Raw genomic sequence first — 144,179 nt, forward strand, 5'->3', positions numbered from 1 at the left:
AATAATACAAAGGGAAATAAAGTGTCTCCATAAGATTGAGACTGCAGGCAAGTCTATAGAGTTTTCTTAATTAGTGATTGATGGGGGAGGCTCTGCCCACTATGGATGGTGCCATCCCAGGTCTGGTGGTCCTGGCTTCTATATGAAAGAAGACTGAGCAAGCCATAATAAGCAAGTCAGTAAGCAGCACTCATCCGTGGCCTCCATGGTGATGAACAGTGAAGCTATCTGGAAGCGTAAGCCAAATAAATCCTTTCCTCCCCAGCATGCTGTTTGGTCATGGTGTTTCACCGTAGCCATGGAAAGCCTAACTAAGATGATAGCACTCTCTAAAAGCAATTTTAGGATTACTGAGTGAAGCTACCTTAGGCAAAGCTGGCCACAGTGTTTGACCCACCTAGCTGCTCTGACTCCGAGGAATGAAGCAGACACACAGACAGATAAATGGACTACCGTAGATAACGGGCCTGGTAAGTCTAAGAGAGAAAAAGATTTGCAAATTGTATTTTGGGTATTCTAAGTTTCTGGGCTAATATCCACTTATCAGTGAGTGCATATCAAGTGACTTCTTTTAGAAAATCAAGAAGAAGGAAGATCAACGTGTGGATACTTCATTTCTCTTTAGAATAGGGAACAAATACCCATGGAAGGAGTTACAGAGACAAAGTTTGGAGCTAAGACGAAAGGATGGACTATCCAGAGGCTGCCCAACCTGGGGATCCATCCCATAATCAGCCTCCAAATGTAGACACTATTGTACATGCCAGCAAGATTTTGCTTAAAGGATTCTGATATAGCTGTCTCGTGTGAGGCTATGCCAGTGCCTGGCAAACACAGAAGTGGATGCTCATGGTCATCTATTGGATGGAACACAGGGCCCCCAATGGAGGAGCTACAGAAAGTACCCAAGGAGCTGAAGGGGTCTACAACCCTATAGGTGGAACAATATGAACTCACCAGTACCCCCAGAGCTCATGTCTCTAGCTGCATATGTAGCAGAAGATGGCCTAGTCAGCCATCATTGGGAAAAGAGGCCCCTTGATCTTGCAAACTTTATATGCCCCAGTACAGGGGAATGCCAGAGCCAAGAAGTGGGAGTGGGTGGGTAAGGGAGCAGGGCGGGGGGGGGGGGGCGTATAGGGAACTTTGGGGATAGCATTTGAAATGTAAATGAAGAAAATATCTAATAAAAAATCGAAAAGCAAACAAACAAACAAAAATGAAACCAAAACCAAAATCAACATAAACAACGTAAGACAAAAAAGAAAGAGAGAGACAGAGAGAGACAGAGACAGAAACAGAGATTCCAGTCAAATGATAAGCTCAAAAGTCAGGACAAAATTTACCACAGTTGAACTTCCCTCTTGCTCAGGCTGAAGTTTTGCCTGAAATCCCAATTCCCATGAGTACTCACTTCTGACTCATTCGGATATTGGAGGGAAACATTAAAGGATGAGAAGCAAATGTGTGAAAATCCTAATGGAACGTTTTTCCTGTAAGTGAAAACACTGGGTGGGGGCTGGGATTAGATGACACTGGATGTGAAACCTCCAACTGTGGGTGAAATTTGGAAGTGTGACGTGGTGGGGAAGGGGTGCATTCAAGAAAGCAGAACCGTATAAACAGAGACTTGAAGCAGTGTACTCCAGTAAGGAACTTGATGTGTGGCTCTGCAATTCACCTGGCATATACTCCGCCCCTTGCTCTGCCCTCACATAGAGCCCCTCACTCGTGATAGAGACTTGCCGGACAACCAGAGCATGCCAGGATGCCAGAGCACCCCCTGTGTTTTGCTTTTTTTTTTTTTTTTACTTCTGAACATGGCATTGTTTTTTCCCACTATTCCTACAGTCAGATGCTAACTGATTTTGGACAATACCCTATGCATGACTTAGCATAATTGCTAGTTCATTGTTGGCAGCACATCTTTCTCTCCTGTGTCACCTGAAGGGGTATGTGCTCCAAACAGTTGCTGATCTGACTGGGAACTGCTTCCTTGTGGTCACTCAATCATCATACTCGGTGGCTTTGAAGATCTGATTTCTCTCTTTCTTTTACCATTTATAAGGTTTTTTTTTTTTTTAACAATAATACTCTGATATGAAACCATTATGGGAATGTGTGTTGAGGAAGCATGCCTACCTTATTGTGACTGATATAAAGAGCTTCCTTACAGCAATCATCAATGTTAGGAAGACCACCTTGGATCCAGTGACTTAGTTGCATATCTAAGGAGAGCAGTCTTAAGTGCATTTATGAGCCAAGAAAGAGAGAGCAAGTCCATTGGTTGAATGCCTCAGACATTCACAAACACTTCTACTCTTAGGCAGGAGCTGCTCACGACAGTAACACTGCTAAGATCTTTGTGGCTTAATTGTAAAGCAATGATGATATGAGGCACTGTTGATCATCCTTAAAACTACACTGAGATTCAGATAACACGAGCAATGACCTCATAGCAACTTTGCCTAGCAATAATTGCTACCAATTAGCAAATTACTGAGAGTTCAACATATTAGTGGACAGCATACAGCCATGGCTAGTTTCGCTCTTACCTTCATCCTGAAACATTTGAATTATTATGTACAATTTGCTCATAAGGAACAGGTTCACAGATTGAAGAGGACTTTCTTAAGGTCATTGAAGTCAGCAAAGGAAAAATTAAAGCACAAATCTATTTATGTTCCAAGCCAAGCCAAGTTCCCTTTTCATGAAGACATATTCTTTTTTCTGAAAGCTCACAGGTAGGGTGGGCTAAAAATAGAATCTTACCTAGGATTTTTCTTTTTAAAGGTGTATTATCATTTTTAAGTATGATATGTATGTGTGTGTGTGTGGTTCTATGTACATGCAGGTGCCCACAGAGGCCAGAGTTGGTATGATAAGCAGTTGTAAGCTGCCCAATATGAATATTAGGAACCCAGCTCGAGTCTTCTGCAAGATTACTAAATGCTCTAACCATTGAATCATCTTCCCAGCTCCAAATAGTTTTCATTTTTAACAGAGGAGAAAAGCTGGAATGTGGTAGAGACAAAGAGTGTAGTATTAAAGTAATTAAATAACAAGTTGGTGTTTTCTATTGCCTCTACTTACCTAGGAAGATGTGTAATCCAGTTGATGTGGCCACACAATGGAAAAGAACCTTCAGGATTAAAAGGAAGTAGCTCTATCATGCTAAGCTAAAGACAAACGTAGAGATGTGTGAGTGAGTGAATGTGTGTGTGTGCGTGTGTGTGTGTGTGTGTGTGTGTGTGTGTGTGTGTGTGTGTTTCTATCACAACCAAATTAATAAAATAAAATGAATCCTGGTGGTACAAGATACACTTTGAATATATCCCATTTATTTATCTTATTAGCTATTTAACTATTTATTCTTTTTTAAATGTATGTATTCATAAAAACATTCCTGCAAACCAAAACTCAGACCTTGGTAATCACCTCATCTGCCTACACTGGTTGGTCCTTCCAGCAGCTCCCTTCCCCTGCCTTCAGGCATGGAAGGCAACCGTCACCCTGAATACTAAGGTCTTCCTTCCCTTTCTTTTACTGAGATAAAAAGTATGTCTTAGGGTGTTTCCTGTTCGATAGAATTGATCCGCCGGAGCTCCTGGGAACTGGACCACCAACCAAAGAATACACATGAAGGGACCCATGTTTCTGGCTGCATATGTGATGCCTTGTTGGACATCAGTGGGAGAAGAGGCCCCTGGGCCTGGGAAGATGGGAGTGGGTGGGTGGGGGAGCACCGTCATAGAGTTGGGCAGATGGGATAGGGAGTTTGCAAAGGGGAGATCTGGAAAGGAGAAAACATAAAAAAATTGTCCCCTCTATTCTCTTCCTACTGTTGTGTGGCAAGGATTCAGTGAGATAAAAAGACAAAACACTGTGATTTCTGCCACACTGTACAAATATTATCACATGTGAGGGGAAATTCCTCCAATCTGCTTTCTAAAATATACAAACGCACAGACACACACACACACACACACACACAGAACACAGATAGACAGACAGACACACACAGAAAACAGACAGACAGACAGACACACACAGAAAACAGACAGACAGACACACACACACACACACACACCCCTCTAGCTGATGTTCCTAAAGTGATAAATTCATCCATGTAGACACACTTCTACCCTGACTGCCCCCTCAAGAAGCATGGATAAAATGCCTGGTAAACTTGAATCATCCCTCAACTCTGCCAGCTGACGCCACCCTCTCTCCAACAGTTAGATGATGCTCATTATCCATCTTCTAGACAATTGCGGGTGATGTAGCTTCTGATTTGAGCAGATCTACTCAGTGTGTGCTGCTTCCCTCAGTCTGCATGTGTAGAAGTGGGACACAGTTTGACTGAGCTGTAGTTTACTCTATGCAGTGTTTAAAATAGTTTACAGACAGTGGATTCTGTTCATATTTTTATCACTTATTTTGATTATTTCATATATGAGTATTGTCTCCATATTCCTTTTCTCTCCTCCCTCTAACTCCTTCAGAGCACCCACTCCTCAAATTCATAGCTCCTTATTTTTTAAATAGTATTGATATATATATATATATATATATGTGTGTGTGTGTGTGTGTGTGTGTGTGTGTGTGTGTGTGTGTCTGTGTGTCTGTGTGTGTGTGTGTGTGTCTGTGTGTGTCTGTGTCTGTGTGTCTGTGAGAGAGAGAGAGAGAGAATTTATAACAATCATCTGAGTTCATTTAGTGTTGTTCAGTGCAAAGTTACAAAAACTGAATCAGCTAATTAGTCCAACACTCAGAACAGACCCTGAAGTCAACTCAAGTATTTAAATGCTGCTCCTGTTTCTTTCTCTTCCTTTCCTTGGAAGTTTTTATTGAGATGTTCTAGTAAAGGGAGTAGTAGAAATCCAAACACCTAGAATGAAGAAACTTACTAATGCCAAATTGCTAACCAGATGGCAAGATGCACACAACGCGGTGAGAATATTTGCACTCAGCTTCCTTTGTCTACCAAGTGCACATTCCATCTCCAGAGCCATCTCTAATCACCACAGTCTAGAGTGGCAAGACTTCAAGAGGTTTTCACGACTGTAATGCCAAAACCCTTCATTTCTCAGAGGTTAAGACCAAGTGCTGACTTGACCAGCCAGCAGATAAACTAAGATCAGAGATGCAGTATTGAAGGATTTTTTTTTTTAGCTTTCATCTCTGATGTTAGAAGAAAGCATTACTGAAGAGATGATCAGTCATCAAAATGCTTTCTGCATGAGTGTGACTTCCATTCCCAGAACCCATGGGAAAGGTCAAGTGCAATGTGTATGTATACCCCCAGCTCTGAAGAGACAGAGACCAGAGGATCATTAGGACTTGTTACTGTTTTTTTGAGGTCCAGGTTCAATGAGAGATCCTATCTCAAAAATTAAGGTGAACAGTGATGGAGGACAACCCTTGAAGATGACATTTGACCTTCATATTCTTGTACATATACAGGAATACACACACACAATTAAATTTAACAATAGTCCAGTATCTGCACAGAGACACCTCCTTCACATCCTCAAAACTGGGTTAGAATACAGGCCCAAAATAGCAGAGGTCAGAAGAGCTGGAGCCTCCTTTAGGTCACCTATAGTAAGCTCCTTCTTTGGGATCTCTACTTCTTCAGTCCAATAGAAAGTGTATCTGTCCAGAGCCTCCTGCATTCAAAAGCCTGTGCTGAGGACATCCTTCTCTAATCCTTATTAAACCTGGGAAAGCTAGACGTGTACAAAGGCTAAAAAGAAGTTATCATCTCCCGTGTGGAATTCCTTTGGGATTCTGTTTTGATCATGAGTTGTACGGAGCCAGCGAGGACGTCAGATGATACACTTAGATCCTGTGTTTGACTTCAGAGTACAGGATTAGGGTGGGGAGCCTCCAGACAGCAGAGAGGGCTTCTGTGTAATCCCTGACTCAATTACTTCACTCTTAGGATTGTCAGACTGAATACCTGAAAACACTGGAATTTGAACCTCGGTGTCTTAGTTAGGGTTTTACTGCTGTGAACAGATGCCGTAACCAAGACAACTCTCATAAAGACAACATTTAATTGTTGCTGGCTTACAGGTTCAGCGGTTCAGTTCATTATCATCAAGGTAGGAGCATGGCAGTGTCCAGGCAGGCACGTTACAGGAGGTGATGAGAGTTCGATATCTTCATCTGCAGGTTGCTAGGAGAAGACTGGCTTTCAGGAAGCTAGTATGAGCATCTTAAAGTTCTTGCCCACAGTGACACACCTCTTCTACAAGGCTACACTGCCTAATGGTGTCACACCATCACACTCAGTTTAAAGGGAAATGCTTTTTCAGGGTAGCACATGGACTCAATCTTTGTTTCTCTAATTTTGAATTTTTCTTTCTGGCTTGTGTTTTGTCTGACAGCATCATTTACTCTTCTCGCTACATTTATTCACTTATAAAATTAGAGTTAAAAAGCCCACCTTGCCTGTGTAATTATAATCGAAGCCAATAGGATGTGGAAAGGGGTCTCAGTGTATAGCTTTCCTTCCTCCCTGCTTTGTGATTGTCATGCATGCCTACCAAATAGCAAAACAGATCTGGAGAACAGACCCTCTTCAGTAGATGGCTTCCTGGAAACTTGGCTCCTCCACCCGTGTGGGACTTGGAGTAGACACTGAGGTGAGACCTGAAAACTGAAAAGCAGATCAATACTCACTGTGTACCTGGCCTGATAGTTTCTTTTCTGCCCTCCTGCTTTGAGAACTGGACAGTGATGATGGGGGTAAGACATCTTTTTTTTTTTTTTTCATTTTTTTTTTACTTAGGTATTTTCTTCACTGACGAGAGAACAGAGTAAATGACATGAGGGCAATTCACTTTAACCCTTTGATCTCTGTAGCAAAAAATCAACTCTGGAGACTAAATGAACACCCAAAAGTGAGGATGGAAGTGGACATGCGATGGAGATCAAGACAAGAAACAAACACCATCAAGTCCCGTTCCTGAAGAGCTAGCTGATGTGTCTAGGGAGGGAGATATGGCCCTAGGGAAGGGTATCTGACATGCCAGGCTCAGACCGTGTCATCTCCACTCTGCTCAGCAACCTCATGACACAGTTGTAGCTCATGCATATCTTAGGGGTAGAGGTGATGCTCCAGGAGATGCAGAGACCCTGAGCATGCACAGCTTCTGACTGGTTCTGTGCACAGTTCATGCCATCAGTGAGTATTCAAGCTCAAGCAAGCACTTACTTTTGATATATTTTTAAAGAATGAGTTTACAATTTAAAAAATGAGTTGCTGAGCAAAACGAAGCCACACCCCCTTGTTCCATTTGCCATGTGACACTGCAGAGAAAGGTGTGGATGTCACCAGAAGGTCTACCTTGTTTGCACAGAAGTCATACTCTTACTTGCCGTATGCATTATCTCATGCTTCTTAGATGTTCAAGTTTACATGCTACAGGAAGACAAGAGCCTACGGTAAGAAAATCATGAGTCAAAATTTTAAAGACATTTTCTTTTATTTATATATGCATTTTGTGCATGCACAGACCTATACATGCAATGATATATGTGTGCGTATGTATGCACATGTGCATGCACGGAGCCAGAATAAGCACAATAGCATATTTCCTGAAACTCGGGAGCTCACGATCTGTCAGGACTTCTAAGAGGAAAAAAAAAGTAAAGAATTACAGGAAGTCCATGAAATTCATAGAGAATTGAACTGATTCTTACAGCTTAAGGACTACATTTGTTCAGTGTTGGGGGGTGGGGCAGTACTGGAAGTGAGCCTCAGTTTATATCTTTTGGGCCCTTAGGAACTTCCCAATGGCCTGATCAAGACAGAAGGGATTCCCTCATCAGGGAATGAGTTTCTCATCACCAGAAATATGTAAGGTAAGGCTGGGAAACCACACAACAGGGATGCTGCAAAGAGAAAGCCAAATACCAAGAGGAAGCTGGGGGTCAGGAAAGACTGGGATGGCTAGAGGCTTTCAACATCCTCAACAGCTTAGCCATGGAACTGGAGGAAGACCCAACTGGTTTTAAAAAGATCTCATGAGCAGCACTTTATTGGCCGTATCTCTAACTATCCCTTGTCAGTATGGGGCACCAAAGGACCTACTTACACTTTGCTTTGGAATACCCCCTCAGTCTTCGCAGCTGACAAAACTCCACTTACGCTGATTAATGTTGTGATCCTTCCAACTGCCCCACCAGTCAGCTTCCCAGAGGAGGCTCCAAGAGGTGATGAGCACTGCCCAAAATGACGCAGCTGGTAAATGACATATCCTCCTGGCACCATGCACTGGTATTCTTGCCAGTGTAGTTCGACTGCCTCTACTCTGGGCCAAGGACTGGGCGAGCACCCAGGATCCCAAGCCGGCTTCTGACATCTGTGTTGTCCTCCTCTCGTGGCTCATGCGTAAAGGGAATGTTTGCCCGGCTTGCTCCTGCCAGGTACCAGCTCACTACTCACGTAGAGGACTCTTTTACGTCCCCAGAGTCCTTCCTAGGGAAATAACACTGGACTCCTGAGAAGCCCAGATTATTTGACTCTCCAGGCAAGCTAATGAGCTGTTTGAGACTTAAGATTCAGGAAGCCCTGCAGCAGGGGGAGAAGACAGAGCAGGCCAGAAGAAGAGAGGTGCGGCCCCTCCTCCTGCCTTCTGCTCACCGGTTACCACCTCTCTAGAGTGGCACTTCCACCTGCCCTAGGCCATCCCTCCTTGGGCAGGGAGCCCATCAGATTTTACAAGCCAGGCAGGGTCAGGCCTAGTGAAAACGTGAATGGGAATGCCCAGAACAACAATGGCAGCAGGCGTTTTCCCTCAGAAGATGGGGTGAGCCAAGCCACAGACTGCCAGTTATGGGGCATCCAGAGCGTGACCTCTGCAAAACCCCCAAATGAGCACCAACTGAGGAAATACCTGCTGGGATTAGCCAAGTTTTATCAAAACTCCCCTAACTCCGCAGAAGTGGTATAATTCCGACAATTTTGATGAAGTAAAATCACTTTGAATTACTAGAAAACAAGTAAGCTAGCAAATCAGAACTATATATAAAGCAGGGTGGGGAAAACGATTTCAGGATGCCACAGAGTAACTGTTTTAGGCTTCGTGGACATAATAGTTTTATAGTGTGAAAACTCCATAGGAGATATGGAAATGGATGAGTATGCCTGGTTTAAAAAAAAACAACCTTGCATTAATACACACAAACTGGAATTTTGTGTAATTTCCGTACATCATAAAATGTGTTCTTCTTTGATTCTTTTGACAGACATTCAAAGTTGTAAAAACGACACTTTTAGCTCAAAGCTGTAAGAGAACAGATGGGCTGAGTTCATCTTGGAGGCTTTGGTTTTCCTGTTTCTCTTCTGAGGCAACACTTCTCAACTGTATATGGCAAGCAGGCCATTTTTAAAGATTTTCAAGCTTTCTTGGTCATACATTTGTAAGTGTATATAAAAATGGGCTGCAAAAAAACAAAAACAAAAACAAACAAACAAACAAACAAACAGGCCAAGAGGAAAGAGAAGGATCAGGAGTGATAGCACCAGCCTATGGTCCCAGCACTGTGCAGGGGGTTGGGGAAGGTCCTGGCCAGCCTGGGCTACATGGTGAAGACCCGTTTCAAACAAATAAACAGTCTTGGTCTTATTGATGAGTTCCGGTGTAAACAAATAGGAAGGAGATAAAGAAAAGGAGGGAGAGAGGGAAGAACAGAAAGGCAGAAGGGAAGGAAAGAGAAGGAGGCAGAGAGAAAGGAAAAGGAAAGAGGAAAGAGAATGAGAAAAAAGAAAAGAGTTGAGAGAGAGAGAGAGCTTATGAATTGTGGTTAATTATATCTGTGGACTTGACTCGATAGTACCTGAACATGAGCTAATCTCTCTTTCTGGGTGTGTATGTGAGGGCATACAGGAGAGATGGTTGCGTTTGATTTTTCAGACTCCTCCTTAAAATGGTTTGCACTTCTGGGTGGGGGTGGGGGTGGGGGTGGGGGGAGGAATCTGATCCACAGAGCACCTGAATGGAAACCAAAGAAGAAGGAAGGGAGAAGCTGTTCCTTCTGAGAGCTGAATATGCTTCGCCTTCTTCCCTTGAACCAAAACTCGCACCGCTGGCCTCTCGGGGTCTCAGGCATTTGCAGATAAGCAGAGACCCGAGTTTTCCTGGGTCTACAGTTGGCACTCAGCAGAGCAGACGGTTCAGCCTTTGTAACCATAAAAACGATTTCTCATAATTAAACTCACAATGATGCAAAAATCATCTATCCTGTTCTTAGGTAGTTCATATATACATACCTGTATGTATATATGGCTTTGTTTCTCTGGAGCGCTCTAATGCTTTGGACACAGACACTTGGTCAGCTATGTGCTGTATAATTTTTTTCCTAATGTGCCATTTGCCTTTCCATTTCTTTTTAAACAGAAGCTTGAAAAGATGAAAAGGTCTTGATTTTGATGGAGTAAAGATTTCCAGTTTTTATTTGCCAGTTAATATTGTCTCTGCTCTAAAAGTTCAACCTCATATTTAGATCTATGACTCAAGTTAAATTCTGCTCCTTCTGTGAAGTAAAAGTCGCAACCCTTATTATATATTCATTTATCACGTGATCTTCCAATGATGCTCATGTTAATGTGGAATGGATCAGCCCTACTTTGCCGAACAATATAGATCACTGTGTTCAGCGTGATCAGGTGTGTATGCTGGAATGTCAGATCTCTCAACTCACCTGGATGTCTACTCTTACGTTACTACTCCTGTGGTTTAATGGTTATAGCTATTCATTAATTCCTAAACCTGGATACTTGTCTTTCTCAAAACTTTTGGTTTTTCATGTTTCAGTAAGTCTTGAAGTTAAATAAAAACAGACCCTGACATTTTGACTGCAGCCACACTGGGCAGTGGATCAGTAGGTCTGATACGAATTCTTCTGGTGACCATGGTATAACATTTAACTTGTTAAAAATTCTCTTAAATTTATCTCCATGACATAAAGAAAGAAAGAAGTGATGATATTAATTGTCTCAGTTCAATTAGCACATATTGTACCCTTTTGTTGAATACCACTGCTGTCTGCCTGCTATATGACAAGTTTGTGGCCATCCTGGTCTACATTATACCTTGTATGAGAAAGAAAAGGGCAAGAAAGGAAGGAAAGAAGGAAGAAAGGAAAGAAAAAAGAAAGAGAGAGGAAGGAAGGAAGGAAGGAAGGAAGGAAGAGAGAGAGAGAGAGAGAGAGAGAGAGAGAGAGAGGCAAGCAGGCAGGAAGGCTTACCCCTCTGAAAAGAAAATCAGAAAGAAACACCACATAGCACTCAAGAAATAAGTTCAATTATTCTGTCAGTCCTCGTCTTAATGTTGTCTTCACCCGCAGCTGCATTCCTTCTGGATTCTCTGGAGGCTGATCTAGCTCTTCCCTTTACAGCTTGTAGGGACCACCTACAGTCTCTGGCTGGTGGTCTTGGCCATCCATCTTCAGAGCCAGCAACCCCAGTCTGGGTTTCTTCTGAGCTGCCATCTCTCTTGTACTCTGTCTTTGCCCTCTTTCTTCTGTTGTAATGGTATTGGGCCCGTCTAGATGCGGGAGAGTCATCTTTCCTTTTCAATGCCAGCTTATTAGTACCCTTAATTTCATGGGAAACTCCACCCTGTTGTAACAACCTATGTTCAAGGGTGCTAAGACTTAGGAGGCTGTAAGTCAGCCTGTCATTCATGGTCTCTGACATTGAGATTTTAATCTGATAAGACATATTTCCAACTTCTAATACATCCAGTACATATCTGTGTTGTTCTAAATCATTACATCATTGGTGATAATGTGCGTGCAGACATGCATGTGTATGTGTGTGTGGAGTGTGTGTGTGCGCGCGTGTGTGGGGACATGTGAAAGCCAGAAGTTAATGTCATTTTCTACTTGACTTTTCAGTCAAGGTCTCTCAAGGAATCTTAGTGAGCGCCCCAATTTTGCTATAATTGAGTTTGTATATCCTACCAACTGATTAGAAAGATTTAATGCCATAATAAATAAGAATTGTACTGTAGATTTTTGTTCCTTTTTCAGTTCTTTAATGTTTTTCTCATAAATTTCAGTAATTAGAAGGTACTTGCAGCAGCGAAGGCTACCTGGTAAACATACCCATTCATCAGTCTGAAGCCTTCTAAATGGCCAACAGTATCTTTTGAGTTTCACACTTAACCTGGCTTTTCACCCGCACAGTTTGAGCAGTTTGTCATTCCCCCGCAATCTTGCTCTATAACTTTATGTGTGCTATTTTCAAAGTATGTTTTTTCATCATTTCCTTTTAACCTTTGTTGTGTGTTGTATCTGTATTTACCCATGTATATAGGTGTTGCCACCCATGTGTGAACATGTAAAAGCCAGAAGTCCACACATCAGGGTAACTTCCTCTATCTCTCTCCACTTTAATTTTTAAGACAGGTCTGTCACTGAACCTAGAGCTCACTGATTGGCTAGGCTGCCCATCCAGTAAGCCACCAGGACCCACTCATCCCTGTTTCTCCCAACACCCAGAGCTGGGATTAGAGGCAGATAAGATATTATAACGCAGAGCTATTACATGAATGCTAGAGTTCTGAACTCAGGTCCTCATGCTTGCACAGGAAGCACTTTACCCACTAGCCACCTCCCCAGCCCCCTTTCTTGAAGAGAGAATATTACTGGATCAAGACTCTTTATACCACATTACCATCTCTTCTTTTTAGGGAAAGTATCAAACCATTCATATCTAAAGCAATTATTGGTAAACTGAGTGTAATTCTACCATCTTGGTATTTATTTTTAAGGGTCCTATAGAATTCATGTCCCTTTCTTTCTCATTTCTTTTGTTTAGTATTACATTTCACTTCCCCTGTTTGCGTATGTTTTTAATAATAGGTGTAGTATTTAGAATATAGATCTTTCTCATGATCTACAATAGTTTACAACTGTAAAATGCTACAATATTTCATGTAAAATGTTATATTGTTTCCTGTTTAATGTAATAGCATTCCCATGGTGTATTTGTGTTTCATCATCTTGTGTGTTGCCCCTACCCCTAAGGAGTGATGCATCTTGGATCCTTATTGACTCCCCAGCATGTTGAACAAGCTCTCTCCACTGTGACGGGCTGGAACCGGACTGTCTCCCAGTTCGGTTTGAGCGCTGGGCTTATTCAGTTCATGCTCCCAAGTAGGTTGTATTTGCCTGAGATTGTGAAATTTTAGCCTTTGTAAAAGAAGATTTGCATTCAGCCAAATATTTGAGAAAATTTTTATGTGGTCTGGGAGTTGAAAGGCAATCACTTGATAAAACTACACCTGCAGTGGATTTGAGGATCTTTGGGGATTAAAAACATATCAAATAATAGGCTGTTAGTTTGGTTACCATTGGTGAGACTTCTTTGGGGATGGGGGTGATTTGTACTGAGCCCAGAACCCGAGATACTATGACAGTTTGTAGGCATATGCTTCTAATTTGGAAGTTGAGTCTTGGCCACTGAGAAGGATGAGTCTAGAGACTCAAATTGCAACACCCATAAGTGAATTCCAGTAAGAACTAGTGTGTGTGTTCAGAACCATAGGATTGAGTGGAATGAACAAGTAGAGGAAGAAAAGTTGACCTGAAATGAGTGCCCAGCCAAGCAAAATGCTCTGATCATAGTCCATGCAGGGGGAATTCATGAATCCTCATGAAACCAAAATGCCTGGACATTTCACCTTGATTGAGAGGGAAGCCAGAGACAGCTTCACAGAACAGGAAGCTTAAAGAAGGATTTAATGAACAAACAGGCACCTCCAAAGACAAAAGCAAAACCGGAGATATGTCCCAGTAAAGTACATGAGTGCAAGCATAAAGTCGTGAATTCAGATTTGCAACATTTTTAAAAAGAATTGGTGGATGTTGGGGGGTGGAGGTTCTGGTGTTCACTGCCAATCCCTGGGGCTTGCTGGCCAGTTGGGCTAGTCATGTGAGAACATTGCAGGCCTGTGAGGGTGCCCAGGTGAGAGCGCAGTGTGCACAGTTCCTGAAGAATAACACCTGAGGTTGTCCTCTGACCATCACACACATGTGGCACATGCACGCAAGTGCACAGGCTCTCACACACGTGTGTACCTACCATGTGCACTAATATGCAGGCTAATGCCCAAATATGCACAGAGACAAAGGCAAATGCTCCTTCAAAGTTAAGAAGCAAGACGAAAAGATGCACGGAGGCACGAACATATCTGAGCTAATTTGCCACATATGTGATCTATCCTGTCTCTGCACGTGGGCGTAAGTATGGACAGGAAAGAATCTTAGATGAGTGGGTAGGAGATGCCACCATGAAATGCCTTGCATTCTAAGATACATGGCTTAAATGTCACCTTTAAGTGGGAAGATTTTATAGCAAAAGCATAATTTAACCTCGTGGCTTTTTTTTTTTTTGGTGCTTCTGGCCCCCTGTGGGGTGTGTAGCAAGAGGAATGCAAGTCATTGGTACTCCTTGAGTTTGAGAACACAGAGCACAGGCAAACAGCTTAGGGCAGGAGAGGAACCAAAATCAGGAAAAGCCAGTGCTTTGGGTCCTTAATACAAAATTACATGCCACCCTTTAATGTGTGTGTGTGTGTGTGTGCATTCCTGAATACCACATGTGTCCATATGTGTGTAGGATCCTACAGAAGTCAGAAGAGTGTGGGTCACCATTAACTGTGAGTTTTCAATCATTCTAAGCTGATGTGTAAGATCTAGGAACTGAACCGTGAGTCCTCTGTAAAAGCAGTATGTGTGCGTGCTTAACCACTGGCCCATCTCTCCTTTTAGCAAGGGCTGATGCCCTCTGAGTAGCTGGAATCTTAGAGGTCCTTTATTTCGACATGCTGATGCTATTAACCTTTGTATATGCATGGATGTAGTATATACACACTAGCCTCTGTACTTTCTTTAAAAAAAAAAAAACTGTGATCAATTAACCTGGAAAGAACATTAATTGTACCTGCATGTAAAGTAGACCTTCATCGTCTTCTTATAGGTCACTTCTCCATGAATCCCAAATGGAAAGTTGGGATAAGCAATGTTTCTCTCTAGAAGGAAGTGCAGATAGAATCAGACTGCTTACAGTGTTTCAGAACCACTCTTTAATCCAGTCTAAATGTACTCAGCCCCACCTCTCTCTGTTCAAGGGCCACATCACTCTCATGGTCATACAAGCACTGCCCATTGCTTCAGTGTAACTCTACATCAAGAGCTGGGTCTCAGCATGGTATATACTGTAAGTGCTCAGCTGTGGGCATGCAGGTCAGACCTGACCTGACCTGGCCCACGGAGCCTCTGGCCTTCCTGGTGACTGCCTAGAAAGGTGGCCTAACACAATGCAAAGTGTGAAGAAGTCCATGCTCTGCCCTCCTTAGAACCAGGAAGGAAACAATGGAAAATGGGTTGAACCTCAAGAGTGTACAGGTCAATCTAACACACCCAAGCCCCATGACCAGACGGCTTATTAGGAGGTTTTTGTACTTGTTGTTGTTTGTTTGTTTGTCTTTTGAGGCTCTGGGCAGCTCATTCTCAGTTCTCCATCTTTTCTTATTTTGTTTCCACAGGGCTCACACATCCCAATGTAACATCACCATATGAACTTTGCCTCAGACTCAACATTGCCTTTGAAGTTCTTAGATGGTAAAATACCTGTTCGGTATATACTAGATGTTCAGCTCATGTTGTATTCTTTCTTCATTATTAACCATCTTCTTTATTATAACTCATAGGTTTCTGTGAGGCTCAGTGAAGATAAGATATGAAGCTGGGAGGCGGCTTAGTAATAGATCATTTGCCTAGAGTGCCTAAGTTTATGGATGCCATTCCCAAAACCAAAATACTAACAACCATCTCTAAAGTAACACATGGAGAGCCATTATGTGGCATTCTTATAAACAGCAACTGTCTAAGGTAAGATCCTTATTGCAGTGAATTGATGCAGTTGGGCTAAAAACACTTGTCTTTGCTTTTATAGGGCAAAAAGGGCATCCTGTTCAAAAGGAATATTGACAACATATTTTATTTGATTTTACTTTATTGACCAGATGGGATATCTTGGGAAAATATTCCACTTATTTTATGTATGTATGTATGTATGTATGTATGTATGTATGTATGTATGTATGTATACATCTGGAGCCTGTGGAGACCAGAAGAGGGTATCACCCTGTAACTGGAGTTTTAGGTGATTGTGAGCTGCCTTTGGATGCTGAGAACCCAACCTAGGCCCTCTGAAGGAGCAGCAAGTGATAATTAACTGAAAGGTCATCTCTCTATCTCTAAGAATCTTGATCCTTAGAGTTCAGATGCTAATGGAATCACTTAGCTGAAATAGGAGTTGTCAAGAACCTCAGAGATTTACACTTATTAGAACAGAGTTGGTTTTATAGCATTGTGTGATTTTATCAGCCTCACAATGCTTTGAGGTAGGGTATGAATTCCCTCATTTTTAAATCATAGAAGTTTGGCAACTTGCCTCCAATGCCAAAGATGATAATTTGTAGAATAAATATTTAAAGCAAGCTTTGTCCCATTCCCAAAGCTGGACGTGTTCCTCTGCCCAAAGCTGCACCCAAAAGGGCTGTCCTCTGTCACAGGATTGTCCTCTGCCACAGCTTGCCTATTCCTTTTAGACTGTGCTCTGAAAGTTGGAAGCATTCATCTGGAATCTCAGTCCTGGGAGGTAGAGGCAGGAGGATCAGTAGGTCCCATTTATCTTTGCCTACCTAGCAAGATCAAGGCTACCCTGGGCAACATGTCTCAAAACAAAACAAGCAATTATCTGTGATCACCAAAATCAATGAGAACACAAAAATAGATTCCTAGACCCTTAGAAAAATTACAGCCACTGGATCTCACAAAGATAGATAGATAGATAGATAGATAGATAGATAGATAGATAGATAGATAGATAGATAGATAGACAGATCAGTCTTTCAGTGTTAGTCTTATTCCTGTTTCCATAGTATATGCTACCATTCATAGTTAAGTTAGGTTGATTTTACCCCCAAGTGAAGTGACAGTCCTGAAGCAAACTAAGATGAGGCTATAAATAGATCACTGACTTTTCCGGTCTAACTATAGAAACTATAGAGTCCACAGTGAATTATCTCACATGATTTTTGGTAATAATTTTTCTCTGATCCTAAAGCAACTGCTATCACCTTAAACCATGCACAGGCATTGTAGTCTATAAATACTGAGATAAGAAAAGCTTTGGAGAGGTAGATTATACCAAATGAGTTATTCTTTTCTTCATGGTTGTCTCAAGTTTTCTCATGCATGTTGACTGAAGAACTTGACCCCAAACTTCACCTTGGAATCCTAATTGCCATACGAACTCTGGTGTTTCTCCTCATCCAATGCTAGCGCCCTTGTGAAGGAACAGGGACAGGGTAAAGGCGAACTTCATTTGGAAGATTATACTTAGAAATGAATAGACAGTCTAAGAGGGGGACATTTTCATTCACACAAATGCTTCAAAGGTCACTTGTGTTAGTTGGGATAGCCTAGCCAAAATGAGGGACTGAAATGCTGTCTTCTCCTAGTATCCAGCACAGGTTGCCAAGAAGCAGCCATTTATGTCTCCTAGACACATTTTTCGAAGTAATGCAAGAAAATCATAGCTGTGTAAAACAGAATGAGCAGGAAAGCAAATATTAGTATGAGGCAGACACTTTGCTCAGTGATTCTCCTGTCTTCCTGATGTTCCCACTGTACTTTCAAAACAACGGAGACTCTCAGCAATGCCTCAGCCAAGGCCACACACTGATTTTCCCATGCAATTCTCCTCTGTCTAATACTTCTGTTGTAGATAATAGACAGTGAGGGTTCAGTAACTCATGTCATTGACACTATATGACATAGAGGAGGTGGCCACCCAAAGGGAAGTTTCTGTGTTGAGAGGATCTTCTCACGTTGACGATATCATGAACTCAAAGGTTGCAATTTCTGTTATATCTACTGTAGGGAAAGGAAACTGGCATTTCTGAAGCTCTCTTCTCTGCCAGACAAGATGCCCTACTTTGACCATATGTCAGCAGTTTTCATCCTCACAACACCCAACTCATATCTTACCTGATCAGCAGTGTGGCCAACCTCATGCATCTCTCTAAACGTGCATGTCTATATGATTGACAATGGGTATTCTCGGTGCCTAAGTCTCAGGCAAATATAAGGCAAAGAGAATTGGACATTAAAGTGGTACTATTGGTCACCAGATTTCCTACATGGCTTGTGTTCCTGGTTCATGTTGAACAAGAGACCATCCCCTTTTTTTCCCTTTTCCAAGAAAACATCATCTGAACCCACAAAGCAGGCAGGGGGAGGGAGGGAAGAGGGCAGAAGAGAGAGAAGGAAGCCAAAACAGGAGACTCACTTTTTCCTAGCCTGGGGGATGGAGATGATAAAGCTCTGGTTTTGTTTTGGGTTCTGGGATTAGTATTTGATGTTGTTTGTATGTCAATTAATGGAGTGCCAAAGCTAGAAGTCATTTTCCCCAATAAGCAGATGCTCTGATGAAAATGGACAGCAACCTCAGAGTTTCTAAGATCATTCTGGTTTTCCCAGAAGGTTGTTGGGCCTTCAGCCTGGCTCCTCTTCTTCCCCTCTTCTCTTGCCATCCAACAGTGCTGAAGGAGTGGGAGCTGGGCTACAAAAGGCTATTGGAGCACAGCTGATTCCAACATGGCCTCTGCAGATTCTGGATGTGGAGCTGTAAGGTTTATACTTACTGCTTTCAGTCATACGTTGGCTTGATGTCTTTGGGAATGAGAATGCCTAATCTGTGCTACACTGTGATTGAAGGATGTGACATTTTGTTGATCCCTACTTCTAAAATAGGGATTCACAGTTAAGAGATCGAATGGAGTATCAGAAGACACTTTGAAATTTGACCTTTCGAACAGTGTTTGGTCTATAAGACATGAAGAGTCTTAGTGATGTACTGAAACAGACTCTGCACTGTGAGATGAAAGTGAGACTGTGTAGTACAGTACGGAACGCTCTGATGGAAAACAGCAGTGTGTTTTGGTGTTAAGCTGATAAGGGACAGATTAATAATACTTAATTTGACTGAACTTAAAATCACTTCAGAAAAAACTCTTTAGGTGTGTTTATGACTGTTGCCAAAAAGGGTTAAATGAGGAGGGATAGCCCACCCTGCATGTGAGTGACATCATTCTATGGGCTGGTCTGGATCAAGGTGACCCTGGAATGTGTAAACTGTAGAAAGTGAACAGAGCACCAGTGTTCGTTTCTCTTTTCTTCCTGCTTCTGGATATGGGCAATTGGCTGTCTCTGTGGCTATGTCTTCCCAGTTTTGAGGGACTGTACTCTCTTCCTCTTGAAGTTGTGATATCATGTAGTTTGTCAGAGGAATTAGTACATTACCTAATACAGCATGATTCCCAGAAGGGCCATGTCTCCACTTGCCTGTCCCACCTCCCATGGTAAGCAAGACTTTCTGCCTTGGACCAGGTAGATCTGCCACAAAGGCTGGTAGAAAAGTCCCCCTTGGTCTCTTTTCTTCTATGAAAGCTCTCTAAATGCAGAACCCATTAAGACAAACATGACAGGCAAACAGTACATATAGTGTTCCATTGGCTTCTTTTGATGCCTTCTGCTGTTCTGTCTCCTTAAAGAGACTGCTGCTCATGGTTCATCTCAGGGAGTCATTTAGTGTCTGCTAGGGAACCCCTTTGCTGGTGAAAAGAGGTGAAGTTTCCATGTTATGCAGATCCATCCTCTACTTGAGTACTTGCTGTGCACCCATGCAGCGCTTACTGCTATTAGCTACACTGTCAGATGGGAAAATGAGATTTGAAGCGATCAACCGACTTCTCCAGGGGCCTATGGCCATCCAGGATTCAGGGGGCACTCCCGTATCCTGAGCTAAGTATCCAAGCAGCAGGAGCTGCTGTTTGATTTTACGTACCAATTCAAGAGCACGTCATGAGAAAGTGATTTTATACTTTCTCGACGGTCTCCATTAACAAAGCCCTTGGGGAGGGGAAATGAAGATCAGTCCCAGAACTCCTTCAAGAATTCCTCAATAAGAAGCCTTGGAGTTATTTCAGTTTGCCAAATCACTCTCATTTCATTAGTTAAAAAGTTGTGGTGCACTCCTTCAATCCCAGCACTAGGGAGGCAGAAGCAGGCAGATATCTGAGTTCAAGGCCAGCCTGGTCTACAAAGTGAGTTCCAAGACAGCCAGGGCTACACAGAGAAACCCTGTCTCGGAAAAAAAAAAAATTCTCTGCAATAATAATCAACAGAATGGCAAAGGGCCATGCAAATTCTCCCCTTCTACCTATGGTCCAATCCTTCCCTAATAGCAAAGGACACCTGCACTGGGAAGGGGGTAAGCTACCATTTTGACGTCAAGCAAAGGGTCTCCTGTTATATCACTTCTGTACCCATGGAAGAGACACACACTATTCCCTCCAAAGGATAACCGTAAAACTACTCTTACTGCTGAAACCTCCAATGCCAGCAGTCTCTTAGTGAGTTGTATATGAACAGCCCCTGACATCAAGGTCAGTAGATGCTGTTGTTTATAACCTACCCACCCAAACTAATGTCAGAAGACTGATACTACATGTATTAGTGAATCAAGAAAAGGACTAGAAGATATCCAGCCTCATTGCAGAAATTAATAAATACAACATTGTACTCTTATCCAATTGGGCAGCATTCTTTATTCAGTGGGCTTTCAGGGGGCACAATGAAATAGGGTTGTGCTATATAGATCAGACTTGCCTGGAACTTACTGTAACTTAGCCTGGCCTTAAACTCATAGTCCCTCTGCCTCAACCTTCTAAGTACTGGGATTATAGACCTACATCATCATGCCCAGATAATTTATTTAGTTTAAATCTGAGCTCTTGACCAAAGCAAGACTGGAATATCTATGTATGGATCACTGACTCAAAATTCAGCAGTTAAAGATAAAATTCTCATTAACAGAGTCAACCACTGGCAGTACTCCTGCCAGAATTTTCCAAGGAAGATGGCATGCTAGCCATATATCTCAGGAACAAAAATACTACTCTCAGGGCTGGTCATATCAGTCATGGAGGTAGGGGTAGCCACCTCCCCTCATCAAGTTACCTTAGCTAGAGAAGTTATGATAGGGTGCTTACTTTAATTTTCAGTTTGACACTTTAATCACTTGGGAAAGGAATCTCAGAGAGAAATTGCCCAGATTAGATTGGTCGGCGGTCATCTCAATGGGGTGTTATGTTTGCTTGCTTGTTTGTCTGTTTATTGGGAGGAGAGCTGTTCAAGACAGGGTGTCACTATGTAACTCTGGCTGTCCTAAAAGTCACTATATAGACCATGTTGGCCTTAAATACCCACAAAACTGCCTATCTCTGCCTCCCACATGTTGGGATCAAAGGTTCAGATCACTATTCCATGCTGAATTATCTTCATTATGCTAATTGAGCCCGGAGGATTCTCCCACTGTGAGTGGCTCCATTCCCCGACTAGAGTCCACCTGTATAAAATGACAGCGAGTACAGCGAGTAGGACAGTGAGTAAGACGAGCATGCATATACTTGTTCATCGGTCTGCTCTTGATTGTGGATATAATGTGCTAGCTACTTCAACTTTATGCAGCTTTGACTTCTCTGCTCAGTGATGGGTTGTGCTCTGGAATGGTGAGCCATATAACGACTCATTCCTTTGAGTTAAGTTGTCAGACTATTTTATTACAGCATCAGGAAACAGAAAGATACACACTGCCTTAAAATCATCCATCCAGTTGCCTTAGTCCGACATCACAAAGTGTAGATATCTGGTTATTTGCTTGGTTCTTGCATCCCTCCAAAACAGCAGTCCCTGGTGTGGCCAAAACAACTAGAAGCCCAGTAGTGTAATTTGGTTGTCCAAGCCTCAGTAAACTGAACTAGAGTTCCAATAATCATCTTCACTGTACTGCTCCAGAAGAAACTCCAAAGAGGAACTGATAGGAGATGCTGAAGGCCAAGGTGAAGCAGTAATTGTCACATACAGAAGTCAGTCATGACCAGATATGATGACAGGTGGCCACATAGATGTTCCACAGACTGCCATGTGTTCTTTTCCCTGACTCAGCATCTACCTCTCAATCTGCATAAGGTGGCCTCATCTCACTGCAGATGTTTGGCCTTAGAGTCACAGAGATGCTGGCCACACAGAGGCAATGACTGCATTACCCCTACCACATCCAAAGTGCATATAGGAAGAGGCAGTCATCAGGAGAACATGGAGAGTTATGACTAGAGACCAAGATAAAATTCCAATGTTGTGAGAACAGGAAGCAAGAAGCCATTCTGCATTGTATGCAGTATATGGTAAATATTTTCCCCAGGAATATTTGGAGAAAACGGATTTGAAGAATATTACAATGAACTGAGTGTTTACGGCTCCCCACATTAGTATGTTGAAATCCTAATCCTCAGTGTGGTGATACGGAAAGGTGGGGCCTTTGAGAACTGATTAGGTCATGAGGGTGGAGCTGCTCAATTACCGGATGAGTGCCCCAGAGAGATCCTTTGCCCCGTTAGTGTTATGAAAACAGTAAGAAGCTATCACTAAGACCAGAAAGTGGACTCTCTGAAAATAGCAAGACAGACGATGTCTTCATCCAGGACTTCCCCAACTAAGTATTGGAAATAAATGTCTGTGGTTTATAAGCCATTCAGACTGTGTTGTTTTGCCATAGAAACCTGAATGGACTCAGACAAGCAATATTCATCTCTGACCTGGCATTTAGAGGGAATGGTAAGCCAGAGGCATTAGTAGCCTGCCAATCATCAAAAGCCAATAATGAAGTTCCACACTTAGGCAGGAGGCATGCTAGGTAATAAGAATAATGGGGCCCCCTGAAAAGGGTCAACTAATTCTGCACAACAGCAAAACAGAAAGCCTGGTTGGGGAGAGGGTACAAGGAGGGGAATGTCCTTAGTACAGCATATATGTGTATGAAAACTTAAAAACAAACACATAAATGGAACACCTGTACGTGACCTGTATAAATACTAAACACCATCATATAGACTTGGCTTTTTATCAAGCTCTCATTAAATTAAATTTTTTAAAATTCATAGAGGAAGTACTTTTTAATTATTTGTATGTCTATTGTGTATATGAGGAAATATAGAACAATAATTTGCTGAGCTTGATAATCAGTAGCTGTTTCCTCTGAAGTTAAAGCATTCCATCTTGGAGGTATACGTCTGAAAATATGGTACCTAAATGGAAAGTGAAAGTATCATGTATTTTCAGGCAGTGACACAACAACATGGTCTAGGGAGAGATGAAACACTCCAGCCTACAGGGAAGCTCCTTAAGACCAGAAGTAAAGAACTCAAAAAAGCTTCAGGAAGACCCTGAAACTAACCACATTCACTGGGTCCCTCCATCCCCAAGAATATCACTCTCAATATGAGCAAAGCAGCCTAGAAAAGCAGACACCAGGAAAGCTGCCTAGAAGTGTTGCAGACAGACTGAGACACCAAAAAGACAGTCTCCAAACAGTTGACTTCTCTGCAGGCTGTCCTTTGGTCCAGGCTTTCAGTTTTTGTAAGATGTCACCCATGCTGATGTGGGCGCTGGTGATGCAGTGTCTGTCTTTGAGTCATTTCTACTTCTTTAAGTAACTCTTCACCCATATTGCTATAAATTACAACAATTAAACTCATTTGGCTCACCAAGTTGGACTTTGGTGGTATCTGTACTTTAGTCTTTAGTGGGCTCCCCATTTTGTGTGAGTAGACATGTGTGTGTTTCATTTCTGCAGGAAGAATCTGTCATCCCACAGCCAACTCTCTTACTTCAGTTTTTCATTTGTAAAATGGTTATATCTCTTGTAGGAATTTTTTTAAGATTATGAAATAAAATCTATACGAGACTATTGTTGCTAACTAAGACCTTGCATTAGACCTCAACAGACCATAGTCAAAATCAAACTGAAGTCTCTTTGAGATGAAGAGCTAAGTCATCAAAGGGAAAGTGTGCTGATCACTAACGGTCAAAGCAATCAAGAGATAGAAGGCAACTTTCCCAAAGCAGCCGTCGAACTGGCATTGATAATGCAATCCTCATACCCCAGACCCCACTCCCATTAAATTCTTTATAAAAGAAACCTGAAGCCACCTTATGTTTAATTTTTCTATTGTTCTGTCTTGGTTGCCTCCTGCAGGGAAATGAACACATCTTTGTGTTATGTCTACTTTCCCCATCTCTCTTCCTTTAGCTCATCAGAACTTCTTATAGAATAGGGTGTTGCTCTATTCTAGCATAAGAAATATAGACAATTAAGTTTGTAAACTCTATTTGTTGCGGTTGTCTTTTATCCAAATAAAATTGGCAGTATTTGTCAAGCACTCAGGAAAGTTCTTATCGACTGCAACATAGGTATATGTCTTATTTGAAACAGTGATTTCATGTTCATTCCACAGTGTCAGTGCAGCCATCCTGGTTAAAAAAAAAAAAAAAAAAAAAAAAAAAACCTTTCTGTGACTTCCTAGATCTAATCAGATCAGGGTCTTTTTCCTACTACACTAAGCACTGGTATAAGCAGATTGGCCAGGGAGAGCACACAGCCATGAGGTAGTGAGCAATCCCAGGAGAGAAAAGACCTTCCAGAACTGTGCTCTACATCTCATCCACTTTACTGGAGGGATCCAGTAAGATGGCAAGCATATCTGTACATTCCGATCACCCCCTGACAGTTTCCCACCCTGTTCAGCAGACTTTGCCATTCCTGCTGTGGAGCAAGGGAGAGAGCTTATCTGGGTTACAGGTTGTGGCTTTTCATCCAATAACCCCTTTCTGGTTACATTCTGTCACCATGCTAACTGGGAGATAGTCTTCCTGAATTTTACTGGTGTCAGTTCTTTGTGAGATTATTCAGGGTGATACAGGTGGGCCAAGCAGAAATGAATGTGAAAAGCTTTGTCCTGGGCCCACCCTGGGCCAAAAACCTTGGTCTGGTAGACTGACAGGGCATTTGGAAAGAGCAGGGAGTGGAAATGAATGAAGGTCCTATTTTTGTGAGCCTCTTTATCACCAACGAGCAAGAGGAGGCCCCCACTGTAACTTCACAGATTTGCTAAATTCCCACTTGTTGCATGTACTTTTAAAATTCATGCTTGCTCCTTCAGGGAGCTCCCGCCGCCCCCGAGTTCCTGGCTCTGCTCTGAAAACAGCTGCCACCATATTGTCTGCTGGCATTTTCTCTGAGAGTACTTTGCCAAACCACCCAACATCCATCCCTCCTGAGAAAGCCTGGAGCTATGTTCCACCTACTGACCTCCCTGGCAGCCCCACCAACTGCCAATGACCGCCCTGTGGCTGTGCCCTTTCTCCTGCCAACCTGAGTTACCACAGATGGAAAACACCAGACAATCTTAATATTTTAAAATCAGCTCTCCTATACTAGAATTCTTCTGGTGGCAGAGACCACAGGTTCTAATAGCCCCCAAGCCTTTGTGATGTCCATGTTCCTCTCTTCAAAGCCTGGCCAAAAAGCCCCTTTCTCTATCTCATCTCCTTCTCTTCCTCCTCAGACCCTGAAAACCCGCTTCTGTATCTTTGCCCAAGGATTGGCTTCTGCCATCTTTATTGGCCCAATCAAACAATTAGAGAACCTCCCCCTATACCCAGTGGCCCATGAGTAGCTGTGAGGATAGACACTTGCTTTGTGGCAGTTTTTAACTCTAGAGACTTAATCATTGAGGAGCCTACCCCTGTGCAGGTAACAGAACAACCCATCTGCCTTGAGGAAAAAGGCCAATGAAGGGGATATGTATGAAGCTATGAGTCAGAGAACCACATGCTAAGTGTTATGAGGGGTTTCCCAGGAGGATGGTAAACCAAAGGGGTCAGGGGATGCTTTTGGGTAGATGCAGCAGATCAAGCAGAGGTTTCTGGAAGATTGGTAGACCTACCAAACATCCATGCCAGGGTTGAAGGCAAACATAATGATTTTATCTATATCTTGATGTTCATTGAAGTCATAGGAACAGGTGGCCTAAAGAAACATGAGATAAGGTTGTCCAAGTGAGGCCTTGATTCCTTGAATGGTGCTCCAGAGATATCCATAGAGGCCTGAATAATATTCCAATAGGCCCGAACAAGGACAAGAGCCAAGCTGACAGGGGCCACACTACTTGATGTTTTGTGGCTTTTTCTGAGATTGGCTCTGGGCTAAGAGGTGGCCTGTTTCCTCAGGATGCCCCCTCTTTGCAGGCTGATTTCCATAGGCAGTGGATAGCTCCCACACACCCTGCCTGCCTCTGATTCCACTACTTATCAATAGGCTGCTGGTTTCAGACTTCCCCTGTAGGAAGCACCTTGTGCCTCTGTCCCTGAACTCTGAATAAAGCCTTGAGTTGTCCCCAAAGCTTCCAAACAAAGAGTAAAACAGGTGTGGTTTCTTTCATAAGGCTTGTCCACTCCTTCCCATACCTGGTGTGGAGCAAAGGTAGATGTGTAGGGGTGAGGGCTCCTAAGGATAAAAACTGATGATTCTTTGCTGGATCCTTCAGTGCTCTATGGACATGGAGAGAGGATAGGGCTCTTGTACCAGAAGGAACCGTGATGGAGATATAAATTTTCTGGATAGAGTCTCCCCTCTCCATGAAATGACTTCTTCCCTGGATGGCTTAGACATAGGGCTGCAGCTTAAAGCACAACAATAAACACCTGCTTTTCCAGAGACATAAAATAGCATTCAGGAGAAATCCCACTCCTTTCCATGCACTTCACTCCGTAGGGCACCGCCTAAAGGAGAGCATGAATCCAGGTGCAGAAATTCTAGTATACGAGTTGACTAAGGTTTTTTCTTTCTTTCTCTCTTTCTTTCTCTCTTTCTTTTTTCCTTTCTTTCTTTCTTCCTTTCTTTCTTTCTTCCTTTCTTTCTTTCTTTCTTTCTTTCTTTCTTTCTTTCTTTCTTTCTTTCTTTCTTTCTTTCTCTTGTTTTTGTTTTCTTCTCCCTTCCACTCTGATTGAAGCTGAAACATTCCAAAACTTGCTTTCCAAAACCTACATTTCTCCAAAGGCAGAAAATAGCTTGCTTTCAAATCCACTGTAAAGATTTCAGTTTAAAAATAATAAAAATAAAATTAAAAAGTAAAATAAAATAAGAACCAAGCGCTGCTGGCATTTAATCTGACTACAAATTGAAAGCTATACTGGTGTTTACATGGCTTGGTATTTTATTAGGAGAGAGTGGCCTGGCATTAATAATGTGATGTTTAGCAGGAATAAAATCCCAGCTCTCCATTTTTCCATATTTTGGGGAAATGAGACCCTGTCCAGGCCCTGCACACTCACAGGCTCATTCCAAGAGAAGGTGCTTGATACAGGACTCAAATGAGAAGCGTGACAGCCATAACTTGGCATCAGGAATAAACATATGCAAAACCTAGCTAGTGTGCCACCAGGCCTCAAACACAGTACCACCAATCCTGCTGTACAAATGAGGAAACTGATGCTCAGATGGCTTACGTTCCTGCAGAGGGGACCACCCAGGCAGTTAAGGAAGCAAACAAGAATTTACATCTGAGTTTGCCTTAATTCATTTCCAAATCACACCACAAAGAACAATATTGTCCCAAATGTCAAAAGCACCAACAATGACCATCTCAAGTTTTCCTGAACTACACGTGTTGGCTGAACACCCCAGGACACGATTTGAAGGCTATGTTCAGATTCTTGTTCTCAGAGTCACCCCAAGAAAATGTGTATTTCTCAGCTGTAAAAAGTTCTCTCATCCCTAGAAATGAGAAACTTGCATTTTTTTCCCGTAAATGTAGTTTAACATGAGGTAGAGGCTGTAGAGACGTCTCAGTGGTTAAGAGTACCTGCTGCTCTTGCAGAGGATTTAAGTTTGGTTCCTAGCACCCACATTGGGCAACTTACAACAGCCTATAACTACAGCTCCAGGAAAGCTGACAGTCTTTTTTGCCTCTGTGGGCATTCATGCACACATGCACACACACACACACACACACAGACAGACAGACAGACACAGAGAGACAGAGAGAGAGATCTTAAAACTGTGAAGTGGTTAGTGTTTGTTAAAATATTTGAGGGATAATTCACTTGGAAAGCCCTTTCCTGTTCTCTGAGTCATAATGGAACCTTATAATTCTGTGGCTGCTATAGTAAATATCATAGATCATCCCCCAAGGGCAATATTCCCCTCTGCAAATTTCTCAGAGACATCTTGAGGGAAGTCAAGAAGGCTAGTTCACGGTGTCACACAGACACCTTATACACCTGTACAAAATGGAGATTTTGAAGCTGCTTTTTCCTAGGGTTGCCCTTCAGAGGCCCCCCCAAGGCAAAGTGTGGTGTCTACACATATAAAAGGAGTGGGTCTGATGAATAGAGAAAAAGAAAAGAAACCAGGGTAAAAACTTGGAATCATACTCAAGAAATTTCCTGAAATAAGTGCTCAAAAATGATGGGGAACCTGTCAGTCACCGAGATGAAGAGGAAAGGGATATGGGAAGAAAGAAACTCAGGCGTGGTGTGGATGGGCCTTGAGCTTGTGTGTGGCTTTCCCTGCTCATTTCAGAGGTTCTGGAAAAGTCTCTAGGTCTCTGGCCAAAAGACTTGACTTTCTCTAGTGTCTAAAAAGGAAAGGGACGTTCCATAATGGAAGGTGGAAACCATAGCAATGGTCCTCACCCTTGGTCATGCCATGCTAGCTAACCTTATGCACATATTTGAGCAACCAAGTCATCAGCTCTGGGCAGGTCAGTCTTGGGCTTCATGCATGTGTGAGCAGAAGCCATGAACTGGAGACAGGACCGACAAGGCTTGGGTGCTGGGCTTCTCTAGCTGTATATTGTACTCAGGGAGAGTTTGCCCCAACCTCACAGGCCCACCATTCCCTGGGTAGAAGCAGGCCTATGCCATGCTATACTGTGCCTGTGCTCTCCGATTTCATCATTTCTGGCTCAAAGCAGGCCTGCAATTTTCATTTCTTTATGGGCTTAAGTAATCTATTGCAAATGGCACCAGCAGGCTGTAATGCATCCTTGTTGAGGAAACAGTTCTTTCTCTTCCGAAGCTTTCTGGTTGAAGGCTTGTGGAGCTGAGGCTGGGTAACTGTTTTACATTAGCTATAATGGGTGTTTACATTGGATGTACCGATGTTTAAATCGCTGGACATATTTGTTATTAGTAGGGAGGCAGTGGCATTGTTTAGCCCAAGTATCTGGGTGGGTGGAGGGGGCTCCTATTAGCATTGATAATATTTTACAAGGGACCTTGCAGAGACGTTTATAATAAAGCAGTGCTGTTTATCTCATCAGGATTATGCTGGAGTAACTTTAATTGTATTCATATTAAACATATCAGTGTTAGAACTGATGTAATATGTTTAGCATTAATATGAAGGTTGCTAAGTTGGGGGCTTTTGAGGTAGAATTGAAGTGCTGGGAAGACAATAGAACATATGGAAAGCATTTAGGGGTGGGGGGGGTTTCTGTTCTTGTCTAACAAGAAGGATTAGTGCTCTTGCTGAGGTACACTCTAAGATGAACAGTGGGCTGTAGTGCTACCATCTGCTGAGCTTATGATGCGATTCTCTTGGCCAGCTCGGGTGCTCTCGCCATTGCTCTCCATTCCCTGTGTTCTCGAAAGCTCCACCAAAGCCCAAATGTCAGGGATACTTCAGATGCTTTGCAGCTGGCTGTCGCACCCAGAGACGTTTCAAAATGGATTTTGTAATGGCTTATAAAAGTCCCACATTGTGCACGAGCGGTTATTGAGTGTGATATAGTGTGAGCAAGAATGTTCCAAATTCCCTCCGCGCTGTATCCATCAATCTGGCTCTATTAGGGTTGGCAGGATAATGGCTGGAGTGAGGCTCTGGACTTTATCTGTAGCTGAAAGAAGCATCCTAATTATCTACTCATCAGAGCAGCCCCACTCCTGGCTCGAGGAGATCGCTGCCAGTTCAGCCCCAGAAATTCCAAATCCTCCCTGTCACCCACCAGGCACACGGAGGCAGGATTCAAGACTGTGTCCAGCCCAGCTGGGGAACATAGTCCCAGTAAATCCTGGAACTCAATCTGACTGCCCAGCTGGAAACACTGCTGCAGTTTTAACCCGTGGAGGCTCAGTTTCCTGATGCTTTCCTCCCACTGGGCTCAGTTCCCATTGGACCCAGAAGGTTCGTTGGGATACATTGCAGAGACTGGAACCCTGCTCTACCTATCAATAGCCCCTGTTTTCTGCAACATGAGAGTAATACCTGTGTCTCCCTAATGTTACTGATAAGTTTGACAGCACTTTGAATGGGGTCTTTACCATGCTGTGCTTTCATTAGTGAACAAATGAAAAACTCCAGTGTAGCACCAGGGTTCTGGTGGAAATACATGCCTTGCCTGATGGATACACACCTACTCTTTCACAGAACATTCAAGGAATATTTATGAAGACTTCTATTCTTTGCAAAAGCGCTTCTCATTAATATTGCAAGCGTATGCACAAGCTATAAGCTTGTATTAATATCATAAGTCTATTATTTTTATTTGTATAAAAGGGGAAGCAAGGGCAAAAAGAGAGGATGTGATTTTTTTTCCTGTTAGGCCCTGTGTTAGGCCCTAAGCTTTGATTGCTGCTACTTGGGCTGAGAGAGATGAGGGTCCTACAGCAACTACCTTTTCTGTTTCTGAAGACATCTGATATAAGAGAGCCCCTAAGGACTGGCTGATTTTGGCTCAAGTTTTCCGAGAATCATGTTCATCTTGGCATGGAAGGGATGTTGGAAGGAATGGGATGAAGCTGTTCTTATTGTATCCTCAGGTAGGAGGCAGAGAGAGATGAGCACTATGCCTAGATGGCTGTCTGCTTTTTGCCATTTTGTTTGTTTAGGCTGAGACGCATATCTAGGGGTGATACCTCCCACATTTAGGGTAGGCCTTTCCACAATTAAGCATCTCTGGAAATGCGCGCAAATAAACACTCAGAAGTGTGTTTCCTAGAGGTTGGAGAGACTGCCTTATGGTTGATAGCACTTGCTTCTCTTCCAGAGGAGCTAAGGTCAGTTTACACCTTGGCAGCTTTTAGCCATCAGTAAATAACTCCAATTCCAGGGAATCCAGTGCTCCCTTTTGGCTTCTGCCGGCACTAGGCATGACCAGTGATGCCCATACGTATGCACAGGAAAGCATCAATACACATACAAAATAATAAAGGAATATTTTTTAAATAAAATATTCATCTTCCAAGTGATTTCAAACCCAGCCGATGAAGTTTAGATGTCGCACATCCCCATCCTGCTGTGGGTTCACAAATGGCTGGGACTATACAAATTTAAGTTGCTATGGGTCTTTGCACTCTTTTTTTTTTTTTTTTTTTTTTTTTTTGGTTTTTCGAGACAGGGTTTCTCTGTGTAGTCGTGGCTGTCCTGGAACTCACTCTGTAGCCCATGCTGGCCTCGAACTCAGAAATCCGCCTGCCTCTGCCTCCCGAGTGCTGGGATTAAAGGCGTGTGCCACCACTAGCCACCAGACTGCTTTCCTTCTGGAAAGTGTTTAGGAGGTGTGCAAACACGTGAAAGACATGAGGGTGAGCATGAATAACTGTTATGTGGGGTGCAGAGAACCCTGAGATGCAGCATGGGGGGACTAAGAATCAGACATCACAAAGGTCAGTTGGAAAGATTGGGAAAGCCTGGCAGAAGAGGTGGAATATGAACCGTACTTGGGAAGTCAACAGGATTTTCTACACGCGGAGGTAGACACACACGTGTTAGACAGCAGAAGCAGGGTAAGCAGCGGTGTAGCTCTTACTTAGAAAGGAAGAGGAAGAAGGTAGATTGTTTTCTGAAGACTCCAATAATGGATATAGAAAGGGAAGGAGTGACATACCCCTCTAGAGCTGATGGGTGGCAGATTGATGCAAGCTGAGGCTGGGCTTTAAGGGTTAAGAAATAGGTAGCCTAGGGAACGGCTAGTAGGTTAAATGTCTGCTGTGCACGCATGAGAGTCTTAGTTCAGAGCCCAGCCCCCATAAGAAGCTAGATTTAATAGCAGGTGTCTGTAACCAAGCGCTAAGCAGGAGTAGAAGAGGTAGCATGAGGTGAGTGGATTCTCTAGGTTTACTCGCCAGCCAATCTACCCAAAACCAGCAAGTCCCAGATTCAGTGGGAAAGCCCATCTCAAAAATACAAATTGACAAGTTATCCTCTGATCTTCACATGAATACTGTGACACACATGACATGCTTTTACGTACACACACACACACACACACACACACTTAGACCTACAAAATAAATACATAAAAGTGTAATTTAATGCTTAAAAGGTAAGGAAACAAGTGATAAAAACAAAAATACCAAACACATTGACATCTGGTCTCCACATGCACATCAGGGTGTACTGTGTGTGGCTGCACGCACACATACGTGGAGAAAGATAAAGCACGTGAACTGTATGATCAGAGCTACACTATCAGAAGATGAAACTGACACTTTGAAGGAAGTATATGGGGCGAGGGGACAGGTGGCTGAATAATGGCAGAGTACCTCGCGCCAGTGGCGAGCATCTCAGGCCTGATGAGACTGACGAGGCTGAAGAGGGGTAGAGCATAGGCATCGGAAAAATGAGAAACTAAAGCCAGGACCCCATTGGTCTGTTTGCACCTTCAGTCCCTTGGAATCTTGGAGGGGCAGTGGCAGAAGCTCAGAGAGACTAAGGGAGCACCCAGTTGCCAGCACCATCTGTCTGGCTATGTTCCCAAGATGACCGGTAGGTGGTATCTCCATGAGTCCCTTTGGATATACGTTTTAGAGCACATCTTCTTAGTCCTTGGGTCTTCCATAGCAAAGCACCAGAGAGGGATGGCTTAAGCAAATAATTGGTTTTCTTGAAGTTGGAAAGTATTAGTTCCCTTGGAGGTAGTTTTCCATGGTTGCAGATGGTCAAAAGTTCAGTCTGAGTGTTTGTGTTATATAATTCATATATTGAAGACCTTGCCCCTAAAGAGATGGTATGAGGGCAGCAGACTCTGAGAAGTAATCTGGTTGCGAGTGTGGAGCCTTCACAAGTGGATAAGTGCCTTTATAGAGAACGCATCCAGCTCCTTACCCTGTCTAGCTCGTGAAGACAGGCTGAAAGGTGCTATGAACCAAAACTCTGTCCTTCACCAGACACTGAATCTGCTGGTGTCTATCTTAGAATTCCAGGCCCTAGAACTAGGTGAAGGACGTTTCCCTTGTTCCTAAGCTATGGTATTTTGTCCAAGGAGCCAAAACAGACTTAAGAAAGCCACCTTCTCCCCATACCTTCATGTGGTTTTTCTTCTGGACTTGTCTGTGTCTGGATTTCTCTCCTCCTAAGGATGACTTAAATAATTCCTTATCTCCAAACCCATATGCTAAGGATCAGGCATTTAGGACTTCAACATGTGAATTTGGGAGAGATGTCAGTTTACTATACCACTTTACTCGTAAATGGTTGGCTTAATGTAAATCCATCCCCAGGGAGAGTAAAATGAGTCAATGTCCCATGTTTGCCTCAATGTCCTAAATAAGGCCTCAGCTTTCAGATGACAGAGTCAGTAGAGGACAGAGGATAGGTTCTTGAACCAGTATACGTAGTCTTATTGATATCAAATAGGCTAAGAAGGTGCCAGTAAGACAACCTAGCAGGCAGAAGTGCCTCCATACCTCACAAACAAGAAGGAAAACTTGAGCTCAGTCCCCAGTGGCTGCCCAGTGAACAAGAACTAAAGCAAATGGATGCAGTAGTATGCAACTGTAATCCTGCAAGAGAGGGTAGCAGTGATGTGAGAAATGCCTGGGTGCTCCAGGGGCCAGCTCACCTGGGGGGATGCAGCATGGTGGGAACAAGACAGATGGTGCCTCCAGAGCGAGGTGGGGGGAGGGGAGAACAAACATCTGAAAATTGTTTCCTGACCCCCACACTTATGGCTACACATGCTCACGTATGCGGGCGCACGCATATACACACACAAACATACACATGCACACACACACCCTATGTATACACACATGCAATTACAGTAAATAACAGTTTAAAAAAATAAATGAGTAGTCTAATCATGCTTTCACATCACCTGGTGGCTACTGAATGGGGACACTGGTAACTGAGTCAGAAGGACATCAGTGCAAAAGATCCTGTGTAACAGATATACAGAATGTAACTTTGATCTGAAGAGAAGGAAAGAGGTCTTCCTGAGTCTGCTGGAATAGCCTCCTCAGACATGGCTATGCAGAATTAGAAGAGACAGAGGACACCCCCAGAAGTCTTGAAATCTTCCCAACATTGTACTATTTGATTGTCAGAGAGGGCTGGGGACAGCGGCCAAGCAGAAAGAAGCCAGTGGAGGTTGAAGCTATAGCTGGCTCCTCATGGGAGTGAACAGTGCTCTCTATGGGGTGGAAGCTGCTGCCTCCTCCCTCTGACTATGGTCAGTACTGATTCTAGAAACTGGTGTGCTAAGGCATGTTACATACAGAGGAATCTTGGAAAGACAGCACACCAAATGTGGTGCAACGCTCATGCTTTGGATCTCCACTCCCTACCAGTCAATATTGCTAACTCTACACAGCATGACACCATGGCCATGAAACATCCCTGTTGACACCTATTGTTCTGGCACAACTGTTAATGGCTAATGGTATTGCTGTCAAATCGGCCCTCATATGGGTAGGAGCTTAAGCTCATTCTAATTAAGGCATCCTACAGGTGCTGCTTTGTGGCCCATACATTGTTCCCTGGATTTTCCTTCGTCAACAACAAATCCTTTCTACAACACATGCGCTAAGGACCAGGTGGTCTGTGTGAACTTTTCTATTCCCTAGTAGCTAGCCAAGGACTGGCTCAGACTGTGTATGCTGGAAATATTTACTGAATGGGACAAAAACAATTCAACCAGACAATACAGCGCCCTTATTGTGGACATCACCTTCTCTTCTTAGACCTTTCTAAGGTCAGTGAATCCTAGGAGGAGTTGACTGTCCTCAGTGTTCCCATGCTGAATATGAGTCTTAGACAAAGGCAGGAATATAAGCAGCAAGACTTTCTCTCTGTTGTCAGCGAGGTCTACAGACTAGGGCAAGGTCTCCTCTTCCTACTGGGGGAGAAACCCCAGCTGTGTTTCTCATACCATGGAAGAAGTCTGAAGCTTCCCTGTATACTGCGTTCTTCTATCTGCTTCAGTGTGCCTGGAAGCCAATGCCAAGTCCCTGGTTGACTAAAGCACTCTGCTAAGTCTGTCGGTTGAGGATCTCACCATTGTTTTCTGCATATGCTCTGCACGTGTATTCCATCTCCTGGCACTTTATTAGTGACTTTTCTCATTGCTATGACAAAACACTGGACAAGAACAAAATAAGGAAGAAAGGGGCTGATGCTGACTCATAGATTGAGAGCACAGTCCATCTTGGCAAGGGAGTCATGGGAGCAGGAGTGTGAGGTGGCTGGTCACATGGTTTCTGCAGTTAATAAGAAGCAGAGATGGATGAATGTTGGTGCTCAGCTAGCTTTCTCCTTTCCCTTTTTAATTCAGTCTGAGACCTCAGCCCATGGAGTGGTGCCATTCACACTGAGAGTGGGCCTTTCCTGCTCTTGTTACTCTCTAGCTCCCCTAAAGACCAGAAATGTGACTCCTAGGCGATTCTACATCTAGTCAACTTCACAATAAAAAATAGCCATCACCAGCCTACCCCTTGTCAACTTGACACCTGAATTAATCCTATTTGGATCAGCTTCTTTTCAGTGTGCCTCAGCCTTACTGCATCTGACTTTTAAACATGGGCAACTGTATCATCTGTCAGAGTCAGTAGGCCAAGGGAGGGTGGGCACAGAATACATACTTCTTACAGGTTCCCAGGTGACATTGATATAGGCAGTCTGGGAACACCATTTGGGAATCACTGTTCTTGATCCTACTTGGAAAAGAGCTCCCCCCACCCAGAAGCTCAAAGCAGCCAACTTCTTTTGGGCTAGACATTGTAATCAACTGGTTCTCTGGGAATTCACCAGCATTTTTTTTTTGGCACCACTCACATGGTTCCCAGGCAAAATTAAGGCTTCTCCAAAGCTTGTTTTCCCCAAATCCAACTTCCACCATCCCTTCTGCCAATCCCAGCTGTCCTGATCTGAGCTGTGAGCACCATTTGCTTCCTCATGTTCTCAGGATGTATTTTTTCCACCACCACAGTGAATTCATCTTTATGAGGTGGGAGGTAAGAGCTGGCAGGATACTAATTTGTGTCACCTCCCAACAGTACTCTTTAAACACTTGCTCAATATTTATTTAGGGAGGTGGTGTGGGTGAAAAATGATTTTCTCTTAATATAAATTTTATTCAGGCAGGTTCTTATAATTCAATCCCATGGCCAACAACTATCCAATGCTCATAAAATATTGATAAAAGGAGGAAAACAGGTATTTCCTATTTTCTGTGGTTCTTGAACTTAGTATTCAGTTGCTTTTTGTGAGTTCTTCTTCTGAAGCCAATAAACTACTTAAGGGGACTACTAAGAATTTTTAATTTAGATAAGAAAATGAATCATCAAAGTAAAGAATGTTACATCCACACACTCTGGTTCCAGCAGCTCAGCTGACCAATCTTGCCTGAGCACGTCCCTCTAAACTACTTAGAAGAACCAGGCAATTACTTGCAAGGCTTTTAAAAAACAAAACAAAACAAAACTACCCTACTTCCATTGGAAGACATTTTGTACTTGGGTGAGAGATCCAGTCTACATTTTTGCAAATTGTATAGAATGTTATAGGAGGATTTCTATGTAAGTCTGCTCCATATTTCTAACTCCCAGAAGCTTCACCCATGGAATGGTGCCCTGGAAGGTGGTCCAGGTGCCATTCTTTCCAATGCCCTTTGCCTTCCATATTATTCTTCCCATCACAAGCATTTCTGGAGGTGGACCCTATAAACATCTTTTCTCATCAGAAGAGTTTGCACCTAAAGAAATCAAGAAAGAGAGATTCCATGGTAGAAGAAATCACCAACCATTGCCAGGTCCACTGAAAAATCCAAGGCAGACGAGATGGTGGAGGAAAAAGAGAGGAACATGCCCATTGTTTAGGAGAATGGCAGTCATGTGAGAAAGTAAAGATGAACTAGAAATCTCTTTAGAAGAAGAGGGTGATAAAAGAAGCTGGAGCTTTCTGGTGTCCTTCTGTGCCAGGAGCAGATCCTGTGCCACAGCACTCTGTACCCAAATACCACCAGGAGAGAGCTAGTCTCCTAGAAGTGCTGACAAACCTGTGAGCACAGATAAAACCACCACTTCTGCTCAAATTCCTGGCCCAAGAGGGACTTGCCCAAAGCCACTGGGACACAGGAACCAAGGAACAGCTGTTGACAGGATCCTTCCAGTTTCTATCTATACCCTAGAGCTGACCCTGTGCCACAGCTCTCCTTACCCAAATTCCTCCTGGAGAGAACTGGTCTACTAGGAGTACTGATACACAGGCTTACAGGAGAGTCAAGCCACAGTCAGAGACAGAAAGACCAGATAACACCAGAGATAACCAGATGGCAAGAGGCAAGGGCAAGAACATAAGCAACAGAAACTAAGGCTACTTGACATTATCAGAACCCAGTTCTCCCACCACAGTGAGCCCTGGATACCCCAACACACCAGAAAAGCAAGACTCTGATTTAAAATCACATTTCATGATGATGATAGAGAACTTTAAGAAGGGCATTAATAACTCACTTAAAGAATTACAGGAGAACACAGGTAAACAGCAAGAAACCCTTAAAAAGGACACACAAAGATTCCCTAAAAGAATTAAGAAAAACATAACCAAACACAGGAAGGAATTAAACAAAACCATCCAGGATCTAAAAATAGAAAACAGTAAAGAAATCACAAAGGGAGACAACCCTGGAGATAGAAAACCTAGGAAAAAGATCAGGAATCATAGATGCAAACAGAATATAAGAGATAGAAGAGAGAATCACAGATGCAGAAGATACCAAAGAAAACATTTATACAACAGTCAAAGAAAATGCAAAAAGCTCCTAACGAAACATTCAGGAAATCCAGGACACAAGGAGAAGACCAAACCTAAGGATAATAGATATAGAAGAGAGAGAAGATCCCCAACTTAAAGGTCTAGTAAATATCTTCAACAAAATTATAGAAGAAAACTTCCCTAAGCTAAAGAAAGAGATGTCCATAAACATAGAAGAAGCCTACAGAACTCCAAATTGGTTGGATCAGAAAAGAAATTTCTTCCATCACATAATAGTCAAAACACTAAATGTACTAAACGAAGAATATTAAAAGCAGTAAGGGGGAAATGTCAGGTAATATATAAAGGTAGACCTATTAAAATTACACCAAACTCTTACCAGAGACTATGAAAGCTAAAAGCTCTTGTGCAGATGTTATACAGACCCTAAGAGAACACAAATGCTAACCCAGACTACTATAACCAACAAAACTCTCAATTACCATAGATGGAGAAACCAAGATATTCCATGACAAAACCAAATTTACACAGTCTTTCCACAAATCCAGCCCTACAAAGGATAATAGATTGAAAACAACAATGCAAGAAGGGAAACTACACCCTAGAAAAAGAAAGTAATCTTCTTTCAACAAACCCAAAAGAAGATAGCCACACAAACATAAGAATAACAGGAAGCAACCAATCACTATTCCTCAATATCTCTTAACATCAGTGGCTTAAATTCCCCAATAGAAAGACATAGACTAACAGACTGGATACATAAACAGTATTTTTCTGTATACAGAAAATGCACCTCAGTGACAAAGATAGACACTGCCTCAGAGTAAAAGTCTGGAAAAATTTTTTCCAAGCAAATGGTCTCAAGAAACAAGCTGGAGTAGCCATTCTAATACCAAATAAGATTGACTTTCAAGCAAAAGTTATCAAAAATGGTAACTTTTTTGACATTTCATACTCATCAAAGGAAAAAAAAAATCTGTCAAAATGAACTTTCAGTTCTGAACATCTATGCTCCAAATGCAAGGGGACCCACATTTATAAAAGAAACTTTACTAAAGTTAAAAACACACATTGTAGTTTACACAATAATAGTGAGAGACTTGAACACCCCACTTTCATCAATGAACATATCATGGAAACACAAACTAAACAGAGACAGAAGTTATGGACCAAATGGATTTAACAGATATATAGAGAACATTTCTTCCTAAAACAAAAGAATATACCTTCTTCTCAGCACCTCATGGTACCTTCTCCAAAATTCACCATATAATTGGTCACAAAACAGGGCTCAACAGATATGAGAAGATTGAAATAATCCCATGTATCCTATCAGATCACCATAGACTAAGGCTGGTCTTAAATAGCAACAAATACAACAGAGAGCCCACATACACATGGAAGCTGAACAATGGTTTACTCAATGACAACTTGGTCAAAGAAGAAATAAAGAAAGACATTAAAGACTTTTTAGAATTTAGTGAAAATGAAGACCCAACATACTCAAACTTATGGGACACAATGAAAGCAGTGCTAAGAGAAAACTCATAGCTTGGAGTGCCACCAAAAAGTAACTGGAGAGAGCATACACTAGCAGTTTAACAGCACACCTGAAAGCTCTAGAACAACAACAACAACAACAAAAAAAAAAAAAGCAAATAAACTCAAGAGGAATAGATGGCAGGAAATACTCAAACTCGGGGCTCAAATTAACCAAGTAGAAACAAAAAGAACTATACAAAACATCAAAAAATACAGGAGCTGGTACTTTGAGAAAACTAACAAGATAGATAAACCCTTACCCAGACTAACCAGAGGGCACAGAGGCAGTACCCAAATTTAAAAAATCAGAAATGAAAAGGAATACATAACAACAGAAACTGAGGAAATTCAAAAAATCGTCAGATCCTACTACAAAAGCCTATTATCAACTAGACTGGAAAATCTGGATGAAATGAACAATTTTCTAGACAGATACCAAATACCAAAGTTAAATCAGGATCAGGTAAACTATCTAAATAGTCCCATAACACCCCCCCCCAATAAAACAGTCATTAAAAGTCTCGTAACCAAAAAAAGCCCAGGACCAGATGAGTTTAGTGCAGAATTCTGTCAGACCTTCAAAGAAGACCTAATACCAATACTCTTCAAACTATTCCACAAAATAGAAACAGAAGGGACACTACCCAATTCATTCTATGAAGCCATAGTTCTGTTACTTATTCTCCCTTGGAGATGGAATGGTTTCTCTCTAAGCAGGAACTTCTTCATAATTTCCTTTCATAGAGGACTTCATAAGAGATTTTTTTCTACTTCTATCATATTTAATGTTTCAAAGATTTTTAAAACTGGTTGAGTGAATATTACTTTTTACTTTACTTTACTTTACTGTTAACTATTATAAATTATTTTGATGACAAAAGAAGCTAGAAAGAAGGCAGGGCCAGGAGAATTTTGTTTATTTGCTTCAGGGTTTTTTTTTTTTTTATGTTGTTGTCTAAACTTTATCTTTATTTTATTGTCTTGGTTCCTATTTGTCCTCAAGTCTCACATAGGATCTCAATTTAGAAAATATATATCTCTATATCTCTATATCTCTCTATCTCTATCTCTATGGAGAGAGAGAGAGAGAGAGAGAGAGAGAGAGAGAGAGAGAGAGAGAGAGAGAGAGAATAGATTTATTGGGATTATTTCTGGGCTGCAGTCCAGCTAATCCAACAACGACTAACTATGAATTTTTCAAGAATCTAGTCATTGTTCTGTCCCACAAGACTGGATGTGTCAGCTGATCTTCTGTATACACTGGACTTCCAAAGAAGTGGACTACAGTGCCATTGAAGAAATGGATGTGTTAGAAAAGTGAAGGAAAGCAGCTAAAGAGCAAAAGCTTCCTTCGTCTATGTCCTTATATAGACTTCCAGAAAAAGGTGAAGCCTAGAATAAAGATGTGCCTTCCTACTTCAAGATCAGAATCAAAGGTGTATCTTTTTCTACCACAAAGGTGCAGACTAGAAGTGGAGTCACCACTTCAAACCAAGCCCCCCCCCAAAAGAAAACTCTAACAATTGTGCCCTACATTTGTGGATTATAGTTCATTCCAGATATAGTCAAGTTGACAACCGATAGTAGCTATCGTAAGTCCGCCCCTCATCTTCTTGGTACACAATCATATCTCCTCATGTCATGAATAATTTCCAAATGAAAACAATAACCATGTAATAATAACAAACAAAATATGACTATCCCACATACAATCATAAGTGCATTATATGTTTAACCAGGTCATAATTATATCTAACAGTATATAACTATCCCTAATACAACTATTAATGCATTATAAATTTAGAATAGATAGCAATGTCACTGGGGGACGTTCTTTTAGTATCTGAAATTTAAATATGATTACCACTAATATTCTTTTAACTTATGTTACAACATGTGATAATGAAATTGAAAGAAAACACAAATATCTATACAAACATATTCTTAATAGATACAGCAGAAGCACTTATTTACTATAATGCTCATTTCTGCAACTGGCCACATGGCCTAAAGCTTGTATTTATAACTACCTTCCTCTACTACCAATTCGGTATTATCCCCACTCTCAGCAAGCAGGTCTTGGCTCTTTTCCTGGAGGAGTGGCCCATACCTCCGTACCAGTGATGTGTCTGTGCTCTTTGTCATCCTGCCTGGATTAGGTTGTAGTAGTTTCACATTGACTTTAATCACAGGACATGGTAGCACCAAGAGATGACTTAAAGCATCTCCTGCACTGGAGACATGACTTCTCTTGCTTCCATGTGGAGAAGCAATCCAATTTCCCCTTCGTAATCTGGATCATTCACCCTTCCAAAGACTGATATCAGAGGCAGACTATTCTTCCCCTGAGATAAAAGGCCAAATGATAAATTATTCATTTCTATGCTGATTTTAAATGAAGAGCTTGCCAGAGATACAATAAACTGTGAAGATGAAAGTGGGCAAGAGACTAAGTGGACAGACTCCTAAGTTCTTATGGAACTGAATTCCAAACTCTGAGAGACACGGTAATTCAGATGTTGCCTGTGTCCCATAATTCCAGATGCTCAAATACAAAGTATTGTTTTATGTATTTTCTTTTGAAAACTGACCAGATGTTTTCAAATATCCAGATGTTCTCCCTGCTATAACCCAAACAACTCCATTTCTTTCCCTTGTTTTATTAAGATATATGATATCAGAAAAAGAGATCTCAAGCTTACTTGTAAATTACATAAAGATGGAGACATGAAGCTTTAACCAACTGATACTTATCCTGCCTAGTTTTATGTCAACTTGACACAACCTAGAGTAAACTGAGAGAAAGGTGCCTCAATTGAGAAAATGCCTCCAGAAAGTTAGGCTGTACACAAGCCTCTAGAACATTTTCTTATTGTGTGGGAGAGGCCAGTCCATTATGGGTGGTGCCATCCCTAGGCTGATGGCCCTGGGCTCTATAAGAAAGCAGGCAGTGAGAGTCATGAGGAATAAGCCACTAAGCAACATTTCTCCATGGCTTCTGCATCAGTTCCTGCCACCAGGTCCCTGCCCTGCTAAAGTTCCTGTGTTGATCTTCTCTGATGATAAACTGTGATGTAGAAGTATAAGCCTTTCTTCCCCAAGTAGCTTTGCTCATAATGTTTCACCACAGCAAGAGTAACTCTAGCTAAAACAAACCTAAGGCATGACTGAAAGGCAAGAGGAAGAAAAGGATCCAGAAGTTATACATAAGATGTGTGGTGTAGTCAAAAAATTCAACCACTCCAAAGAGGTCCTCAGTCAGCATGATTTCAACTGTCTGCCAGTAGTATTCTGAAGGGCCAGTCTTACCTAAGTGTTCCCACCCTTCTTGACCATGGTGGATAATCAGCAGCCTTTTCCAAAACATGCCAATCACGTAAAATCTCCAAGCCAAAGCATTAGTCTGCTTTCCATTCCTATAAAAAATATTCAATATAAATCAACATAGAAAAAGGAAAGGCTTATTTTGATTGACAGATTTTTGAAGATCTCAGTTCATGGCCAACAGACTCTATTGCTTTGGGCTTAAAGAAGTCCAATGAATTTAACAGGTACATGAAATAAAGGAGACTCAATCATGCCATGAATGGATGTGAAAGAGAAAGAGTAAAGGACCACAATCACCCTCACAAAAAGACCCCCAAATGTGGGAAGCCACATGTGCCGTTGCAGAGTGGCACAGGCTACTGCTGGCCACCACACATAAGTTTGGGCAAACGACAAATGCTTACTTATGTAGTAAAGTTTTTTTACCAAAACACTGTCTGGTCCAGGCATGATAATGAGGCTCTGCAAAGTACTGAGAGAATAACCAATCAGATGTGAGACATGCAAATGAGGTATGATAATGAGGTACTGAGAGAATAACCAATCAGATGTGAGACATGCAAATGAGGTATGTTAATGAGGTACTGTGAGATACTGAGAGAGAGTAGCCAATCAGATGAGGAACATGCTAATGAGGCATAGTGCATAACCAATCCAGGTGTGAGACACGCCTCTCCTAGGCCTATATAAGCAGCACCAGTTCTGGGCTCGAGGTCTCTTCGCCTCTACAATCAAGCTCTCCCAATAAACGTGTGCAGAAGGATCCCGTTGCAGCATCGTTCTTGCTGGTCGAGTCGGATGCCCGCAAGACCCAAAATCTAAACTCCTCCCAGTAGGCTCCGGTCACTACGGTTTTGCATCACCTCCTAAGGATCACAGCCTGAGCTTGGGGATGGCTCAGTAGGTAAATGCATGGGGCAGACAAGCCTGAAAGTCCTGTGTTCAATTACCACAAGGAGAGAACCAAATCTAAAAAATGGTCTTCTTTCCAGCTTCTGGCTATTATAAACAAGGCTGCTATGAACATAGTGGAGCATGTGTCCTTATTACCAGTTGGAACTTCTGGGTATATGCCCAGGAGAGGTATTGCTGGATCTTCCAGTAGTACTATGTCCAATTTTCTGAGGAACTGCCAGACTAACTTCCAGAGTGGTTGTACCAGCTTGCAATCCCACCAGCAGTGTTCTTCTTTCTCCACATTCTTGCCAGCATCTGCTGTCACCTGAATTTTTGATCTTAGCCATTCTGACTGGTGTGAGGTGAAATGTCAAGGTTGTTTTGATTTGCATTTCCCTGATGATTAAGGATGTTGAACATTTTTTTCAGGTGCTTCTTAGCCATTCAGTATTCTTCAGTTGAGAATTCTTTGTTTAACTCTGTACCCCCAGATGTCCCTCAACAGAGGAATGGATACAGAAAATGTGGTACATTAACGCTCAGCTATTAAAAACAATGAATTTATAAAATTCTTGGGTAAATGGATGGATCTGGAGGATGTCATCCTGAGTGACATAACCCAATCACAAAAGAAGTCACTAGATATGTGTTCACTGATAAGTGGATATTAGCCCAGAAACTTAGAATACCCAATATACAACTTCCAAAACACAAGAAAATCAAGAAGAAGGAAGACCAACGTGTGGATACTTCACTCCTCCTTAGAATAGGGAACAAAATACCCATGGAAGGAGTTAGAGACAAAGTTTGGAGCTAAGACAAAAGGATGGACCATCCAGAGACTGCTCCACCCAGGGATCCATCCCATAAACAACCTCCAAACCCAGACACTATTGCATATGTGTCAATATTGCAAAGATTTTGCTGAAAGGACCCTGTCTCGTGTGAGGCTATGCCAGTGCCTGGCAAATACAGAAGTGGATGCTCACAGTCATCTATAGGATGGAACACAGGGCCCCCAAAAGAGGAGCTAGATAAAGTACCCAAGGAGCTGAAGGGGTCTGCAACCCTATAGGTAGAACAACAATATGAACTAACCAGTACCCCCAGAGCTTGTGTCTCTAGCTGCACATGTAGCAGAAGATTGCCTAGTCAGCCATCATTGGGAAGAGAGGACCCTAGGTCTTGCAAACTTTATATGCCCCAGTACAGGGGAACACCAGGGCCAAGAAGTGGGAGTGGGTGGGTAGGGGAGCAGGGCGGGTGGGGTGAGGGTATAGGGAACTTTCGGAAAAACATTTGAAATGTAAATAAAGAAAATATCTAATAAAAAAATAAATTTAAAAAAAAGAAAATGGTCTTCTGACTGACACACAAATACTGTGATATATGTGTGCACATGTGCGCGCGCACACACACACACACACACACACACACCCCAAGTAAATAGATAGAATGATAACTTAATACTACTATATTTATTATTATCCATATTGTACCAGTTTATTCTAATTCATTTGCCTAAAATGTTTCCCTCCCAAATCATATCCAGCCCAGCCTTTCACACTCAGTTTCCCAGATGCCCCAGCTGGAAGTGGTCCTTTGCTGTCTTCTGTCCACACATTCTGTGCCCCGATCCTCCTAGAGCATTGGGTAGGTGACTGCTGCCTATGGGAAGTTACCTTTATCTGGGAGCAAAATTCTTCCAACAACCTCTGTTCGGTCATTGAAGGCCTTCCTGTTTGCAACAATTTGCAACAGCATTTTATGTACTTGTCTTATTGCCTCCCACAAATAGGAAATGCTAGAAGGATGTTCTGGTTAGATTTTTTTGTCGACTTGACACAACCTGCATGTCTCTGGGAAGAACAACCTCAACTGAAAAGTTGCCTTGATCAGGTAAACTACAGCCATACTTTGAGGAAGAGCCCTGACTGATGATTGATACAGGAGGCCCCTTCCCACTATGGGTAGCACCATCCCTAGGCAGGTGGATATGAGATGTATGGGAAAACTAGCTGAGCATGAACCAGAGACAAAGCCAGGATAGTAGCATTCTTCTATAGGTTCTGCTCCGGTCCCTGCTGGAGTTTTCTTGGTGACAGACACACTGTGACCTAGATGCACAGGTTGAAATGAACTGTTAGCTCCCCTAAGTTGAATAGATGAATTTAGCTAGCATGTTCTATGTCAGCAACAGCAATATAACTAACACAATAGGTAAAAATCTAATACACACACACATATGCACACACATTATATCTATCTATATATGTGTATATAAATATATATATATGTATCTATACATACACATATATAGGAATATATGTGTGTATGTATATATATATGTATATACATGTGTGTGTATATATATGTATATATGTGTGTATATATATGTATATATGTATATATATATATATATATATATATATATATATATATATATTCCTCCCCTAAAGAAAACATGAAGATGAAGCTATCAGAAATGGATTGGTGTTTTTATAAGTTTCATCTATACTAGTTTGCTTTAAATTGCTGTTATAAACACCATGATCAAAAACAACTAGGGGAGAAAAGGATTTTTTGGCATACAGGCTTGAATCCACTGTGGAGGAGAGTCAAGGCAGGACCTCAAGCAGCAACCTGGAGGCTGGAACTCAGGCAGTGGAGGCCATGGAGGAATGCTGTTCACCGGTTTACTCCTATGCTCTACTCAGTCAGTTTAATCCTTTATATAACCAATGACCATCTCCCCAGGGAGTGCACTGCCCATAGTGGGGTGAGCCCTCTCGTATCAATCAAGAAAATTCCTCAAGGACTCCATTACAGGCCAATTTGATAGAGGAATTCTTGAACTAAGATTTCCTCTTCTAAGAGGAGTTCAATTGTATTAAGTTGACCAAAAAACTCTCAATAACAAAGTAAACACAAGTAACTAGTATATGAAGGAATGCAGCATTCATGGATGCTAAGAATTTTTGGTGATGCATGAGACTACCGGTGAGTTACATATGCATCTGAAAGTTCCCACTACCCACACACCTCATTATAAATAAACTCACTGATATCTCTGGAGCAGCAGCAGTGTCAACAGTGGAGAGAGTGAGTTCCAGAGGCCAGGAGGAAACCTCACTGATGGCAAACCAGCAGCAACCCTATCTGAAGGAGCCAGTTTTTTGCCTCAACCAGTAACAAACATGTTTTCTACAAAGATCTCAAGCCACACCTTCAGGAAGCAGAGTGCCAGCATTGCCAAATAAGAAAAGGACTGATTTCTAGACCCAGAACTATTTTATAAATACTTTCTTTTGTGCACAGATTAATCTCTTTTTCTTTTCAAACATTCATTGACTGTTGATAATTTCATTGCATTGTCTCTTTTCCCTGGAGAGTCCAGTCTTTGATCATGTTAATGAGGGCTATCAACTCGTGACTATGAAAAGTCTCCTTTTAGATATTCACATATCTTTCCCTAGTTCTTTGTGTAGAATAGAATAGCACTACATTTTCCTGGGGAATTGTTTCTGTCCAGCTCCAGGGGAGACATTTTGGTGGGATGCTGGCTCCCAGTTTGGTCATGAGACTGACACTCCCAGTGGGGTCTCCTTAGAGTAAGACTAGCATCTTCCCAAAGAGTCTTAGCCTTCCAAAAGCCAAGAGGGGGATGGAACAATGATGGAAGGGACATTATGCAGCAAACTGCCTCAATACCACCAGCACCCTCCCCAACCTGATAAGTGAGGCTTCTCAGATAATATTTCACCAATGAAAAGAAAGTTTTGTTCAGCTGAGATACATCATTTCCAGAACTGGGGGTAGGGAAGCAGGTTGGCCTTCTAGATCAGAGCAGGAGTATAAGTCAGCCTGAGAAGATGAGTCACGGTGAATTGAACTTGGGATTCTTCCACCAAGTTCTGGCTCTCATTAGGATTCTTTCTTGAGCCTGATAAAGGTTGAGTCTCTCACTGAGAGTCAAGTGTCTCCAGCTGTCTGGAAAACACTGCGAGATCAAGGAACCAGGCAGTCCTTGACATCTAATGGGTACCACTTTGAGGCAAGTCCACTCCAAAGTTCTGTGGGTCCTTTAACCTTTTAAGTCCGCTGGTGGGAGGGGCCTTCCTAACCTCTCTCCTTTTATCTATTCTCTGTCTCCCCTTTCTCCTTTGCTTCCTTGACCATACAATGGTGGGTTATACCAAACCCACAAATTCCAAGCTATATGTAGCACCGAGTGGCTGTTTGTCCCTAAAATACCACGTCGCTGACTACAGCAAACACTAATTACAAGCTTTATCTAATCACTGTTGTGTGACCGGTCATTTTTGGTTTCCAAAAATGACAATGAGTGGCATGCTTCTGCAGCTGGTGGGGTTTCAGATCTCAAGTGCACACAGATGTGCATGGAATTGAGCACCCCAAGTGACCAACTCAGAAAGGGAAATGGGACAAAGAAGAGAGGAAGCACAGAGAGGCAGGTTTTGCTGCTAAAGACCTCACAAACAGTTCAGGCTTGTCAGGTTGTACTGACCCCACCCAGAAAATGCAAATCAGTATTCTTCTCCCTGATATTCACTCTGCTAATGCAATTGGTGACACCAGAGATGCCATTGAATGACCATACCACAGACTGGAGGAAATAAAGTTTGTCTCTAATTTGTTGACTAGTTTGGGGTTTACAATTAATTGTTTCTTCCTCAGTGATCTCTTCTTTCTTTCCAAAAAAGTAGAATTTAACAGTATCAAAGAAGCAATGCTGAGCATGGGATCTGGTACCTTTATAAGCTTATGACCATGACCTTGAGTAGGTTGGCCTACTCATTATTCTGCATGATCTTGCAAATAAGGTGGTTGCTAATAATACGCATTTGCCCTGGCCAATAAGACACTAGAATGAAGGTGGCCAGGGAAAGGTTCTTGTAACCATTCAGCTGGTGTAGCCTCATCAGAACTAGCTTGAGAGCTCCTCACTCATGTTCACTGCCATGAATGTAGGCTGTCAGTTGCTCGGGAACAGGCAGAAAAAGGCCTCATGATGACCTTGGCCTGGGATCAGAGTGTCAAACACTGCCACTCAAAATAAACCAGTATTCCACAGAGGTTCCAGAGCACATGTGCACACTTGGAAGGCAACTCCTCTCCATGTTTTAAATAGCCCAGAGATGGGCTTGGAGAAGATGCTGTGTCAAAACATAGAAGCACTTAGGAAAACAAGACCCTTTCAAACCCCACATTCCTCTCCACCATGATTCTCTTCTCACAGCAGTCCATTGTATAGAGTAGTTGAGCTCTTGCTGTTGGCTGTGCTGTGGCAGGGGCTTGGCTTGCCAGGGCCAGCAGAGGGGAGGAGAGGCATAGAGGATCCTCGGGTGGCTGAGTGTAGCAACGGTGAGCCATAGCGCAGACTGACTTTCACTTCCTTAAGCTATAAATAAAGCAGCGTTGTCCCCTTTAGCTTAATCTCATCTTTGTACCCTCCTCTGAGTGAGTCCTTTAAGAAAAAAAATTGGAGAGAGAACATCAACTCTAACTCATTCCCCACCCCCATCCTGAAAAGAGATGTTGATGGGCTCAACTCGTTCCCTTCCAACTCTGCAGTTCTGCTCCGTCGAGGTCCATTCTTCCTGGCAAGTGGGTTGGAATAAGGACAGATACAGAGGAGCATCCTTGTCCTTACCTGCCATCCTATTTTAGACAAGTTCTCCTTCTGGACATGTCCATTGGGGTTAGAGTTAACTATGTATCCACGTGGCTTATCCTGTACCACACTGAGAAAGGGATATGAGCTCTGAGGCTTAGTTACTGTACCAGCCTTCAAAGCAGACAGGGTATGAGAAACAACAATAACAGTAAAACAGTACACAAGGCTGGGGAGGGAAGGGCAAAGTGCTTGCCTTGTAAGTATGAGGATCTAAAGCCACATACAGAAGTCAAGCATAATGGCATGTGGTTATAACCCTGGTGCAAGGGTGATAGATACAGAAAGGGATTCATTGTCCAGCCAGCCTAGGCTATTTAGTGAACTCCAGGCCACCAGGAAACTATCTCAAAAGCCAAGGTAGGCAGCTCTTGGGGAATGACATGTGATACAGTCCTCTTATGTACATGCATGCTTGCGTGCATGCATGTGTGGATGTACACACACACATTCACACACCTAAACTCAGATCTTACCATAAGATATTTACACTTAAGAATTTCACATTCCACCTTCATTTCATCCTTAGGGCGATCCTATGATGTCAATGTTTTCAGTTTCATTTTAGCCACAGTGAAACTCAGATTTAGAGATAATGTCATTCACCTGAGGCATTTCTTTGTTTCCCCAAACGCTAGGAAACTCAAGGTCAAATGTGGTCAGAAAGAACCACTCAAGCGGTTTATATTTGTTTTCCTGTCATTCTTGAGTCTGTTTGCCCTGCCCCTACTATCTTCATAATTTCTACTTTTATTTCCTATAGTTATAAAGAAACTTTAGAGCCTCTTTGGAAGAGTGAGGTATCAACGTATTAGTGAGTGATAACTGGCCAGTAGCAGTCAAGATGAGGACTCAGACGATAGATGCCTCAGCCAGTTGTCATTCCTTATGTTCTCTTGCTTACAAGTAACCTAATGGCTTGGGAAACAGACATGTGCTATGGTGACCAAGAGACCAAAGGAAACTGAACGTCTCCACAGCTGCTTGGATTTCTGACTGGGACCTGGATGGACCTCAGGAAGCAAAGAAAACCTGTAGCCCTTCAGTTTATCCTGTTGGTGAGAAGCCAAGAGACCCAAGGATGGAATCCTCGAAGGAAGAACGAGAAGCTGCTGACATGGAATGATATGTCTCTCTAGCATCACTCTGGGAACAGACAAGGGCTTTAAGAAAAGAAGAAAAAGCTGGAGGGTGGTGGCACATGCCTTTCATCCCAGCACTTGGGAGACAGAGGCAGGTGGATTTCTGAGTTTGAGGCCAGCCTGGTCTACAGAGTGAGTTCCAGGAAAGCCAGGGCTATACAGAGAACCCTGTTTCAAAAAAAACCGAAAGAAAGAAAGAAGAAAAAAAAGAAAGAAAAGAAGAAAAAGAAAAAGGAGGGAATTAAAAAACCAAACCAAGCTATGCCTACATAAAAATCCATAAGAACTGGCAAAAGAAAAAGAAAAAGAAAAAGAAAAAGAAAAAGAAAAAGAAAAAGAAAAAGAAAAAGAAAAAGAAAAAGAAAAAGAAAAAGAAAAAGAAAAAGAAAAAGAAAAAAAGAAGAAACAAACAGACAAAAACCAAGATTTCAGAACAAGGATAAAAGTAAGCTGGAAAGAGAAGATTCCATAGCGTCTTGATTCACTAGAAGCAGCTAAGCAGCCATACAAGTGTAATGAAGCAAATACAATGTACATAGTACATTAAGGCTTTGGGATAAGTTTACGGTCAGATGAAGCTATAAGCTACAAATGGAGGAAAGCAACAACAACATCACAGCTAAGGGCTTAAACTGAGGGAGGCGAGTGCTGTGGGTTTCACATTTGGTTCAATTAAGGTACCCCCTGAGGATGGCCTTACTGTGCCTGTGTGGCTAAAAAAGAAGACCAGGTCAGTGTGGTTCAATAATTTGGACAAGCAAGCAGGAGGCAGGATGGTATTTATATCCAATGACAATTTAATTATAAACCCAGCCCTTTCTACCCAGCTACCATTTCCCACCCAATAAAGAATATACATTTAAATGAACCCTATCCATGTAGCAAGTTGGTAGTCTCTATTTAGAACCAGAAAGAGTAATCCAGAGCTCACAGGAAAGGGGAGTTCATGAGATCACATAAGAATAAAATAAGCAATGATGGAAGAGTCAGATGCACTGGGAATTAAATCACATGATTAAGATAATGGTAATGATAACCATAAGAGTAAGAGTGAAAAGTTGCAATACTCGAAGAGAAGAGAAAATTAATCTGTACAAGAGAGAGGAGTACATGAGCTAATTTAGTATATTATCAAGAAAGCATCACGGGGCTGGAGAGCAATTAAGAGCATTGCTGCTCAGACAGATGACCCAGGATTGGTTTCCAGCACTTAACCACCTGTAAGCTCACAACTGTACCTAACTCCAGTTCTAGAGGATCAGAGGCCCTCTTCTGTCTCTGAAGGCACTGGACAAGCAGGTGGTACACAGACATTCATGCTGACAAGCACTCATTTGTAAAGTAAGAGCAAATAAATCATTAAAATTTTCTTTAAAATTAAAATCATAAATTACTTTAAAGAAAGGAAGCATCAAAAGGCACTAGGACACTTAGTGCTTATTTAATTGGCTGTTTTATGCAGTTGGATCACAATTTACAGATATGTTCATTTGCATTACCCTTAAAAGGTAGGCAAAAGAAAACTCTAAATAAGCAAAAGTGTAAAATTGCGCAAATGCATAGCAGAAATGACATAATTAAAATGAAGTATAGGGTAATACTTACAGAGAGGTAGCTCTTGTTAAGTAATAAATAAATAATGTACTCATCAAAGCTTCAAAACAAAAGGTAAATTTCACTAACAATTTCTCTGCAGGAAATATAACTTTCTTCCAAAAAGAAAAAGAAATTAAAGTCACTAAGGTAAACAAAAGATATTTCCCCAAACATGGCACAGGTGGTATTATTTAATATCCATCCAGCATAAGAAAACCTACTGAATAAAGGGGGAAAGTTAATTAGCACAAGGCCAATCCTACCAAGAAAATAAACACATTCCAAGCTCAAGAAATAAAATATACACAGTCTAGTGACAATAAACTTTGGTTATGCTCTTGTAGGAAATAGAATTATTCACTGTGGGATGAACAAGGCTAGAGAGCTAAAGTACAACATGAAGACCACAGGTGAGCATAGGATTCCTGCTAAGTGAGCAGACGCTCGTAACACACAAACACAGACATAAATGCACACACACACACACATACTCACAAAAGGAGGTAACAGTGTGAGGTAATAGTTTTGTGTATTTCTCTTATTAAATCAGTAATGTTTTGATGTTTATACATATCCCACAGCATCAAATCATAATATAAAATATGTACATGTATATCCATATTTTATTTATATGTAAATACCTTTACTATTATTTGTTTCATTGGAGCTGGTAAGCCTGCCCCTGAACATAATCTCCAAAGTACATTAACACAAAGGAATAAACAATTTATATGCAATGAATTGTCCTTTGCCTAAATAAGTAATAAAGGAAGAAAGACATATCCAAAGGCCAGCGAGATGACTCAGCAAGTAAAGTGACTGCTGTCAAGTTTGCTGATCTGAGTTCAGTCCCTGCGCCTTTTACACGTTGCCTTTCGATCTTGGATCTTGGCATGTGCACTTAGGTACATGCACACCTATTCACATGTGCACACAAATAAATAAATGCACAAAAAGTAAATGAATTTATAAAATTTAAAGCATCCAAATTAATGACCATGGGACATGCCTTGGTTAAATGAATGGGGAGCCATGCCCAAGTGGAGCATTAGGGAGCCATTGTAAGATAATATTAACAGTACCATGTGGGGAATGGGACCAGTTCACAGTTATGCCTGTGGGCCGAGGTTGCAGGAACACATCTATGGTAAAAATAGAAGAATGCTAGACAGGGCCATCAAAAAGGAGAGTTTTTATGACACTGAATGTGCTGAGTGTTCTCCATAGTTTGAGTTCCTCTCACTGTTGTGAAGTTTCCCATCTAATTTAAAACCTGGTTTAATTAAGGTATTATTGAGAACCCATGGGTCTCAGCAATGTACTTGAAAAATGTTTCCCAAGAACTCTCTGAACCTTGTTACCTGGGGATCTGATTCAAGCTTTAACTGCAGTGAGAGTATTGCACCTGGGACAGCAAGGTTGGAGACAACAGCTCTCAATCTCTTTTAGACTATATATCTACAGTGAGTTTCTCATGGCTTCTGAAAAGAACGTTACAAACTATGTGGCTTAAATGATAGATATTTTGTAATACTTTCTTTTATTCTTTCATAAGCTAAGATGCTAAAAATCAAGATGGCAGCAGGACCATGCATCTCTGTGACGCTGGACCGATGCTTTCTTTCCCTTCCTAGCTGCCAGCCAGGATTGGCTATCTAGACATTACTTAAGACTGTGGCTATATCACGGTAGTCTTTGCCTCTGCCATCAAATGTTGCTCCCTCTCGGTATCATCATCCTACCTTCTTGCAAGGCCACCCATCGTTGGGTTAAGGATCCATTTACTTCAGTATGATTTCATCTTAATTAATATATATCCATAATTACTATTACCAAATGAGGCTGCATTCTGAGGTATGAGGACTTCAAAATATAACTTCAAAACCGTGTTTGAGAAAACACAGTTCAGTACTATCTAATGCATATTCAAATCTCAAATGTCCATTGTTCTTATGTGTACAAATCTCTTGATCCCCGGAATTTTATAGGCAAAAGTGCACTAAAGAGTAAATGCCATGGTAACTACTTAAACATCATCATTTTATGTCCAGCTGCAGGTATTTCTTGCTATAATTGCCTTGGTGACAATATAGAATGACTTATTTAAGAAAATAAGGGGACTGAGGAGATGGACTGGTCAGTAAAGCTCTTGCCATACAAGCATGATGAACCAAATTGTGCTCCCAGGATCCGCATAAAAAGCTGAGTATGGGTGGCCCACATCTGCAATGCCTGTCATGAGAAGGTAGAGACAGAGGATCGCTGAGGCTCTCTGGCCAGCCAGCCTAGCTGAATTTGTGTGCTCAAGATGCAGTGAATGACCCTGTCTCAAAAATTAAGATAGTGTTCAAGAAAAAGTCCTGACATTGACTTCTGTCATCCAATTATGACTACGCACATGCACATACAAACATGCATACCTGTGCACACACATTAGAAATTATCTCGAACAGGGTTTTTTTTTTTTTTTTAAGATATCTCTGAGTTGAGAGTGAAGAGCTACTGAGTTCTAAAGTGTTCTATTAGCCTCTTGTCAATCTTTGTCACAATTTAAATAAAATCAGTATGGTGTTCAATAAAGTTTCAATGGCTACTGTGATGGATTTCTATCATCCTCAACTTTGTGCACTTCAGAAGAGAAACAGAAACTCCAATATGGTCTATCATCTATAGAAGAAAAACAAAGGAAGTATCTGAAAGTGTCCAGCAGAAACACAGAATTCTTTAAGAATGACAAGACAACATTAGAGTAAACTCTAGACTGTTGTGAACAATTTTAAAACTCTAGAGTTTCCAGAGGAAACTCTTGAGATACAATGTAAACAAAGTCCTTGTGTTATCTGTGTTGTTTCCATATATAAGAAGAGGAAATCTCATCACTGTGGCATGACTTCAAGCTTCTTCTATTATCCTCTCTAGCCTAATATTTACTCAACTCTGGGCATGGCTTCCTATCCCTGAAACATACCTCAGGACTAAGCACACCCCTGCCTTTTCCCATTCTCACCTTTTGGGGTGCTTCACTGCCTTCCTCATCTAGAGAAGGGAGATCTTCAGAGACCCAGAATTCCTGAAACATCCCCTCCCCATAACATAGCTCAGAGAGTGCTCCATTATATTTGTTTGGAGTGATTTTCTGTATTATCATTATTCACCTTCTGAATCCATCCAACCATCTGGTCAACCATTGCCTATCTACTGACAACAGACATATGTGGCAGGACAGTGTACAACAGCAATCAACAAACAGAAGGGTAAATGGATTATGCTGTAAATTCTTAGACAGGAGAAGGGTATCTGGATTTGTGGCTAAATGCTGGAAGATCTAATTGGGAGGTCCATATGGAATTGAAACGGGAAATTTTGCGTGTATCATGTTTCTAGTCCATGGCAAACAGCCCACTCTGGAAGCCCCATGCCATGATTATAACCTAGCTGCTTATTCTCAAATCAGCACTTCCTTTCTCCATAGACTTATGCAACCTAGATGTGCAGATGCACACTTTGGCATGGGTGGCCCCCTACCCTCTATAGGGATCTGAGTATACAAGGCAACCATGGGACTAGCCTCATCTGCGGTAGTGGCCAAACCAGGTGGCCTAAAGAGGAACACAAAACTTCTGGAAGTATCCTCCCCAACCTCGAATGGATACTTCCTGATGGATGTAGGAATGCTTACATGTCTGCTTTTTGGCAAATAGCAAGTGTCACACTTGCCAAAGGGAGGTCTCTTCCCTGATCATTTTTGTCCTTTGGAGAGTAATCCCAATTGCAAAAACCAGCAGGGAAAGTAGTCCAACCTTTAGCTTTACCCAGCCTCTCTGCGTTTCTGTTAGGAGAACTTTTATTTCCTCCTTGCTCCTCTATTTTGATAGCATTTACTTCCTCTATTTGCTGCCTCAATAGTCCAAGTCCCCCACACCCCCACATATCACTTCCACAGAGAAACAGCAGAGGCAAATGAACCACTTCTTCCTGCAGAGTTCTGCCCTGCTCTCTGCCACCACTGGTAGCATCACTCACTCAGATGACCAGTTTCCTTGTCTCTCTGTCACCTTGGACTGTAAGGTCCCCAGGGCAGGACCTTTGTGCCCTAAATAGAACCAGGTGTATTCCTTAGGTGTACACACACACACACACACACACACACACACACACACACACACATTCATCACTTGAAATTTGGCTAGATCTGTGTGTTGAGCACATCTCATTGTCTCATTTGAAGCTCTCTGGGAGATGAGAGATGAGAAAACCATACATTCTGCTGCTGTTAAAAGTCTGTATTCCAATGGAAGACTATTGAACGATAATCATTAAAAGGATAGGGGTGTGGAGGGGAAATGGAGAATGGGGAAACTATTTCAGAGAAGCAGAAATAACAAGTAGTCAATCCTGGATCATCTTGTTGGGATCAGTTAAACCAACCCAAAATATACATAGACCTTGAGACTCAAGGTCATGCATGAGCTTCCAGTAGACCTAGGAAGAAAGAGCAGTTCTCACAACCCTTCCACGTAGCTTCTCGTTATTTGGTCCTCTGATAGCCAGCACAGTAGACGTAACATAGAAGTCATCTCCTAGCTAGATACTGAGCCCAACAAGTCTTTCCATAGACTTTCACCCTTTCTCTTTTGGAAGAGCCATCCTTAAGGAAACTGACCATTACTCTGGCTTCAGATCATTGTTCACTGTTCCCTCTGGTAGCTTCCAGAATTATCCTTCCCTCCAGATTCACTTCTGTCTATGATAAGCTCTCCTCTTCCTTCATGGGGCTGAGTGTATGCCAGGCACAGGCTGTTCAGCTTTGCTTGCTTTTGAGGGGCTCCCTGCCTAGATCCAGGGCTCCTGTCTCCCCACATCTCCCTGCATTGGCTTGGTATTACCCATGCTGATTCATGACTAGTTTTATCTAGTATGCATAGAAATCCCACTAGAACCAAAGGACTATCAGAAGCTACAGGGGGGCTGTCTGTGTGTATGTTGCAGGGAGGTACCTTGCCTCTTTTATCAGCCTGTGCATTTCTTCCACAGAGCCACCCCAAGAGTGCTTCCCTACTCAAGGGGGCAGAAAGAAACCTGAAGTTCCTGGTGGGGGGGGGTGGCCACAAGTGCAGGAGGAACACTTTCTTCACTGGTATTTCAAGACTATTTCACAATCACAGAAACCACCAGCCACATGCAATCACTGGCTGGAAAGAAGCAAGTGCAAGATTGGATTGGAGGAGCATGTGTGTGAGGGTACATGCATGTATGTATGCACACACTCATATGTGTGTGCATATGCTATGTATGTCTTTGTGTGTACACTAGCATATTTATATGTGTGTACATTTGTGCATATACCACAGGTGTGTGTGTGTGTGTGTGAATAGATATGAAGAGACTCCAAAGACAGTCAGCCAAAAGAATTCTTTCTGATGCCAGTGTGTGCTCCAGCCAAAAAGATGTATTTGGGCTCAAAAAGAGACAATTTCATTGAAGTCCAAAGCTTTAGTTAGATCATCAAATACGAAAAACAACAGTGTATATGCTGAAATATTTGTAATTAATTTCCATTTCAGAATTACAATTCTCAACATGAATGATTGTCATACAGGGTACATGGAAATTTTTGAATTTCAAATATACAACCTATTTTAATGACTTTTAAAAAATATTACTAATATGTGCTTTGTTTGTGTGGTTTCACATATAGCATAGCACCTGTAGGGAGGTTAGAGGATGACTTTGTAGTACGATTCCCACTTTTTTTTTTAAGATTTATTTATTTATTATATGTAAGTACACTGTAGCTGTCTTCAGACACACCAGAAGAGGGAGTCATATCTTGTTATGGATGGTTGTGAGCCACCATGTGGTTGCTGGGATTTGAACTCTGGACCTTCGGAAGAGCAGTCGGGTGCTCTTACCTGCTGAGCCATCTCACCAGCCCCACGATTCCCACTTTTAGGTGGGATAGAATTTAGCTCACAAGGATCTCATATACGATTTCATCTGAGTACGTGACTTAAGATATTTTATTTATATTTATTTACCTTCTGTTTTACAATGCTAGAGCTAATTGCCATCACCTGCTGAAGCATCTCACAAGTCCACATAGCACATGAAAAGAATATCATATTCCTAATATAGTGTTGGATATACATACATGTAAATAAAAGATGAAAAAGAAATTTATTTGATGTATACCTTGAGTTCACATTACCTTGATGGGCTGTGCTTTGTGTGCTTACTAAGCCAGCGTCCAAGCCTCACTCCAGCAACCATGAGCCCTTCACTGCAGAACACTGGGGCTTCAGGTCTTCCTCAAACTTGCAGAGCCTGGAAGTTGATCTAGTCCAACGTCCTCATGTTACAGATATCGAAACTGAGCTAAAGAGGAAGTAACTTCAAGGTTGCACAGGGATTTGACGGTACAACCAGGACCCAAACCCACTCTCATCACCCCAGGAGACTTTTCCCAACGTGCCAGTGGGGCCCTAATGATCACAAGATTTGACAGAGATCAACAGAAAGTTGTTCAGAATAAAATCAACTTTAAAACAACAACAACAACAAAACAAAACAAACAAACAAAACAATGTAACCAAGACCCTTGGCTTATTCACTTGGAAATGGCAGTTTAAAAGTTGGGGTATCTAGTGCTAAAGATGTAGTTTTGTAGTAGAGTCAGCCTTCACAAGGCCCTGGGTTCAGCCCTAATCATCCCAAAATGTGGGGGTCATAGATCTCAGCACATGCAGCATGCTGATTTTCAGCAAGTATGAAATGTGCAGGGCTTAGGTGGTAAAAATGTTGCCTTGTATGATTAAGGACTGAACTTTGTCCTCTAGCACTGAAAACACACACACACACACACAAATTAAAAAATCAAATATCTTGAAGCACTTATTCAAATGAAATTGTCTGTGACATCCGGTGTACACTGGACCTACAATGGTGGAACTAGGGATAAGGTGGAGGGTCTCCCAGCCCTGCCATTCCCTGGCAGCACTTCCTATAAATTACAGTCATGGAATCGTCTGAGGTCCATCTAATGCTGTAGCAGCACCTCCTAAGAATTAGACCCAGCAACACAGAGTTCAGGTTCTGAGACATCACTGCCACAAACTTTCTATCAAACACTGAGCCTTGGTCTCCTCAGTATTCCATGTGAGAAAAGGACAGTTACTGTCAGATGACAGGACGGACAAAAATGCTTACATGAGTGCCTTGACTGCTGTGTGGTTGTGGAGCACAAGTTTGTCCGGATGTCTGAGTGTATTTCAATGAACTTAACAGGAAACTGGACTGTTTTGCCTACTTCACCAGGAAACTGAGAGAGATGCTGGACAAAAAAATCATAAAATCAATTCAGGTGTGAGATTTGTATCTTGACTTACTCTTCGGCTCCTGCCTCCCCAATGCTGGTGATCAGAGCCAGGATCTCATGTGTGCCAGGCATATATGATATCACTCAGCTGTATGCCCAGTTCAAGAGTTTAGATGTCTACCAGAGGGGCTATTCTTAAATCAACTTCATTGTCCCCTGTCCCAAAAGGGAGATGATCAAAAACTACTTGACTCATCAAAGAACATTTCTAATTATTTCTAATTATTCCAATTAAAACATTTATTGGTACACCCCCCCCCATGAACATTTCTGATCTCCCTTGACTCTGTTATATTTAGAGCAATAAGGTACTAAGATTTTGGTGAAGCAAAATAAAGAAAAGAATAATCTATATAGAGTTCCTTTGCCTGGGCTGAGTTTCTTTCCATATGAACATAAAGGACTATATTTCATTTCAAGTAGAAGTAATGGGGACATTGCCCACACAGCTCTTCCTTCAATGGGACAGAGCAAGGGCACAAAACTGCATGGATTTATTTCTCCTCAAAGTCTCCTCAGGACTTTATCACACTTAGAAAAAAAAAAGAAATAATTCTATAATCCTCAATTGAAAACCATCCTATTTATTCCCAGTCTGAAATCTCTCAAGGCCAATGCACTTGCTCACATAAGAGGAAGGATCCCTTAAGCCTTTGGATGCTATCCTCAAAGACACAAACACTTCACAGATTAGGTACATACAAAGTGACCTTGGCCTTTATGTCTTCCAGTGCAGCATAGGACTCAGTTACCCGGGAAGCACCATTACGCATGCTCTTTCATGTTGCTTTCTGTTGCTGGGGAGAAAACTTAAGGACTCACACAGGCGGGGCAAGCACTCCACCACTGGACTCCACTCACAGCCACAAGGCCCGCACTTTGCAGGCATCCCGTCAGACCTGGGACGGCCAAGGTCATGAGGAAACTTTGAGGCCGTGCCATGTGAGATGACTGTTTGCAAATTCCTCGAACTCCGGTTGAGGAACTGCACTAGCAGAAATATCACTTCTTTATCAGGGGGTTAAAGGGCAATCACAAGAATAGTTTACAAAGGGAAAGAAAGAAACAGCAGAGAAATACTATGATCTGATGCACGAGTGTCCATTTGAACTTCTTAAAAGCCGATGACAGGCAACATTTCTGTTCTGGAAACTGGCCTCATCTTATGCTTTTCTCTGCAACATTATTCTCTCAGGGTTGGGAATTGATTGAAGTATTTAAACACACATGAGTTCCTAGAGTATAATCCTCTCCAGGACTGCTCCTGTCATTGCTGCCTCTGTACAGTTATGCTTAGAGTTTAGAAAGATTTTTCTTATCCTTAAGTCCACTTATATATCTGTCACCCTGGGAAGAAATAAATATCATAGCCATACACCCAGATTTTTTAATAAATAAATAAATAAATAAATAAATAAATAAATATATAAATGGTCAGCTCTCTCCTGCTTGCAGAAGAAAAGGAGAGCCCATTTTCCGTTATGAAACAGTATTTAAACTACCAAGGATAAGTGAGTGAAGAAATTTCCTGTAACATTCATGCTTTTGGAAAATACCATTTCCAGAGACTAAGCAGAACCAAAACTGGGTATTAATTGCTTAATAACCACAGATTTAACTGGATGGCATTTTATGAGATGTGCAAACTGGGCCGTGCTGTGTTTCTAAGGCCGACCATTGGAAATTGCTATTTTGGTTTGTTTTCCTCGTGACAGTCGAGTCCTTCTATTAATCTTTATTAACAGGATGGGTAGAGAATGAGAGGCACAGCAGAGACGATGCTTGAATTCTTCAGAATTAGAGAGATGTGACATGTAAATCAAAGGTCCCGGAGACCCACCCCAGCCCCTGCCAATGTCTGTCTTGTTTGGGGAATAGAGTCATTTTTCTCCATTAAGTTGGTTCCATCGAAAATGTCAGCATGCAATTGGAGCCACCGAAAGCAAGGCTACATCCTGAGTGTCAGAAAATGAATTGCTGTGACCCGAGGCTCTTCTTTCTACTTAGAACAGAATGGAGAGCCTACAGTGGTTGCTGGGCACTGCTGTGGGTAGACACTCAGGGCACATACTTCCTCAGAACTCCAGAATAGCTCAGTGGTGACCAGCCCTTGGTTTCACAGATGAGGAAATGTGGGTTGAGTGGGGGTGACTTGAGACCATCAAGCCAGGGCAATGCTAAGGCCAGAATTTACAGTTCTAGTACTGTGTGTGTGTGTGTGTGTGTGTGTGTGTGTGTGTGTGTGTGTGTGTACAGGCAGAATCAAAAGAGTCCTAGGAGTGACAATCAAACTGTGTCTCACATGGTAAACAGAAGTTAGCACAGGACAGAGTTGTTGGGGATTCAATTGATTCATAATCACAGATAAGACATCTGTATATTGAAGGAATTGGAAATCCATTCTGATTCACTTTGGAGATGCAGGAAGGCACATATCAGATCACTGGCTTTCAGATTCATCCCAATGTCCTCTGCCTCCTTCACGCTAACTTGTCCTGAGATGTGAATAACTCAACCAGCTGCCCTTAATAGTGCTAGTGATCCCACTCGCCGCCATTGCTGTGCTCTTGGATGTATGCACCCCAGCACCTCTGGAATTTTGGTCTCCAGCTAGACCAGGTGTCTACATTGAAGACTCATCTATTTCTTTCCCTCCACTCTCCTGTAAGAAAATGACATGCTACAAGGTGTCTGGGGACAAAGAGAGAATAGATGGAGAGAAGGGAGGCACTGGAAAAACCCCAGGGCAGCAATGAGGGTAGTTCATCCTACTCGGTTAAGAGAGTTGAGAGAGCATCCAGGCAGAAGCTGAGAACCTATCTCTCTCCACAGCCTCAGCAAGGTGGGAGCCAGAAGCTAATTTACGAGCTTGCTTGTGAAGTCACAGTGGTCTGTAAGCTTGTTCTTTGTTACCACCCAGACCTACAGCTCTGTCCTCCATCCCTGCAACATTTCGAGTAGGGTTTTCACATCACACTATGGAATCAGCATTCAGAACCTGTGTCCACGCTGCAGGGCTACTGATATAAGGGAGCTGTCATCTCACTGCTCCATAACGGTGATCTTTTTTCAGATGTGTCTGCAGACAAAGTACTTCCTATTTCATAAACACTGGGTTGTTTTTCCACGCTATCTCTGATAATGAAAATTTGAATGAAATGGGTTCAAAGGCTTTGAAAAAAAAAAGAGTTATAAAGTACCTTTTGATTGCATTGGTTCCATCCACTGCTGAATTTGGCTAATTTTGGCTTGCGAAAGTTAGGCATGCTATCTCTGTTCAGCTTTGTGGTGAATGATGTTGACTTAGTAGCTTGAAGTCAGCCACACTGCGAGGGTTTACACCATTAGCATGGGCAAATACTTCAAATCAATTTTATATCATCTTGGTGGAAAGAATTTGAAAATTATGAGCACCTTGCTTCTGAGAAGAATCACACAAATCCAGCTCTCAGAACAGAAAATTAATCAAACCACTCAAATGAAGCATGGGATTCTGGGACTTCAGAACAGCCTCAAAGGTGGGAGTAAGCACATTTCTTCAGTGAGCATTCTCCTGATTATTTCGATATAGACAGAAATCAATGTTCTCCTCCAGACGGATTCATTTCAGAGCACAATTACAAGAAAATTGAATCTAGGATTGGAGGGCACAGGATTAAATTTGACCTTCATCACTGATTTAAATAATAATAAAATTATATCAAACCTTTGGACACTAGACCGGGACATTGTCATCTTCAGACCTCGTGCTTAATAACTCCACAGTAGAGTTACAAAGAAAAATCACAAAACTTGAATCTCATAATGTTTAAGTCAGAACATGATTAGGGTGTTTGCGCGCAATCCATGGCCACGTGTGACCCAATTACAGGTTGGACATGCCTATCCACGTTAATCTTTTAAGCCTTCGTATCTACAACACTACTCTAAAGTGAGGTTGACTGTTTCTCATCCTGTTTATGGAAACGGAACATTATATTAGGCATAAAATACAGAGCACTTGATAAGCACCAGACAACAGCACAGATCGGGAAAATGTGAGAGCCATCTTGTGGAGCAGATCAAGAGTTCTTGGCTCGTTAAGGGGATTTCCGTCCCTCCAGGTGGAGTTAACATTTCTCCTTTATTAACGTCATTTCATCTTTACCAGCTGCCGTGATCCATGCCAGCCCAGCAGAGGAACTGTGAGGCAGCACAGGCTGATGAGGGACTCCATCATCCTGCATGCCCTCTCATCTGGGGTGCCGGGGATGACTCTCCCGGGTGTTAGCACATCCAGATGTTGGCAAGCATGACAGCTCTAGAAACTTTTCCAGCTGTTTGATCTTTGATCACTGAGAGTTCTCTAGATTGCTAAAGAAACAAATCTTATTAACTGAGCTGGAAGCACGTTTTCTTCTTCCTCTCAGACCTCTAGAGAACGAAATATTTGTTGCAGGAATCCTAAGGGAACAGGGAACAAGCCATGCAGAAGAAGGTTAGAGGTCTGTGTTCTGGCTTCTATTGCCATATAACAAATAACTCCAACATACAATGACTTCAAATAGTCAACATTGGGTTAGATTTTATCTTAAATGTCCCTCAAAGTGTGTGTTAGAAAGGCATGGTCTCTAGCCTGTGGCTTTATAGCACTGTAGGGATACAGAAGTCAGGTTATAGAGAACATGCCCTTAAAAGGGGGTACTAGTAACTCAGTCGCATCCAACTTGTCTCTCACTTTGCTTTCTGACTGCCACAAGGTAAAGAATGTTCCTCTATCACACGCTTCCCACGTGATATTCTATCTCACTACAGCCCAAAGGAAAGGATTGACCAAGAAACCAGGGACTGAAATAATCCGTTCTTCCTTTTAAGTTGAAGGTATTTTGTCCCAGTGGTAGGAAGCTGACTTAGTGTCCTCACAGATCCTGAGTTAGGCATTTAGAAAGAAAGCGGGCTTGCCTCTCTGTGGTCATCAGTTCTAAAGCTTCATCCAGGAAAATGCAACAGCTGGGGTTCAGTAGTCAGGGACTGAAGTCATCTAAAGCCACCTTCTTTTCCATCTGCCAGTCAGCTGGGACTTCAGCCTTCATCTGGGTTGTCAGCCAGAGAATCTGTGTGTCCTTTCCATGTGTGTCCTCACAGAATGGCAGCCTCAGGCTTCTCAAGTCCCAGCTGGAGGTAGAATGTCCCCCCATGGGTGCCCAGCCAGAACCTCTTTGACCTGACTTCAGCAGTCATTCCACTCCTCCATGGTGGTATTCTGTCCTCTATTCCTTCCAAGCACACTGGGCGCCTTGCCCAGATGCAAGCAGAGGGGAATTAGACGGCACTTGCTGAAGTGAAGGTGCCAAGGATCAAGAAAAGCATGCAGAATAGGAAAACAATCTGTCATGGGCAACAGCAGATTTCTCTCATACCCAGGCTTTTGCCATATCCATCTCTGTGATGAAGATAGCTACAGTATCTGAACTTGGTCTAGGCCTTCCAGAGCATACCTCCCTTAGAGCATGAGACTGGTTCAGGTTCACCATTCATTCATGATATTCCCATTAAAGGGATTTTTGTAAGCAGTTTAATGCTAAAACCATGGCTCGTCATCTGGAAGCATGCCTCATCTGGAATCTCCCACCCAGATTCACACTGCTCCCAGCACAGAACAGCCGAAGAACCAAGACCAGGTAGTATTTTCAGATTATCCAGATCCTTAAAGAATGTAGTGACAAGACTAGAAAATGTCACACTGGGCTCATGAGTGCAGATACTGTCTAGGGGTTTAGATGTTCATTTAATCTTCTAAAGGGGCTTAAAGCTTAGTATTGTCCCCATTGTGCAGGTAAAGAAATTGAGGCACAGGAAGGTTTATTACTTGCCTACACCCAGTTAATGAGGAAACGGCAAAGCCAAGATCTGAAGCAGCAACTTCTTAGTCCTTTTTGTTTATTTATTGCTTGTGATGCTGGAAGAATGAACATGGGTCCCCTTGCATGCTAAGCAGGCACTGTGTCACCAGGCTGTACCCCAAGTCCAGAGCCAGCAGTATCTACACAGTATGCTAGTATGTCTCTCATGGTGAGGGGCCCTTGTCAAATCAATATAGAGTTGCTGAATTGACTGGTGCCTCTGCCTCCTCTTTCAGCCTATACACCACCTCCTAAAATCCTAGAGATCCCTGCCACAATCTGTAACACAAAGGAGATATCACAGGTTTCTGAAAGTCTTTCCATATGTGCTGCTATATATATATACACTTTGTCTTGTCTTCCCAGGTGGACCAAGGTTAAACCTTGAATGACGTAAACTTTTATGGTCTTCCTGAAAGAGCTTAATGGGAAATTTCAAAGGTGATTAAGGACCTCAAGTCCTAGGACAAAAGACTATAGATGTGTGTCAAATCATTTACCCTAGGAATGTGTGCTGGCCTCTCGAGGGTACCAGATCTTGGGTTAGTCATTGACTATCAATGTGGCTGATGGTAGGCGACACACAAACATCCTCCATGGAGCTACTACGCTGAGGAGCCCAAGGCAGTTGTGGCTTAAGGTGAATCTAAGTAGAAGCAACCAGAGTATGGTGTAGACCCAAAGGTGCCCAGATGAGGCCAGGCAGGTAGGCATAGTTCTATCCAGGCCAAGCCCCTTGAAAGCCACCTTGTTGTGATGCCTGACACTCATGCAGGCAGCATACTTGTGGTTTTTCTTAACTAGCTCACATTCCCTAGCATCCAGAAAGATCAGCTAGAGTCGAGGGTCAAAAAGCCCCTTTCTAGCTCTGCCCTGTCTGGGCATCTTGTGGAAGAATAGAGACGACTCTGAAAGGATAGACACAGGATCTACCACCAGAATCCAGAGCATGGAGATATTATGAGTTACCTATGGGGCTTGAGGTGTAGTGAGCAAGCATAGGATCTAACCTTACAGGGACTATCAACAATCATGTGATTCCTATGCTGTCATGTTGGCTAGCCCTAAGGCTTAGTCCCTGGGACAGCTCCAAATTCTCCATGTAAGAGACACAGTGTTCCAGTCCTCTGCCTTTTCTGGCCTACTTTCACTGCCAGCCCAGAAGAAAGAAGTAAAGGCAGATGACACCAGAATTGCATCCTGTGTCCTTTCCTGTCATTTCACCCAGAGTTTAAAGCAGCAGGATGAAGAGAAATGTCACAGACTCACTGGTTTCTCTCCCCTCAAGACAGCCCACAATCGAGTCGGGTACATTTCCTTCTAGAAGGTTCCTAAAAGGAAAAAGGCCCAGCAAGGTGGAAAAAGGGGGAAAGGCTACAAATTGGACCTCTCCATATGCCTGGGAGCTGACTGCCCCATCAAAAATGGTGCAAGTGTTACTGAAATGTAAATGGCTTCCATTCGTTGCAGCCATGTGTCACGTTTATAGCCCAAAGCCTCACTCCAAAGATATAGGAATTTTTTTTAACATGGAAATCTGCTTCTGAAAACTGAAGAGATGGCTTAGCAGGTAGAGTGTTGGCTACATAAGCAGGAGGACCTGAGTCCAGATCCCAGCACCCACATAAAAGGTGGATCCAGCAGTGTGTTCCTGCAATCCAGCGATGGGAAAGCAGACACTGTCTGCTCACTGGCCAGCCAATCAATTAGCCCCATACTCAAGGGGCAACTCTGTCACAAAACATAAGGTGGCAAGCAGAGGCTGAGATTATGCAGAGACAGGAGTCCACCTAGCCAACTTCAGTTATGTGGGATATGAAATACAAGAGAAGGCTGGGCTGGATCCCACGCCACCACGTTACCTCTCACCCCAGAACAAGCAGCTCTAAGACTCTAGAATCTTGGTATTTCTCATGAGCCAACTCAATACTATTGTCCTATGCTTTCTAGTTCATTTCATATGACTTAGCACTGGCTTAAGGGAGCTTCTAGGTCTGTGGCATCGCTAAAACCTGTGCAGTTCCCCTGTGGAATCAGTTGTTGGGAGCATAACTTGGAAGCAGAGTTCCATGGCCATTGTTGTTTGATGGACAATGGGAGCCATTGTTGTCATTGTGCTGCGCACACTCTCATTTGTCCCTTATCACTGAGAGCTTGCCGCATCTGCTTCAAGGGACAAAGGTGACACCAGAACAGATTCATGGAAAATGTCAATCGCAACTGACAAAGCCAGCACTGTTTCACAACTATGCACTAAAGCGACTTGCCACAAGGACTTGCTTTATTTTGCTCCTGTTGGTGTTGGTCATTTTCTATAGAGTGACTAGTCCAAATTTAAAACATTCTGAGTTCCACCAGATTGCTGCATGCCCAGAGAGAGGTGGGGGGAAAGAAAGAGAAGGAGAGAGATGGGGAGAGAGAGGGAGAGAGGGGAGAGAGAGAGAGAGAGAGAGAGAGAGAGAGAGAGAGAGAGAGAGAGAGAGAGAGAGAGAGAGAGGAAGGGAATGGAGGAGGAGAAGTTTATAGAAAAAAATTCAAGCATCAGAAACTTGTATCTTGCTTCAGGCCTGCTCCTGCTTCCCCTGAATCGGGAACTGACTTCTCTGTGGCCCTCAAAGTGCCAGAACTGCCTATTTAGAGAACAGAAAGAGCAATGTCCCCTTTTAGAGAGAGAAGCTGCTCTGGCTATGGTGGGAAGGCAATGCTTCTGCTTTGTACCCTGTGAGCAGAAGCTGGTGATGCTTGGAACAAGCTGGGTGTCTCTGAACCTCTAAATCCGAAAAGAACCTAGGCATGATGGTATACAGGCAACTCTAGCACTCAGGAAGTAGAGGTAGAAGGATCTGGATGGCAAGGCTATCCCAGGCTACCTAATGAGTTCGAGGCTAGCCCCAGCCACATGAGATTTTGTTTAAAAAAAAAGCTAATTCATTAAATCCCAAGAGGCAATGGGAGAGTGATCTTGCCCATAGAAGACAAATAATTCGGCCAATCTTAAACTCTGATAAAACCCAGTGAACTGAGCCATCATCACAATCATGATCCAATATATAACCAATTCATAAATGCTGACAGTACGTTTCAATAAAATAGTTCATCAGAATTCGTTCTAATCTAGTTCCAGCAAGCATATGGTCCAGTATAAGATAACATTTTTACGAGCAATTCTGAGAGTCTACCATGACTCAGTCAAGGGTGTGCCTGAAGAGTCACTTGACCATCCACATATTCACTCGCAAAAGGCCTGAGAACCTTTCACAAAGGAAGTGCAGGGCACGGTAAGGCAGCACAGCAGCATCTTAGGCACCCTGTCCACGAACCTTACATGCTGATACTCACTAATAGTGAAAATATGCACTGCAAACCGGTAAGGTCAGAGACAGGTGAAAGGCTCAACCTATAAGTCATCTTGACTTTCTTCATTACCATGGGTCCCAGGGTCCTGTGCTTTTTATTCACCCCTAACTGCAAGTTTCATGTTTGAGATGATAAAACATGCACGTGTATGTATACACATGTGAGAGCTTCATATGTGTGTGACGTCCAGAGGTCAGCCTCTTATGTCAGTCCACCCTTGTGCAAGACAGGGTCCCTCACTGGTCCAGGGATCACTACTTTGGCTATGATGGCTGGCTGGTGAGCCCCAGGAATACAGCTGTCTGTGCCTTTCCAGCACTGGATTATAAACACAACACCCAGTTCTTGTAAACACCATACCCAGTTCTTTCACCTATGTTCTGTGAACCAAATTCAAGTCTTTGTACTGACAGAGTGAGTAACTTGACCAACTGAGCTATCTCCCCAGCCCCGAGGTAAAACATCTCTTAAAGTTGTACATAATATTCATGTGTACTTTACAGCACATTCCCTTGTGACCTCCCTCATCTCCTGCCCTACCAACAGCCTGCAGCCTAGTCTTTTTAGGCAGTTGGCATTCTCTAGGTTTCTTTAGCCTCCCAGGACCCTTTTGCTCCTCTCCTGGCCTCCACCTGGTGTTTCCCAGCAAGTGTCAAGACTTCCTGCTCTTTAAGTGCTGCCTTAGCAGTAAAAGTAACAGAGCAGAGAGAACTGGAGTGGCCAGGAAGAGTAGAGCAGGGCAGTGTTTCCCTTGCTTAGCTGGACCACTTAGCTGGAGGCTCTGCATGCCCAGCCCATGCCCAGCAGGGTGCTGACAACAGGGATTCTCATTTCATGGCCACTTAGTGTTTATAAATCTGCGTTTCCTCATCATAACATGGGCGTGATGAGATGCCACAGAGGTTTTCTGCCAAGATGGCAGGAGGGGGATGCTCTCCCTGTGAAGTTACAAGCACTGTATCTTATAGCAAAACAGGCGAGGAATGAGTCCATCCAGGACTCCAGGCTCTGCCCTAGGCACTGCAGCATAGAGCAGTGTCTACTAATTCCCTAGCACTGACAAATGCACAACCCAGTATGCCTTTGTGCCTCCCTGTCTATCTTCCCAACGGCAGCGCTACCTCTAGAGTTATTCTGGGATCACAATAAGATCATATGTGAATAATTTTAAGTAAACACACAATTTTTGATCAAGTACTTACAGGGTTATTTGGGGGAACAGTGTGTGTGTGTGTGTGTGTGTGTGTGTGTGTGTGTGTGTGTATGTGCGTGCGTGCGCGCGCGCATGTGTGTGAGTGTTTCTATAACCCAGGCTGATCATCAGTCACAGCAATCCTGTTTCACCATCCCCAGTGCTGACATTATAAGCATGAGCCTCTGCATACCCAGCCTCAAAGTATACATTTCTAAGGGTTGTATGATTCAAACAAATTTGCCTTAACTCCAGATTCCTTACCTTGACTTACAGAACTTATAATGATCTGGGCCCTACCCACCTACTCACTCTCTCTTTCTAGCATCTTCCCTCCCCTTACAGAAAGCATCAGGATTCTTCATGACTCCAGGCCTTTGCAAACTGCCCTCCCTTGGGGAGCATACCACAGGATTGAACTGGAGGGGAAACTTTGTACTGTCGTGAGTAAGGCCACACTGTCTAGCATACATTTTCCAGGTTACCTGATTCACAGTCTACAGACCAAGACCCTTTTGCAAGCTTTTTCGAAAGGCTGGAGCTCATAGAGCATTGGCAGCCATGCAGAAGATGTCTTGTAGAAGGAGAATTCTGCCCTATGCACAGAGGCTCCATCAATTCCTCTCTTGCTGTGGAGAAGCCTGGTTTTGCTTTGATTTGCATAGTCATTTCAATATTTCTCCTCTATCCATATGCCAGTTCTCTGGAGTCTCTTTTGACCTACTTATAACAGCTGCCTGTCTCTTGAATTAATAAGTTAAATAAAATCTTAATGTGTGTTCAAGTTCGCTCTGTCTAAGAATAATAATATTAACCCTTAATTTAAAGTGATCTTTGGCCAAGACTGAGGTTTTACCTAGAACTCACATTCCTTGCTTGCCTTCCACTTTTACAGCCTTTAAATGCCTACCTAGTGTCAGGTCCTCTATCAGTGCTGGATGGAGATGTATCAGGCACTGTATCAGGCATGGTTCCTCACCCAGGGCTGCTTTGCAGACTTTTCCTCTGAATTGAGAAAAAAAAATACACAGAAACAAAATGAACAATCCCATCTCTCAACTGTGAACACAAGGAGATTCCCCAAGACTCTTAGTAATAATTAATATAATGAGTTAATCCTATAATAACAAATTCTAAAATTCTCTCCAAAGTATGCTACATGAGCATAATCTTTGTTGAAGATTATTTGAATTAAGTAAAACTAAGCATTGGCAACATCTGGTTCCTCAGGAGACATGTTAGTAATGATATTTGGCTTGCGTTGTATTTGAAATAATACCATATCCTATTCCAAAGTACATAGCTCAAAAGTCCCAAATCCCAAGTGCAGAACAGCTTAGTTGGAGTTATTTAAACAATCGTCAGTCATCAAAAAGTCATCCCTGTGAGAAGGAAAACAACACACATATACAATGATGGGATCAGAAATCTCCTCCTGACTCCGGGTGAAAGCAATGGGAGAGGGAATGCATTTGCAATGAAAGCTGTGACCTACATAAATGTAATAAATGTAACTCTGTTTTGCATCAATTGCCATATGCAAGCCAGTCTCTCCCAGAAAACTGATCAGAGTCTTGATTTTTCCCCACATTGTCCCATCTATTTGTCCATGCACCTATGCTATCCTTCATCCATTCATTATAAAACATACAGCGAATGCCTGCCTGGGCCCTTAGGAATTTGAAGTGGTACAATGATAAAGTAAGATGCCGTCTTGTGATAGGGACTTGGTCAGGGTCCATATTAAATACCATTAGGGCTTTCAATTGTGTTATAGTTTGTTTACAACATGCTATATGAGTAAAGGAGATGGTGATATCTTGTGAGATCCGGGGCAATATGATGAAGTAGAGAAATTGTTTCCATGGAAGGAAGACTCTAAGACAAAGCTGGCCTAGGGAAACAGAAAATAGCAGCTCACTTCCTCTTTCAAGAGAGTGGGATATGTGTTTCTAAACCACTGATATTAGAACGTCATTTTCAAAAAGTTGTAAACAGCTTTATTTTTTCAAATACAAAAAGAAGCAAACAAACAACAAGAGAAAACGAGCAAGCAACTAGGATTTTATCCTTCTTTGATTAATTAGATGCTAAAGCCCATTAGAGCAAGAACAAGAAACCACATGCTTGTGTGGCGTTAGGTTTTTAAAATTTAGACTAAGATTCTAATAGGTAGGCAACAAATTAGAAGCAAATTATCCCATTGGCCCTTGTTCTTTGCTTTTTCATTTTCTATTTAACTTACAGGTTGTAATGAAAGCTGTAGGAAGGAAGCATCCTGATGCAAGGGATGATGGTTTGAATGAGAGTGGTATCCGTGGGCTCATAGATTTGAATGCTTGGTCTACAGTTGGTGGAACTCTTTGGGAAGAAATAGGTGTGGCCTTGTCAGAGAAAGGACCAGCTTTGATGTTTCAAATGCTCATTATATTCTCCTTCTCTCTCTCTCCCTCCCTCCCTCCCTCCCTCCCTCCCTCCCTCCCTTCCTCCCTCCCTCCTTACCTCCCTTGTGCCTGTGGATCAAGTTGTGAGCTCCTACCTACTTTTCCATGCTCCCAATCATAATGGTCATGGACTCCCTTTGAACCCAAACCGTAAGCCCAAATTAAATGCTTTCTATTATAGGTTGCCTTGGTCATGGATTTTTATCATAGCAATAAAAAATAACTAAGACACATGGTGTTTTGTAAAAGGGACACAACAGACTTGAAGGTCTATATATTTTATCACAAGTTTTTATCTGAAACTTGGAAACAAAGTCACTTCGTAAGCATAACTTTGGTGGCGGTGCTGGGTGTTGCCTGCAAGGGACTTTCTAATGATAAGGCTATTTTCCACTTTGCAGAGGCCAAGGGGAACTAGTATGTTGTATTCTGAAACAGATTCAGCGTTTCTGGCCTAGGAAGATGGCATAGTTCACACTACATCAGCTTCCACAGCTTTCAATAAAGTTGATGGCAAGTCTCCTCAGGCTGTGGCTTTCCTGGGACACTTGAGACAGAAAGACTGCACTTAGCAGTTAAGCCTTTGTATAAAATCCACTGAACCCTTCCCTCCCCAAAGCTTGCAGAAGGTTCATTTATATAGTGCAAAATAAGAAGGAAGCAGCAAGCTGAGTGTGGTGAATCAGGCATGTTATCTCAGTACTTGGGAAAGGTCGGCACCATCTTGAGGCCAGCCTGAACCATATGGAGAAAGGGAGAATGGAAAGAAGGGAGGGAGGGAGGGGGAGAGATGTCCAGAGGTATACAACACAGGTGATTCTAAATCCAGTCAAATTGACAAGGAGAATTAATTATCATGTGGAGGTTAGGGGAAAAATTAAGTTAACAACAGTGAAAACCCTAGGCATTGTAAGCAGAGAGAAATTTCAGGGAACTGGACTTCTGCCTTCCATGATGAGAACATGATTAGAGCAACATGATTAAACATGTTTCATGACTTGAACAACACATCAGCAAATACAAGGAACACTCACAATCCCAGGAAAACATATATCTTTCATTCTGCTTCAGTCAGAGATAATAGTCTCTCAGTGTCTGAAGGCTGAAACCATCGACCTTTCCACAGATCCTCAATCCTTTGTATAAAACGGCACCATATTTGCATACAACCCACAAACCGCCTCCCATATTTTTAAAAATCATCTCTAGATTACTCTTCTCCCATTTTCTTTTATTTTTGAGATAATATAATTACATCATCTCTCCATTCCCTTTCCTCCCTCTAAATCTTCTTTGTTCTCTTTCAAGTCTATGACTTCTTTACTTTTAATATTTGGAATATAAATATTGTGCAATATAAATATTGTGTTTGAAGTAATTACACTGTCTGGGTAATAATTGCCAAGAAAAAGCTGTCTATATGTTCGCAGTGGATGTAATCTTTTTAATAGTTTTTAACCTATAATTGGCTGAATCCATCCAAGTAGAATTCACATGTACAGATGCTGTGCAGAGAGATAACTGGGTTTATGTGTGCCCACTGGAACAATAGTGGCACAACTGTTATTGGTAAATAAACCCTTTCTGACTGGACTTGAGACCTGTTCCACAGGAAAAAATTTCATGCCTGGTACTGTAGAGAAAACCTCATAGGTAGGGAAGTCTGAGGCCGAGGGGTAAATTTGGTAATTTGCTAAGTGATCATTTTTTCATATTGTCTTCTACATGTTTGTGTTTAAATGCATATCCCTAGCTGCTCTCAACCCTTGTCAGAGAAAGTGATTTCTATAATGGGAAGCAACCAGTGCAGAAAGATATAACTGATCAAATATTAACAATAAGCTTGATGTCTCAGGCACACATAGGGCATCTTTATCAGTCTATACATAATAAGGCTTGGAGAATATTAAATAAAAGGATGCAGAAGGGATGTAAAAGTCAGAGAATGGGAGGGAGTACTGTGAAATGCTGCCTTATGAATACAACATGGCTAGCTAACTCCTGAACTCACAGCAGCAATGTTTACCAGACCTGCACAAGACCAAGCCAGCCAAAATCTAGCATAGATGGAGGAGTTACTCTGTGGGCTCCATCCATTTCTCAGGAGCTACTGATAACTGACAGCTGCTGTGAGAGCGAAAATCTTTTGGGGAGGAATAACCACTGGTATATTTCCCATGTTCCAGTTGAGAGCCCTACAATCATGTATATGTGAAAAGCACTAGTCAGACTTAATGGGTTATCAGAGAAGGAGGAGAAGGAGGGGGGGAGGGGAGGAGGGGAGGGGAAGGAGCAGGAGGAACAGGAGGAACAGAAGGAGGAGGAAAGTGAAGAGATGAAGGGGTTTTAGAAAGAAAAAAAGAAAGAAAGAAAGAAGGAAGGAAGGAAGGAAGGAAGGAAGAAGGAAGGAAGGAAGGAAGGAAGGAAGGAAGGAAGGAAGGAAGGAAGGAAGGAAGAAAGAAAGAAAGAAAGAAAGAAAGAAAGAAAGAAAGAAAGAAAGAAAGAAAGAAAGAAAGAAAGAAAGAGAGAAAGAAAGGATGATGGCATGTTTGAAGGACAGAGAGGGAGTTGGAAGGGATAAATAGGACATGGATATTATCATATTTTAATGTATATGCATCCGCAAGAATGAAGAAAATTATTTCATTACAAGAGATTTGAACACGTGTGAGGCTAAGCCAGAATGCAGAAGTGACGAAGCAAAACATTCATCATCTAAAAGCCCACAGCCTCGAAGGCTTTCTGAGGAAGTTAACAAGAGCAGATAAGAATGGGAGTGGGCACCTCGCTCATAGGAAAAAGAGCCCACCCATCGCCTGGGTCATAGACAGCTGCCCTCTCATGGGACACAAGGTCAGATGGTCACACCATTTCTCTGTTGCCTTTATCAGATACAAGAAGTCTCTCACAGGAGGAAGGGGTGAAAGTAACTAAAAATAAAGTGGTTTCTGATTTGGGAGCATTGCAACATTCTTCAGGGCATTTTAGGGAACAAGTCCCTTTGCTATGACAGGAAGAATTGAACATCAGCACCCGTTGGTGACTGGAGTGGCAAAATGTTTGAGGACTGAACCAAGCTTCCAGAAATCCTTCAGACATTGTTCCTTCCTAAATAGAACATGGATCTTAATTTCCCTTTTTCCTTTTCTCGCTTTAAATTCTCCAAGCCTCTCCCCTCTGTCCTTAACACACTGCAGGTGTTTAGAAGTCATTTGATGTGATCCCTTGGCCCCCTAGTCAATGGCACCACATCACCAGAAGGTCAGGTCCAATGTCCCAACCCCTTTAAGACTTGCACATATTTTTCAAAAGCCCATGCTAGAAGTGGCAAGGCCTCCTAATTGTGCATTTCATAATCTCCCTGGGATTGCCCTATCCAAACTGACAGGTGTGTCTTTTCTTCAAAGCTCACATAGTTCGATATCTTTCTTCCCTCTGCTTTTTACAATTATGACTTGTGTGGATGCTCAACTCATTGTTACATCCCTACTTCCTGGTATGGTACAGCCAGCATGCAACAGTCCCGGATTGATGTAGGAATTTACCCAGCAGCAGCAGCCTTTATCAGTACAGCCTTTATCATTGCTGAGCACCTAGTACACTCTCTATAGCTACTGGACAATTGTATGGACAGAAACTCATCTGCCCCATGATGAACAAGTAGAGGGGACTGGATGACTCACTGCTCTTAGTTCTCTTTCTCTCTTCCCAGCTCCCCACAGCCTAGAGGAGCATTTGCACGTGTTTAGTACTAAGAACATATTGTAAAAGTATTTGGGCCAAGAACTCCCTGTATTATCTTTGTAAGTGGAATATTATCCTAAATTTGAAATTGAGTAAGAACTTAATTTGTTCTTCCTGTGAATGTAATCTTCTACTAGTCAGACACTAGAACTCTTGGGGGATGGGCAGTGCCTGTTTGTTTGTTTAGTTTTTATTGTTCTTTCCATCAAAATCCCTGCTTTGTGTCTCAGTGGTAGAGCACTTTGCCTAGCATGCCCAGTGCCCTGGATTCAAGCCACAGCACTGGAGATAGAAAGGATAATTATGTACGGGGAGCCATTTGGTTTATTTGGATTATTTATTTACTTTTTTTGTTTGCTTAGAGGGAGTTGAGTTTAAAACTTTTTGTTCTTGATAGTGGTGGTAGTTGGGATGCTTGGTTGTTGTTATTGTTGTTGTTGTTGTTGTAATTTTGAGATAGGGTCTCATTTTGTAGCCCATGATGGCTTTGAACTCAGTTTCCTGAGTGTGGAGATTACAGATATGAGCGACAGCACTGAGATAATTCTGTACATATCTGATACGATGCATAAAACAGCCATGTTAATGCTGAGGTATAGGGAGCAGTAGTCCCCTTGGAGAAGTGCAGAGGAGCACTCAGAAATATTGAGCAGGTTTGAGCCTGCATAGTCTGATCTTAGGATGCTACTCACCTTAAGAGTTCAAGTGTGGGAGGGAATGGGGGAGAAGAACAGACAGTCAGGAATTTGAACAGAGGTGCATAGCAGCGGGGGATGGGGAACTGGTAGTAGCCACTAGAAAGTCCCAGATGCCAGGGTAGCAAGAGGTTCCCAGGACCCAACTGGAATGACATTAGCTGAATACCTAACAAAGGGGAGATAGAACCTGTAGAGACCATATCCAGTGGTTAGACATGGTCCCCAGTTGATGGATGGGGCCACCCACCTATCTCAAAAATATTAACCCAGAATTGCTCCTGTCTAAAGGAAATGCAAAGAGTGAAGCAAAGACTGAAGGAAAGACGATCCAGAGACTACCCCACCTAGAAATCCATCCCATATGCAGCCACCAAACGCAGACACTGTTGCTGATGCCAAGAAATGCTTGCTGACAGTGGCCTGGTATAGCTGTCTCCTGAGAGGCTTTGCCAGAGCCTAACCAGTACAGATGTGGATGCTTGTAGCCAACCATCAGATTGAGCATGGGGACCCCAGTGGAGGAGTTGGGGGAAGAAATGAAGTAGCTAAAGGGATTTGCAATGCCATAGGAAGAACAACAGTATCAACCAATCAGACACCCCCTCCAGAGCTCTCAAGGACTAAATCACCAACGAAAGAGTACACATGGAGGGACCTGTGGCTCCTGTATATGTAATAGAGGATTGCCCTATCTGGCATCAGTGGGAGAAGAGGCCCTTCATCTTGTGGAGACTCAATGTCCCAACGTAGGGGAATGCTAGGGCAGTAAGGCAGGAGTGGGTGGTGAGTGGGGGAAGCATCCTCATAGAAGCAGGGGGGAGAGATGATGGAATAGGGGTTTCAAAGAGGGGAAGCTGGGGAGGATGAAGCATATGAAATGTAAATAAATAAAATAGCCAATTTAAAAATGAGCAAAAACAAACAAAAGTTCCTCTCTTTTGAGCTGAGAGATGGCTTTGTACACGTCTATCTAGGCCAGGTGGTGTATGACACTGTCACTGTGTCACTGCAAGTGCTCAGAAGAGGCATCTCACTTCTGAATGGACACTGAATAGAAGAAAGAATGATCTCCCTACGGGCTGTGCCCAGCACCAGCTTTATGCATTGTCAGTAGCTCCGAACAAGTTGGAGCCAGAGTGACAGGTCAAGAATCCTTAAAATGCTGTCATTAAAACAGAATTATCTAAGTGCAGTGCTTCATATCTGAATCCCAGCACTTGAGAAACTGAGTTCAAAACCATCCTGAGCTGCAGACTGAGACCCTATCTCAACACACAACAAAAACCCACGAGTAAACGAAAACATACACTAGCAGGGAAGAGCAAGAGTCTAACTTGCCTTGGTATCACACGTAGTCAATATTTTTCAGACTTTCTCTGTCAACCTGTCCTATCTTAAAAATTGTAACTTTTCTCCTTCATGCCTACTTACTTATCTTACAAACTCTGGAATTTGGTTTAGTAAATCCTGCTTCCTATGATACCTTGAGGAGACTGTCATCCCTTGTAACCCATGCTGCCTTCATCCCCAGTGACTCATCCACTCATGTCCCCCACCCCTGCCTGCTCCCTGCACCCTCCCTTTGCTGTGTCAGTCTACCTTCAGGGATCAGGCATTCTCTGCCACATTTCCACCTGCTTCCCTTGCTTCTCCATCCCTTCTGGGAGGAACACTGCCTAGTGGATTCTCCTAATGAGATTACTAGGTCACTAGGAGCTACTGTTGCTTGGAGGCTGATAGCTGACTCCACCGCCCTGAACTCATTTTCATATCGGATCCAAAAGGAGTCTATATATTTATTTTTTACTGCTTTTGCTATAATTGATGACTGAAGTACACAGTTTTTAGTGAAAAATTGGATCCTATTTGACAAATAATGCACCCATTGCATATACATCCCAACCAAGAGTGGGATGCAAACATCAGCCTGGGGACATCCAGTATCATCTCCCAGGTAATTCTGACCTCTGTTCTCACATACAGATGTTATTCCAATTCTTCCCACCGAAGCCCTACACTGTCAGACCTTCAACTTTGAATCAATAGAAACATGCAGCATTTATTTCCCCCTGCCTGGATTCTTGTATCCAATATGAAGTTTTGTTTATTTCTTTTTTTTGGTTTGAGATTCTTTTTGATGTTTTTAGATTAATCCTTGATTCATAACACTGGTATTTTATTCCTTTTAATTATTGAGTAGTATTCAATGTTTTGAAGATACAGTTGTTTGTTTTCATGGTGATAGGCATTTAGGCCATTTCCAATTTTTCTGCTATCATGAATAAAGATGGGACAAACATTGCTTCAGTCCTTCGGGAAAATAGCATTTGACCTTGCTATGACCAATTTATCAAATTCATCCTCTATCTTAAATGTTTTCTGTCTCTCCACAGGGAAAGGTTGCAATTCAAGTTCTTAGGACCACTGCCATAGTAAACCTGAAAGAGACACAATGCACAGAAACAATAAGAGATTTCCCCAAGTCACAGAGAGAAGACTGAAGGAAGCTGCCTGTACCTGAGACTCAGGTAGGGATGCACTTAGGTCAGAGTAAGGCCTCCTGCTGCCTCAGCCTCCACATCTCCACACCCAGCTGGGCTGCAAAAGAAACTCCTTCCTGCAGATGATTCAGGCCTCCGAGGTTCACTGCCCCTGACACCCTCCAGCCTTTTGACCTGCTGCTCCACTGATGACCTAGAGACTTGCAAAGGGACAACTTTCAGCTGGCACCCCAATACCCCTTCCTTTTCCCCGCCAGTGCTGCTCATTCATTCTTTCTGCTGAAGTCTGTGTTAGGCAAACATAGACTTTTGCCCAAACCAATCAAAGGAGCAACCGCTGATACAGAAAAGAAAACCAGGAAAAAATTCTCCTCCCAGTCTCCCTCAAGCAGAAAGCAGACCAGCCAGGGAAGACCCAAGGTCCCATTTAGTGTTTTGTTTTGAGCCAAGGCATCCATATGTTGACCAAGTGGGACTCAAACTCTCTATCTTCCTGCCTCAAACTGCAGGCCTATCAAGAGAACTGGAAGAAGTCACTTCTTACATCCTAAGTTTCTTTAAAGAGTATTGATAAGGGACCAAATGAAGCCACAGTTGAGCAAATGCAACCTCAAACACGGTGGCTATTCCAATACTAAATATTGGAGTTTATTTATTAAATGATAATTACATATCTGCTGTTGTTCACAGCAATCTACCTGCCTGTCCCTTTAACTGTCTGGCACTTATGAAAGGTAAATTCACCATTGGCAAGATCTTGTTTTGCTCAAGAACATTTAAATGCAGTGTCCATTGACACAAAGGCATGACACATTTTATAGGGTTTTTCTAAGTAGCAATTTTCCATGAAAAAGAACAATGCCCCTTGGCTTGGGTTGTTTAGCAAGACTTACTTATTTTTCCCTCTTAAACAACTTCTAAGGATTTTTAGAAACCCCAAATCACCCTTCAATGCTTTCATTTCCTACTAATTATCCACAAAAGGACTTGTGACTAATATAATAGGCTATAACATTCTGAGCAACATGGAGAATTCATTTAGACAAACATTGCTGGCGGACTCAGACAGAGCATGGAACAAGAGGCAAAGGGAAGCTCACACTGCTCCCACGTCACCTTGGGTAGGAGCTCCTGTCAAAGGGAACCATTCTATGAGCATTTGGGGGGAGTTGTTGTTTAATGTATACTGCATTATGGAAAAACAGACTATGTCAAGAGTTCTCGGCTGTATCTGTAAGTTGGTTCTACTTAGTGCGTAGATTCCCAACTATTCCCACCCCTGAGTAGACTCTAAGACCATCTCATGGGAACTCAGCAAGGCTCCTATGTCCCAACTATATGCAGAAAAGTGTTGATTATACAATTTTGCTCAAATGAGTTAGATGGGGTTTCCTGTTTGATTTCATTTTCAACTAACACAAATATGTCTTTATAGTTAACATCCATTCAATGAGATTTCCTGCTGGTTAGTTCCAGACACAGTCTGAGCCTAGGGAGACTAGGTTGGCACAGCCCTGCTGTTTGTGATGCTCACAGCCCAGGGTCTCACAATTGACCAAGTTCAAGAGCAACCTGGAGCAATTAAAAGTTCTCATGCTTTTGCATGCTGAGAGCCTGACATGCTTGTTTCTGTCTGTCTGTTTAGCCAATTGGTTTATGAAGTTGGGGTTGCTCTTCTGCCAACCCAGAGTGAGAGGAATCATTGAGAAAATATCAGGTTAACTCGACCCATAAAGGCAGAGAATCCACAAGACTGGAATTCCCGGATGTGCCAAGATGTTCTGTCCTGTTCCTTCTAATGGTCAGATTAACCTAAACCCATCAGAATGCTAAACACACTTAGCCCACTCAGCAAAGGCTTCAGGTTACAACAGAGGAAGGCAGAGAAAACATTAATACCAAGGAGAGGGGGAAACAGGAGGCAAACAGACAAGGAGAGGAAGAAGGGAGACAAAGGAGAGAGGGGAGAAAGGCAGAAATCCAGAAGAAGAGAGGAGAGGTTTGTAGAGGGGAAGGCAAGGGAAGGACAGGGAAGGGAGGGGAGGGGAGGGCAGGGAGGAGAAAGAGGAGGAAAGGGAGAGAAGGAGACAGAGGAGATAGGAAGGGGATGGAAGAGAAGATAGGAGAAGACTGGAGGGGCAGGGAGAAGAAGTGAAGGAAGAGAGGAGAGGGGATTGGAGAAATGGAGGTGAGAAGAAGGGAGAGGAGAGAATAGAGGGAAGAGGGGAGGAGAAAGAGAGACAGATTCATGAAACTTGAAGCAACAGCCCCTCCCTCCCCCATTTTTTTTAAACTAAATGAGCAATCTTAGCAACCCTTAGGAAGGAAACCCTTAGGAAGGAAAGATACAAGAACCCTTCTCAAGGTTGAGTTGGTGGCTAGACCAATTTAACCTTCCTTTCTAAAAGAAAAAAAAAAAAACTGGCATTGATTAGCAAGTGGGACTATTCAGGCTACTGAGAGCTTTGGTTTTCATTCCAAGAAATTGGCAGCATCTCTCACCACTGATCTCCCCACACTGATGGATGGTAGCAATTATGTAGAGTTATTTGTGTAATGTGTTGTAATAGCAGCACACGTTGGCTGTCACTTTGACCCAGACACCCCCTCGCCCAATTATAAGGAAACCCGTCACAGAGTCGCCTTCTATAAGAGGCCTTTTTCTCTAGAAAAGGAGGGGGTTGTCATCCTACCCACACCTCTCATAGAAATAGAGACTTTGAAATTCATGTAGAAAATGACCTTCCCTTTCATAAAACACTTAACTATTAAACAATATTAATTTGTCTTTGTAGTTTATCAACCCATCTGGGCATTTATCCCTGTCTTCTCTTGTTGCCAGCAAAAGGCCATTAATATTAAAGACTGAAAGCCATTCTATTCACTTACTAGGTGTTTAATTGCTCTCTGTATCAAGTACAATGCATCAGACTTGTCTTGGAAGGAAGAAAGGGGACCAGTGTCTGATACCTAGGAAACTGGGTATAAACAGCAATGGAAGCTGCAACCATCACAGGTTTTGTGTACTGAGCACCTACTGTATGCTGGACAATGTACCAGGTACTTCTCTACATGATCCCTGCTACCCCTGGCTGTCTAGACTTTTCTTCCCCCACATGACCCCACTCCCACCCTTCATACAGGGCTCCACATACGTAATCCCACACGCCCCAAATCAACCAGCAGTGTCTTTCCCTGACAGGGCTGATTAGTCTTCCTGAAGTGGATGCTCACAGTCAGCTATAGGATGGAACACAGAGCCCCCAATGGAGAAGCTAGAGAGAGCACCTATGGAGCTGAAGGAGTCTGCAATCCTATAGGTGGAACAACAATATGAACTGACCAGTACCCCCAGAGCTCGTGTCTCTAGCTGCCTATGTAGCAGAATATGGCCTAGTCGGCCATCACTGGGAAGAGAGGCCCCTTGGTATTGCAAACCTTATATGCCCCAGTACAGGGGAATGCCAGGGCCAAGAAGCAAGAGTGGGTGGGTAGGGGAGCAGGGAAGGGGAAGGGTATAGGGAACTTTCGGGATAGCATTTGAAATGTATATAAAGAAAATATCTAATAAAAATAAATAAATTTAAAAAAAGAAGTACCTGGACAATATCTTACTGATGAATGTAAATGGTTGACAACAAGCAAGCAGTTATTAACCTCCAGGTTCCTACCCTGTTTGGCTTCCTCTCCCGATGTCCTTCAATGATGAACAGTGATGTAGAAGTGTGAGACAAATAAACCTTTCCTCCCCCCCCACCCCCAAAAAAGAAAAATGGCGTATCTACTTTAAACTGAACTGCTTAGCTAGTGGTGATGTATATCTATACTGAAAAACACATAGTAGCACACTCTCAGGGGGAGAATTTCATTGTATATGAAGTCTGCCTTGGTACAATGGCCTCTAACCCTAGCATTTAGGAGGTAAAGGCAGGAGGGTCGAGAATTCAAGGTCATCGTCAGCTTGAGGCCAGTCTGTACTTCAAATGATATGACACAGTCTCAAACTAAATTTAATTTAAAAGGGGAAAAGCTGTCCCTCTGTGTTAAGTGCTTTAATCCCCAGTACTGACAAAAACAACCAACCACCCCAAAACAACAATAACAACAAAACTATAGACCAATAGGTGAGATTTCCCCTTCCTGCAGCCTCTTACAGCAAGCTCCCATGAGGCCCCCGGAGGACTGCTTTAGTGCTTGCTTTAGCTACAGCTGAGCGAGCAAGGGTGGTGATAAGAATTCTTCCTCTTGGCTGATGCTGCCTGCTCCAACCATGGGGGAGAGGGAGAGCCCACCTTCCTCTTTGTCACCAGCTTTTAGACATCTGTGAACTTGCAGGCTGACTCCCCAGCCTGCCACAATTGCCTAGCTTCAGGGGGACACCCCATGCAAATCTATATCCATGCCTGGGGTCTGCTTTCAGGCACCTGCACCCATGCATCCATGACTTGGATCTGCTTACAGGCTCTCAGTGTCATGGTCTGGACAGAGGATTTGCCACATGGCCTAAAGTATCAGATTTTTCCATGACCAATAACAAAGTGTTTTACAGCCTGTTACCACACTCACAACTTGATTGTTATAATGACCCTGCAAAGAAGATTGCTCTTTGATAGAGGAAGGAATCCAGACTTACTAATTCTGTAGGGAGTTAAGTCAAGACCTACATCTGGGTCTTCAGACTTGATATTCTTCATCTTCAAAACGGTCTTACACAATTTTCCTACAACTTTCGCAGAAATTACGTCTCTTCATCTCTCTCCCCTCCTCCTTCTCCTCCTTCTTTTCTTCTCCTCCCTCTCCCCTCTCTTGTAAGTTATGGAGTTATGATTTGCATGTCTTTTGACTTTACACTAGTGTAAAATTGAACCATACTACCCATTCAGTACAAACCATACCTGGGAGTTTAGTCTTTTCCTGAGCAACACAGTACATGGCGACTCGGGGAGGCTGCAGCAGTAAGTCCCGGTTCCCACTCCACCGTACCATGTGAACCTACACATTCTGTGAGCCCACTGCCCTTTCTTTTGTGTGCTGGTAGTGAGACTTCAGTTAGCCTTCCACTTCTCAATGGATTTAGAGAAGAGACAGTGCTTGCAAAGTTATGATCATGAGGACATCAAGCCATTCAACAAGTATTTTTAACAAGGACAGTTTGGGGAGGGGAGCATGAAATATAAACTGAGATCACATTTTCTTTGTTCATAATTCCCCCTCTGTGTTACCAAGAGTAAAACTGTGTCTATCCATCTATTTCCCCATAAGAATTTCAAAGAGCAACAAGTTAGGCTTTGTTAAAAGGTTGACAGTGACTTCCTACATTCCTTTCTCTTTGCAAACTAATATTGAGTGTAAGGATTTGGACCCAAGCACATCCTCGGGCCACACCATAGAAGACACAATATAGGAGACAACACAACATGTACAGAGAAAGGGCAGCCACAGGGACAGAATAAGGGGGTTCAATTAAAGAGGACTGGCTCATCCTGTGCAACTTTCTACATGATGCAAAGTCATAGATGAAAGAGGAAATGACATGAGTGACCATGAGAATGCCCGTGGTGCTCATGAGCAAAAGCAATGGCAGGGCAGGCAGGTTTGAGAAAGGGCTGCAGTAAGAGCCTTAGAACATGTGCTTACTCCCAAACACATTCTGGGAAGAACATGAGATTTGATAGAGATGGAAAGAAATAGTTATGCTAGAGAGTTCAAACATTGAATGAACTAACTGTTAGTTGAAATAAAACAAGGCTAACTTGGATAGGCAGATTTTCCTGGATGTGATAAGCTTCTGCCCCCTGCCTATCTCCATGTAAGCATGTGTGGAGGTTCCAGTGTGAGTCAAACCATTAATAAGTAAAGTATACATGCCATTTATTATTGATACCAGGACACCATGAGAAGTGAAGCCACTGTGGGTGGCTGAGACATGTGTCCAATCTCTGGGATGCTAAAGCATAGTGTGTAGCCAGGAGGACAGAGAGTCCTGCTTACTAGGAACACAACGATGTCTGATAAGTTGGTAAAGAAGAAGGGATCCCAGAGACTGAGAGTTTAAAGTCATAGAAATAAAGAATAATGCCAGGAGGAGATGAAACTATTTCAGAATGAGAAAAGCAGGTGAACCTGCAGTCTACATGGGTAGAGATGGTGGGAATCTCTTTTTGGTACAGGTGTGTAAAGACAGACCTTCTGGTGGCCATCTTCTACCTGACATTTCCTTCTTTTCAAAGAAAATAGCTCTCCCTTTGGAGTGACAGAACATCTAGATAGACCCCCTGGATCGTTAAGATGGTAGCATCAGCTGGCCAATGAGATCTGACAGAAGACCCTCTCAGGAACAGCATCAACCAACGTAACCAACATCACTGCAGTAGAGCTCTTTGCCATCTTCTTTTATCTTTGTTTCAACACAGGCACCTTCAGGGACATAGCACCCACCTCCTCATGGAGAAGAAAGTGACATCCTGTAGATGGCAGACAGAAAATGAAAGGGCCAGGGTTCCTGATGGCACTGAAAAGTTGCCTTATCAGATCTAGGCTTTGATCTCATTCTTTCCACTGATAGAAACTAATCCGCCCTTTAATTATTCCACCTACTATGGTTAAAAGTCTCTGCACTTTGCAGACAACAGAGATTTAACTAAGTCATTGTAAAAGAAGGCAGGTTGCAACACAAATAAGGGAGGGAATTTAAAAATTAGGTCAACGCTACTAAGGAAACTTAATTGGATGCCCACCCTACAGTAGCATTGATGTCAAAGATCATGTAAATGGCTTTTGGTGCAACTGTTGTGTATACCATGCTACTCCTAGCTGATACAGACATTTTGGTGTGGGTTGGTACCAAGGCTACACAGAAGTAAGTTGCCTCCTCATAAAGTCTGGTGCCATAGCATGTTAGCTGCTTGACCTTAACTCTTCTCACAGTATCAGCTTCAGGGTAATGACAAATATATGAAGCAGCATGAGGACAGCGTTTTGAGAGATGCCCAGTCCACTGTAAGAAGGACGATCTTTGAGACCAATGATGTTGCTGGATGGACATCTGATTAGGCTCTGGGATGAGAATTATGTAGCACTGGGCCTGATGGTTCCTTCTGCTCTGTGAACTGTGTTTCATTGTAAGCACTTCAAAGATGGGGGCAGAGTAAAATGAGCAGCTCTGGTGAAGGTTTGGGATGAACCCCACATTTTGTCTGTGGGATCTTAGTCCTTTAACCCCTCCAACAGACCTAGGCCACAACTCAGTCCACCCGTAAAAGGGTCACTTCTTTGGGTTAACCAGCCATTAAGAAGTCTGTGCAGCAGGTGAAGAGTGAGGCTTTCTTCTAAACATCTCCTACAGTTGTGCTTTTTGCAACTCCTTCCTTCCATTCTTTGTAGCCTTCTTTTCCAGTCCAATCTCTAATTTGGGTTCATTGAAAAGTTCCTGGAGCTTTCTCTATCTGAACCTGTTGTATGATTTCCTTCAATACACAGGACCATGGTGGTGGAAGAAAGTATTTCAACAACTCTATATTTGGTTGCTTTGGTTTTTTTTTATAACTGATAGCCAGAAGCTGGAAAGCTTTTTTTAGCTGATAGCCAGAAGCTGGAAAGAACCCAGATGTCCCTCAACAGAGGAATGGATACAGAAATTATGGTACATTTACACAATGGAGTACTACTCAGCTATTAAAAAGAATGAATTTATGAAATTCCTAGCCAAATGGATGGACCTGGAGGGCATCATCTTGAGTGAGGTAACACAATCACAAAGGAACTCACACAATATGTATTCACTGATAAGTGGATATTAGCCCAAAACTTAGGATACCCAAGATATAAGATACAATTTGCTAAACGCATGAAACTCAAGAAGAATGAAGACCAAAGTGTGCACACTGTGCCCCTTCTTAGAATTGGGAACAAAACACCCATGGAAGGAGTTACAGAGACAAAGTTTGGAGCTGTGATGAAAGGATGGACCATCTAGAGACTGCCGTATCCAGGGATCCATCCCATAATCAGCTTCTAAACGCTGACACCATTGCATACACTAGCAAGATTTTGCTGAAAGGACCCAAATATAGCTGTCTCTTGTGAGACGATGCCGGGGCCTAGCAAACACAGGAGTGGATGCTCACAGTTAGCTATTGGATATATCACAGGGCTCCCAATGGAGAAGCTAGAGAAAGTACCCAAGGAGCTAAAGGGATCTGCAACCCTATAGTTGGAACAACATGATGAACTAACCAGAACCCCAGAGCTCTTGTCTCTAGCTGCATATGTATCGAAAGATGGCCTAGTCGGCCATCACTGGAAAGAGAGGCCCATTGGACTTGCAAACTTTATATGCCCCAATATAGGGGAATGCCAGGGCCAAAAGAATGGGAATGGGTGGGTAGGGAAGTGGGGGGCGCTATGGGGGACTTTTGGGATAGCATTGGAAATGTAATTGAGGAAAATATGTAATAAAAAATATTAAAAATTAAAAAAAAGAAAAACAAAGTCCAGCATGCCACACTTGACTTTAGACCCTACTTCCACAATGAGGAAGTGTAACACAAATTCCTGCTTTATATAGACAAACCTGCTTTATTTTGCTTTTAAAGCAAAACATCCCAAGAACCAGCAATTCATAGACTGTGTCCAAAAGAAGTAAAATATGAAAATAGTATCAACCAGCAACCTGTGTTTTGAATATGGCTGTCACACAACCAAGTGTCACAAAAAGGATGTGGATGGAAATGACAAGCATGAATTTGTGTGTTATTGTTCTGTTTGTCATGAACTGTGTGACCCTGGACAAGGGATTTTCTTTCTCTGGATCTCAGTTCCAGAACAAAACAGCAAAGGGTTCTTCTTTCCTTCTTCCTTGCTTCCTTCCCTCTCCTTCCTTCCTCTCCTCCCCTCTACTCTTCCTTCCCTCCTCTTACTACTCCTCCATCTTCCCCTTTCCCCCTTTCTTCCAAGAAGTCATCACCTCCTGATCATATTAAATAAAAACTCATCACATAGGCCAACACATAAAAGTAAAATTCTTCATTCTTGCAAGGGGTGGGGTACAAAGTCTTCCTATGTTAGTTGGGTTGGTTGAGAGCTCACAATCTCCCTGCCAGAGCCTTCTAAGTATTAGTGTAACAGGCCTGTGCCACATGCCTGGCTGAAGTGTGTGTGTGTGTGTGTGTGTGTGTGTGTGTGTGTGTGTGTGTGTGTGCATGTGAAAGCCAGAAGTCAACATTAGGTCCCTTCCTCAGTTGTTCTCCATCTTCTCTTTTGAGACAGGGTCCCTCACTGAAGCAGGAGCTCATTGATTCTGCCATGCTGGCTAGCCAGCAAGCCCAAGGATTCTACTGGCTTTGCAACCTCTCCAACACCTAGGCTGGGATTATAGGCACTAGTAGCCATGCCTAGCCTTTATGTGGGTACTATAGATCCAAATCCAGGTCCTCACACTTCTGCAGCAGGCACTTTCCCACTGACCTTCTCCCCAGCCACTTAGCTAAAGTTCTCTGTCAAGTTTGCTTCATGGTCTCCTTGTCTTAGAAAGTACAAGTGATCCGTAGCAAGCACCCACATCTCGTTAGAACTCAGTTGGAGGTGGGAATTAATTTATAACATACATTTACAGGATGAAGAGCTCACCTTTAGTGCTGTGTGAATTCACTTTGTAATAAGACCTCTACTCAGATCTATTCTTACAGGCTTACATGAAGAGTCACTTTCAATGAATCATTGCCTGAGCCCCTCATTTCTTCTTCTACACAAAGGCACCGTGAAATCCTCTCTATCAAGTTATTGTAAGGTTTAAATAGAAGACTACATACAAGCATGAGTTAACTTCCCACCTTCTGGTAGGGGCACAATAAATATTAACCTTTTGTGTATTGCTGGGAAAACCAAATGTCACACCCAGGTTAGCCCTAGTTCACACCTGTGGTCCAAGCATAATTAATCATCACACACCCTGTCACTCTGCAAAGATCCTGGTTTGAACAATAAACTGTGTCTCCTTTTATTACCATCATTTTATAACTCTTCTGTCCAATTTTTATTCTAGAACTTTCAAAAGCATGTAGGTACCTGTTGATTAAATCTTACAATCTCACAGGAGCCCACAGATGACTTTCTAATGTCAATGCACAAGAATGAGGCTAACGGCATTTCAGAGGGAGTCAGACAGCTTATAGACCAAGAAAAATTATTGCTTTAATGCCTTTAAACTGCACATGAATGCAGGGGGTGGGGGATGCTGCCCTCAGTGCAATAACTGGCTAAGTCTCTAGATTTTGGAGACAGCATAATCATGAGTTCTGAAAAGACCAAGCTTCCCAAGAAGTGGTCATTTGTTCATCTATAAAGGACGTGCTGCAGCTACAGAGACAGTTCAGTGGGTAAAGCTACTTGTCACCAAGCTCAGTGCTCTGAATTTTATTTCCTAGACTCATATGGTGGAAGAAGCGAACCAACTTCCATTGGTTATCTTATGACTACCACATGTGTAGGCAGACACACACACACACCACAATAAATATAAATAAATAAATAAATGTCTCTGAGATGACATGCCTTTGGGGTAAGCTACATAACTCATTTGTGTTCCACATTTTGAAGTTTCCTAGCTTCTGAATATTCGCCTTACTAAGAAAGAACATATCTATCTTACAAACTCAAAGCTGGAACTAAGGGAAGAACCCTGAGCCTCAGTGTATTTTTCAACACAGTGAGAGTGTGTGAGAGTGGGTTCTGTACATACTTATGTATGCTTTGTGGTTATAACCAAGCAAATCCCTTACAAGCCAACAAACATTAATGGACTTTCTAGTATTAGGGATTCTGTTCTCAACTACCAGCTTGTTTATAGAGCTGCCAAGTGCCTTCATCAAACATTCCCACTTCAAAACTGTGTCATAGGCTTCTGCAGCAGCACCCTCAAGAGCAGGGGAGCAAATATAAGCACCATCTCACTTTAGCAAACTCAACAAACAGCATTGTCATGTGCTAACAGTCCTTAATAAGGACTCTCACTGGTGTTGGTTAAGCAAATAGCATTAAAGAGAGAAAGTCAGTCAGCCACTAAACTCAGTATTGACTGATGGCTATCATTGTTAGTCTCCTCTTGTTTAGCATAGAGTGCTTCCATTCCAACACCTTCAGGAGAGAGCTGGTGAGCTTGCTATGGAAGAAATGGAAGCTTTCATATTTGAACTTCCCATTGAAACATGAGGCTGTCAACAGATGTTGGTGCCACTTTCAAATGTTAGCTGCTATTCTGGAGAGGGAATATTGATATTTAAATGTCATGGTTCCTATAACATTTCATGATGTAGAGTATCCATGGAGCCTGAAAGCCTTAGTGACTGTATTTGAGAAGTTATTCATCTTCTAGGGAGAAAGGAAAGGGACTCTGCTGCTGGAAAGATTGCACAAGATATATATAGGCTGCCGTGCTAATGACAATTATATTGCACATGTGAATCAGCTTCTCCTGTGGACCCACTGCTGCTTCTGTTTTCAATAACTTGAGTTGAAATGGATGACTAACTCCAGCCATTCTCCCCAGCTGATGGAATCTCCCCCATTCTGTTAGATCCATCAGAAACCACCTACCTCCTGTAGGTAGCTTTTCCTCACTCTTTCTTCTTCCAATCCCAACAAGAAATGATTGATCTTTCTCCACTGAATTCCCATAACTTGAATGCCAACTGCATATGAGTCACCTAAGATGGTTAGTGAAAAACAAAATATGGCAGGTACTTCAATGAGAATGATTACAGGTCTGCTTGCGTGGTTCAATGGTTTCAAGGTCATTTTGCAAAGAAACTATGTGATGCTGTGATAAGATACACCAAAAAATCCCAGCACTTTAGAGGCTGAGGCAGGAGACTTGAGAGTGCTGTATAGCAAGACCCTGGGGAAGGAATAGAGGGAGAAGGGAAGAGGAGAGAGAATCAGGGAGGTATGGGCAGGGAAGGACAGGAGAGGAAAGGAGAATACCTGTTCAGCTCAATGCAGACAATTAAGGAAATCTGGTTTAGTTTATCTGGTATAGGTTCTGGAATGTTTCAGTGTTATCCAGGGTGGCCCTCAGGCTCTCTATGCCCCTGCTTCAATGAAGTGCTGGTTTGGAGAATTTCCATTCTAACCCAGCATGCAAAGCAGGGGTTCCAAGCTCACATTTGAAAACTAAGACCATGCATGGTTGCTGGGTATGAACTGGAGCCTGCTAACTAGAAGCTATACTATATTGTCATAGTAGACCTGGAGTTTCCCTTGGTTTTCCAAGAATCATGGTGCTTTGTGCATATAGAAGATTGGGTGTAAAAAAAAAAATAAGGCGGAAATAAATTGTTCTACTTCCTGAGAGAGGGCTGGACAGGTGGGAGTCTGGGTGCCTACTCAAGTGAAGGAAAGTGGTACCAGCAAATGCCAGGGAAAGGGAAAGCTGAGAGTCCATGACGAGTAACCTGGACATGTACAAGGATTAATCTTGAATTGTGGAGACATTGCAAAAGATGTTGTCAGTGCTTTCCTCTGAAACGTGGAAAACCCCTTCCTCAATCTGCCTTTGGTATTGAGTGAAAATAGTGCTGGGAGCCTCCTCCATATTAGGCGGGTAGAACTAGGGAGAACCCTGGAAGAAACAGAGCAAGACAACAGAAGGCAGTTCCCATCTGGCTTCCATGTGTTGGCCTTGTCTCTCAGTACAGCTTGTTACACAAAACAGGTGTTCTACACGGATCTTTAAAGCAAATGAAGTGACTTCTAGGAAACAGCTTGGAGAGGACACAGTGGTTTCTCCCACCACAAAGCACCGAGGACAGTAAACTCTGAGACTCATGGCTGTTGTCCTCTTACCCATTTACAAGCCAGTGGAGCACAGAGTGTCTACCAAGCAAGAGCCAGCATGTGGAAAGAAGGAAACCACCTGAGTGACAGTGGGTTGGTTTTGAGTGTTTGTCTATTGCTGATGTTTTGGAGAAATTTAGCTCAGATTCAAAGTAGGGGGAACACTGGGGATTCTTGCTGGTGGGTCAGATTCATGCGTCCCAGCAGCATCTCTTTGCCTCTGGGAGTTATTTTGTTTTGCTCAGCACATATATGTATTTCAGTCATGTACAGTTGAGCATGTACACACACACACACACACGTACACACATACGCACACACACACAGGCACATGCACATATGTGTGTGGAAGCCAAAGGCCTCAGCTCTCATTCTTCAGGTGCCATCTACCTGCCATCTCAGGTGTCATTGCTTTTGATGGGATTAGATAACTGAGCCGGGCTGGCTGCTCCAAGAGTCCTGTCTTTTTTCATGTGAATTCTGAGAACTCAAAGACAGGTTCTCTTGCTTCCAGAGTTCCCTTTCATGACTTGTGAATCATCTTCCCTGGGACTGGCCCTAATTCAATGGGGGAACCAAAAAAGAATTAGGAGCAAGTGTTTCTCTATCAGAGGCTCTTAAGAAAGTATTTGTCATTCACGGGACTTACTGCCACTATTCTGAGTCATGCCAGCGGATTTGCCAGTTTCCATATCCACCACCATCTCCTGCATAACAGGGTTGGCTGTGTGACTCCATATTAACCAGTGTCAATGCTCTGCAGGTCTAGAAACAATGACTAATCCATGAGTATATGTATGGTATCATTAAGACCATCTCCTCCCCATGTATGACAAACCTTTATTCTCTTCCTTCTTCCCCTAACCTCCTCAGAAGTGACAGGGGAATGACAATCTAAGACACTTCAAAGACCCATTAATGAATATTTCCTTGATTTGGATGTCAGTTTCCATCCCCAGTTATGAAATGCTTGATCCCCTACCCCCTTATAATCCTATTGAGCTAAGTTTGATTTGTGTTTCCATAACAGCATACACCTTCATATCACTTAAAGAAAATAATTTATTGCTATAGTTCTGGATAGGAAGTCAAAGATGAAGGATCTATTATCAGGGAGAAAACCTTTTGCCAAGTCATCCCATGATGGAAGGCAGAAGCACATGCACACACTCAAGAGAGCAAGAGATTCTGCTCCCAGCTTTAAACTCTTCAATAACTGGCATTAACCTCTCCATAATAGGACTCTGTAGCTAAACATTTCCCATAAGGCCCACCTTCCAATGCTGCTATGCTAAGGGTTGGGTTTCAAACTCATGCATCATGGAAACACATTGGATTACAATGCCCTTCCACATTTGGAAAAGAAGGTTGAACATAGTTCTGTTACTATTACTGTCTGTTTGACTCTGGAAGCGTCATGGCCTCACTGAGCCTCGGTTTCCCCTTTTGAAAATAGCAATGGAGCTACCTAAAGTGTCATAAGAATTAAAGATGAAGAGATGTGCCATCTCTCTTTCTGGTGCCTGGAATGCTGCAGGTGTGTAACAACTATAAATAGCAACTGTTTCCCAGGGGGCACATGAGAACACACACATTCCAAGCAAGTTCCTTTGTCTCACCTTGAATCTATGCCTATCAAATAGTCTTCTAAGAGGAGACTCATTTTCAGTATTTTGGGATCCTAGAGCTATCTTGAGTAAACACTTGGATAAATGGGACTGAACACCCCAAGGCCATTGGTAGACTTCAGCTTCTAAACACTGTATCTCTAACTCCAACTGAATTCTAGAGCTCTAGGCCCATTACATAAATGAGAAGTTAAGTATTCTCTAAAGTTGAAGCCTCATTTGTTGCATCTTCCATTTTGCCAAGGTCCAGGACACACTCCACACATCTTCCCCCCAGATCATCAGGATCAAGAGTCACAGAGCACTTGAGAGAAGGACAATCCTACTTTAAAAAAACCCACTGTGTTCAAGACCTGAACAAGACAAACTGACAGGGGAGAGACTGTGAGGACTCACTCCTCCTTAAAACTATTGGCAGTTAAGATCGTTGGAGGTGTGTCAGTTCTTCATGGTTCAGTCACTGACAAGTTGTACTTTCCTAGAATCTAAGCTCCCACTTATGCTTGAGCAAGAAACTAAACTTACTGGGTCAACACACAAAAGGGACTTGTTGAAGAGAAGGTTCTAGCAAGAAAGGGAGGGGATGAAAGAAGGGAACGATAGGTGAAATGGCTAAGATTCCTTGATGAAGATGATGATGAGGAGGAGGAGGCAGATGGGGAGGAAGAGGAGGTGAAGTAAGAGATGATGGTGACCTGGAGGGCAGGGGTCCCTGAAAAGGGGAATCATCAATTAATCCTTATAGGGGGCCATTTTCAGTCTTCTGATCTTTCTGATAGCTATTCTAGGCATCTTGTGAAAATGAAGATTCTGATCCAGAAAGTCTGGAGGATAAGGTTGGTAATGTACATTTCTAGCAAATTCCCAGAGATGCTGGTGATTTGGACTCAAAAGACACATTCCAAGCAGCAAATCTTGGGCATAGGCAGCTTCTGATCACCTTTGCCATGTAATCAAGACTAGGGAGTTCTTTGTGAATGTTGTTGATAAATAAAACCAAGAAAGTGGATTAAGGTGAAACTCCTTTATCCAAGACTGGGCTGTGGGGTTAGAGACCTTGCCTCTAGACTATTAGACATGACATTTACTAGTCCCTCTGAGCACCCATTGCTTTTTATTATTCCTCCTGTTCTCTCTCTCTGTGTGTCTCTCTCTCTGTCTCTCTCTCTCTCTGTCTCTCTCTCTCTGTCTCTGTCTCTCTCTCTCTGTCTCTCTCTCTGTGTCTCTCTCTGTCTCCCCCCCCCCTCCAGTAGCAAAACGTCCATCCCTTGCGATCCCTGGTATACTCTTGGTTACTGGGTCTCTAAAGTAGAAATCGTACTGTCAGTATTATAGTTGCTGCAAGAAATATGTGGCTCAGAAGAGGAACTTGAAACAAGGTTGTTATTGGTATTATTCATATTCATTAACTGAAAGAGTAACAGCTTCCTTTATACCACACAGAAGGAATAGGGGAAAATATTACTTGTGTTTGTACATAGCAGCGTTTGCACTGGGTGCTGGGATATATTGACTCATGAATTCCTAAAGCATTTAGAATCTACAATATGCCAATTTTTCGGGTTTGGGAAACCGAAACTTAGAAAGGACAACCAATGTTTATCTAGACTTATAAACCTGAGTTGTTCCTGATGTAAAGACATACTTTCCCCTCATCCTGCCTCCCCACCATGCACAGGATGTGGTCTGGCTGTGCCTTTGCATTGTCTGAAGCTCCTGGTACTCGCTGTCAGGTCTCATACTCAACCCCACATACTAGGCACACGCTTTGACTGTGGGTCACAATTTGTTTACAGGACCCAGGTCTGGATGGCACCATCCCATTGCAGTTGGTCTGTTTTTGCTTTCTCACAGTCAGAGAGCTGTGATGAGTCAGACACAGTCAAATCCAAGGACAGTTTGTACGGATCTCACTCCAAGTTACCGTGAAGGTGTCTGAAGCCCCAAAAGGTCACTAGGTGAAGGTGTCAGAGTGGGCAGACAGATGACCTCTCACCTCCTCGCAGGAGTGAAGGGTTCAAAGACATCCTCTCTGAGATCCAAACAAGTATGAGTCATCAGCTCCACATGTTTTCTTGTTCAGATCCAGGTGCCAAGCAGGGCAGGATCTGCACGAACTCAAAGGACATAAATATGTTGACATATTGTCACCACATCAACCTGGATTCATTTATCTAAAGCTTAATTCTACATCAATAGTCCCTCTTCTGTGACAGAGATAGTGCTTGCTTCCCAGAAATAACTTCTCTCCTTTCATAGAAGACTCTCACTATCACATCACGACCCTTCGTTCCTAGCACCCCCTGCTTCTTAGAGGGGTCATTTGACTACTCCACACCAGTGAGAAGGAGTGACATATCTTACTCTACCACCCTCTAAATAAGAAAAAGAATGCTAGGAAGAGGAGCTGAAGTCCTGACTCATTGCAGGAAAGGTTTCCCGGTCAGATCCAGGGTCACCCACATAGAAGGCTTAATTGATAAGAAGTAAAGTTTTATTCCCAAACCATGATACTCTCAGATCTGTCTGTTGGGGCAGCTGGCAGTGTTGTTATCTGGATACCAGCATTGAGGTGCAGCTAAAACACAAGATGATGCTTTCCACTCAGAACTATGTCACCCTAACCTTATAGAGTTTCAGACAATGACTGCAATCCATCCCCATCCTTACTTAGAACTATAGAAACCATGGTTTGGCAATGTCATATTATTTGTTCCAACTCAAAGAGTTAGGAATTAAGAGACATAAGGTAGTTAGCAAACAACAGACATAAGGTATAAAGAAACTTCTGCCTGGTGACAGATGGAAAAAGAACTCCCCTCTGAGACTGATCTTGAAAATCCATTCAAGTATCTTTCCATAGTTGTTTCTAAGCAAGAGTCTGTGATCTGTGACCTGTCTCCTCTCTTACAGACTCCCATCAGGAGTGCTAGAAAAGATAAAGAGAAGAGTGGCATCTGAGCCCTTCTCCTTCAGTCTAGGTCAGCTGTGGAATGAGGGGAGTCCCAGGAAAATTGAGGATACTCTTGCTAGACACTGTCACCCACATTGGGTGTAGCTCCAGAGAAGTGGCAACCGGTTGACGTGCCCACTGTAGGATTGGTGTCTCAGACTTGCTATTGGCAAGGTATGATGAAACAGGGTTCCAGTAAATTTCCCAACAGGGTGACTCAAAACTCTTCAAATTAAAGTTTGCAAAGGTGGCCAAGTTGCAAGGTGTAAAGTGTGCCAACTTTAGAGGGCACTTATGACCCTGGCAACAGCATTGTTCTTAAGTGGAAAACATACTGAGCTTGGCGTTAGAAGCCAGAGATCTAAAGACTGTCTCCATGGCTGATGTACCTTGGCTACCTGTAACCAAGACACACAGCCGACATGTCAAGACCCAGCCTAAGGAGCTTCCGCTTCTCTGAAAAGGGGGTGTGGTGGGTAGAGAAATGCAACTCCATCTTCCTCACAGTACCGTCAGGGAATTCCCAGTCTTTCACCTTTGTGCTCAGCATCCCGAGGGCTTACATCTTCTGCCTGGACTGTTGTAACAGCCCCTTGGTTAGGAGAGGATCAGGGCCTTCTAACACAGCGCCCTCCACATTGTGTCCAGTGAGAGCCTACTTCTGTTTAAACCCACCAAGAGTTCCACACTCTTGGAGCTGAGATGGTCTCGTGGGTAAAAGGCTTGTTTCACAATGAATGGAAATTAAGTTCAGGTGCTTAGCACCCTTGTAGAAAGTTGGAGGGGTGTGGCCAAGAGTTGCCTGCTTTCCCAGAATAAAATCTAAGCTCCTTGGCCCACCGCTTGATTTTTTTCCATGATACAACCTTAACTTCATTTGTGTTGTCTATGCCATTATTAGAATCCTTCGCCCTACACTTGACCACCAACACTGTTCTCCCATTTCCTTGTGCACTTTCCTGTAATGGTCACCTTTTAAATCCCCGTGGTGGCCTCCCTTTTCCTGGTTACTAAATGTTCTAAACCAACCCAACATGCAAGGCCAATGTCAGTAGTCACATCTGTAAGCTGTTCCTAATGTCTCTGCTAGATCTTCACACCCCTAAGTGATATAATCTTTCTTATCTCCTCTCTTAGTTACTGAAAAAAGAATCTCATCTGAATCTGTGACTTCTCAAATAGCTATCATTATACCTGGTAAAAGGTTGGTGTGAAGTCCTAAGATAAGGAAGGACTCGGAAATGGCAGTTGAAAATGGGAGAGTTAAAATAAGCCACACCTTAATATCAAGCATGCCTCCATCTACAGGATTTAATACAACATGGAATTTACCTCTTACCAGTTTCATAGTCTCTCAGTAGCTCCCCAAGGAGAGTTGATTTAGTTGTCTTGCATCTGGGCAAGTGCTGTGCTGTCTTGAGCCATTTGCTTATAGTTGTGTGGAAAGGGCTAATAAGTCATAGAAGTCTGCACAGGACATTTTAAGGCCAGGCTGGAACTAATGGCTTCATTTTGATGACTTGAGGCATTATCCATGAAACATACATCATTGACATCATCTGAGACTCCACCAAAAGGTAGGGTCCCTTGCCCCACTCAAACCCACAGAATCATCTTCATTTAATAGGATTTCTGAGTGTTAGCATACTGAAGCACGGCACACTTTAGTGGGCATCATGTCTGCCTAGGTTTTCTTGGTAAGAACTCGTTCATAAGCTGTCTTAGTTAATTTTCTATTGCTGTGACAAAACTCCATTTCTAAAGAATTGCATAAAACATTTAGTTCCAGGCTCACCATTGCAGAGGGTTAGAGCCATGTGCCATTATAGTGGAAAGCATGGTTGCCAGCATTGGAACAGTATCTGATCCATGGCCATGAGGCAAAGAGATAAAGCAGAGAGACACATGTGGGAATGGCATGGGCTTTTTGAAACCTCAAAGTCCACCCCTAGTCACACACCTCCTCCAACAAGATACCCTTTAATCCTTCCCAAACAGTTCCACCAACTGCGGACCAAGTATTCAAATATATGACTCTAAGGGGAGCCATTCTCATTCAAATTGCCACATAAACCCTAACCTAATTATAAGGAAAGCTAAAAAAAAAAAAAGTCACCAGCCCTATCTTAGTTTGTTTCCCTGTTACTGTGATAAAACACTAACAAGATCAGGGTGCCTTGCCAGAGAAGTCTCCGGACACCCGCAAGGACCCGCACAGGACTCTCCACGGGATCCTAAGACCTCTGGTGAGTGGAACACAGCTTCTGCTCCAATCCAATCGTGCGGAACCTGAGACTGCATTAACTAGGGGAACCTGAGACTGCATTAACTAGGGGAACCTGAGACTGCATTAACTAGGGAAGCAGGCAACCCGGCCTCTGCTGGGGCACAAGTCCCTTCCGGTCCACTCAAGTATCCGGGTGCCTTGCCAGAGGAGTATCGGGATACCCTCAAGGACCCGCACAGGACTCCCCATGGGATCCTAAGACCTCTGGTGAGTGGAACACAGTGTCTGCTCCAATCCAATCGAGCGGAACCTGAGACTGCATTAACTAGGGAAGCAGGCAACCCGGCCTGAGGTGGGGCACAAGTCCCTTCCGGTCCACTCGAGCACCAGGGTACCTTGCCAGTGGAGTCTCCAGACACCCTCAAGGACCCACACAGGATTCCACACGGAATCCTAAGACTTCTGGTGATTGGAACACAACTTCTGCCAGGAGGCAGGTTTGAACACCAGATATCTGGGCACCTTCCCTGCAAGAATACAGCTTGCCTGCAGAGAATACTCTGACCACTGAAACTAAGGAGAGAGCCAGCCTCCCAGGTCTGCTGATAGAGGCTAACAGAGTCTCCTGAGGAACAAGCTGTAATCAGAGACAACTATAACAGCTAGCTTCAGAAATTACCAGATGGTGAAAGGCAAATGTAAGAATCCTACTAACAGAAATCAAGACCACTCACCATCATCAGAACGCAGCACTCCCACCCCACCTAGTCCTGGGCACCCCAACACAGCTGACAATCTAGACCCAGATTTAAAAGCATATCTCATGATGATGGTAGAGGACATCAAGAAGGACTTTCATAACTCACTTAAAGAAATACAGGAGAGCACTGCTAAAGAGTTACAGGTCCTTAAAGAAAAACAGGAAAACACAACCAAACTGGTAGAAGTCCTTAAAGAAAAACAGGAAAACACAACCAAACTGGTAGAAGTCCTTAAAGAAAAACAGGAAAACACATCCAAACAGGTGATGGAAATGAACAAAACCATACTAGACCTAAAAAGGGAAGTAGACACAATGAAGAAAACCCAAAGTGAGGCAACGCTGGAGATAGAAACCCTAGGAAAGAAATCTGGAACCATAGATGCAAGTATCAGCAACAGAATACAAAAGATGGAAGAGAGAATCTCAGGTGCAGAAGATTCCATAGAGAACATCCGCACAACAATCAAAGAAAATACAAAATGCAAAAGGATCCTAACTCAAAACATCCAAGAAATACAGGACACAATGAGAAGACCAAACCTACGGATAATAGGAGTTGATGAGAATGAAGATTTTCAACTTAAAGGGCCAGCAAATATCTTCAACAAAATAATAGAAGAAAACTTCCCAATCCTAAAGAAAGAGATGCCCATGATCATACAAGAAGCCTACAGAACTCCAAATAGACTGGACCAGAAAAGAAATTCCTCCCAACACATAATAATCAGAACAACAAATGCACTAAATAAAGATAGAATATTAAAAGCAGTAAGGGAGAAAGGTCAAGTAACATATAAAGGCAGGCCTATCAGAATTACACCAGACTTTTCACCAGAGACTATGAAAGCCAGAAGAGCCTGGACAGAAGTTATACAGACACTAAAAGAACACAAATGCCAGCCCAGGTTACTATACCTGGCCAAACTCTCAATTACCATAGATGGAGAAACCAAAGTATTCCACGACAAAACCAAATTCACACATTATCTTTCCACGAATCCAGCCCTTCAACGGATAATAACAGAAAAAAAAACAATACAAGGACGGAAATCACGCCCTAGAAAAAGCAAGAAAGTAATCCATCAACGAACCTAAAAGAAGAATGCTAACTCTAACAACAAAAATAAAAGGAAGCAACAATTACTTTTCCTTAATATCTCTTAATATCAATGGACTCAATTCCCCAATAAAAAGACATAGACTAACAGACTGGCTACACAAACAGGACCCAACATTCTGCTGCTTACAGGAAACCCATCTCAGGAAAAAAGACAGACACTACCTCAGAGTGCAAGACTGGAAAACAAATTTACAAGCAAATGGTATGAAGAAACAAGCTGGAGTAGCCATTCTGATATTGAATAAAATCGACTCCCAACCCAAAGTTATCAAAAAAGACAAGGAGGGACACTTCATACTCATCAAAGGTAAAATCCTCCAAGAGGAACTCTCAATTCTGAATATCTGTGCCCCAAATGCAAGGGCAGCCACATTCATTAAAGACACATTAGTAAAGCTCAAAGCACACATTGCACCTCACACAATAATAGTGGGAGACTTCACCACTTTCATCAATGGACAGATCCTGGAAACAGAAAGTAAACAGGGACACAGTGAAACTAACAGAAGTTATGAAACAAATGGACTTAACAGATATCTACAGAACATTTTATCCTAAAACAAAAGGATATACCTCCTTCTCAGCACCTCACGGGACCTTCTCCAAAATTGACCATATAATTGGTCACAAAACAGGCCTCAACAGATACAAAAATATTGAAATTGTCCCATGCATCCGATCAGACCACCATGGACTAAGGGTGATCTTCAATAACAACATAAATAATAGAAAGCCAACATTCACGTGGAAACTGAATAACACTCTTCTCAATGATACCTTGGTCAAAGATGGAATAAAGAAAGAAATTAAAGACGTTTTACAGTTTAATGACAATGAAGTCACAACTTACCCAAACCTATGGGACACAATGAAAGCATTTCTAAGAGGGAAACTCATAGCTCTGAGTGCCTCCAAAAAGAAACTAGAGAGAGCACACACTAGCAGCTTGACAACACATCTAAAAGCTCTAGAAAAAAAGGAAGAAAATGCACCCAAGAGGAGTAGACGGCAGGAAATAATCAAACTCAGGGGTGAAATCAATGAAGTGGAAACAAAAAGAACTATTCAAAGAATTAACCAAACGAGGAGCTGGTTCTTTGAGAAAATCAACAAGATAGATAAACCCTTAGCTAGACTCACTAGAGGGCACAGGGAAAACACCCTAATTAACAAAATCAGAAATGAAAAGGGAGACATAATAACAGATCCTGAAGAAATCCAAAACACGATCAGATCCTTCTACAAAAGGCTATACTCAACAAAACTTGAAAACCTGGACGAAATGGACAAATTTCTGGACAGATATCAGGTACCAAAATTAAATCAGGATCAAGTTGAGGAGCTAAACAGTCCCATATCCCCTAAAGAAATAGAAGCAGTCATTAATAGTCTCCCAGCCAAAAAAGCCCAGGACCAGATGGGTTTAGTGCAGAGTTCTACCAGACCTTCAAAGAAGATCTAATTCCAGTTCTGCACAAACTATTCCACAAAATAGAAGTAGAAGGAACTCTACCCAACTCATTCTATGAAGCCACAATTACTCTGATACCTAAACCACAGAAAGATCCAACAAAGATAGAGAACTTCAGACCAATTTCCCTTATGGATATTGATGCAAAAATACTCAATAAAATTCTCGCTAACCGAATCCAAGAACACATTAAAGCAATCATCCATCCTGACCAAGTAGGTTTTATTCCAGGAATGCAGGGATGGTTAATATACAGAAATCCATCAACGTAATCCATTATATAAACAAACTAAAAGACAAAAACCACATGATCATCTCGTTAAATGCAGAAAAAGCATTCTACAAGATCCAACACCCATTCATGATAAAAGTCTTGGAAAGGTCAGGAATTCAAGGCCCATACCTAAACATAATAAAAGCAATCTACAGAAAACCAGTAGCCAACATCAAAATAAATGGTGAGAAGCTTGAAGCAATCCCACTAAAATCAGGGACTAGACAAGGCTGTCCACTCTCCCCATACCTATTCAACATTGTACTTGAAGTCCTAGCCAGAGCAATTCGACAACAAAAGGAGATCAAGGGAATACAAATTGGAAAAGATGAAGTCAAAATATCACTTTTTGCAGATGATATGATAGTATATATAAGTGACCCTAAAAATTCCACCAGAGAACTCCTAAACCTGATAAACAGCTTTGGTGAAGTAGCTGGATATAAAATTAACTCAAACAAGTCAATGGCCTTTCTCTACACAAAGAATAAACAGGCTGAGAAAGAAATTAGGGAAACAACACCCTTCTCAATAGTCACAAATAATATAAAATATTTTGGCGTGACTCTAACTAAGGAAGTGAAAGATCTCTATGATAAGAACTTCAAGTCTCTGAAGAAAGAAATTAAAGAAGATCTCAGAAGATGGAAAGATCTCCCATGCTCATGGATTGGCAGGATCAACATTGTAAAGATGGCTATCTTGCCAAAAGCAATCTACAGATTCAATGCAATCCCCATCAAAATTCCAACCCAATTCTTCAACGAATTAGAAAGAGCAATCTGCAACTTCATCTGGAATAACAAAAAACCTAGGATAGCAAAAACTCTTCTCAAGGATAAAAGAACCTCTGGTGGAATCACCATGCCTGACTTACAGCTTTACTACAGAGCAATTGTGATAAAAACTGCATGGTACTGGTATAGTGACAGACAAGTAGACCAATGGAATAGAATTGAAGACCCAGAAATGAACCCACACACCTATGGTCACTTGATCTTCGACAAGGGAGCTAAAACCATCCAGTGGAAGAAAGACAGCATTTTCAACAAATGGTGCTGGCACAACTGGTTGTTATCATGTAGAAGAATGCGAATCGATCCATTCCTATCTCCTTGTACTAAGGTCAAATCTAAGTGGATCAAGGAACTTCACATAAAACCAGAGACACTGAAACTTATAGAGGAGAAAGTGGAGAAAAGCCTTGAAGATATGGGCACAGGGAAAAGATTCCTGAATAGAACAGCAATGGCTTGTGCTGTAAGATCGAGAATTGACAAATGGGACCTCATGAAACTGCAAAGCTTCTGCAAGGCAAAAGACACCGTCAATAAGACAAAAAGAACACCAACAGATTGGGCAAGGATCTTTACCTATCGTAAATCAGATAGGGGACTAAGATCCAATATATATAAAGAACTCAAGAAGGTGGACTCCAGAAAATCAAATAACCCCATTAAAAAATGGGGCTCAGAACTGAACAAAGAATTCTCACCTGAGGAATACCGAATGGCAGGGAAGCACCTGAAAAAAATGTTCAACATCCTTAATCATCAGGGAAATGCAAATCAAAACAACCCTGAGATTCCACCTCACACCAGTCAGAATGGCTAAGATCAAAAATTCAGGTGACAGCAGATGCTGGTAAGAATGTGGAGAAAGAGGAACACTCCTACATTGTTGGTGGGATTGCAAGCTTGTACAACCACTCTGGAAATCAGTCTGGCGGTTCCTTAGAAAATTGGACATAGTACTACCGGAGGATCCAGTAATACCTCTCCTGGGCATATATCCAGAAGATGTCCCAACTGGTAAGAAGGACACATGCTCCACTATGTTCATAGCAGCCCTATTTATAATAGCCAGAAGCTGGAAAGAACCCAGATGCCCCTCAATAGAGGAATGGATACAGAAAATGTGGTACATTTACACAATGGAGTACTACTTAGCTATTAAAAAGAATGAATTTATGAAATTCTTGGGCAAATGGATGGACCTGGAGGGCATCATCCTGAGTGAGGTAACACAATCACAAAGGAACTCACACAATATGTACTCACTGATAAGTGGATATTAGCCCAAAACTTAGGATACCCAAGATATAAGATACAGTTTGCTAAACACTTGAAACTCAAGAAGAATGAATAATGAAGTGTGGACACTATGCCCCTCCTTAGAATTGGGAACAGAACTCCCATGGAAGGAGTTACAGAGACAAAGTTTGGAGCTGTGATGAAAGGATGGACCATCTAGAGACTGCCATATCCAGAGATCCATCCCATGATCAGCATCCAAATGCTGACACCATTGCATTCACTAGCAAGATTTTGCTGAAAGGACCCAGATATAGCTGTCTCTTGTGAGACTATGCCGGGGCCTGCCAAACACAGAAGTGGATGCTCACAGTCAGCTAGTGAATGGATCACAGGGCCCCCAATGGAGGAGCTGGAGAAAGTACCGAAGGAGCTGAAGGGATCTGCAATCCTATGTGTGGAACAACATTATGAACTAACCAGTACCCCGGAGCTCTTGACTCTAGCTGCATATGTATCAAAAGATGGCCTAGTCAGCCATCACTGGAATGAGAGGCCCATTGGACATGCAAACTTTATATGCCCCAGTACAGGGGAACGCCAGGGCCAAAAAAATGGGAATGGGTGGGTAGGGAAGTAGGGGGGAAGGTATGGGGGACTTTTGGGATAGCATTGGAAATGTAATTGAGGAAAAGATGTAATTAAAAAAAATATATCCATTATTCAGAGAAAAAAAACATTAACAAAACCAACTTTAGGGAGGAAGGTGTTTGCTTTGGCTTGCAAGTCACAGTCTATCACAGAAAGAAGCCAGGGTAGCAACTCAAAGTGGGAACTCTGGACACAGGAACCAAAGCAAAGACCTCAGGGGAATATTGCTTGTTGGCTCACTCCCCAGGACTTGCTATTTTGCTCTCCTATACAACTCAGGACAACTTGCCTATGGTTGGTACCATCCACACTAGGCTGGGTCATCATTTATCAACCATCAGTCAAGACACGCCCCCACAGACATGCCCACAAGCCAATCTGATGGAAGCAATTCCTCAATTAAGGTTCCCTCCTCTCAGGTATCTCAGTTTGTGTCCAGTTGACAAAAATCTAACCAGGACATGCCCTAATACACAAGCATATGTGTGGTGGACAGACATACATATAAGCAAAACACCATACATGTTAAATAAATTTGAAAAATTAAAAAATGAAATGCATGCAGTTTTTTCCATTTCAAGTTAACTGTCTCTGCAGTTAGTCTCCCTGTTCTTCCGTAGCAAAGAAAGTTTGTGGGAGAGGGCTGTTGCCAGGTAAAGAGATGGTTGGTTTCAAGATGGTGGAGTCCAACTCAAGGGCAGGAACCTCCAAGATGTCTATGGAAAAATGGGATCCAGGAAAAAGGCTACCTTAAATGATTCCTCAGCCAATGAGGTTAAAATAACATTTATTTGATGAGAATACACGAAGAATCACAGGACCTGAGCAGCCGCTTTGGCACAAAACTTAGTTTTCTGTGATCTTTTGACTCGTTTTCACTATTTCCATTGTTTTTGCTGCTCATTAACTGGGATTTTCATTATTCTCTATAGTTTTTACTCTCTTGCTGGCTTGCTTGATTGTTTGTTTTCCTAGAACACAAGCATTTAAGGTTCTTGTACTTGTATCTCTTCTTTATGGCTGATCAATTAACCAGAACCAAGCAAGGCAAACCTTGGAGGATAGTAAAGGAAGTGATTTAGAAAATTTTTTCTCCACATAAAATGTTTAGCGGCCCTAATGTGAAAACCTGTGGTCCTTTGTGATATTTGGTGACATTTTATTTGGTACACACTAAGATATCTCTAATTTTAAGTTTTAAAGCATTTCATTAAAATATAAGAATGGAAACCATAGTACTTCACACTATGAATGAACATCGTCCTGCCATATGCCAGAGAGCAGACAGATGGTCCTTGAAGCAATCAGAATTTTCCCATTGGTGATGCACTTCTAAGTATCATGCCAGAATATTCCTCCTCTAAATATACTGAGTTCTTACTTATAAACCACAAATACTTGATCTGTACATTCAATTGGAAAAAGTATATATAAATCCAGAGAAAGTATATATCATGGGAAGCAATTATAGTGTTGAGTTGAATCTGACATTTCATGACCAGTCATATGATTTAATATGAGGAGTAAGGGCGGTGTCACACCATTCTCTCTGAGCTGTAAGAGCGAGTGAGTAACATACATATGTATGCCATCAGCCATGGGATCATTTGGACCTTGTCTTGGCTGTACATCTTTTCGTTTTGCTGTTTTCTGGGAATAAGTGGCTTCTCTTAATGAACTGTTCTACTGATGGCTTTGACAACTGGGTTGATGACTTGTAAATCTTTCTTTCCAGAATTACTCTTTCCTTACCCCTGTGGTGCTGGAGATTGAACCCCAGGCTTCATGCATGCTGGGTAAGTACTATCCCAGCCCCCACATTGCATTTGATCTCATACTTAATCAATTCAGTGTGGACACCTCTGTTTCCAGAGGACAGTCTTCTCCCAACGTGACTCATCCCTTCCTGTCCCTCATGTAAAATTACTCAAATACTTACTGACTAATTGATAGAGGTGGGGATTCATTCAGTTTCCCCATTTTCATGTCTATGTAGTTAATATGGTCTCTTATGGATATTTACTTGTACTTATAAGATCTTAAAGATACCTTTTTGAAGAAAATAAAAACCAATGCTGCAATACAAAAAAATTTTGCATCTTTCCTACACTGTATAAAGAGGAAGCTGGAACACCAATGAAGTGTTACATTTCTCAAAGTTGAAAGCAGAGTCAGAAACATTTATCAAGGTATGTGTGAATCACTGGTCTTGTCAGATTAGAGGAAACACCAGCTGCTTAGGAAAAGTACAGTTTTCTTATGTAACAAAAGCAATGTCAGCAAAAGTGCGTGGTATGGACTATCACACAAGGTGACCAGACCCAAGGAACCTCCCTGTTGTATGTCTTGTTTATTTAATAATTATAACTGACTTAGGTAAACTGGGCAGTGAATGCCTTCATTAGCTTCTCTTACAAGATGGCTTAAGGTAGAGTGGACATAGAAAAGTGTTTCCTTATTCCGTGCTATCTTCTACTTCTGAGAAGATGGCATTTCACTGAGAGGCTTAAGATCAAATGTTAACTCTGGGTGTGGTAGATTTTTGGAGGCTGAGGCAGAAAGTTCATGAGTTCAAGGTTAACTTGGGCTACATAGCAAAGCTATGTCTCAAAAGTACAATAAGGGCCAGCAAGGTGGCTCAGTGGATAAGTCCTTGGTGCCAGGCCTAATAACCTGAGTTCAAGCCCTGGGGCCCAAATAGAGCAGAGAACCAATACCTATCAGGCAACTTGCCCTCCCCCCAACCATGCAAAATAAATAAATAAATGAAGGTTTAATAAAATATGAATCCATTTTGAAGATGTCTTTTGGGATGTGGTATCTCACCTTCTCCCTTGTAACTTTCACCTGCCAACACTGTGCCACCTCCTGGTCCTCAAAAAGCTCTCTCCTCTTCACCTAGACCGTGTCCCCTAGAAAGTCTAAAGTACCAGCTTGCTACCCCAGGTATGTAATGATACTGCAGAACCTGCCTAAGTCTCTTCTGTGCTGCAATAACAGAATAATTGAACCTGGTCAATTTACAAAGGTTAGTAATTTATTGGCTCATAGTCCAAGACCATGGTGTAATGAACTGACAAGGGCCTTCTGACTGAGTCATCCCATAGCATCAGGGAAGGGGGCAAGGAAGCTCATCAGTGAGAGGGCCTGGTCTTGCTCTGATGACAGCGTTCTTACAATGAGCCCACTCCTGAGGTAATGACATGTGAGAGAAAAGACTACTCTTGCTGTTACAGAGAATGGCTGGTTTAGAAAGGCGGTCTTTTGTGGGGAAGAGGAATGAGTCCTACTGTTCAACCCAAGCTGCCCTTATCTCAGCCTCCAAAGTGCTGAGACTACAGCACTTCAGGTACCACAGTAGCCAGAGAACGACCGTCCATTAAGAGAAAGCGGTAGTCCAGTCTCCAGGGGTGTAAGGCAGTTTTCTCAATGATGCTGGCCAATGAAAGCTTTCTTTCATCGCTTCCACACTCAAGCAACATTACTCACAGCTACAAAAAAGGCTCAGGCTCACTGTCCCTCAGTGTTCTTCATCTCGGGCCCCATTATCAAGTAAAAAAGTGGACTGGGTCAACACAATCTGGTTTGTTTTAGGCAAAATGACAAACATCCAGGGCTGGGAGTATAACTCAATTGATCTAGTGCTTGCTCAGCATGTACAGAGCCTTAGGTCCAACTCTAATACAACATAAAACAGATATGGGACCCGTGTCTGCAATTCTAGCACTCAGTAGGAGCCAAGAGTTCCAGGTTATCCTCAGCTGAGTTCAAGATCAGCCCAGGATTCATGAGACCTTATTTAAAAGGGAGGGAAGGAGAGAGAGAGGGAGGGATGGAAAGAAGGAGGGAGGGAGAGAAGAGACCAACCTGGTCTACATAGCAATTTCTTACTAGTGAGGAATACGTAATGAGACATTGTCTCAAAAAGTTAAAAATTATGAAAGAAAGGAAGAGAGAGAGAACAAACAAGCTGGCAAGATGGTTCAATGGGTAAAGATGCTTGTTCCAAAGCCTGTTGACCTGAGATTGACCCCCAGAGGCCACAAGGTAGAAGGAGAAGACTGGTTTCTGTAAGTTGTCCTCTGACTTCCACACATGGGCTGTGGCACATATGCCCTCACAAAAATAAATAAAATAAAAGAAAGTAAAGTAAAATAATGGAGAGTGAGTGTCTTAGTCAGGGTTTCTATTCCTGCACAAACATCATGACCAAGAAGCAAGTTGGGGAGGAAAGGGTTTATTCAGCTTACACTTCCATGCTGCTGTTCATCACCAAAGGAAGTCAGGACTGGAACTCAAACAGGTCAGGGAGCAGGAGCTGATGCAGAGGCCATGGAGGGATGTCCTTTACTGGCTTGCCTCTCCTGGCTTGCTCAGCCTGCTCTCTTATAGAACCAAGACTACCAGCCCAGAGATGGTCCCACCCACAAGGGGCCTTTCCCCCTTGATCACTAATTGAGAAAATGCCTTACAGTTGGATCTCATAGAGGCATTTCCTCAACTGAAGCTCCTTTCTCTGTGATAATTCCAGCTGTGTCAAGTTGACACACAAAACCAGCCAGTACAGTGAGTAAGGAAGAGATATAGAGTAGGAGAGAAATGAGAGGGTGAAAGAAATGAGAAATAGATTTTACAGTGATGATGAATATTGTTTCGTTAATAAGTGTACATGTGTGCACATATGCACAAATGCCCTTGAGCACACATGCACGCACACACGAGCACACACACACCCTTTGTGACCTGATATGAGATCAGCTTCTCATCATACATAGATTGTTGTCAAGAGCTTAGTTACTGTACTGTGTGGCCCCTGTCTACCTCCTGACCCGGGGTTTAGGCGGGCCTGGCAGTTGAAGGTACAGATCCACTAGTTTGCTGACAGCACTGCAGACCAGTTGAAAGAGGAGAACTTTGGAATTTGACACAGTTGGATGTGAATCTGAACTATGCCACTGATGACTGTCTGCCTCTGAGCCAGCTACTCTCTCTCTCTCTCTCTCTCTCTCTCTCTCTCTCTCTCTCTCCTGACCACAATTTCATTATCTGTCAAATGCAAATAATAATGGCCATCTTATGGCATAATCAAGAGGCATAAATGACAAAATATAAACACTCAAGGCATATCATAATGCTGAAAAAATGCTAATTGTGATAATTATCAATTTAAATATTTTATTAAGGCCATTATCATTATTATTTTCAAATTGCATTGAAATTGCTTGTTTGCATATGTCATCCTAGACTAAGTTCACCTCCAACTCTGTTGTAGTTTTTATCCCTGTACTTCCAAGGTCAAGTTTCATTCGGTGTGAACTGATTGTGTTAAAGGTAGCTCCAAAGTCTTAACCAGGACCAGCAGATACAGACTATTAAGTGCAGTGCCCGAGAAGTTTAGAAAAGGCCATCCATTCAGCTAAGCACTCTCTGGAAAGAAAATGGAAAGTAATAAGGATGACTACACAGTAAGGGGGTTTATTAGGAGGTGAGATCACCTACATAATTTTGTTCTAGTCTCACAACCATACTGCCAAAGAAATTGTGATTCCCAGACTCCTTCATGAAGCTCACAGGGGGAAAAGGGTGTGGAAGCCAGACTGTTGACTTCAAGCTGGGTTCTCTACTTTGTCCTAGTAACTCTTAAGTATTAGCTTATGTCTAAGAATAACCAGAGACATGATCAAAAACATCACTGGGCCCTCTCCTACAGATCCTTCTAACATAGTCCTTGAATTCTGGATAAGAACATGGTTTGTTAAACAGAACTTGTATTCCCTATAGACAAAAAAAAAAAAAAAAGACATTCCCGATCACCATTCTTCTCCTCCCCTCCCCTTCCCTCCCCTCCCCTCCCCTTCCCTCCCCTCCCCTCCCCTCCCCTCCCCTCCCCTCCCCTCCCCACCTCTCCTCTCCTCTCCTCTCCTCTCCTCTCCTCTCCTCTCCTCTCCTCTCCTCTCCTCTCCTCTTACCTCCTATCTCTCTGAAAGGTCTTGCTATGAAACCCAGGCCAACCTAAACTCACCTCATAGCCCAAGCTGGCCTGGAAGCCAAAGTCCTCTTTCCTGTGCTTTCTGAGTGCCAGGATTACAGGCACACAAAACCGTGCTAGGCATAAATAGATGCATTCGAAACACAAAGCTATACATGTGTGTATGTATATTTGTCCAAGGCCCGCCTCAGTTAAAACTGGGTTTCTGGATCAGGAATCAGGATGTTCCCACTTTCATTGTGCTAATGGCTTCATGTCACCTGTGAACATGCCGCCAGCCCCAGATGCTAACAAAAGGAAAATCCCCTGCCCAATTGAGCCTGCACCAAGGGTAGAGGTGGCGTGTGTCTACACTATGCCATGATAGGGACATGGAAGGGACAAGAGTTCTTAAGGTTCAGTAGATGAATTCTCTGCCTGCTGTGTGCTTTCATAACTTCCTTAGCTAGCTAGCATGGGTGTCTCAGTCTGTCACCCCCCACAGTTCACTGTGAAGAGTGCCACGTGTCAATTTTCAAGTTTCTCTTCTGGAGAAATCGGTGAAGAGGTAAGTGGGCAGAGTAATTAAACCTTTTGTCTTTGTATCCCTGATCCCAGCTCCAGGTCCCGGGCAGATCTTGCTAAGGGTGGGAAAACCCAGCTCACAAATGCCAAAGAAACAGAAGGTCATCTTTAGCCTCAGCGTCGTGTTTAACGAGTGTTTGAAAGCTCCCCTGTCTCATTAGGCTTGACAGCTTCTAGAATTCAAAGGAAAGTTCTTTTTTCCCCTAAACCTGAGGCAGGTACTTCCTTTACTTTTCAAGGAAGACATTAAAACCATAAAAGAACATTTCTTGTGAACCATAAAATGGATAAACAATAAACGATGTGGTTTGTGAGAGAGGAAATATCACACACCTTATTGGAAAAGTGCTCTTACTGGAAACAATGTGTTTGGAGATGAATTTTTCTTTCCTATTGCCAGGCCTTGACCTGCCAATTCTCCAGGGAAATATGGGGCATGAGATGTTGATGCAGTGTCAGTGACCAGCAGTTTTCAGATGACATCGCTGGCTAGACCCATCACAAGGTCACGTCAGTGCTCACAACCACACTCCCAGAGAGTGAGGACATTTCCATTTCACAGCCCCAGCACCTGATGCTTAAGGATAGCAGCTTACTAACACACAGAGCTGGAATCTGTTCATATTTGTCCCATGGCTGTGGCATCTCACTTAGACCAAGGTCTAAAGGAATGGGGGCCAGGGATCGACCCATGTTGCCACATATGTTAGAATCTCTGTCTTAGTTAATGCCGAAAAATATTCCTTTATGTGTATTTGCCATATTTCCTTTTAAGTAGCCATCTGTGAATTTGGCTCCATATCCTGGTATATATCACTGTGTAGTGAGACTGGGAGTGTCTTGGTTTTAATTCAATTGGGTACACACTCAGAATGGAGTTGCTGGATCATTCAGTGATTCTATTTTTAATCTTGTGAGAAATCACCACACTGTTTTCCATAGATACTACAATATTTGGTGTGCAAGATGCATAATTCAATATTCTGTCTGCTCAACAGAATGTCTGTGACTAAATATAATATATTCATACTACGTTTTGTTAGGTTTTTTTGTCACCAACACACAAGTGATGGAGGTAAGAGGTAAACTGACCATCTTTATGTTTCGGGCATGTGTGTGTTTGTGTCCAAATCCATCAAATTATATTCATTAGGTCAGTTTTCCATATCAACTCCACCTCGGAAAAGCTGTTAAGCCTGGGAATGTAATTGTCTGATACAGCACTTGCTCAGCATCACAGTGCTGAAGGGGAAGAAGAGAAAGTTAAGGAGAAAGTTAGTTCATGTCTGTGATCCCAGCCAAGGGTAGGCATAGGCAAGAGAATGCGTGGAGGTGAGACCATCTTGGACTACAAAGAGAGCTCCAGACCAGCCTGTGCAACAAAATGAGAGTCTGTCTCAGACAAACAAGAAGGCAGACTTGAAAGAAACTGTTCCACAACTGTGCTCATATATTTGACATTACTAGTCTATATATAAAAGTGGCTAAGGCAATGAAGTATTTTATAAATCTGCCCAAAAGAAAAGGAGGAAAAGAGATGGAAGGAGAAAAGAAGAGAGGAAGAAGGAGGAAGGAAGGAAGGAAGGAAGGAAGGAAGGAAGGAAGGAAGGAAGGAAGGAAAGAAGGAAGGCCTAAAATAAAGAGATTCAACTACAGGTCACTGAATTATATGCATTAATATTTGCCTGTAATATCAGCACATAAAAGGTCAAGGCAGGAGGATTGTAAGCTTGAATTTTGAAGCCACCTAACACTGCAAAGTGTGATGTGCCCTCCACTCCTCCTCAAAAAATGTCTTTTTTGAGTCTCAATTCCACAGGCTTTGTGTAAGATCTAAGTAACTCCAAGTCCAGAGGTGTCATTGAACAGCATTTCGATGAACTCTGTCCCAGCACCAAGCAGTTAAGAAAAATCACCACCTTGCTCTTTAAATCCACCCGACCCCATCGCCAGGCTTCCTCACCAGGACACTGAACAGAAACTGTGTTGTTTTGGGGGGAAGCCATGCTATAAACAGTCAACATATCCTAAGAGAAGCTACAGCATACCCACACTGAGACCCTGAAGATGTCCAGACTTCACCCAGACTAGATGGCAATAAACACATGCTACCAAAGGAAGGAATGAGGATTCACTACATAAAGTTTGGGATAGACAGATATGGATATAAAAACTGAAGAAAAGTGTCCACAGTACAACAGCCCTGTACTGGCTGGTTTTGTGTGTCAGCTTGACACAAGCTGGAGTTATCACAGAGAAAGGAGCTTCGGGTGAGGAAATGCCTCCATGAGATCCAGCTGTGGGGCATTTTCTCAATTAGTGATCAAGTGGGGGGAGGGTGCTTGTGGGTGGACCATCCCTGGGCTGGTAGTCCTGGGTTCTATAAGAAAGCAAGTTGAGCAAGCCAGGGGAAGCAAGCCAGTAAGCAACATCCCTCTATGACCTCTGCATCAGCTCCTGCTTCCTGACCTGCTTGAGTTCTAGTCCTGACTTCCTTTGGTTATGAACAGCAATGTGGAAGTGTAAGCTGAATAAACCCTTTCCTCCCCAACTTGCTTCTTGGTTGTGATGTTTGTACAGGAATAGAAACCCTGACTAAGACAACCCCCTAATGATAAAGGTATCTGATCAACATTAAGAAAACGTTTTCTTGTTTTTCCGTTTAACATTTAAAGCAGAGACACTTCCTCATCCATTCCTGTGCATCATCTTGAGAAATTTTCTGGGAACGTACTATTCCACCATGTTCTCTATTCTTTTCCCTCTAGGTTCTATCTGGTCACTTGCCTGTTACAAGTCATTTTTGTAGCAAGCAACTTTGAAAACAAGCATGTTTCAAAAGGTTAAGATTAGGGGTTGCAGGCCCAGATGTGGAGTCTGTTAGGTATGACTTTCACACAAGTAATCAGAATGCTTTCTGAAAACCATCAATGGAAAAAACCCATACAATCCCAATCCAAGACTGTGCCCGGGGTCAGCTTGGTACAAATACTGCTGTGAAGTTATCAGGAGCCCAGAAGGCTTTGTCATTGATTCAACTCATTGTTAACATGACCTTGAAAGTCTTAGCTCAATCACTTTAGGCTTCAGTTTATTCTTTGTTTGAGAGCGGGTCTCACTCATAGTCTCTCTTAGAACTCTCATCAATCGCCCTGCCTTTTCCTTCCAATGCTCTGATTATAGGTATGTACCAAGTTACCTGGCATCTGTTCAGATCTGTACTGATGAGAAAGATGAGGGCAGCAAGAGTCCCCTTGAGTCCCCTTGTCCTTCACTGTGTCAGGCACAAATGTGTCACTAGTGGCCCTGAATATAAAATTCTAGCAGGCCTACATGTGAGACACAAGGGGTTTTAGTTCTCTGACTGGGGAAGCCTGGGTCAGGAGAGAGGGAGGGGTCCAGGTGCGGGATGCCCAAAGAGGAGAAGCTTTATGGTTTCGTTGTTTAGACTTAGGATTAGGTTGTGCATGTGAGCGTTTTGCTGGCAGGCTTTCAATCGGAAGCAGAACATGCTTTTAATAGTCAGCAGCCATATCAGCTTCCTCACCAGTGTGACTTCCTTCTTTTTATTAATTGCTCCATTTGGTTTTCTTGAAGTCCATCCTTTCTCGTTCATGAGACAGAGGTAGAGTATCATTGGAGTATCAAGATATGATCAGCCCAGGTGAGTGTGGCCTGGCCTGGGAGCCTAAACCTACAATCTGAGCCCTCAGGAACTGAAGGCAGGAGGGTCAGGAATTTAAGGCCTGCCTGGCTTATATAGTAAGAGCCTGTCTCAGAAAATAAAAATAAAGAGGCACCCATGTACAAGCCATGGGACACATCCTGAACATGAGACTCAGAATATAATCCCAATGATTCAAATAGAACCAGCCCCCCCCCCAATGAGTCCAGGCATTCTATAGGAGTCAGAGTCGGATTTTACTAGGAGCACATTTCCTTCTCCTCACCCTTCTCTGCCTGCCTTCTGGCTCAACAGCAGACTGGTGGCTTTTCTACCCCATCTAATCAGTGACAGGCACCCAGGCCAATTGCTTCAGATCTGGATGGATTGATAGCAAGGCTCTGAGGGTCGTGTTTGGTTAAAGGTGGCTATTTCTTTATTGCCTTGTACTCTGTGACTCAGGCTCCTTGTTTACTTGATTGCTGGGAAATCTTTACAGCCTTGTTCTACCAAATTTTGTTCTCCTTTGGTTTCAGGCCTCGCTGCTCTGAGGTGGTGTGTGAGCTTTGGACTGCCGTAAAGTCAGCCTCGCTGCTCTAAGCTGGCTTCTTATAAAACTGCAAAGCTTTGGTTCTGAGAACATTATTGTGTCAGAGGATCACCTGGGATCCAGTGGGCAAAATGTCCTTGGGCTGACACCCCTCGGCTTGTAGAAGAAACAACTTAACTTTGAGGCAGTAGGTTTTTGTTTTGTAGAGCTAGGAATTGGCCCTAGGACCTTAGGCAGGCTAGGAAATACCCCACCACTGAGCTGTAGCCCCAGCCCTTTATAAAGTTCTTATTTTAAGAGTCTCTCTTAAGTTATCTAGGCTAGCTAGCCTTAAACTCACTCTGCATGTAGCCTATGTGGACCTGGAACTTGAGATCTGCCTGCTTTAGCCATCTGACTAGCTAAATAGCCTCTGCCATCATGCTTAGATGCCAGTAGTTTTCAAAGGTGGCTACACAGTAGAATCAACTGGCCAGCTTCATAAGTCAAGGATGTCTGTGATTCACCCTGCAAGACCCTAACTTACTTGCTCTGGGGTTTGTCCTGGTATGACAAGCTTTCCGGATGGTTCTTTATGAGACCACACTATTGCAACTGCCTGGAGACAGCGTTGTATGGTCTTGTTTATTTTAATTCAGAGGGAACTCCACAGGAGCAGCTCAGTGGGAGCATCAGGTCCTGTGTTAGCAGGATTCAGCCAATGCTCTGCTAACTGACAGGAATGGGGCTTAGTCCTCTGGGGATTGCAGGAACGAAGAAGACGGGAGCTTAGTGACAGGGAGTTGATTTAGGTGCTTTTCGGAGAGGGTCCTGAGGTCCTATTGTACAGTAGGGTGATATGGTTAACACCAATCTATTGAATGTTTTGAATTAACTAGAAGTTGAATGCTTCGGCCACAAAGAAATGAGAAACATTTGGGGCATATACACGTACCAAAATATCAAACTGCACCTCATAAATATACATAATTAGTTGTGTCAATTAAAGATAAAGTTAGACAAGATGTGATGCCACATGCCTTTAAGCCTGGCATTCAGGAGGCAGAGATGAGTGGATGTCTATGAACTAGAAGCTAACCTTATCTACATAGTGAATCCCAGGCTAGCCAGGACTACATAGTAAGACACTGTCTCAAAATCAAAATAAACTATAAAAATAAGAATAAAATATATTATAGGGCTAGTAAGATGGCTCAGTGGGTAAGAGGACTTGCTGCTCAAGTTTGTGGATTTGGATTCAGATCCCAGGACCCACAAAGAAAAGCCAGGTTCAAAACCCAGTGCTATAGGAGATGGAGACAGGATTTTAGGGACTTGCTGGCCTCCAGCTCAGCTCCAGGCTCAGTGAGAGACCCTGTCTCGGTGAAATAAGACAGAGAATGATAGAGCAGGATATATGACGTCATCCTTTGGTCTCTGCACTTACACAGACTCCTACATATTTACCACAAAGATAGATAGATAGATAGATAGATAGATAGATAGATAGATAGATAGATAGATTGGTGATAGATGATAGGTAGGTAGGTAGGTAGATAGATAGATAGATAGATAGATAGATAGATAGATAGATAGATAATAGATACAACTTAATCCCTACCTGGAGGATCACAAGGATGGAGGGCAAGTAAGAGAGTCAGAAAGATGATGAGAAGGAAGGACCACAGAGAAGAAAAATAAAGCCATGGACCAAGAGGAACTGTATGTGTGTGCTGCCTTTAGAAGGGGACTTCCAGGTCCTCTTCACAAAGGTAATAAATACATCAGCTTTCCGGGTTCAGGAAGAAAAGCAACAAGGTTACATAGCAATGTAACACCAGGTCAGGGGCAATGCTTTGTCGATGTTTGTGTACCAAGTCACAAGCACAACATATGTCCAAGAAGCCAGTGATCCACAAGTGTTTGAAGACTGATTAAGTGTTCTAGGATGGTTGTCATATAACTTGATGAAATAAAACAAAAGGAAAGCAAAAGTTTGACTGGGTGTCTGAGCCAAATCACACAAGCTTAGAACATTCTCAAGTTGGGAAGTCCCAATGCCCGAGTTGTTCATAGTATCTTCCAAGCTCAGAAATGGAACTTTTTAACAGGGATGCAATCACTGAATATCAACACATACTAAATAGGAAAGGGCTTGGATGGGGTTGGAATTAGAAACTATCTCTTCTCCAACAGGTTAGATTAGGAAAAATAAAAGTTCAGACTTTCTTTTGTCCTCTAAGTGACAGTTATTTTAAGGCTTGACTCGAGACCCTAGGAATTAGCTAGATATTGAATGCTCCAGTCACAGGCACCTGGGAATCTGGTTACGTGCCATTCTGTATGTCTAGAGAAGCTTCAGGATTAAGAACATGTGAGTCAGGCGATTGTAAAGCAGATTGCCTTCAGACCTCTTTTAATCTACTGGATCCCAAAGAGTAGAGCAAAATGAAGGTGGATAAAGGATGTTCACTCTCTACCTGATTTGTTTAAGGTCTCCTGGCCTCCAGCTCCCCACTGGCTTTCCTGGGTCTCATGTCTTAGTACTGAGCCTTCTACTCTCTAAAGAGCAAAACTCAAGTGTGACAAAGGGCTTTGCAGGCACATTCACCATGAATTCTCTTTGCAACCCTCAGGGAAGAATCAATGGTGTGGTGTGTACTTAGCATTTCAGAGATCCCTAACAAAGTACCACAGAGGGATTGACTCAAAACAACAGAAAATGATTCCTTGGAGTTCCTGGGAGGTCTAAGATCAAGGTGCAGACTTACTCAGCTGTAAGTGTTTTTCCTGGCTCACAGATAGCTTCCTTGTTTAACCCCAATTCCCTCGCAAAGGCCTCAGTTCCAAATATCATCACATTAAGAACTGGAGGAGGATTCAGGGCTTTGAGATCTTGAGAGACAAAGATATTTAGTCCATGACAGTGCTTTTATTATTTTACAGATGAGCTCATAAAGGATTTAAAAGCATATCTCCTGATGATGATAGAGAACTTCAAGAAGGACTTTAATAACACACTTAAAGAAATGCAGGAGAACACTGCTAAACAGGCAGAAGACAATAAAGAGAAAGCACAAAAATCCCTTAAAGAATTGCAGGAGAACACTGCTAAAGAGTTACAAATCCTTAAAGAAAAACACGATAACATAATCAAACAGGTAGAAGTCCTTACAGAAAAACAGGAAAACACATCCAAACAGATGATGGAAATGAACAAAACCATACTAGACCTAAAAAGGGAAGTAGACACAATAAAGAAAACCCAAAATGAGGCAACACTGGAGATAGAAACCCTAGGAAAGAAATCTGGAAACATAGATACGAGCATCAGCAACAGAATACAAGAGATGGAAGAGAGAATCTCAGGTGCAGAAGATTCCATAGAGAACATCGGCACAACAATCAAGGAAAATGTAAAATGCAAAAAGATCCTAACTCAAAACATCCAAGAAATACAGGACGCAATGAGAAGACCAAACCTACGGATAATAGGAGTGGATGAGAATGAAGATTTTCAACTCAAAGGACCAGCAAACATCTTCAACAAAATTATAGAAGAAAACTTCCCAAATCTAAAGAAAGAGATGCCCATGAACATACAAGAAGCCTACAGAACTCCAAATAGACTGGACCAGAAAAGAAATACCTCCCGACACATAATAATCAGAGCAACAAATGCTCTAAATAAAGATAGAATACTAAAAGCAGTAAGAGAAAAAGGCCAAGTAACATATAAAGGCAAGCCTATCAGAATTACACCAGATTTTTCACCAGAAACTATGAAAGCCAGAAGATCCTGGACGGATGTTATACAGACACTAAAAGAACACAAATTCCAGCCCAGGCTACTATACCCAGCCAAACTCTCAATTAACATAGATGGAGAAACCAAAGTATTCCACGACAAAACCAAATTCACACATTATCTCTCCACGAATCCAGCCCTTCAAAGGATAATAACAGAAAAAAACCAATACAAGGACAGGAACCACGCCCTAGAAACAACAAGAAGTTAATCCCTCAACAAACCTAAAAGAAGACAGCCACAAGAACAAAATGCCAACTTTAACAACAAAAATAACAGGAAACAACAATTACTTTTCCTTAATATCTCTTAATATCAATGGACTCAACTCCCCGATAAAAAGACATAGACTAACAAACTGGCTACACAAACAAGACCCAACATTTTGCTGCTTACAGGAAACTCGTCTCAGAGAAAAGGATAGACACTACCTCAGAATGAAAGGCTGGAAAACAATTTTCCAAGCAAATGGCATGAAGAAACAAGCTGGAGTAGCCATTCTAATATCTGATAAGATTGACTTCCAACCCAAAGTCATTAAAAAAGACAGGGAGGGACACTTCATACTCATCAAAGGTAAAATCCTCCAAGAGGAACTATCAATCCTGAATATCTATGCTCCAAATACAAAGGCAGCCACATTCATTAAAGAAACTTTAGTAAAGCTCAAAGCACACATTGCACCTCATACAATAATAGTGGGAGACTTCAACACACCACTTTCACCAATGGACAGATCATGGAAACAGAAACTAAACAGGGACACAGTGAAACTAAGAGAAATTATGAATCAAATGGATCTGGCAGATATCTACAGAACATTCTATCCTAAAACAAAAGGATATACCTTCTACTCAGCACCTCATGGTACCTTCTCCAAAATTGACCACATAATTGGTCACAAAGCAGGCCTCAACAGATATAAAAATATTGAAATTGTCCCATGCATCCTATCAGATCACCATGGCCTAAGGCTGATCTTCAATAACAAAATAAATAATAGAAAGCCAACCTTCACGTGGAAACTGAACAACACTCTTCTCAATGATACCTTGGTCAAGGAAGGAATAAAGAAAGAAATTAAGGACTTTTTAGAGTTCAATGAAAATGAAGCCACAACATACCCAAACTTATGGGACGCAATGAAAGCATTTCTAAGAGGAAAACTCATAGCTCTGAGTGCCTCCAAAAGGAAACTAGAGAGAGCACACATTAGCAGCTTGACAACACACCTAAAAGCACTAGAACAAAAGGAAGCAAATTCACCCAAGAGGAGTAGACGGCAGGAAATAATCAAACTCAGGGGTGAAATCAACCAAGTGGAAACAAGAAAAACTATTCAAAGAATCAACCAATCAAGGAGCTGGTTCTTTGAGAAAATCAACAAGATAGATAAACCCTTAGCCAGACTCACTAGAGGGCACAGGGAAAGCATCCTAATTAACAAAATCAGAAATGAAAAAGGAGACATAACAACAGATCCTGAAGACATCCAAAACACCATCAGATCCTTCTACCAAAGGCTATACTCAACAAAACTGGAGAACCTGGATGAAATGGAGAAGTTCCTAGACAGATACCAGGTACCAAAGTTGAATCAAGATCAGGTTAATGATCTAAACAACCCTATATCCCCCAAAGAAATAGAAGCAGTCATTAATAGTCTCCCAACTAAAAAAAGCCCAGGACCAGATGGGTTTAGTGCAGAGTTCTATCAGACCTTCAAAGAAGATCTAATCCCAGTTCTTCACAAACTATTCCACAAAATAGAAACAGAAGGTACTCTACCCAACTCATTCTATGACGCCACAATTACTCTGATACCTAAACCACAAAAAGACCCAACAAAGATAGAAAACTTCAGACCAATATCCCTTATGAATATTGATGCAAAAATCCTCAATAAAGTTCTTGCTAACCGAATCCAAGAACACATCAAAACAATCATCCATCCTGACCAAGTAGGTTTCATCCCAGGGATGCAGGGATGGTTCAATATACGGAAATCCATCAACGTAATCCAGTATATAAACAAACTCAAAGAAAAAAACCACATGGTCATCTCGTTAGATGCGGAAAAAGCATTTGACAAGATCCAACACCCATTCATGATAAAAGTCTTGGAAAGATCAGGAATTCAAGGCCCATACCTAAACATGATAAAAGCAATCTACAGCAAACCAGTAGCCAACATCAAAGTAAATGGTCAGAAGCTTGAAGCAATCCCTCTAAAATCAGGGACTAGACAAGGCTGTCCACTTTCTCCATACCTATTCAACATTGTACTTGAAGTCCTAGCCAGAGCAATTCGACAACAAAAGGAGATCAAAGGGATACAAATTGGAAAAGATGAAGTCAAAATATCACTTTTTGCAGATGATATGATAGTATATATATAAGTGACCCTAAAAATTCCACCAGAGAACTCCTAAACCTGATAAACAGCTTCGGTGAAGTAGCTGGATATAAAATTAACTCAAACAAATCAATGGCCTTTATCTACACAAAGAATAAACAGGCTGAGAAAGAAATTAGGGAAACAACACCCTTCTCAATAGTCACAAATAATATAAAATATCTTGGCGTGACTCTAACTAAGGAAGTGAAAGATCTGTATAATAAAAACTTCAAGTCTCTGAAGAAAGAAATTATAGAAGATCTCAGAAGATGGAAAGATCTCCCATGCTCATGGATTGGCAGGATCAACATTGTAAAAATGGCTATCTTGCCAAAAGCAATCTACAGATTCAATGCAATCCCCATCAAAATTCCAAATCAATTCTTCAACGAATTAGAAAGTGCAATCTGCAAATTCATCTGGAATAACAAAAAACCTAGGATAGCAAAAACTCTTCTCAAGGATAAAAGAACCTCTGGTGGAATCACCATGCCGGACCTAAAGCTCTACTACAGAGCAATTGTGATAAAAACTGCATGGTACTGGTATAGTGACAGACAAATAGACCAATGGAATAGAATTGAAGACCCAGAAATGAACCCACACACCTATGGTCACTTGATCTTCGACAAGGGAGCTAAAAACATCCAGTGGAAGAAAGACAGCATTTTCAACAAATGGTGCTGGCACAACTGGTTGTTATCATGTAGAAGAATACGAATCGATCCATTCCTATCTCCTTGTACTAAGGTCAAGTCTAAGTGGATCAAGGAACTTCACATAAAACCAGAGACACTGAAACTTATAGAGGAGAAAGTGGGGAAAAGCCTTGAAGATATGGGCACAGGGGAAAAATTCCTGAATAGAACAGTAATGGCTTGTGCTGTAAGATCGAGAATTGACAAGTGGGACCTCATGAAACTACAAAGCTTCTGCAAGGCTAAAGACACCATCAATAAGACAAAAAAACCACCAACAGATTGGGAAAGGATCTTCACCTATCCTAAATCAGATAAGGGACTAATATCCAATATATATAAAGAACTCAGGAAGGTGGACTCCAGAAAGTCAAATAACCCCATTAAAAAATGGGGCTCAGAACTGAACAAAGAATTCTCACCTGAGGAATACCGAATGGCAGAGAAGCACCTGAAAAAATGTTCAACATCCTTAATCATCAGGGAAATGCAAATCAAAACAACCCTGAGATTCCACCTCACACCAGTCAGAATGGCTAAGATCAAAAATTCAGGTGACAGCAGATGCTGGCGAGGATGTGGAGAAAGAGGAACACTCCTCCATTGTTGGTGGGATTGCAAGCTTGTACAACCACTCTGGAAATCAGTCTGGCGGTTCCTCAGAAAATTGGACATAGTACTACCGGAGGATCCAGCAATACCTCTCCTGGGCATATATCTAGAAGATGTCCCAACCGGTAAAAAGGACACATGCTCCACTATGTTCATAGCAGCCCTATTTATAATAGCCAGAAGCTGGAAAGAACCCAGATGTCCCTCAACAGAGGAATGGATACAGAAATTATGGTACATTTACACAATGGAGTACTACTCAGCTATTAAAAAGAATGAATTTATGAAATTCCTAGCCAAATGGATGGACCTGGAGGGCATCATCTTGAGTGAAGTAACACAATCACAAAAGAACTCACACAATATGTATTCATTGATAAGTGGATATTAGCCCAAAACTTAGGATACCCAAGATATAAGATACAATTTGATAAACGCATGAAACTCAAGAAGAATGAAGACCAAAGTGTGAACACTGTGCACCTTCTTAGAATTGGGAACAAAACACCCAGGGAAGGAGTTACAGAGACAAAGTTCGTAGCTGTGATGAAAGGATGGACCATTTAGAGATTACTGTATCCAGGGATCCGTCCCATAATCAGCTTCTAAACGCTGACACCATTGCATACACTAGCAAGATTTTGCTGTAAGGACCCAAATATAGCTGTCTCTTGTGAGACGATGCCGGGGCCTAGCAAACACAGGAGTGGATGTTCACAGTCAGCTATTGGATGTATCACAGGGCTCCCAATGGAGAAGCTAGAGAAAGTACCCAAGGAGCTAAAGGGATCTGCAACCCTATTGTTGGAACAACATGATGTACTAACCAGAACCCTGGAGCTCTTGTCTCTAGCTTCCTATGTATCGAAAGATGGCCTAGTGGGCCATCAATGGAAAGAGAGGCCCATTGGACTAGCAAACTTTATATGCCCCAATATAGGGGAATGCCAGGGCCAAAAGAATGGGAATGGGTGGGTAGGGAAGTGGGGGGCGCTATGGGGGACTTTTGGGATAGTATTGGAAATGTAATTGAGGAAAATATGTAATAAAAATATAAAAAAAAAATAAAGTTTAATTCAATCTGAAAAAAAAAATAAAAAAGAAAAAAAAAATAAAAAAAAAAATAAAAAAAAAAAAAGGACTAAAAAGGGATAGCAACAGGGTCACCGAGCTCACCAGTACAGAGGGCAGAACTTGAGGCGCTATCCCTCTCCCAGGGTGACTCTTTCCATTACAGCTCCAATTTTTACCTAGCTGCCTTTAAACACAGTGAGGCTATCCTCATCACAAACAAATAAAGATATGAAAGGTTGAGCAACCTCGCCAGTCTTCTGGGAATCACTAATTAAAACCATTTTTCACTCGTTATACTGGCAAAAACAATGACAAGAGCAAATAATATTCCGTGTCAGTGAGGGAAAGGGGAAAGGTGTGCTAGTAAATGTTGCTTGTGGGGAAAACCCACATCAGTGGACTCTCTGGAGGGCAATTTGGAAGTATCTATAAAAATTTTAAAGGTGATTTCTCTTTGATCAAGCAAGTTTGGTTCTCCATACCTACCCCAGGGAGATAGTTTCAACGAGTAAAACTGTGTTTTCTCGTACTAATGCAATATTGAAGTCATCTTGTATTTCATTAACAGGGAATAGCTGAAGGGACCACGGTGTCTATCAACTGCAGCATTTATGAAGCCTTGCAAAAGAACACTGCTTATTTCCATATTCTATCAAGGAGTGTTTTATTCAGTAAAACAAGAAAACTGTAGACAATCGTGGAGAGCACAATTTTACTTGTCACACGCGCACACACACACACACACATCACCGTAGGCAACAGAGGCTGGGGAGATGGCTTAATGGGACAAAGTACTTACTATGAGTGTGAACACAAGAAAAAGTGAGTTCAAATCCCCAGCATCCTTGTTTAAGCCAGGCCTGACTGCTAATGCCTGTAGCCCGGCACCAGGCTGCAGAGGACAAGAGACTGTCAGAAGCTTCTAGCTTAGCAGAGCTTCTGGGTCAATGAGAGAACCTGTCTTTTACAAGAAAGTAAGGGGGAAACCAGAGCTTAGGTAACAGAAGCAGGCAGATCTCCATGAATTCAAGGCCAACGGGCTCTATATATCAAGTTCTGGGCCAACCAGGGCTACATAATAAGACTGTTTATAAACAGACAGACAGACAGATAGACAGCAGAAGAGGAAGACATCTGAAATGACTTCTAACCTCTACATGTATGCACAGGCACCCATACACACAAATATACCCCAAGACAAACAGACAGACAGACAGACAGACCCACACAGAGAAACAGAAAGATCATTTATGCCTATAGCCTATATTCATATCATATTTCATTTTTTTAAAAAATCCTTCACACCATTGTTCATCACTTCTTGGACTGAAGCAAAGGAGAGGCAACTAGAGCATTCATGCTGGTAGTGTACTGAGTGAAATTTCACAGTGAATACACTCTAGTTTCTATAACCATAGTAAACAAATATATATATATATATATATATATATATATCAATAAAATCATGAAAGGAAAAAAAAAGTGTTTTCTTTCACCATCGAGCTGTTCTGTCTCAAACAATAACTCATGAGGAACTGCCTCATCGCTCCTTTGAGGAACAGGAGAGTCTCACATGGCAGCTCAGGCTAGTGATAAAGCCCCATGTCTTCTGACTTCACCTCCAGTGCTCTGTGGATGGCACCTGCCTGTTTCACTAGCCCTCAGCATCTTGGTCTTGATGCCACTTTAGCTGTGATCAAAGAAAGCCATCCTCACTTTCTTTCAAGGAAGCCTCCAACTCCTAAGAAGTTAGAGGTCCCCCAAGTCCACTCCTATTTTTAAACCATAACTGGCACAGGGGGCTGGTGTCTTCTGAGTCTCCATTTGAGCCCCGCAGGATCTGTGGTGCGAAGACGCCTCTGATGTTCTGTCCGGTTTCCACTGAATAAGCCTCATTTTGCTGATGTCTATGAAGTCTGGCTTTATAGCAGAGCGCTCTCCTGGAACTCTGTCTTTAATAAAAGGGGGAAGAAGTGGAACTACCAATTTAGTTTCTTTAAAAGGCATGTATTTTCATGCACATTAAGTCCATCTGTTCGTGAAATGGATGCCTTCGCGCAGTATATAATTTGATAAAACCCAAAAGGACTCAGGACTCCTCGCTTGAAGCAGAAATAGAGAAAGTGGCTGGGAACCTGACTAAAGCGGAGAAATCCACCAAACCCGAACACTATTTTTAGATCTACAACCCTTTTTTTTAAGAAGAAAGCACATCACGGAGAATGGGGATTAGTGTCCTCAGCCAGCAGCCTCCCTGCTCATCTGAACTGCTGTGCGGCTAGAGATCAAAGGAGCTGCCTTCTCTGAGCCCCACTTGCTACAAGTATCCTTTCAGAGCATGGTGCAACATCCAATCCCTTCACCCTCTGCCTTCCTGATGCCCAATGGATCCCTGTTGGCAGTGGAAAACTTACAAACTAGAAGCTATCTATTCCTTGGTCAGAATGAAGTATTTCAAAACTGACTGCTGACAATCTTTACAACCAGGGATTTCACATCAAAACCTAGATTTCTGATTTCTTGAGAAACCACATTCCTGCAAAGCATTAAGGGATTGACAATGAGTAGAGGACATATAATTTAAATAACATTCATTTCCTGCAGCGCCACAATCCCAGTCTGTGCTCACCTACCCTTGTAGATACTTGACACTGCAGCATCTTGCCCCAAGTCTGAGTCACCTTCACAGTCCGGGCTCTGAAACTGTCATGGGTGCTGTTTCAGCCACTCAGCCCCCAACTCTTTCAAACCTTCCCTCAGTGACTTTCTTAGTTTAAAATGTTTTCTTATCACTAACAGGTATGAGGCAGGATACGATGTAGATACACAGATGAATTTGTGAGACTGTGTGCACATTCCCATGTGTTTATATGCATGTGAGGGGTGCAAGGAAAAGTGAGCACACATCCCAGAGGAGAGCCCAGCTGCTGTGTCTCAGGTGCCATGACCTTTCGTTCTGAGAGTCTCTTACTTGGCCTGGAGCTCAGTTTGTAGATGAGGCTGACTTTCCAGGGAACCCCAGAGATCTGCCTGCCTCCACTTCTAGCTCTGAGATTATAAACATGTGCCTAGCTCTCTTCTCTTCTCTCTTCTCTTCTCTTCTCTTCTCTTCTCTTCTCTTCTCTTCTCTTCTCTTCTCTTCTCTTCTCTTCTCTTCTCTTCTCTTTCCCTCTCTCCCCCCACTCACTGTCATTTTTTGTATGTCCTGAGACTTGAACTCAGGTCTTCAGGTTTTGTTTTGTTTTGTTTTGTTTTGTTTTAATGCATGTCTCCTCCTTTGGATCCTAGTAGATGCCACATACAGATGGGACAATGAGCAGAACTGGTTGAATTGTAGATGACGAAAAACTTTTAGCATAGTACTTGGAGTCTAGAAATATTGGGACAGTTCCAATCATTAGTCTTGGAGAGAATTGCTGCCTCCGAGAGAGATGCTAGAACCTTCTGCTGGAAATATAACCAGCCCTGGAGGACCTGAGCGAAGCATCACCTAGTGTGGCTCCTCTCACTCTCCTCTCCACCCCTGGCTTTGAAGGCGCTTCTCTATTGGCCACAGCCAAAACTGGAGAAGAGATGGTCTCTTAGCTCAGCCAATAGAAGTCAGATTTCCTAGGCAGAGGGTAGAGCAGAGGAAGAGCCAAATGGATCCAATACAGAGCACTGGGCCAACTCCATCCTGCCTGCCCTGTAAGACACTTACAGTCCAGCCTGAAGAAAGGCAAATCACTAGGTGCTGCCAGAGCGGGGAGCAGTGCTCTGTGCTCTGAGAACCATCAAAGGCTGCAGCACCTTGTGTGTGTGTGTGTGTGTGTGTATGTGTGGTGGGAGGTGGGTGAGGACCAGAGAATGACAGCTGACCTAGGACAACTGGAAGCTCCCAGGAAGTCATGAGCTCTGGACAACACTGGAAATGACAGAGGAACAAGGAGTCATCCAGAAAGAGCAAAGACATTAAGGCGAAAGTGCCCCAGAGAAGAAAATACATGGAGCATTTCCTAGGACCACTTCCTGAGTCACTCAGTGGTCTACGGGATCTTCCAACATGCTGTGTTCTGAGTAAAATATCTTCCTCTAAGGCATCTTTCAGAAGTTATTTCATCGTAAATAAACTCAATGTTACTCCTCCAAGCAACTCCACTGTGTGTCTGTCTATCTGGCCTATTTAGCTTTCTATTGTTGTGACAAAGACCAAAGCAACTAGGGAAGGGAAGGGTTCCTTGGCTTTGATGATCATAGTTCATCATTAAAGAAAGTCAGGGCAGAAACTCAAGGCAGAAACCTGGAGGCAGGAACTAGAGTAGGAGTCCTGGAGGCCCAGAAGATGCTGTTTACTGGCTTGCCCCCCACTGCTTTCTCAGCCAAAAACCAGGATCACTCCCCGTGGCTAGCATCACACACAGTAGGTTGGGCCCTCCCACATCAATCATTAAACAAGAAAATGTACCCATAGACACATCCACTTAAGATGCCCTCTTCCCACATGACCCTAGCACAATAAGAAACTAAGCAGCAGAGCAACAAAGGATGGCAGACAGGAACCAGAAGGCAGATGCTACCATAGTCTCAGCAGCAGCATGTAAAGTAACCAAACATTTATCAGCAATAGACAATCTCAAGAATTATAGTGTATTCACTTAATAGAATACAATGTAGTAGCAAGAACTTACAATGTATCGTGGATAATAAAAAAGAATACCATAAACTGAGTAGACTCTAAAAGCCCAACTTCTCGGGCTGTGAATTTTAGCCCCCATATGGGATTTTACAGCTAAATTAAGTGCTCGTGAAAATGTTGGCACTAGGGCAGGTTTTCTGAATGTGTAACAACCAAAAATTGACTTAAATTCAATTACAATGTATCATGGATAATAAAAAAGAAAAAGAAAAAAGAAATAAACACTATGTAAGAATATCACAAAAACAGTATATTGTGAAGGTGGGCCCCCAAAAAGTATACATCCCAAGTGGATTCCAGTAAGATCTCAATACAATATACATCCCAATAAGTTCTATTTACATATGAGACAAAATCAGGCAAGACAGCTCTAAGGTATTTGGACTTGGGACAGACACATATCTTAAGGGATTATAGTTAGAAGGAGGTACCCAAGATTGGGGGTTCCCTGCTGCTAGCCAGGTCTGTTTTTATCCAAGTACCACTCCATAGGTTCATAAAAATTCATCGAGCTGTATTCATGGTATGCATGGTTTTCTGTGTGTTTTATTTCAGTCTAAAGGAAAGTTTGTCATCTTCCCTGGGAAGCCTCTGGGTTGTTAAATAAGGGAAGCGTCCTGTGTGTGGAGTCCTGAAAATTCTAGCAAAACTCACCCAGACATGTGAAAAGCACTGAGGGCCCTCGATTTCCTCCCCCTTTGAAGAACCCTGCCTGCTCTTATGGCTGAATTTATTCCTTTAGAATAGTGGAGAGGAGCCAGGCAGTGGTGGAGCACGCCTTTATTCCCAGCACTTGGGAAGCAGAGGCAGGCAGATTTCTGAGTTCGAGGCCAGCCTGGTCTACAAAGTGAGTTCCAGGACAGCCAGGTCTATACAGAGAAACCCTGTCTCGGAAAAAGAAAGAAAGAAAGAAAGAAAGAAAGAAAGAAAGAAAGAAAGAAAGAAAGAAAGAAAGAAAGAAAGAAAGAAAGAAAGAAAGGAAGGAAGGAAGGAAGGAAGGAAGGAAGGAAGGAAGGAAGGAAGGAAGGAAGGAAGGAAGGAAGGAAGAAAGGAAGGAAGGAAGGAATAAATAGTGGGGAGGAGGAAACATCCATTTCTCATTGCCGATAAGCACTAGGGGCTTCTGGGACATACCGCCTACCAATCAGGAGGGTTTGAGGTTTAGAATGCATACTGCCTACCAATCAGGTCTGTTTCTGCCCATAGAACAACTCTCAATGGGTGAGCCGCTCAACTACATGGGCCCCTAGCTTTCTCCTCATGGAGGAATCCTGCTGTGATTTTTCTCCCATGAGACCCACATCCTGCAAGAGAATGCAACCAATAAAAAACGAAAGAGGTTGTCTGCCTTGTAACCACCCATGAGTTTTAATTAAAACATTCATATTAACCCCAGCCTAACTGTGTGATTACCATGAAATAAGCAAAATCCCTCCACTGGCTTCCATAATGGCTGCTCAAAGCTCAGAAATCTGATTATTTTAGCCATTCAGGAAGATCTATAGCTGTGGTTCAATGTGGGGTTTCCAGGATTAATTTTATGATACAGAAATTAACTCAGAAGCCCTTCTTTGTTTTTCTCAAACTTTCCACGATAGCATCCTTAGGTAGATCCACTGTCAGTCCCTAACCTCAGATACTCCAGAGACTTGGAGTTTATCGACAGCTGTCTCAGGGTACCACTTTCCTGACTTCTTTTCAGTGGTGATTTGGAAATGATAACGGTCTTTGGGATGTTACATAAACCAAGAAAAATGAGTTGTGATTATTTTAATCATATGCATTTTCCTAGTCGTTTGTCTGCTGACAAAATACCATAAACTGAGTAGACTCTAAAAGCCCAACTTCTCGGGCTGTGAATTTTAGCCCCCATATGGGATTTTACAGCTAAATTAAGTGCTCGTGAAAATGTTGGCACTAGGGCAGGTTTTCTGAATGTGTAACAACCAAAAATTGACTTAAATTCAATTACAGAATGAATCTGAGGTGTTTCTGGCAATGTCCACTCACGTTGTTTCACCAACTTCACAGCAGGCCTTGTTCTGAAGACACCACAAGGGCACACTGTTCTGTAAACATTGTTGTGCCTCACAACACCCAGCGAGGCTGTCAGAAACACAACAGCTCACACATGAGGCTTTCGTATGCTATGGACTCTGGCAGCAGTGGTTTGATTGTATATACAAAGGTTTGCATTCTTAGAAAAGCATAGTGGTTTAATCATGGACAACAAAGATCTTTGGTATTTTCCCAACACTCTCTAGCCAGTAGGAATTAAATGAGTGTACCTCTGGATTAGATTGTGCTAAAATGACTTTTTATTTTTTTAATTGTTAAAAGTGCCTGACTTGAATTTCATTTAAAATAACTAAATGGATGTTGGTACAGGATTAGAACAGAATTTCTAGCAGTTTCTGAAATGGCCCTCACCATGCTTTTGCCATTGTGTTCTATGTATTGATGTGAAATGGTCTTCTGAGAATTAAAATCTATAAAACCAAATTATTAATAGCCTCCAAAAAACATTAACAAATATTATCTGAGATTTGATTCTTTACAGAAAAATAAATGAGCATACATACCTCATTCATATGCAGATTGGCTTTCATAATCAGTAATGATAATATGTATATCAAGGAACTGTTTATGAATTCCTTTATGAGTAATTATCAGCAAACACTTTATTTGTGTGCCTATTTTATATATCTGTATATTTGGGGTAGTATAAAAATTTCTCAGGCAAAAGGGAGTTCATGAATGGAAAATGATTAAGAAGATCTAGTCTCAACAATGGAGTGAATTTCCCACGCTTGCTGTGAAACCTTGCTGTGTGGTAGCACTTACTTCCTGATTCGTACACTCGGATGTATCTGTCCCCTTGGCCCCACAGAGTGGAAGGTTAAGTGAACTCTCTTCGGAGGTTTATACTCAGGACACAAATGGCCACCATGAAGAGGACACTTCCTCATCCTATCACCTTGGCAGATAAAGTCTCAACACATGGATTCAAGAGAGGAAGTTGATACAAACATTCCAATTGTGCACCAATATTGACTGCATGCATGTGGGCCTCTTTTCAATAATCTAGACTGCAAGTGAGGTGTAGTAATTGCACAAATTTATGGGTATGATGTAGGAAATCAGCAAAGGAACACAATGTATAACAGTCAGTTCAAAGTAATTGGCATGTACCTACCATATATGTTGTTACTATCCCCAGAAACTTTCAAGGGTCCATGTAGACATTGGAATTTTACTATGGGGTGAGTGCAGTTGTGACTTCTGACCCTGGCTGCCTTGGCAATCTTAGTTACATGAGCAGGTATGTAACTGATCTGAGTCCTTATGTCCATGTGTCTATACTGCTGTGAACAGACAACAAGACCAATGTAACTCTTATAAGGACAACATGTAATTAGGGCTGCCTTACAGGTTCAGAGGTTTAGTTCATTATCATCAAGATGGGAGCATGGCAGTGTCCATGCAGGTAAGGTGTAGGAGAAGCCAAGGGTTGTGTTCATCTGAAGGCCACTAGAAGACTAGTTCCCATGTGGTTAGGAGGAGGGTCTCATTGTCCCTGCCCACAGAGACACACTTCCTCCAACAAGGCCACACCTATTCCAACTAGGTCACACCTCCTAATGGAGCCACTTGCTGGACCAAACTATTCAAACCACCACACCGTGAACTGGGACTTTCTGATGTCAGGATGGTGTAAGCTTTTAATTCCAACTCTCAGGAGAGACAGTGAGGAGAGAAGACTGAAATCTCAAAGCCAGGTTCATAAATATGACAAGTTCAAGGCCAACCTAGAATACATAGTGAGAACCTGTTTATACATACATTTGTACATATATACCTACATACATACATACATACATACTTACATACTTACATACATACATACTTACATACATACATACTTGCATACTTACATACATACATACTTACATAATACATACTTACATGCTTACATACATACATACTTACATGCATACATACTTACATACATACATACTTACATGCATACATACTTACATACATACATACTTACATGCATACATACTTACATGCATACATACTTACATACATACATACTTACATGCTTACATACATACATACTTACATGCATACATACTTACATACATACATACTTACATGCATACATACTTACATGCATACATACATACATACTTACATACATACATACTTACATGCATACATACTTACATACATGCATACGTACTTACATGCATACGTACTTACATGCATACTTACATACATACATACTTACATACATGCATACATACTTACATACATGCTTACATACATACGTACTTACATACATACGTACATACATACTTACATGCATATATACTTACATACATACATAAGTACATGCATACATACTTACATACATTCTAAAAACAGGGCTTCAGCTCAATGAGTTGTTCAGTCCATGGCGTACAGGAAGTACTTAGAGAAGCTATGTTACCTCTGAATAGAAGTTCTGTCTCTTTTACAACATCTCTTTTGCAAAATACCACATATTGCACAGCTGGGGCTTGAGTACTCAGAGGAAGAAAAACTAAAGACGGAAGGAAAGAAGAAGAAAGGGAAGAGGAAGGGGCAGTATCCCATTTTTATATGGGAAAGACTGAGGCTTGAAGCATCAGTCTGTATACCCTCAATTGTTGCTTCTCTTCTCTTATAAACAATATTTTTGGAAGGGAAGATATGTTAGTTAAATATCAAATTTGGAAAAAATAATAATAAGTAAATAAATAATAAATGAATGAATGAATGAATAAATAAATAAATGAATAAATAAAGTGAATTTTTTGACCCTGTCATAAGAAGGTCAGGTTTTTTGGTTTGGTTTGGTTTGGTTTGGTTTTTGGTTTTTGGTGTTTTGAGACAGGGTTTCTCTGTGTAGCCCTGGCTGTCCTGGAACTCACTATGTAGACCAGGCTGTCCTTGAACTCAGAAATCCGCCTGCCTCTGCCTCCCGAGTGCTGGGATTCAAGGCGTGCGCCACCACTGCCAGACCCTAGCAACCTTTTCAAGGCTTACAGCTCCCATGCTTTGCTGCTTGTCAAACCTAACCTTCAACATTTGGAAAGGGGTGAGAGAAACTCAGCCAAATGGTGATCAACAGTGGTACCTACCGAGTGACCTCTGTCACTCCATCTGCATGTGGAGGCTCTCCCCGTCCCAAGGGCCCTGACAGGGAAGCTCCTGTGAAGTCACTCCAGGGCCATCACGTGTGGGAACTCAGCTTCAGACATTTGGCTCCCGCCCTTTTTCCTGCATCAGGGGAAAGAAGGAAAGGAAAAAGAATCCAACATCTGCTTTCACACCAAGGCTGGGAATCATCCCTAAAACATTGCTCATGCATAACCAAAAAGGCATTTTGTCCAGAGTAACAGGATCTGTCCCTTGCTCTCCACCGCCTCTGTGCTTTGCTGATAAAACAATAACTAATGTGCTGATGCGAGTTTCCAGGAACCCAAGCTGTTCAGACTGCTCTGCCAGCGGCTGCACTCAGAGGCAGGTGCCAGAGCCCAGCCGGGAAGGCCGTCCCTGTCCTAGCAAGCCAGCCAAGTCCCTGTCCTGGGCTCCCCTCTTTCTGCCCACACCAGGGCTTCTTGAAGAACTCTACAAGTGGGGTTTGATGACATTTGTGGCCTTCAGTCAAGCTCACTTTCTGCAACTTTCTGGACCAAATGTAGGCAAAGGCCCTACCCACCCTGCTTCTTTATTCATCCCCCAGATATAAGAAGAACTAAAGTAATCTTCAGTCCTACTAACAGCTCCAGACTAGCTCATCCTCCCACTCCCATGTGTGTGTGTGTGTGTGTGTATACATATATACATATATGTGTGTACATATATACACATATATGCTGTACACATGCACATATACATAAATGTATATATAGCATACATGTATGTATGTTAATGCTATTTCACATATTCAGGTACTAAGTCACCAAGAGGCTTTGCTAGCAACCTCCCAACGCTTTGCTCTCTGTTCTCTTTGTGGTCGTAAAAGCTATTGAAAATAGAGACTGGAGAGACAGCTTTGTGGTTAAGAGCACTGGCTGCTTTTCTAGAAGACCTAGGTTTGATTCCCAGCACCCATAAGGTGGCTCACGATGTCTGTAACTCCAGTTCCAGGGGCACTTCTGGCCTTCAAGGGCACTAGCATATACATAGTCCACACACATACACACAGGTCTTCTAGTGTCTTCTAGAAATGAAGAATGTCACAAATTCTTCATATGGATAAACTTATAAACAAGCAAGTTGATGTTTGTGATAATACCATGGTAATGTACAATAAATAATTGAATATATAAATACAGACTGCAGTTCAAGCCTATCAATACTGACAAGACTTGATTAGAAGCTGGCGTCCATATCAGTTGGATGGGGCTGCCTTACCTGTGAGCTTGTCACAACTGCTGAGCTCCATGCCTAAGTACAGGCATTGCAAGGAAAGTGTTAATTCGAACTGCTTTCTCTTTTCAAAGTCTTATTGCACGTTTGTGTGTGTGTGTGTGTGTGTGTGTGTGTGTATGTGTGTGTGTGTATACAACAGCTCTCAAGTAGCAGTCAGAAGACAGTCTACAAGAGCTGGTTCTCTTCTATTATGTAGGTGTGTAGGGCCCGGGGATTGAACTCAGGGTGTCAGACTATGTAGCACATTCTTTTTTTTTTTTTTTTTTTTTAACCCACTGAGCCTCCTTGATGGTCCAGAACTGTAGTTTTGAAGGTTGCACAAATCTTCTGATTCATGCTCTGGATAAAGAATCACGAGTGAAGAAAGCATTTTCCTCAAGACAAAAACTTCCATGATCTAGAACTTGGTTTGCCCCTTGTTCAAAAACCTGAAACTTCTTGAAAGGTTCACCTGGATAGTCAGCAGAAGTCTCATTACCAGGGTCTCATCTTCGCTCACCTGGGGATTTGCTATCGCTTTTGGCCAAGGGTTTTCTACTGTTGGTGGCTGAGTTTTCACACCTATGAAATGATCAGGAAGCTGGTGGGTGGCTTTGACTACACTGATATTTTCCAGAGGGCGGTGTACGGAGCAGTGCAGGCGCTGATGGGAGAAAGACTGTAGAATCCCTGGCCTAAAAGCAAACTACTTCTGAAAAGAGGACAATCTCTGTCCCTTCCATTTTTCATCCTTTGGATTGTAGGACAAGGCACAAGCTTCATATTGATGGAAGCCCATCTTTAACAGCTCTGGGGCAGGCATTGTTTCCCTCTATTACTAAGCTGTCATCCTTCTGCTTGGCCTTCACTGCTCAACTGTTGTTCCAAGATCAGGTAAGTTGGTAGAGAAGATGCTGACGTTGGTCAGCAGGCTCAGGGTTAGCCATGCAGTGAGAAATGACCTAGATGTGGGTATGAACCATATGCTCAAAATCTGGGTATCTCTACAGGATGACATATCCACCAGTGCAGTGGTGAGCATTGAGGCATCAGATGGAGGCCCCACATTCAGAGTCCTTCCAAGAAAATCATTCCACGCCAGTATTCCTAGTCCCAGAAGCCTGAGGAAGGAGCATCTGGATCTAGACTTGAAACACGTCTAGGATGCACAGTGAACTCCAAGCCAGCCTAGCTTTCTTGTGAGGCCCTGCCTGTCTCAGAAAGCAAGAGAAAATGGGCAGTGTGGGAAGGAGGGTGTTAAGAAAGAAAAAGAAATCATTGCATTTTTAAAAATGAGAAACTAGATGATAAAACATGAATGGGGAGGGGAGAAGGGACCCAGAGGACATTCTTTTGAAACCGAGAATTTCTCGGTAATTTCGCTTTGTGGCTTTTCAGGTCTTACTCCATGAAGGCGCTTATCTTGGGGAAATGGCTCAGCTTTTCTCAGTTGAACTTTTCTGTTTGGGAAGAAAAGAAAAGGAAAGGTGGGGCCTGGAGAGATTGTTCAGCAGTTAGGAGCACATACTGTCCTTGCAAAGGACTCAAGTTCAGTTCCCAGCACCTGCATCAGGTTGCTCGTGACCACCTATAACTCAAGCTCTAGAGGACCCATTGTCCTCTTCTGGACTCTGTCAGCACCTGCTCTCACACGTACATACATACACACACATACATACATACATACATACATACATACATACATACATACATACATACGGGGCGGGGGTGGGGGGAGAGAGTCATAAAAGCCATCACAGGGTGTAACAACCATAACTCAGTGTCAGCACACAGCAAGCACTCGAAAAATGGTGTCCCTCCTTGTTGTCCTTTTCTGCAAGGCAACACCACCAGAAAGAGAAACCTCGGGGCCCAAAAGAGCCCTGATGGCAGGAAAGGTAGAGCTAAGGCGTGAGTGGAGGCCTCTGAGCTGGAGGTCACTCGGATGACAAGGCTGATGAAGAGGGGAGTGAGATAGCGTCCCTCTCACTTCCTGCTCTTCAGATAGGAAGACTCTGCTGTTTTCCCTCAGATGAAGGACCTCTGGCTCCTGGTGACCTGAGTTTCTATGAGATGGAGGAGGAACTGGAGGTGGTTTAAAGGTAAGAAATGAGCCCCAGACTCACCCCACCCATAGCAGAACTTTGGATCCGCACCTCTCCTCTCTTGCTCTCTGAGTTAGGAACATCTGAGGAGTCAACTCCATCTCCCAAGTCCAGATATCTTATCTCAAAGATGGGCATAACAGTGGCCCATACCTCAAATCACCACCAAATTGATTACATAATCTAGACTTTTTCTGTCAGGTATCAAACAGATTAAAGTGCTTAAGAGTTATCTCAGACCTTTGTTATGTTTCTGCATCTTTTTTGTGTGTGTGCTGTTTGACATGTCCATCAGGCAGAATTCTACATGGTAGTTTGGACTAATTGTGTCAGTCAGGTTAGGGGAGCTACCATTTCCACTTGTTGGACCATGCTGAGCCGGAAATTCTCCTTCTGTATCCTGGTGTACTCTGGACACTGAGGTGTTACTGTGAGGATTCCTTGAGATCCTTGGTGGGTTAGCACTCAGAAGCACTTGAGAAATGGGAGTCCCATTCTTTTCCTGGTCTTTCCTTGGGAAATGCAGAAATGATGGCTAAGGACCCCCTGGGGCTCTCTGGTCACTTGCCAAAAGAACTGGGATCCAGAGCAAAAAGCAATGTGGTCTAGAACAGGTCAGCCTCTTTTTTTCTGTGACACCAGCAATTGGGAAATGCATTCCCTGTCTGCAGGGCTGCTCTTACTGAAACCTTTCCCAGACCAATGGCAAGACATAGACTTGTGCTTATGAGCCATGACATGCAGGCTTTTGAGCCAGGATGAGATAGATGAGGCTGAACAGGGTTTGACCTAAGCTCATTGAGGAGCCATAACCTGAGTGTGACAAGCAAGAGGCTCCTGGTGTTCTGGAATGCACAACCCCTGCCTTGCCTAACAGGTCTGGGAGACCAGGTGAGATGAGAGAGAAGAGGCCCAGGGGTCCTTGGACCATTAATGTGAGGGTTCTAAGACTATCCTATGAGCACAGACAACATCATCTAACATTTTCTGATGTTGCCTGACAGATCTCTGTCAAACTCTTAATTTCCCTGATAATAATATACATTAGGATGCCATTTGTTTACATGAGCACATGCATGCTCACACACATGTGGTATATTATCTACATGTATACATAGAAACACATACATGTAGAGAGCAGAGGTGGAAGTTAGATGGCTTCCTCTATTTCTCTCCACCTTATTTTTGAGGGAAGGGTCTCTCATAGAATCCAGGAACACATTGTTTCTGTTAGGCTGTCCTGCCAATAAGCTCCAGGGCTCAGCCTGCCTTCATCACTTCCTGCACTGTACTTGTAGAGAAGCACCACTGAGTCCAACTAGCTTTTGTGTAGGTTTAGGAGATCTCAGGTTCAGCCCTATAAATGACAAAGCAGGTGCTTTACTGATTCAGCCATCTTTCCATTCCTAGCCTAGTTTGAAACATAGCCAGTTTTCACAACCTTTGGATTTGTTTCCTTCTTAAATTCTTTGCAACCCCAACAGCAACATTTGTGGTCTTTCAGCATGTTTGGGGCACTCATTCAGAGACAAGCAGAAAGTAGCAACAACTGAGGCTCCAGGAGACCAGTGGAGGTCAAGGTGCAGTATGCCGCCTCATCACGGTTTCTCTAGCACCATGCTTTGTCACATCTGTGTGCTTTTTCTTAGTCATTTTCCTATTTCATTATGAGCTCTACTGTAGTATGAAGTGTTGTCATCTCATGTCCGGAGCATCTGTGTGAAGCTGTCTTCACAAAGTCTCAGCACACATTCTCACAGCATTCATCTCTTCATGCCAAAGACTGTGTGATGCAATGGAGCCTGGTACTGTCTTGTTTTTATTTCCTGGTCATGGAAATCTACATGGTCCCAAGTGTAAGGCAAGGCAGAGAGCAATGGACTGATGTGAGAGCTGCCCCCATCAATGACAGAAGGATGGATGTAGACCAGTAGTCCACCTTCCTTGCCATGTACTTGGGACAGCTCTCAGTCACTGTCCACACAGTCGCATGGCCCTGGATTCCAGTCCCATGTAATATAGCTGGCATGAAACAATGCCTCTCCAGGGCTCAGATTTCCCTTCTACTTGGTTGCTGGGACCTGCTCCCAAACAAATAGCCTGAACTCACAGCTTTCTATTCAGTTACATGAGATTCCTGGACCACAGACCAGAAGCACCGAAGACGGACACTTCACTATGATTCTATGCGCACTGCTATGCCTTTCTCAATAGCATGCCACCTTGCTGAGTATAAAGGCCACACAGGACAAAAGAGGTCAAGCTACATAACTTCAATAAGATTCATAAGTAGTGCGTTTGAGGGTTGGGGTATAGCTCCGTTGGTAGAGAGCTTTTCTAGCATGCACACGGCCTTGGATGCAATCCCTAGCACTTTTGATATTGTAAAGTAATCCTAAGTGCTCAGGAAGTAGAGGCAGGCGGATCAGAAGTGCAAAGTGATCCTCAGCTACCTCATAAGTTTGAAACCAGCCTAGGATACAAGAGAGCCCATCAAAACCCAAACAGCAACATACTCTTCAACTTTATTAGCTTCGTGTTACAGATGGGGAAACTGAGTCTTAGAAAGGCTGTATGGTGATAACCAGACCAACTGAGTGCTTGCTTATCCCATTAAGGGATGTGCCTTTAAGACTGTAAGAGGCTTGCTTGATAGTGGCTGAAAAGCAGTTGCAGGGAGAGATCAGGTGGGACAATACTCCCTCTCATCTTGTGGGATAGCTTCAGAAACTGAAAGCTTACAGGCCAGGCATACCTATCTCTTAATAGCCCTGCGCGGGAACCAGGTTCTTCGGGAAGCAGATTCCTGGGCTGCTCTCCTGGGAGATGGGGAGGTCTGTATTAGTGTTTATATTGCTCTGTAATGCCTCACAAAATTGGCAGTTTAAGACAACATGCATTATCTCCCACTTTCTAGGAGGCTAGGTATGACTTGGCTCTGCTCAAATCCACAAGGCAGTAATCAAGGTGTCAGCCAGGCTGGGTTGTCATCTGGAGGCCCCTGTGGAGACACAGTAGCTTCCAAGCTTGTTGCAGTTGTTGTTTAGCTTGTTGCCTTGCAGATCTGTGACTGAGGACCCTGGCTTACATTGTCTCGCCAAGCAGCCAGCCCCCTGAAGCAGCTCACAACATGGCAACTTGCTTCTTCAAAGCCGCCAAGAAAATCACTCTCTCCAACCCACTAAGATGGAGTCTTTTATGATAAAGGACAGCATCACATTTTTAAAAGTTACATCGATTCATTCGTTCATTCATTCATTCATTCATTCATTCATTCATTCAGGAAAGGGGTAACCGTGCCACAGTGAAAGTGTGCAGATCAAAGGATGACTTGGAGGCGTCAGCTTTTCTCTTTCCATTATGTGGATCCTAAAGACTGAACTTAAGTCATCAAGTTTGGCAGCCAGCATCCCACCCACTGACCTATCCTGGCGTATAAGTATGGTTTGTTTGTTTTTTTTTTACTTGTATTATCATCACCACCATTTGTAACTAATATCAGTTGCTGTGATCGTTACATATTTGGTATTATGAAATGTCTTAGTTAGGGTTTTATTGCTGGGAAGAGACACCGGGCCATGGCAACTCATAAAAAAAAAATATTTAATTGGGTGGGCTTACAGGTTCAAAAATTTAGTCCATTATCATCTTGGCGGGAAGTATGGAGGCAGGTAGTTACATAGCTGAGAATTCTACATCTAGACTGACAAGTAGAAAAAAGAGAGAGTGACAGACACTGGATCAGTGTTACTCTCCACCAAGTCAGTGACATACTCCCTCCGCCAAGGCCACACCTACTCCTACAAGGGCACACCTCCCAATAGTGCCTCCTTCAGCTGGCTCCCAAACCATCTGCTACCCCATGAGCCTATGGGCCTATGAGGGCCATTTTCATTCAAACTACAACTGGAATCCTGAAGCATGATGTTAAAATCCTATTTGTCTTTTATGTAAAAATCTTTCTTAGCTACCAGTGTCTACTGAATAAACCCCAAACCTCTGAGCCTATCATTTCAATCCCTTTTCTTCCTTTATTTTTGTCCTGGAGCTCTCCCAGTTATGTCAAACACATCTCTTTTTAGCACAATTCTTCCCTTTCCTTTTTGCACAGTCAACTTCACATTTCATCAAGTTTTCATACCTTTTTTCCAAACGTTGCACATGCCTGCTATGTGCATGTGTGTGTGTGTGTGTGTGTGTGTGTTATGTATGCTTGTGCACGTGTGTGTGGTGTGCTTGTGAATGGTATATATGCTTGTGCATGTGTGTGTAATGTGTGCTTGTATATGGTATGTGTGCACATGTGTGTGTGTGTGTGTGTGTGTGTGTGTGTGTGCCATAGCATGTGTGTGAAGGAGTCATTCCTCACCTTGCACTTGTTTTGAGACAAGGCATGGCACCTTTGTTGTCCCAGCTGTACATGCCAGGCTAGCTGGCCCACAAGCTTTTGGAGCATCTTTTAGTCTTTGCCTCACTGAGATTACTGAAGTGCATCACCGAACTTGACTTTATTGACATGGATCTGGGCATTTCAATGCAGATCCTCATGCTTCATAGCAAAGCTTCGCCCCAGAGCCATCTCCTCCAGCTCTAAATACATATCTCTTAACCCTTTAAGGTCAGAAGTTCTCAACCTGTGGGTCACAACCCCTTTGGCAGTATAGCACACAACACTTTCACAGAGATTATATATCAGATATTCTGCATATCATATATTTACATTGTAATTCCTAACAGTAGCAAAATTACAGTTATGAAGTAGCAATGAAATAATTGTATGGTTAGGGGCCACCACACCGTGAGGAACTGTATTAAAGGGTTGTATCGCAGCATTAGGAAGGTTGAGAGTCACCAAATTAGATCTCCTTCTGACCTTGACTCTCCCAGGCTCAGCACAGTCTCTCCCTTCTCTAAATTCTGCAGCTCTATGAATATGCTTCTTTTTGCTGCTGACCACACTATATTTATAACATTGTCCTGCAATAAATTTCACTCCATCTCAAAAGTTTCAGGGCTTTTTACAAGTTAATCTCAATAAATTATGATAAGCTACATAACCAATATTACTAACAGCTACATTGTCATTAATGGCTCCCTAAGATGTGCAAAATAGTCTAAGCTGACATGGGCAAGACTGGAGTGCAGACATCAGCCAAAGATCTAGCAAGCCAGCTGGATGACCCAGGCAGACTCCGTGCAGTTTGGAACCCAATGTCCTCTTCCTGTCAACCCACAGACTCCGGAAAGAAGTCGAATCTCTGCTCCAAGGAAGAGCCTTTGGCTCTGCACTTCCCGTATTCACTACTGCTATTCTTGGTGGTCCCCTTCCTCAAAGCCTGCTTCCATATTTTCAGGTCTTTGAATGTTGCAGCCAAACCACTGCTGTACTTCCGAAAGCAGAACCAAAACAAGCCACCAGCCACTGTTCCTCGCTGACTTCCCACTCCTGGGCCTGCAATCCCGGCCTCCTGCTCTTTACCCATCCAGAGTTCCACACTCACCCACAAGCTACAGGAGGGTTATGCTCCTGCACCTCCACTGGTACCTTCCTCTTACCCCTGTCTCCTCCAGCCGACTCCTCTACTGCCTCTTGGCAATGTGCCCCCTACCCATTCTCCCAGGTGAACTACTTCCCCATGAAATTGCTATGGGTCCCTCCTCCCTTCATTCTGGGGGAACCCTGCTCCAAAAGCAGTTGTGACTCTCTTAGGTTACAGGCCAGGATTAAAAATAAGTACCAGTTACCATTTCTGTCCTAAATTTCCTTGGACAGGAAGGAGCCGCAAAGACTCAATGTCCTGACTGAGCTAAGAGGTTGCTTAAAGCGGCCAGGCCAGCTCTGTCCTAGGAAAGGTGGCCAAGAAAAAACAAGGCCTACCGAAGTACCTTAGGATGAGTTGCATGGAATCGCACTATTCCAAAGTTGGTAGAGAAAGAGCCTAGCATGCACAAAGTCTTGGGTTCAATCCCTAGCACCGTGTAACCGAGGAATGCTAGTGCATACCTAGAATCCCAACACTTAGTGGTTGGAGGCGGGGCCACCAGAAGTACAGAGTAACCTTTGGCTACAGGGGAAATTCAATACCAGTCTGTGCTAATTGACATCTTACCTTGAAAAGAAAAGAAGAGGAGAAGAGGAAGAAGAGGAGGAAATGATAAACTTTAATTTCTTATGAAACACAAATATTTAAAATGCCCTGTTGAGAAATGATTGATCTCCATTCTGAATCTAAAGGAAATCTGCAACTGGAACTCTCAGGAGCAGGATTGGGTGAGGGAAAAGGGA

The sequence above is a fragment of the Mus caroli genome, unplaced genomic scaffold (genome assembly GCF_978045245.1).
Source record: "Mus caroli unplaced genomic scaffold, Mus_caroli_1 scaffold_6, whole genome shotgun sequence".
In the NCBI taxonomy this organism is placed as follows: Eukaryota; Metazoa; Chordata; class Mammalia; order Rodentia; family Muridae; genus Mus; species Mus caroli.